This window comes from Sphaerodactylus townsendi, linkage group LG17, assembly GCF_021028975.2.
Source record: "Sphaerodactylus townsendi isolate TG3544 linkage group LG17, MPM_Stown_v2.3, whole genome shotgun sequence".
NCBI classification, from domain to species: Eukaryota; Metazoa; Chordata; class Lepidosauria; order Squamata; family Sphaerodactylidae; genus Sphaerodactylus; species Sphaerodactylus townsendi.
In genome coordinates, this window is record NC_059441.1 from 25860317 (window position 1) to 26004495 (window position 144179).

The following is a 144179-nucleotide window of genomic DNA, read 5'->3' on the forward strand; positions in this document are numbered from 1 at the left end:
GATTTGGAACAATCGCCAACCACCAGGTGGTGGCTGGAGATCTCCTGGGATAACAAATGATCCAGAGGTGACAGAGATAAGCTCACCAGGAGAAAAGGACTGCTTGGGAAGGTGGGTTCTATGGCAGTGGTGGCGAACCTATGGCACTCCAGATGTTCATGGACTACAATTCCCATCCACCCCAGCCAGCATGGCCAATTGGCACTCCAGATGTTCATGGACGACAATTCCCATCCACCCCAGCCAGCATGGCCAATTGGCACTCCAGATGTTCATGGACTACAATTCCCATCCACCCCCGCCAGCATGGCCAATTGGCACTCCAGATGTTCATGGACTACAATTCCCATCCACCCCAGCCAGCATGGCCAATTGGCACTCCAGATGTTCATGGACTACAATTCCCATCCACCCCAGCCAGCATGGCCAATTGACCATGCTGGCAGGGGCTGATGGGAATTGTAGTCCATGAACATCTGGAGTGCCATAGGTTCGCCACCACTATTCTATGGCATTATACTCCACAGATTCCTCACCACCACAAATCCCGCCCTCCTCAAGCTCCACCCCCAAATCCTCCAGGGATTCCCCAAACTGCAGCTAGCAAACCTATAGCTGGAGATCATCCAGAATAAGAACCAGTTTCCAGGATACAGAATATGTTTGGAGAAAATGGCTGCTTTGGAAGGTGAACACCATGGTGTTATACCCTGTTGAGATCCCTCCTGCCCCCAAACCCCTTCCATCACTTTTACCGCGCCCACTCCTCACACGAGATTTGGAACTGCGCATTGGATTCCAAAGACAAGAGGTCTCCAAATTTCCAGGGGAGTTGCCACATTCTGGGTTGGGAATTCCTCAAATCTTCAGGAATTCCCAACCCAGAACGTGGCAACCCTGAATTGGAGACCTCTGTCTTAACCACGAGTTCCAAATCTCTGCTCAGCCACCAGATGCAGCTTTGGGTCAACCACTCCTTCTCCCCCCGAACTTATCTCACCAGAGTTACCATGGAAAGGATGGAATTAAAAAAGTTCTAGGCTGATTTCTTTTTCTGTACCTGCTGAAATTCTTACAGGAGTGCTCACAAGTCGTAACAGAAGTAGAGGTAATATTTCACTTCTTAGACAGGAATTCGACTGTAGCATGTTAAGTTCAGAAGGGTCATGGTCTACAATTTCTAAGTATTTTGGAATATTCAGTGCAGCCCTACATTGAATAAGAAGAAGAGTTTGGATTTATAACCCCCCCCCCCAACTTTCTCTCCTGTAAGGAGACTTGAAGGGGCTGACAATCGCCTTCCCCCTCCCACAACAAACACCCTGTGAGGTGGGTGGGGCTGAGAGAGCTCAGAAGAACTGTGACTAGCCCAAGGTCACCCAGCTGGCGTGTGTGGGAGTGTACAGGCTAATCTGAATTCCCCAGATAAGCCTCCACAGCTCAAGTGGCAGAGCGGGGAATCAAACCCGGTTCCTCCAGATTAGAGTGTACCTGCTCTTAACCACTTCGCCACTGCTGCTGTCATTGAACCACAACGTGTTGCCGCTTGGTGGTTACCAAGTCATTCATGTTCATATAAGTTGCTTTTTTTCACTTCAGCAGTTTGCTAAGTCTATCAGTCAGGGATGCCAGGTGGTCATGGGGGCAAGGACTTACCATTTAGATGCTGCATTGGTACCACGGCATCATTTTGGATGTTCTAGCATTCAAGTCTACAAATGAAATGAGTGCAGCAGTGATAAACTATATCCAATCCAGGAATCTCTGTTGCACTCTGGCTGCTACTTGTCAAATAAAGCTATTATACATATAGCATTCTATTTATATATACACCATTATACTTGCTTCATTCCTACATACAAGTTCACATAAACATGAAAACCCTTTCAATTCTATTGTCGAAGGCTTTCCCGGCCGGAATCACTGGGGTGCTGTGTGGTTTCCGGGCTGTATGGCCGTGTTCTAGCAGCCCTTCTCTCCTACAGCCCGTTTAGCCTGCATCTGTGGCTTCAGAGGATCATCAGATCCTCTGAAGATGTCAGCCACAGATGCAGGCGAAACGTCAGAAGTAACATCGGGCAAACCCTTAAACGACAGAGCTCCCCTTTCTACCTAATATAAACATGAATTTTCTTCAATTTTCATCTGTTTGAACTGTTTTAAACTGTGTGTAACTGCTGCTGGAGTTTTAATGTGTTTAAGTTTTATGTGGCTTGAGTTGCTGTTGGAGAACAGCCATGTTGTGAGCCGCCTTGAGCCCTCCAGGGAAGAGGCGGCCTATAAATCTAAAATATAAACAAACAAACAAACAAATGTCCCACAGGTAAGTGTCCAAATACATAAACATCCACTCAGGTAAGAATACAGTATATATCTGTCAATAAGTTCACAATTCTTCAATTTTTTTGGAAATCCAACTTCACAAGCAGGTAAGTGTCCAGTCCATAACAGTCCATAAATCCAAACTCAAGGCAATTCAAGCTCAAGACAACTCAAGGAAATGCTTTACACATAGTCTGCGTTTTTCGATAACTTCTTCAGCCTCACATTCAGTAGTGGAAAATCATTTACATATGAGTCAAAAGCAATTTGGTGAACCTTTGGCACTCAAGATGATATTTATGGACTACAATTCCGTATCTAGCCTTTCAAGCATGTAGCCAATTGGGCTGATGGGAATTGTCAACAGTCCATAACATCTGGAATATAATAAAATTACCATAACTGTTCTGGAGTTCCCTCACGAGGGTAATAAATTCTCTCATCTAGAGCTGTAATCTCCCATAGTACCTTCTTACTGTTCTAGCATTCAGCCAAAATGTAACTATAGAATTTTGGCTGAACACTACAGCGTTACCCAGTTGCGACGATGTCACTTCCGAGATGTGCCAGAAGTGACATCATGATTTCAGCCTCATGCTGATGATCTCCCAGTCCCCTCCCAAATCCCCCTTCCCTGCTGCAAGTGGTGGCGGGGCAACTGACTTCCAGTGAGAGGTTTCCCTCCAAACCAGAAGATCTGGCATCTCTACATCAACACCTCTCATGTAGGACATCAAGTCCAAGAGTATCTGGGATGTTGACTGGAGAATGTGGTGGATCCTCCCAATGGCAGCTTTCTCAGACCAAGGGAAGACAGCAAAGATGGTGCCTTTATATCAAACCGTGGAACTGGACTGGCTCTTCAGCCTGGAGTCACACGAGAGCCAGTGTGGTGTAGTGGACAAGAGCAGGTGGACTCTAATCTGGAGAACTGGGTTTGATTCCCCACTCCTCCACATGAGCGGCAGAATCTTATCTGATGAACTGGATTTGTTTCCCCACTCCTACATTCCTGCCGGGTAACCTTGGGCTAGTCCAGGGGTAGGGAACCTGCGGTTTGAGAGCCGCATGTGGCTCTTCTGCCCTTGCACTGCGGCTCCACGAGCCGAGCCGAGCCACCAGCCCCATCCTTGCCGCCCTGCAGGCAGCAGGGGCAGGCCACCTAACTGCCGGCACACGGCCCGGCTGGGAGGCGCTTTCAGCAGGCCGGCGAGGCTGAGCTGCGGTTTCAGCTCCTTGCCCACCCTGCAGGCGGCAGAGGCGGGCACATCTCCATGCGCTTCTCAGAATTAGGCGGGTAAAAGGTAAAAAAAAACCCAATATATACAGTGTTATCTTTATTTTAAACGTCAAAAATTATTTGCGGCTCCAAGTGTTTTCTTTTCCCGTCGAAAACGGGTCCAAATGGCTCTTTGAGTGTTAAAGGTTCCCTACCCCTGGGCTAGTCACAGTTCATTCAGAACTCTCCCAGCCCCACCTGCCTCACAAGGTGTCTGTTGTGGGAAGAGGAACGGAAAGGCGTTTGTAAGCAACCTTGAGTCTCCTTACAGGAGAGAAAAGCGGGGTATAAATCAAAACTTCCTGTTCTTGTTCTTGGATGCTTCTGAGATGTTGGACCAATGAGAGCTGTCTACAGTTCCTTTCTCCAATTGGGATGCTACCAGCTTCTCCATTAGGGACATAGAGAGAAAAGACCTACCGTGGCGGTCTCCTACCCAAGACCTAACCAAGGTTGACCCTGCTTAGCTTCTGTGATTTGATGAGATCGGGATGTTCTGGTAATTGTGGGGCTTACTTGCATAAAAAACCTAGCCAGCCAGGAGTCACGGTGTGAAGAAGAACTGGACACCACCAAAACCAAGATAAAAGGCATTTCACCACAGCGTCTGCTGTAGTCTGTGCAAAAGGCAAAATTTGGCCCTGAGTTGTACCTTTACGTATGATGAATACATCCATTAAAGTCCACCCTCACAGGGTCAGCAGAGGGTCTGAGAGAGAGATCCAATTAGAGGTCTCTTTTCCTCTGTCTCCTGCTCTTTTTTTTTCTTTAAAAGTCCTTGTCTGTTTCTCTCAGTATTTTTTTTGAATTTGCCCTGAAGTAAACCATACATCACGCGGAGGTCAGAGCGCAATATGGAGAAGAATATCCAAGCCCACCACCGTCCGTGCACAATGACAGTTCTCATTTATTATCTGGCAGTCATGTGAGTTTTAAAGCCACCAATCATCATCAACGGAAGAATGCAGCTACTCGCTTGACAAGGAAGATGTTCTCCACAGCGGTGTAATATTCAATTTACGGTCAAGGCTGCTGTCTTTGGAAGGAGGATAAGAGCAGGAATTGATTTCCTACCTCAAAGTCAACTTGGTTCTGAATGATACAGGCTGGGATCACTTTAAGTCCCCTTACACGCAGCCTAGTATCCTTTTAGTGAAGTTACTTGGAAGGGCCCTTCCTCTTTTTTTCTAAGGTCTTACTGGACTCAAATCCAGCTCTTCGACCCTCAGGAACAAACCTAAACACTTCTCCTCCCCCCTCCACCCAAACCAATGGATATGCATTGACTTCTCTTACAATATCCATTTACCCTCTGCCAAGCTCAGCTGAAAGGTGCCGCCTTGCTTAAGTGGCCAGAGTCAACAATATTCAGGTAAATAATGGGGAACATTCCAAGATAGTCCTCACGCAATTGATTTATTGACAATTGCACAATGGAAGGTTATCTTTTGTTAATTGACTCGGTAAATAAGCACAAAAGGCATCCCAGGAACACAAACACACACCATTTAGAACCATTAGGCTAGAAAGCCCAGGGGTTGCACATGGACCTTCTAAGCGAGGGGGGACCTGTTTTCCAAGCTGAGAATCCTTCCCTTCCTTCCTTCCTTCCTTCCTTCCTTCCTTCCTTCCTTCCTTCCTTCCTTCCTTCCTTCCTTCCTTCCTTCCTTCCTTCCTTCCTTCCTTCCTTCCTTCCTTCCTTCCTTCCTTCCATTTTTTAGCAAGTGAACGAGAAGATGGGTTGAGCACCAGTGCATCTGCAATGGGGACGGGGGTGGGTGGGTTTCAAATGACCCTGGGTGCAATGGTGGGTGGGTGCAAAATCCCCCCGCCATGACCCCCTTCCTCCCGTGCACAGACCCACTGCAGTGCCAGTCTGAGCTGCCCCGGTCCTTGAGCACGGGGGGGGGGGGGAATGCAGGGGGTGCCTCAGGGCAGCTGTTGTCCCTGGTGCAATTTGCCCCATACACCTCTGGTTGAGCCTTTTGGAGTGTAATCAAAATAAAATGAGATCTGCTCAGCTGTTTCAATGCAGCCTCTTTGCAGGTGTGGAAAGACAGGGATCAATAGCAAAAGAGCATGACAACTCTGGCCCACTGGCTTTCTTAACTCTCCTAGAGAGCTAAGAAAGCCACGGGGGAAGGGGAAATGTGCCAGGAATTAGGACATTGCTTGGTCAGAGGTCTACACTATCCATCAGTGCTTCCATACAGTTTTCACCCTGCCTATTGCAAAGAACCTGAGTCAGCAGACATGGTTTGCTTTCTATGGTTGCCAACTTCCAGGTTGCAGCTAGAGAGCACCACTATTACAACTGATCTTCAGGGGACAGAGATAATAGAATCATTGAGTTGGAAGAGACCCCAAGGGCCATCCAGTCCAACCCCCTGCCACGCAGGAACACACAATCAAAGCACTGCTGACGGACAGCCATCCAGCCTCTCATTAAAAATCTCGAAAGAAGGAGACTCCACTACACTAGAAAGTAGTGTATTCACTATCAAGCTGCCCTTTTCACCAGGAAGTTCTTCTTAATGTTTAGGCAGAATCTCTTTTCCTGCATCTTGAACCCATTACTCCTGGTCCCAGTCTCTGGAGCAGCAGAAAACAAGCTTGCTACCTCTTCAACATGGCATACCTTCAAATATTTAAACATGGCTGTCATGTCCCCCGTTAACCTTCGCTTCTCCAGACTAAACATCCCCAGCTGCCTAAGCCTCTCTTCATAGGGCATGGACTCCAGAACTTTTACTAGTTTGGTCATGTTCCTCTGGATCCGTTCCCGATTGTCAATATCCTTCTTGAATTGTGGTGTCCAGAAGTGAAGACAGTATTGAGATCAATTACCCTGGAGAGGACGGCTGCTTTGGAGGGTGGTTTCTATGCCCTTATATCCTGCTGAGGTCTGACCCCTCCCCAAACACCATGTTCTTCAGGCTCCACTCCCAAAATCTCCAGGTATTTTCCAACTCGATGCTGGTCACCTATTGGCCACCACAATCGTCCAACGAGGAATTCTGGGATTGGAGCTAGTCACTGACCTAAGATCACCCAGGGAGCTTCATGGCAGAGACCCCACACAGAAGCCTCCTTTTAGGATCTAGACCAGTGGTGGCGAACCTTTGGTACTCCAGATGTTATGGACTACAATTCCCATCAGCCCCTGCCAGCATGGCCAATTGGCCATGCTGGCAGGGGCTGATGGGAATTGTAGTCCATAACATCTGGTGTGCCAAAGGTTCGCCACCACGGATCTAGACTATGCTTCCCAACTGGTCAGGCTCAGTGAGGAATTCCCCTCTACCAGTCCCAATTTCAGACCCCCAAGAAACCGGGGGAAAATATGGCCTCCATAGGTACATTCTAGGAATTGCCCCTGGTCCACACAGTCTTTATCACAGAGAGCAGAGGAAATCCCCCCACCATGACGAAGTGACATCCATTATCCCACATTCCAATCGGCAACATTGGACCAGTGATGTGAGGCAGGATAAGGCAGCTTCATGGGTTCAAGTCACATTTGTCCTGATAGACTGAAAACAAGCAAGGGGCTCAGTGAGAAAGGCTTAGCCAAGTCTTTGGCCTTCCTGAGCAAATCGCAGTGCTGGCGCATGCACACACAAGCACACATCCCGTGGGTGAAATGCAGGAGGAGATTTAATCCCCCTTTGAATTCATTCTTACAGCATGTGTGTGGCAGTTGCGGGCTTGTGGCAGGGAAGCAACAGCAACCCGTGTTGAGCTGGGCCTCTCCCGGCCCTGACTTGACACGCACACAGAAGGTTTGCACTGCAAACACTCACATTTTCACACACACATTGTTCAACGTTTGCCCCATCACTGGCTGTGGCAACCAAGTGATGACCCAGACTGCACAAACGCCTGAAGAGCGTATGTTTAGGGCAGAGGTGTATCAGGGGGAAATAACACCCGGAGACAACCCCTTCTCCAAGCACCCCCTGCGCATCCCCCACACTCGGGGCGTGGCTCAGGGGCACTGAGACCTGCCCCTGCCGGCTGGCCTGCACAGAGGTGGGGCTCAGGGGAATGGCCACCCACTGCCAAGTTCTGCCCCTCAGCCTCCGTGCAGGCTGGCAGTGTCTGGGGAGGGCAAAAGCTGGTTTGCATGGAGACTGGGGCGGGGCTTGGTGGTGGTGGGTGGCCCAGGTGGGAGTTGTGGTTGCTCATTGCTGAGCCCTGCCCCCGCCTCCCTGCAGACTGACTCCAGGGAGGTGGTGAGGGGGGCGGGGCTCGGTGGTGTGCGACTGGGGCACATGAGTTTTTATTTTATTTTATTTATTCGATTTGATAAACCGCCCTACCCCCAAAGGGCTCAGGGCGGTGTACAACAGTAAATAACAAGACAATAAAACAAATCGAATAGCCCCAATTAAAACAATACAAAACCTTAAAACTATTAAGACTATAGCAGCAGTAACCTACAAAAAATGAATAATAATAATAAAAGGCGTCTGGCATCAAACCCCAGTGGACAAATCCTGGGCGGGAGGGGGGTAGGCAGATGGTCAGATATATAGCCAGTGCGCAGGGCAACAAAAGAGGGGCGGGCTCAGCGGCCGCCCCCCCAAAAGCCCGGTGGAACAACACAGTTTTGCAGGCCCTGCGGAACTCTCTGAGGTCCCGCAGGGCCCTAACTGCTGGAGGAAGAGCGTTCCACCAGGCAGGGGCCAGGGCAGTAAATGCCTTGGCCCATGTGGAGGCTAGCCGCATCATGGAGGGGCCGGGGACCACCAACAGATTCGCCTCCGCTGATTGGAGGACGCGACTCTGGACATATGGGGTGAGATGGTCCCGTAGGTTTTGGTTACATGGGGGGGGGCAACCCAAAGGCATGCCCTCAGGGACATGGGTGACCCCCTGTCCCTGTAGACCGTATGCCTCTGATTTAGGGTCAGAGACAGAGGAGAAGGGGACACGGTGGCTCATTTCTATCAAATGTTAGAAACAGGACAGCCTTTGCTTTAGCTGGATTGGATTCCTGAAGTAAATTGACACTTGTAATATTGCGGCCAGAATCCCTCAGGGAACAAAGTCTCGGGCCTGTGACTTTGCATCTTCCCCCTCCGCTCACATTCCAATGGCTCCCAGCTGTCGGGCAAAACACCCTCTCTGAGAATAACCAACAAGCATGTGCGGCCATGGCGTCTCCATCCAAGCCAGGAGACCAAGAGCACAGCTTGTGCTGCAGTTGCCCCGGACTTGTAAAATGTCAGCCGCGTTACGAGAGCGACCGTTTCCCACTTTGGCTCCTTCTGAGGCTCGTGGCCCGAAGGCCTCGTCTGCGTCACGTTCCCGTCTCTCGTCCGGGGTCACGCCGGTGGAGTCGTGAAAAAATTGCTAACAGCTACTTAAAATACATAAGCGGACCTCAATGACAATTAAGACATCGTATCACAGGGACCTTTAAATCCTTCTCGGACGTGCATGTGCTGACATTGCCAGGAAGCGCGCGAACTCCCCCCCACATTAAGGACCAGAGAAGAGCGTCAAAGAGCCGGGTTGCAAATAACAGCAACCCTGCAGATATTTCCTGAAAAATGGCATGTGTCATTTTCAAGCACGTCTATCTGCGGGAAGCCATTGCTGCAAAGCCCCCTGGCTTACCCCCTCCCTCCGTAATAGGTAGAGGTCATACGTATGGATTCCATTGCATTACAACAGTGCATAGTTCCCTCCGTTTATCCTCGTTTTTCCTTCCAATTGCACTCAAATAGCGGTTTGCTTAATGAATGCAATGCCCTTGTTAATGCAGAGATTCTCTTTCCCACTTGGCACCACGTTTTGCGCTCCTTGGCAGGCCGTTTTAGAATCGCTCCGGCTGAGTAGCTGCACACGAAGCCCACATTTTCCTCAGTACTGGGAACAGCAATCCGAGAATTATCTCGGATCCAGTATAAATCGAGAACATGTATATAAGGTTCAAATTTCTCTACAAGGGGGCTAGAATTCAACCCCAGATTAATAACCTGGGACGGAGAAAGCTGGTGTGAAAATCAGAGTCTTTAGTGTCAATATGGTCCCCGATTCCTGCTGTTTTGCTAAAACAACAAGAGGAATTCTAGGAACAGCTGCAGCTAAGCTCCGAGGGGGAAAAGGTGCTGCAACAAACTTATGTCATTAGTGGTTCACCATGGTCCCTAAATCCTTTGGAAACCAGGCGCTTTTAAAAGGTCTAAAATAAGGCCCATGTATGTAATTGAAGCAATAATTAAAAACTGGGCATCAAAAGTTCAGAAAATTCAATAAAATATGAATTTAAAAAATTCACCTCTCAATTCAGGCCAGCTTGCTAATTACTATTGGGTGCCCAATTCACATAGCCAAATATCTTGAATTATTAACTGAACACCAACAGAGATGGATTATCACAAGGGCCAGATCCAATACCTTCCCATCGGCCATTACAAAGGGTCGCTACTTATCCATACCTCTCCAGGATCGGGTTTGTCCACACTGTAAAAATCAAGTGGAGACTCTTGCTCATATTATTCTTGACTGTCCAAGATATGTGGGCATTAGGAATTTCTCTCCCAGGCTAGCCCTAGACAAATCTGAAAGAGACTCTGAGGCCCCTTCCGCACACGCAAAATAATGCGTTTTCAAACCACTTTCACAACTGTTTGCAAGTGGATTTTGCTATTCCGCACAGCTTCAAAGAGCACTGAAAGCAGTTTGAAAGTGCATTATTCTGCATGTGCGGAAGGGGCCTCTGACTGTTCTGTTGTGGAGCTTCTGTTAAACAACACAGATGTCATGCTCTTGGAAAAAGTAGCAAAATTTCTTTTACAAGTGACCAAACTTTCTAAGTAATGTATACTGCTATATAGTCTTCCTGTCTCTGCTTTGAATGTACTCTTGATTTGTATTTCAAAAATGTCTGGCAATGCTCTAGAACCTATTTTTAAATGCCAAATAAAGGTTGTTGCTGTTGTTGTTGGGGAGTTTTTGTGTAAAGACTAGATTTTATAAGGTTGGACCCAGATTGGATAGGCAATTTCTATCAGTTCCCTATTCCTGCTGAAGACTCCCATCACGACAGTCTTGGGGCTCCCCAATCTCCCACAAGCAGCATTAAAAGTATTTTTATTAATGTACACCCATGACACCTGACCCTGAAGCTGTCAGAAGAAGAAGAAGAAGAAGAAGAAGAAGAAGAAGAAGAAGAAGAAGAAGAAGAAGAAGAAGAAGAGGAGGAGGAGGAGGAGGAGGAAGAGGAGGAGGAGGAGTTTGGATTTATATCCCCCCTTTCTCTCCTGTAAGGAGACAAAAAGGAGCTGACAATCTCCTTGCCCTTCCCCCCTCACAACAAACACCCTGTGAAGTAGGTGGGGCTGAGAGAGCTCCGAGAAGCTGTGACTAGCCCAAGGTCACCCAGCTGGCGTGCGTGGGAGTGTACAGGCTAATCTGAATTCCCCAGATAAGCCTCCACAGCTCAGGTGGCAGAGCTGGGAATCAAACCCGGTTCCTCCAGATTAGATACACAAGCTCTTAACCTCCTACGCCACTGCATCAAATATATGAGCGATGAGAATTGCAGCATGAACCTTTGAAGCACTGAAGTATCATTTCAACTCACAACTCAAAAAAAGGGGGGGACGCCTAATCATTTTGAGGGGTGAGTGTGGACTAACATTGTGGTAACAGGGGAGGATTGAAAATATTTTATGAATGTTTTAGGTGATTTGTGTGTAAAGGGCCTGTGACAGCTGCTGACGTGCACTAGCACTAGCAGTCAATATCTGATCGGTGCCTTGCACACTGGAGTTTCAAACTGTACCCTGAATGCAGATGCTCAGCCCCCCGTGTGTTGGCCTCGTTTCTTGAATATGGCTCAAACCCCAAACAGCGGGTCAATTTTTCAATGGACAGTTTTCTCGGTTTATCGACCCATTCGCTGGTATTCAGCAAGTTGCTTCGCTGTGTTCCTTCCGCACAGCTCAGCACAATCAGCTTTTTGAAACCCACGGACGTGGCAAAAAGCTTGTGGGTTTGCCCTATTCCGCAGGCACTTGTTTAAGGAGATGCCACAAATCACAGATATTAGTCACAAATAAATGCATTAAAATATCCTATGGTTCACTGTCTTTGATGATATTAATGGCTGGCAGTTGGATTCAGGAGCGTACCACCCAGGGGGACATATGGGGTCCAATGTCCCTAGGCTGTGGCCATTTAGTCACATGGGGGTTGGAAAATCACACACACCCCACGCACCCTTGCTCCTTTATCCCAGGTCCATACACTGACTTCAAGACCTGGTGCAAAGAAAGATTTTGCACCGGGCAGGGGTGGAGCAAGGGGGAACAGCGCCCAGGGCACATGTACACCCTGCGCCCCTGCCATACCCTTGCCACACCCCTGCCATGCCCCCCCACAGACATGCACCGAGGGCGTCACGCCCCACCCCACCCCATTGGCGCTATGGCACTGGCACTGGGCTTTTCCCTAGATATGCTTGTGGTTATATTGGCTCAACAGTGTTTCTGAACATGCACAATTGGGGGGAAAGACACACACTGGTGAGTATGGCAAGCCACAGGGAAACCTCAAAGCACAGCAACCTGGTGCAGCACTAGCAGTACCTGCGTAATGGGCCAGCTCTTGGGAACAGCTGCCTTTTTTGGCCTTGGAAGATCTGCTGCTTCTCAAGATCAGCTCTAGGGATTCGGGGGCAGGGAGGTACGAAACCCTCAGCGTTCCTTGGCAAATGCACCGCGCACTCCCCAATGAGCCCACGAAATGTTCCGAGGACGCCAACCCGGGATCTTGGAGACGGCCCCTCACTTTGGCTGGCTGTCTCAAGAGAGCTGGCTGCTGACCCGGAGCTCCTGCCCGGCAGTTGTTGCCGCCGCTACCCTTGACCTAATCATAGCTTTAAAAGCCCCACGTTGATTCCCGGTCACAGATGAATTCAGGGAAGCCTCATCTGTCACACTGGCCACTGGCAATGGGTTTGTAGTCCTTCCCCTCCCTGACCACTCACCTGCCAACACCCCACCCAGGTCTATGAGGGCCATGTGTGAAATTCCTGCCCGATTCAGTTACTTCGGAACAGCAGGGGCCAGAATAGTTGAACTTCATAATCTGTTGGAATGCTTCTTAGCCTGCTCCATAGAGCCATTCCTCCAGGCATGGAAGAGGAAAGGGGAGATGGCAGAAACGGCGGGATCGGGTGGCAGGCACAGGTGCTGGCCATGGATGTTCGCCACAATGCCATGCCATTCATTTCAGGAATTACGAGCGGACTTCATCGCCGAGACCTCTCTGGATGAAGGGGAAGTCGGATTTCGCACTGGTTGTCCCACTGGAAATGCGTTCAAAAGCAAAAAAATAAAAAAGCACCAGCTTGACAACTAATTGCCGGAGCATTTCCAAGCCAAAATATTTCCTCTTTTAAAAAATTTCACAGGCACGTGTTGCGTTCATTGATTTATTTTATTTATTCGGCCCTCAGCTTCTCGATTACCACCCCTCCCCGTGAAGGGACTAAAGCGCCAATGAAAAATTGGATTTTCAGAAGTTTTTTTTTTAAAAAATACACAATGGGTCATTATGCTTTAACACTTTACTCCAGGCTGTTTGCTTCGGAGTGGGGTTTCCTCGTGGCTGTTTGGACGCTTGCCTTCACAGATTCTCCACCCCTGTTGCCTGTTTCCCATTGGTCTGCAGCCAAAACTTTGGGGCCGCTGCCTCTTTCAGTCAGATGTTGTCGCTGGAAATGTGCTTGCATGTGCATGTGTGTTTAATGATCGATGCCTCGTTCCTCCATTGCTTCATCTGCATTTGATCCTTAAAAGTTGACACTTGAAATCTTGCTCTTAAAAGTTTCACTGGATCCGAATCTTATGCTTCTACTGCAGACCATCACAGTTGCTCACCATCTTAAACCATAAGCAACGGAAAAAATAATAATTGTGAAATGAAAGCAAAGCATTGGTGTAGAGCCAGCGTGGTATTGTGGTTAAGAGCAGGTGCAGGTGCACTCTAAACTGGAGAACTGGGTTTGATTCCCCGCTCTGCCACTTGAGCTGCGGAGGCTTATCTGGTGAACCAGATTAGCTTGTGCAACACATGCCAGCTGGGTGACCTTGGGCTAGTCACAGTCCTTTGGAGCTCTCTCAGCCGCGCCCACCTCACAGGGTGTTTGTGCGGTGGGGGGGGAGGGAAAGGAGATTGTAATCCTTTTTGAGTCTCCTTGTAGGAGAGAAAGGGGGGATATAAATCCAAACTCTTCTTCTCTTCTGCATATAGTTCACCTCAGGGCATATCCTGCAAATTCTGTGAATTTTGCAGCGAATATGTTCGGTGACCGAATTTTGCAACTAATATATTCGGTGTCCAAACATCCCATTTTCAACACTTGCAATCAGACTGTAAGCCCATCCTAGATATTTTTGGCCGTCGCTGAACAGCCCAAACAATTTTTTGAACCATTTCCTGCGGTTTGTTGCCTTTTGATTGGTGTGATCCGTGTTTGGAAGATGCTGCCACAGGAAGTGGTGACGGCCACTCACCTGGATAGCTTTCAAAGGGGCTTGGACAGATTGATGGAGGAGAAGTCCATCTATGGCTCCCAATCTTGATCCTCCTTGATCTGAGATTGCAAATGCCTGAGCAGACCAGGTGCTCGGGAGCAGCAGCAGCCGCAGAAGGCCATTGCTTTCACATCCTGCTTGTGAGCTCCCAAAGGCATCTGGTGGGCCACTGTGGGTAGCAGAGTGCTGGACTAGATGGACTCTGGTCTGATCCAGCAGGCTCTTCATGTTCTTATGTTCTTATGATCTCGAGAAAACTATGTTGTGTCCCAGCCCTGCTAGGACACAGTGAAGTTTCCCTGGGTTAGTAAATAAGAGTCAGATTCCTGCTTGGTTTTTCAAACAGTGAGTTTCTGACCACCTATCCACATTTCGGCATGGGGCCTGTTGGTGCAGGACAGACATGAACAAGTCAAGAACAAAGAGCCCATCAATAATTTGAGCGCCTGATCTCAGCTGGCAAACAGGAGGTGCGTAAAACTGAGGGATGTTCAAGGATCCATAAAATAATCAAGGTGTTGAATAAATCCTTTATTGTTACTACCTGAGCCCTACATGCTTTGCCTGTGGTTTTGTTCAGGGATTTATTGCAATCAGGAAAAATAGAACAAAAACAAGTCATGAACACACACACAGACACACACACACACACACACACACACACACACACACACAAATAAATAAAGCAAAATACAATTACTTTAGAATAAATTTCTTCCCCCCCAAAATTGACTAAAAATCCTAGGAAGGACCTTGAACCCGACTCCATCTTTATTACTCAAGGTGAGACTGCAAATGTATGCTATGATAGACAAGCAGAATAGTTGCTCAGCTACACATTATTTTATTTAATACTTGATGATTTTTGTTTTTCATTTCCTAGGGTGAAATTATCCAAAAACTTCTAAAAAATATATTATGATTTCCTAAAAGATTTTTTTTTCTGGTTGTAGGTTCCTAAGCATTTTAACTTATTTTTTTAAACCGTTCTAAATGGATTGTATGTGGTTCTATATCATTGTGTTTGGTTATCTATAACGAAGCCTGACAAAGCCCCCGGCGAAACACTTCGAGATCGGGAAGGGACAATAAAGGATTTATTCAACACCTGGATTCTTCCCTTCTTCTTGCTACTACTGGTGTGGCCCTAATTTGATTGTGATTGTGTGTTCCTGCATTGCAGGGGGTTGGACTTGATGGCTCTTGGGGTCTCTTCCGACTCTATGAGTCTGTGATTCTATTACTCTAATTTCTTGTTGCTTTGGAAAGTGGACTCTAAGGCATTATACTCTATGGCATTATTTATAATCTCTTGAAGTCTCTCCCCTCCCCAAACTCTGCCCTATTTGGCTCCGCCCCCCCCAAATCTCCAGGAACTGGCATCCCTATTTGTGGGTCTGACCTGAATAAGCAGGTCAGCCCTGCCCCCTCCTCCCTGCCCCATTGCCAAAGTCTTTCTCAACGTCCCCTCCCGCCTTCCCCTTTCCCTGCCCCTCGCAAACCTCCCACCTTGAAAGCTTAACGTTTCTGGCCCGTGCAAAAAAGCGCCGTCTAACTTCTGCTGCCGACCTGGATTTTGTATGATTAGTTAGTGAAAACTTGCCAACTTCACTTTGCCGACTGCCAAGTCAAGTCAATTTACTGTGATGCTTTGGTTCTGCGTGCAGACCATAATCCCCCTTTAATCTCCGCCGTGCCCTTGACATCATGGAATTCAGTTATAAAGCTAATGTCATCAGAGGAGCTGTGTAAACCATTTTGGGGAAGCCTCCCGTGCCCGCATTACAGAGCTGGTTGGCTGCATCAGTCTCAAGACCCCCCAAATATTTCACTCTAATGAGCTTGGCAAATGTGTGTGTGTGTGTGTTTGTGTGTGAGTGTATGTGTGTGTGTGTGTGTGGAGAGGCAGGGGGCAGGAAGGGAGGGGGGGCAAAGGAACACAACCCTTCTGCTTGGCTGGAACTCCCGAGGCCCCCAGCAATTTGGGACTGCTGAGTTATCCGAGCAGCAGGTTGGTGTATTTTATTTCAAGTTTGATTGATTGGATAAAGAGATTTACATAGCAGAAGCCACAAACCGCTCCGAGTTATTAGAACGGCAGGCGCCCTTTTCAACCCGGGCGCTGCCAAAAGTGAAAAAGGCCTGCCACAAACAGCTGAAGCGCTGATCAGCGCCGTGCCAAGAGCGTGAAGGAAAGATGGAAAATCAATCTGAGTTATATCATCACAAAGGGCATTCTAATACTGATTAATATCACTATACCAGAAGGGAGATGTTTGGTAGGGAGAGGCGGATTTTTTGAGACTGAGGGACCCGTCTAAGTTTCTGCCCATTTTTGAGGGCTTTAACATTAGGTAACAATGGTTCCTGTTTCTAACACTGAAGGAAACTTGGCATTGGCATAGCCTGATACCTTCAGATCTTAGAAGCTAAGCAGGCTTCAGACTTGGGTAGAGACCAAGAAGGAAGGTTCTGCGGAGGACAGCAATGGCAAACCACCTTTGCTTCTCCCGTGTCTTGAAAGTTCCTTGCTGGGATCGCCATAAATCACTTGCAACTGAACAACACTTACATACATATGGATTCGCAGCACTGGCAGTTCAGTGCCAGTTCATCCATTCAGGGGAGAGCTGGACAAATGGATTTCAACTGAACACCAGGCTGGTAGACTCTGTGGCATTCCATCCCATTAAGATCTCTCTCTCTCCCCTCCCCAAACCCTGCTCTCCCTGGAGTCCATCCACAAAATCTCCAAGTATTTCCCAACTTGGAGCTGAAACCCCAACTGTGGAACATTCAATTAGGCCCCCGTGAAATCTAACTGAAGCATTTTATTAAGCTTGGCACATTCCCCCTGGCAACTGGCAGAAACTGTTGGGAGGCAGGTGCAGGGGAAAGAGACCTGTGTCCCCCTGTGATGACATCACTTGCGACATGATTTGGAAGCATCAGCATCCGCTGTGAGACACTCTAGCACTTGCCCTTAAAGAAAATGGTTCCATAGAGTTTGGGGAGAAGTGATAGAGCACCCCCCCCCCCCACACACACACACACAGCCTTTGTGATGCTGGTGCTTCCAGATCATGGCACAACTTATATAATCACACTGGGATGAAGATTGCTCCGCCATTTCACCCTGACAGGTATCACTCCCTCCACTTGGGCCAGCCTGCTTTTGCCCGATGAACATCTGTGTGTTGGCGGACAGCGGCTGGAATCCCTGGGAGACTGCCCACCATTAATGAGCACTTCAGAATATAATTTTAGCTTCCTTTTCTTCAAGCTTTTCAGGATACAATAGAATCATAGAACCATCGAGTTGGAAGAGACCACCGGGCCCATCCAGTCCAATGCCCTGCCATGCAGGAAGATGTAATCAAAGCACTCTTGACGGATGGCCATCTGGCTTCTGTTTAAAAACCTCCAGAGAAGGACACTCTACCACATGCCGAGGTAGTGCCTTCCACTGTTGAACAGACCTTACAGTCAGGAAGTTCCTCATAATGTTTGGGAGGAATCTCTTTCCCTGCACCTTAAATCTCCTAGGACTCCTTCTCCTAGTCTCTGGTCAAATCCCCACTACTGTCTTAGCCAGTTTTCAAAACACAAACTAACCAGGTTTGAGGGACGACCTCCCCCTTGCTTGCGTGGCTGATTCCGTTTCTGGCGCTCATTCTCCCCGTTAATCCGTGTTCCGGCAGGACCTGGTTGCAAGTGGCACAGACCCCATTAACACAGTTCAGAGCTGATCCGAGGGGAGGGATGAGGGTTGAAACCCTGACTCGTTCAACATTAAACTTTTACACGCTGTTTTTTTAATCACGCCCCTACAATGTACATTTCCGCCAAGAGTGTGGAAAAAAAGGTCTCGCTTCCCATCCAAAAGGCACGTGTATTCAGCCAATCAGGGGAGACCCGGGGGTGAAATTAAAGAGGAGAGGAGTTATGCTATGAGTTCTGCAACCAGGTGTGTCTGCTGTGTGCTCGCTGCAGTGGGGAGGGAGAAACTCCAATGAAGAGGACACAGTTTCACAACAAACAGGTTTGGATCTGCATGCAAATTTCAAGTGGGGATTCAACCTCTGGAGCAGCAGAAAACAAGCTTGCTTCTTCTTCAACATGGCGTCCCTTCAAACTGCATCTGTGGTACTTATTTCGCCATGTAATTTTCACAACAATCCTGCCTTTCTGTCTCATTTTTATTCCGCTCTTCCTCTGTGGCTCTTCCCTCCTCTGATCAGTCCTATGGGACGTGTGAGGCTGAGAGAGAGAAAGAGAGGACAAGAGACCCAACTTTACCCAGATAATTTGGTAATGCAAGGTAGATTTGAACCTGGGTCCACCTTGGCTAAGTCTAACTGGCACAACACATTATTTCACTTGCCTTGTGGAAGAACGGCTCCTCATGCTTGCTAGGTTTCAGAACCGCAAACCAACAAACTGAGGTACTGATCAGTAGTGTTTATTGTTGAGGTAATGGAGCCCCCAAGCTTGGCAAAGCCAGTTCTGACAAACCTGGGCTTTGCTATCCCCTTTATTCCCTGTTGTAAATCCCCCCATCTGTTTCCCCAAGAATTCATGAAAGACAAAAAAACAGTCCCTCGAGCTGAGGTGCCCCAAGGTCATACAATCATAGAGTTGGAAGAGACCCTAAGGGCTATCAAGTCTGCCCCCCTGCAATGCAGGAACACACAATCAGCAGCAGATAGTAGGAGAGAGCCACCTGGCTTCCTGCCCCATGAGATAATGGATGCAGTTCTTTCTCTCATGGGGCCAGAGAGTCAGGGGAAGCCTAGTTATCTACAAAGCATGTGAAGCCATAAAGTAAGGATCAAGGAAAGAATGTCCCAAATGGCAAGGGTTAAAGATATCTTTTAGAAGCATTTGGTTTGTTGTTTTAAGCGGTTACATTGATTCAGGAATGCATCTTCATCACATATGTACTATCCCTCTGACAATGCTCCACATATTACTTTCTGGATAAATGTATGGGAGCACTATGGTGATTTACCAAAATGTAAACTTGTGTCTGTAGTCGTCCAGGGAAAGGGGTCCAAACCCTAACTGTATGGTTTTAATTTTATTACAAATCATATTGTATTGAACAGCGATTTTTTTAAAAAAATCCTGCCTTCCTTTCAAATGAAAATCCAGGTGAGTTCCAAGCACCAAAGATGCAAAACCTGTTTTTATTTCTAAATAGTTGTAGCGACAGCTTTGTATTTGTCTAAACCAATAAGCCATGACAACATTTAAGGCAGTGTAAAAAACAGCAGTAAAATATACAAATGCCACTTCTCATGTGGCGTGCACATTATTCATGCCACATTGGCTCAGACGAATGAATAACACCTAGTAATGTTCTTTTATGGAGTCATCTTGGCCTCGTTCTCCCTGAGTCACTTCAGACTGAAGAAAGGGGCTATCTGGTACAGAAAACCGACTGTGAACTTAATTCCTAGACATCAGGGCCTGATTCAGCTACATAGGCCCCTTTTGGACCTCGCACGGATCCAGTCCCCAAAATGAGTCTGCCCTGTATCATTTCCCTCACACCATTTTTTAAAATTGCTAAACAAGTGAGTCTGTTCGAAAATCCCAGGTTGCGGTCGCTCTCGAGTGAACGGCTGGGCAGGAGGCTACTGGAACACGGCCATACAGTCCGGAAATTTAACAACACCCCAGATACGAGGGGTCTTTGCAAGGTGTTAAAAGGGGGAAGTTCCTTTCTGCTTAAAAACATGACTCACGTATACCTTGTGATAAGACCCCTCTTTTCTTGCCACAAATGATACTAGGTATGACACTGTAGACTAAAAAGAGAGTAAAAATTTCTTCATTCGTTCGGGCAGTGGTTCCCAACCTGGAGTACATACCACAGCATTTGAGAGATACATGAAAAAAATTACATAATGGGTTTGCTAATATTACAATGTTACAATTTTAGAGAAATGGGTTGCCAAGTGATACACAAGGGGAAAAAAGTGTTGGGAACCTCTAGCTTAGAGGGTTAGGTAGTAGCGTCGCAGATTTCAGATCAATAGTATGTATGCATCTTATTTTCGCTAACTCATGTTAGCGAGGCCTAAAGAATGCCAAAATAGAATAAAACCATTGAAAGGATCAACTACAAAGTACTCTTGTACTGGTTACTTAAGTAACAATTTCTCCTTATTAGAACCCTTTCTGCTTTGCAAGACTCGAAGGCCGTTTCCGCAAGGGCTAAAAAAAGCTGGTAAAAGGACAGTAAAAACAGTGTTATGGGCAGAGACTTCACACGGTCGCTGCGGCATAAATGACGCCGCAGCGATGTAGCAACGCTCCTGCAGGCCCACAACGGTGTATTCGAAAATGGCTGAACTTGTGAGTCTTTTCAACAATGGCACTCTGCAGCTGGCATAGTGCAAAGTTCCCAGCAGGAATTGGTCTACAGAGCCCGCCCCCCAGAGGTGGGATCCAGCAGGTTCCCACCAGTTCCCGAGAGTGGGTTACTAATTATTTGTGTGTGCCGAGAGGGGGTTACTAATTGGGTCTGCTTTTCCATTAGAAATTCCATTAGGTCCAAAAATCATAAAGTCCTGTTGCTTCCTATGTGGCTGGTTAGCGAAGGTAGAAAACGGGATAACTCTCCCTATTGGGCTGTTTTAAAAACATGTTTTAGAAATATGGTAAAGTTCCTTGGTTAAGGAAAGTATATTTCTTTTGATTTCTAGAAACAAAATTAAGCATTTGAAAGTATTAAGTATTTGACAGGCGGTCAATTAGAGGAGAAGTAGTTGTTTCTGCTGACAGTAGACGATAGGACTTGCTATAATGAGTTTAAATTATGGACAAAGATACCAGCTGGAAATTGGGAACTTTTTTTTTACAGTAAGAGGTTTTTTACAGTAACAGAGTAATTATTAATGGCCCATCCCTGGAATGCCCGGCCACGCCCCCATCGTGCCCCGCCCAGCCCCATTGGCACTACACCACTCTTTGAATCCCACCGCCATGGGAAACTGTTACTAAAATTTTTGGATCCTACCACTGCCGCCCCCACAATGGCACCTGGGGAAACAGAGAACATCGTTGGCGAAACACTGCTGTGCGAAGAGCTGCGGTTCAGCCGATGCGCTGCCTGTCCACGGAGCGCCCGGCCATGCGAATGCTCTGTTGCTGCAGCGTTGCCAATAACACCGATGGCAAAACGCTCTAATGTGCTGTGCAAGGAATGGCCCAGCTGACTCAACTGTACTCTGTTATAAGAAAGCGAATTCATTGCAAATGTCCTGTAACTTGGAACAAACATCGTGTAAGGTATCAGATGTAAGAAAAAATCTGGCCTGCCAGTATCTTTAGCATAGAAGTAGCGGAGCTAGAACCGCAGTTCAGACTGCTTAATTTGGGACCGGGCACCCCTCCCATTGGATCGGAAAACTCCTTAACAGATTGAGTCAAAGATAACAGGCTATTGTCTAAACATTGAAACCTGTTTTTAGTTGCCAGCTGGGAAGTTTTCGTTTTAAAAAATCCATCCTACTTTGCTTACAATGTAAACTAGATACATCCATAAAAGGGCATGCTCTTTTTGACCCATTGAATTAAGGAGGAGCTTGGAAAAGAAAATTATATCGCTCAAAATCCTAGAGATCTAAAATCTATGCTCAAGGCACATAAACACTTTGTGACTCCTACACAACAACTTTGCAACATGAGAACAACAGAATTCATATCTAATTTCCTCTCCTCTTCTCCGATAAAATTTCGCCTTTCCCTAGTCCAATTAACAGGACAGGGAGGGAGGCAGAGGGGAAAAAAATAGTCCTACTACTCAGTTACTAAAATTAAATCAAACAACCATACCACATCAGTTCTAAACTGCCAAGAACTAAACAGGACAAAACAAACAAGAGACATTCAACATAGTTCAGAGAGAGTGAAAATAAAAAATGCATTGAAACTCCAGTGCAGAACATAACTTTCTAGAGTCTTCTCCTTTAAGCCAAAAGGGCAAACACCCCCAATTTCTGTATCATGCTCTAATAGAGTTAAAAGTAGTAAGAATGTAGTAGGAATGTATTGTCGAAGACTTTCATGGCTGGAATCACTAGGATGTCGTGGGTTTTCCTGGTTGTATGGCCATGTTCCAGTAGTATTTTCTCCTGATGTTTTGCCTGCATCTGTGGCTGGCATCTTCAGCGAACACGGCCATACAACCTGGAAAACCCACAACATCCTAATGTAGTAGGAAGTTAATGAGAAAAGGGGAATTCCTGGCTGGTAATCCACGGATCGATTTGTCCCATTCCAGTATGAACACACACAAGGCCAGATTGCATACAAGTCTAAAACAAATGAACCAAATAAATAAAAGGTGCCATCTACCAGGAAGGCTGGAGAGAGTAACCTATTGCTGTTTCTTCCCCATGAGACCACCTGTCGCTGACTCACCTGCCATCCCTTGAACATCATGGGATCAGCTGGCCACCATTGGGGACGAGCAGGAATCGGGGGGCTTCTTCCCTAATCGGTTTTGGGGGAAGGTGTTTTTTTATGTGTGTTGTGATGCTCAGGGTAGGCAGTTATTAATAGCTTAACTAGGTTTGGGTCATTGACTGTTTAGGCCAGGGGTGGCCAACCTATGGCACTCCAGATGCTCATGGACAACAATTCCCATCAATTGGCCATGCTGGCAGGGGCTGATAGGAATTGTAGTCCATGAACATGTGGAGTGCCATAGGTTGGCCATCTCTGGTTTAGGCCATACAGCCCCTGCTAGTATGGCCAATTGGCCATGCTGGCAGGGGCTGATGGGAATTGTAGTCCATAACATCTGGAGTGCCAAAGGTTTGCCACCACGGCCCTGAACCATCAGGCAAGGTGGATGGTGTGTTCTGAACAGGCCATCTCTAGCTTTATGGTGGGTTTGAGCGCCTTTGATGCTCACCAACATGGTCCTGAAACTGGTAGTAGCGTCACAGTGCATCAGGGAAGGGGGCTGGCTGGAGACCGCTTGATGCCCAACCCCTGAGTCTGTGCGGGCAATGATAACATTTGCATTTGTCAATACAAAAGGCAGCCGAGGCTAGGCAGCTTAGCGCAACCCGCCCTCGATTAAATGCTATCACAGTTAATTGACGACGTGGATCGGTTGTTTTAAATCATCTGCTTAAAGGCATGCTGTGGCCCTGTGTCTTTATTGGGTACTGAGGCAAGAAGAAAACGAGCCCCCTTGTTTCTCAAGAGAGGGAGAAGAAAAGGGCAGGGGGAGCGTCTTGCGAACGTTTGAAACAAATGTTTCGGGATGTGGCACAGCTCAAAGTGAGCCTGCCAGCAGGGCTGGCAATCCAATTGAGGCTGTTCATGGACTGTCAGGAACAACAGAGCTCAATGAAGAGACTAAGGCTCATTCCGCACATGCAGAATAATGCACTTTCAAACTGCTTTCAGTGCTCTTTGAAGCTGTGCGGAATGGCAAAATCCACTTGCAAACAGTTGTGAAAGTGGTTTGAAAACACATTATTTTGCGTGTGCGGAAGGGGCCTAAGAAACCCTCCCAACATGAAACAGCAACAATATTTAAAATAGACAAAACAAAATAGGCGACCTAGGTAAAATGTCGATAAATCAAATCGGTGCTCTGATTGCAAAGAGGGAGTGCCGGCTTGTACTCCAACCGGAAGCCGGAACAGGAAGAGTGACCTGGATGCGTCCGCTATCCTTTTCTTCCTCTTTCCTCCCTCCTTCCTCACTTTCCATCTATTTATTGCCTGTGTTTCTTGGCTCTTTCTCTTTCCATTTTGCATTTATTAGTTCTTTATGATCTTCTGTTTCCTGTCTCTTCCTCCCCTCCTCCCCCGATCTCTTTCGTGGCTCTTCTCCCAGCCGCCCTCTGAGGCCCGCCGAGTTTCCCTTCACTAATGAAACTGGAGCTGCTCCACTCCTTTTGCAAACCAGCTGTTTCCTCTTTAAACATAAACTCATCTTTATTCAATGGAGCGCCTGAGCAGAGCTGAGTTGGCAAAAAAAGCAGTGTCCACATTTGGTGACAGCGAAGGATCGGGGGCGGGGAGCGAGGTGCAGAAATCAGGCCTGGAAAAAGGGTCAGAAATGGAGACAGTCAGTTCTGTAAAATCGCGGGACTTCACGACATTTGGTTCTCATTGCAATTCGTTGGCTTTCGCAAGCCTTTTCTTAAAGCTTGGATGCTCGAACATTCGGCAGTTCAACTCATGTCCTGTTCACCAGTGGTGAATATCCAATCCAATCCAAAAACCTTTATTAGGCATAAACCAGAAGTACCATACATTCCAAATACAAAACAGGATCATTGTTATATATCATGTAGAACATGGATTAAAAATGTAGCAACTGCTTCAGAAATTTCTACGTGAGGGCTGTTCAATAGCTTAGACCAGTGGTGGCGAACCTTTGGCATTCCAGATGTTTTGGACTACAATTCCCATCAGCCCCTTCCAGCATGGCCAATTGGCCATGCTGGAAGGGGCTGATGGGAATTGTAGTCCAGAACATCTGGAGTGCCAAAGGTTCGCCACCACGGGCTTAGACTATTAGGGCTGTTCAATAGTTTAGACTTGGCACCATGGGGGTGGGTCCTGGGGAGGGTGGGGTTTGAAGAAGGGAGGGACCTCAGTGGGGTATAAAAGCATAGTGTCCACCGTCCAAAGCAGCCATTATATGTGTAACCTCGAAACTAGTTCTATTTCTGGGACATCACAGGGTTGTCAGCTGCAGGTTCAGAATCACCTGGAGGGTTTGGAGGTGGAGAGGGAGATTTGAGGTGCAGAGGGATTGGTGGAGTATAATTCCATAGAGTCCACCTTCCAAAGCAGCCATTTTTCTGGGTCAACTGATCTCTGGCACTGGGAGATCAGCTGTTTTCCGGGAACATCTCCCGCCCCACCCTGAGGCTGGCAAATTTAGTCCGGGTGCCCACGAGCTGTGTTTTGAGTGGAGAAGCCATCGCTCTCTAAAAATCACATCCAGTATTTGGGGAACACGTAACGTGCTGATCTCCCCAAGCAGCTGATAATCTCAACCCCAGCAGCCTCTCAAAATGTACTAAGGCCCCATTAACATCAATGGTAACAATTGGAGAGAGATGTAGCTCGAACGAGTAGCACTTGGACGCAGGGCAAGTGTTGATGGGAGGAAAGCGAGGGAAGAGAAAACACAGAGCCACGTCTGTCTTTCCTTGTCAAGTAATCACTTCAGTGTGATAAAAATACACCCAGGCCTGCCAGGACTTTGTGGTCTAAGGAGGGAACTTTTTCCTCTAGAAGAAGAAGAAGTCTTTGGATTTATATCCCCCCTTTCTCTCCTGCAGGAGACTCAAAGGGGCTGACAATCTCCTTGCCCTTCCCCCCTCACAACAAACACCCTGTGAGGTAGGTGGGGCTGAGAGAGCTCTGAGAAGCTGTGACTAGCCCAAGGTCACCCAGCTGGCGTGTGTGGGAGTGCACAGGCTAATCTGAATCCCCCAGATAAGCCTCCACAGCTCAGGCGGCAGAGCTGGGAATCAAACCCGGTTCCTCCAGATTAGATACACGAGCTCTTAACCTCCTACGCCACTTCTGCTCCTTCAGAAGTGGCATAGCGCCAAGGGGGCAGCGGGAGGCATGATGCACTGGGCGTGCGCCGGTGCATGGGCGTGGCAGGGATGTTCTGGGGGCATGCCAGGGGTGTTCCAGGGAGTGGCAGGGCGCAGGGCCCACCTGTGCCCGGGTGCCGCTCCCCCTTGCTCCAGCCCTGCCTTTCAGTGAGATCTCTAAGTGCAATCTAAAAGAATCCGGCGAGCTTTATATTATGCACGACTGTAGGGATCTCCAACAGCAGAAACGGTCTCCGTTCTTCGAATTGAGCTGCGCTCCCTACAGTTTAATCGGAGCAGTCGTTTAGAAAGGGGCGGGGGGAGGGAAGAGAGAAATCACAATTGGTTCTGTACAGAGGAATGTACATTAATCTCCTTAAGGACAAGTCCGTTAATGACTTGCAAAACATTACTTTTGAATTAGCCCCTTTCTCCTCCAGCTCCCCCTCCCGCCCGCCTGGGCTTCATTTTGCTGGAGAAACGCAAGCTGGCCCACCAAAGTCTCAAGGAAAGTCTGCCGAATCCAGAGGATTTCCTATGATTGGATGTTGTTCTTAATTAGGAAGCACATTGGCCGCATATGCTCGCATGTCCAGGGAAGTTCAGTTCCAGCCAAATCCATGTTTCCTATTATGGCTCACATTCCTCCCTTTGCCAGAGCTCACGCTGTTCTGTTCATGTCTTACAAAATTTCCTCTGCCTTCTTGGGGGCCTTTCCTCTCCCTCTCTCTCCCCCGCCCCCCCCGCCCGCCTCTTTTGGCTCACACTGCAAAGCCTTTGTGAACATATGTGCTTGGATCCCACAAGGGCCATCAGTCTTCTTGGGAGGGAATTATTATTATTATTAAAAACAAAAACACATAGAAACAAACACGGTTACTGCGACACAGAAAGGTTGACATGGCAATGGCTCTTTCCGCACAAATTTGGAAAACGTTTTCAATCCTTGTCTTTATCAAGATATATGCCTGTACTAGAAGAAGAAGAAGAAGAAGAAGAAGAAGAAGAAGAAGAAGAAGAAGAGGAGGAGGAGGAGGAGGAGGAGGAGGAGGAGGAGGAGGAGTTTGGATTTACGTTCCCCCTTTCTCTCCTGTAAGGAGACTCAAGGTGGCTTACAAACTCCTTTCCCTTCCCCCCTCACAACAAACACCCTGCGAGGTAGGTGGGGCTGAGAGAGCTCCAAAGAACTGTGACTAGCCCAAGGTCACCCAGCTGTGGGAATCAAACCTGGTTCTCCAGATTAGAGTGCACCTGCTCTTAACCACTACACCACACAGGCAATCCCTGGCCACTATTATGTGATCCTCTCCCCACTTTTAAGCTAAATATTGAATCAATACTCCAATGCAGGTTATGTAGCTGTAATTCCAACGTAGTTGAAACATTGGCTCACCAGCTATTACATTGCACTAAATTTGCCAACATTAGATCTAAATATGTCAATTTATATCCTCTCTTCCAATCTGAGTTAACAGATTTGATTAGATTATTTCTCCTGTTGAATAACTCTGATTCTGTTTTCTGTGAAGAGGTTGCAAGCTTTGTTACAGAAATAATTCAGAGCTGGTAACTATATGTACTTATCTGAGGTTATCCTTTTTGCCTTTAAAACTTTTACGTTTGCTGTCTTTTGCTGCTGCTGCTGTTGTTCTATTTATGCCAATAAATGCTTTGCTTTGCTTTGTTTACTCCAATGCTCCACAGCCTTGTAGTGCAATTCTCTGCACCTCGTATTCTCGAAGCTGTAAAGATTAGCCCCCCCTTTTTAAAAAAAACAGAAATGGTGCAAATAAACAGGCGAGGGGGAAAGGGGTGAGCTCAGAAAATGGCGCCAATGAAGACATCCGGGGATGCCACAGAGACACGAGAAATGTCTTAAAGAGATTACACAGGCAACTGAAGACTATCAGAACATTTCAACCAACCGTTTTAAAAGGACATTCATTTTTACCCCATACGTCCCTACTAGGCCTCTGGACTCAGCAGAGGCCAACTTGCTGACAGTCCCTGGCCCCTCCATGATGCGGCTGGCCTCCACTCGGGCCAGGGCTTTTACGGCCCTGGCCCCTGCCTGGTGGAACACTCTTCCTGCAGCGGTCCGGGCCCTGCGGGACCTTGGTGAGTTCCACAGGGCCTGTAAGATGGAGTTGTTCTGCCGGGCTTTTGGGGTGTCCAGCCACTGAATGTGCTCCCCTCTCCCTTCTTTTCATTTTACAGGTAGGGTCCATTCCATCTGCGGGACCCACTCTTTTTCTCTCCCCCTCGGGAGGGTCTAAGAGGGATTTTGCAGGCATTGCTGTATGATGTATTAATTTGCTGCATTTAAAATATGTTATTTAGTGATTAATTTATATTGATTTTATGTTTATTTGTATCTGAATTTTATGTTGTTCGCCGCCCAGAGCCCTTCGGGGATTGGGCGGTATATAAGTTCGAAAAATAAAAATAAAATAAAAATAAAATAAAATTTAAAATGTTTTCAGGCTTCCGGAGGCGCCAGGCTTCCGGTAAATCATTTGGGGGTGAAACAATACCGAACTCCGTGGAGGAAGCGTCTTGCCCTACTGTTTTGCTATAGCTTCCAGAAACAAGCAGAAAGCCAAGGAACTTTTATTCCAGGTTCATCAAATGTTGAAAGTGTATTGCCAGAGGCTTTCACAGACAGAATCAATGGGCTGTTGTGGGTTTTCCAGGCTGGGTGGGCACAGTCCAGTAGTCTTTGCTCCTAATGTTTCACCCACATCTATGGCTGGCATCTTCAGAGGCATGCTACAGTGAGGTCTACATCTTCCCATAACACGCCTCTGAAGTTACCAGCCATGGATGCCGGTGAAACAACAGGAGCAAAAACTACCACACCATGTCCACACAGCCTGGTAAACCCACAACAGCCAAACATTGGCTGCATTATTTATAGCAGCGTTAGTGAACCTTTTCGAGACCGAGTGCCCCAACTGCAACCCAAAACCCACTTATTTATCGCAATGTGCCAACATGGCTATTTAGCCTGAATACTGAGGTTTTAGTTTAGAAAAAAGGTTGGCTCCGAAGCATGCGTTACTCAGGAGTAAGCTTGGTGGTAGTCGGTGGCTTTGCTTTGAAGCAACCGTGCAACTCTTCCAACGGGTGAATCACGACCCTAGGAAGGTTTACTCAGAAGCAAGCCCCATTGCCAGCAACCGAGCTTACTCCCAAGTAAAGGATTGAGTTGTGGTTCTTCGCATGAAAATCAGTGGGGTTTAACAGCGCTTAACAGGGTTACCTACACTGCTTCCCCAAAACTAGGTCTTAGGTTTAATGCTAATAATCAAGCCCAGCAGTCCAGGCCAACCTAAATGTGTGTGTGTGGGGGGCACTCTGTTTGCGCGTGCCCACAGAGAGGGCTCTCAATGCCACCTCTGGTACCTGTGCCATAGGTTCGCCACCACTGATTTATAGCATCAAGTTTTATCCACAGTTACCATTTATTCCACTGAAAGGGTGTTTTTTTTAAAAAAAAAGCACACAGAAATGATGAATTAAAATTCTAAATGGTAATGACTTTTCCCTAAAATGGCCTACACAATACAAATGAACATCAAAGAGATATTGATTGGCCCATGAGTCATCTGTTTGTAGATGCCTTGACCTAGGACACTTGGAAGAAAACGTTCTAGTAAGATCAAGGCAATCCATAATTTTGTTTATGGTTTTCCACTGTGAAGTGTTATCTTTCATTTCAAAAAAGATATTTCAAAACAGAAAGTTTGGCTAAAGAACAACTGGTAGAAAACAGAACGATGGAACGGAAATCCTTCCTTCCCTCCCCTCTTTCTTTCTTTCTTTCTTTCTTTCTTTCTTTCTTTCTTTCTTTCTTTCTTTCTTTCTTTCTTTCTTTCTTTCTTTCTTTCTTTCTTTCTTTCTTTTTCCCTCCCTCCCTCCCTCCCTCCCTCCCTCCTTCCTTCCTTCCTTCCTTCCTTCCTTTCTTTCTTTCTCTTCCTTCCTTCCTTCCTTCCTTCCTTCCTTCCTTCCTTCCTTCCTTCCTTCCTTCTTAACTGTAAAAAAATATTCCCTGTCCAGCAGCCCAGTCCCATGTAGTTTAAAATGCTGAGCAACGCTTGAGAAAGATTTTTATTGCATCATTTCCTTTCATTTCAGACCCGCCCACCTTGGCTGCTCTTCCTTGATCTCATCCACCCCATCTGGTTTGAGTCATGCGTGGCTTATGGACTATAAACGGTGAATATATGGAATATAAATTTTCCATGGATATCTACATGTAGGGAAATGGGATGTAAACCTCTTAAACAATGTCTTAAAAAATTTTTTTATTGTATCATTTGAATTTTACAGTTTATAGTATTTTCCTTCTTCATATCTTAAACAATAATGTCACTCCATCAGTAATAGCATGACAGTTCTGCTAATTTTGTATTTGAGCTCTGCATCTGGATAAAGGTAAATCAACGTTAAGCCCCCAAAAGCCATTTCAGCTTCTTTTGGTTTTATTTTTGGCCCAAAATGATGGTGATTTAAGGGAGCTGAAAAGCAGATCCAAAAAAAATCCTGGAATTTTCTGGCATTTTCCGGGCTACTTTGGCTTGCTGCTGTTAAAAAAAAAGGCTGAAGGCTGCCTCTGCACATGGACTCAGAAGTGGCAGGTGGCAAAGAACTGAACACTGTGTTCAGCCCAGCTGGGACCAGCATTTGCCTGTTCACATCCACCACTTCACAACTTCATGTGGGGTGTTTCCCCACATTGAAAATATACCTGGTTTGGCTCGGCTCCATAAAATCCGATATCTTTTTATCCTGGTCTCTCCCTCCCCACTGCAGCCTGCATCTGTGGAGGGGTTGAGTTAATGCCGGGATCAAAACCTCCACTTCCCTTTCCACAATCCTCTGCAGCTCGTTTGTTCCTCGTTCCTGATTGGCTGTTGTTTTGGGGCGGGAACGTGAACGAGCGTCCCCTCCCCTCTGCTTGGGAAAGCGCGTCCCAGCTTGCCCAGAGTCGCACATTGCCCAGTCCACTGCACTCTGATTGGCTGTGGTTTTTTGAGTGTCAGCTTGAAGGACCAGTCAGGGCGGGAAAAATAAACAAGGCTAGCAGGCTTGCTTCCTTCGATACTGGACTCAGCCCCAGGATTCTCAAAAAGATCCACCTTTCTTGGCGATTTTTGAAAGTCCCGGGATGAGGGGGATAGTGTGAGGCATGGCAGGAACAAACCAGATTTAGGTCCGGGAGCCATGGGGAGTCCTTGCAGAAACCGAGATTTTTAAGGTGATGATCCCAGGATATTTTCCCCGTGGGGATTCAACTGTGAACTTCAGAGGAAGTGGAGCAGAGTGGAATGCTGGTCTCAGCCCAGAATTCAGCTCTGTGGCTTGGAATATCTTCAGCATTTTTCAGCGTTTTCAAAAATTTCAGCGTCTTTTAATCCTGAACCCAAAAAAATACAGAAAAAGATGGGGCTCACCTGCATTTTGCATCCTGATCAAAACTGGTTTTTGAACAAGACTGTGATCAGTCTTGGATATATAGCTGAACAGTGTGAGGGGGTTTGTGTCTGTCAGTGAAGCCAAGAGTAATTGAGAGATTGTTCAAAGTCTAAACTCCTAGTAGAGACACTCAAGATGGAAAGGTCAAAAGCTTAGTCACCTGACTAAGACGTGTCTACCTCTTTCAGGGATCAATGACCATATCAACAGAAGAGAACAGTTCGTTCCACTAGTGATATGGATGGCGAAATCCTTGAAAGGGAACTATTGGGCAGCTGTGGTAGTGGAAAGTGACTTAGGTGGGTGACCTTGGGCTAGTCACAGCTTCTCGGAGCTCTCTCAGCCTGACCTACCTCACAGGGTGTTTGTTATGAGGGGGGAAGGGCAAGGAGATTGTAAGCCCCTTTGAGGCCCCTGCAGGAGAGAAAGGGGGGATATAAATCCAAACTATTCCTCCTCCTCCTCCTCCGCCTCCTCCTCCTCCTCCTCCTCCTCCTCCTCCTCCTCCTCCTCCTACTACTACTACTACTACTACTACTACTACTACTACTACTACTACTCTTCTTCTTCTTCTCCTCCTCCTCCTCCTCCTCCTCCTTCCTTGGCCCCGCTCATGTCGATGATGACATGGGCAGGGCCGAGGGCACCAGAAGACGATAAGGCAACAGGAAGTCTCTCTGCGCCCCCCATGTGACCAGATCAGTGGCACCCGGGGACAGAGGTTACCCCTGTCCCAAGGCAAATACACTGCTGATGGAATGTAAACAAGATACATCTACATGCAATCCTGGGTGGTGGGTTCTCCAACTTAGGTGTTCTGAGATCACTCAGTTGAATTAGAAGCTGAAGAAATTAGAGCAGTCGGTACTCAATTAGTAGGAAGCCAAATATATTGATCCTAGTGGTTAGACAAGACTACTGCTATATATAACAGGCCTGGCCAATCAAGAAGCTTTCTATGGCCTGCCAATCACAGATGGCTAGAGCGTTGTGGTGACATATGAGGTGACTTCCAGCCAGGCAAATGGAAGCAACATTATGGAATACTGTGATGCCACTGTGGTTTCTTTTACTGCCACAGTGGGCTGCAGAGGAAGTGGAGGTCAAAAAGGTCTTTCTTATAGTGGGAAATCTGGTCCTCTTACTAACCATAGACTCTGAGTTTCCAATACTTCCTGGCACATGCCCCCTCTTTTCCTTCCACCAAGTTCAAGAAGAAACATAGGTGGGAGACTGTTAGCTCAGCAGAGCTTTCACTATGAACGTTAACACCCCTCCGCCAACAAACAAGACCGCACTCCGTTAATATCTAATTGGGATATTAAACTTCTTTGTTCCCCTTTCCAACAATCTATTTATTAAACTTATAGACAGCCAGTCTGGTTTTAGGAGGCAATTTCCTTTGCTATGGATTAAGGATCCATTTGTGAGTCACTGGCGTGGCACTTCAGTGGAGGAGATTTTAGGAATGTAATGTAAATATAATAATGTGCTTTCCAAATTAGCTCGCATTCCAAAATATGTATTTACTTTACACACCGTAATGGCTTTTGAAGAACCCATTAGGACACTTATTACGTAAATAATATACATACCCGAGTATGTATTTAGCCAAGGTAAGGTGGTTCCCCACATTCTTTTCAAAGCTTATATTTAGAACCAAGGCAGACATGACATACAGTTCTGTAGACCTCTTCCCTAATTTTTTTTTAAAGCAGGAGGCTGTGAATTTGGGCAGAGGAGTGGTGTGGGATATCAGAAGAAGCAACCATTTTAACACTTTCCCTTCCAGCCTGCCCTGATTTTGGGTGCTGTGTGGTTTCCGGGCTGTATGGCCGTGTTCTAGCAGCATTCTCTCCTGACGTTTCGCCTGCATCTGTGGCTGGCATCTTCAGAGGATCCCTGATCCCTGCCCTGATTGCTTTTTCATTCTCAAATGCCCTCTGCCCTATTAAAGGGTAGGTTTAGTGACCTAGAAAAATCTGCAAGGTTATGCAGCTGCAACTCCAATGTGGTTGAAACCCTGACCCACCAACTTCTGCACTGCACCAGATTTGTTAAAATCAGATCCAAATATATCAATTTATATCCTTTTTTCCCCAATCTGGGCTGCCAGATCTGATCAGGTTATCTTTATTGCTGAATAACTCTGACCCTGGCTTTTGTGAAGAGGTTGCCAATTTTATTATGGAGATAGCTGAGAGTATCTAATAGTATGTATCTGTTATGGTCATTTGGGGGCTTTTTTTGCTTTTATTACTGATGTATTTATTTTGCTTTCTGATTATGCCAATAAAGGCTAATGTATATGTATATTCTCAAATCTAGAAGAAGAGGAAAAGGAGGAGGAGGAGGAGGAGGAGGAGGAGTTTGGATTTATACCCCACCTTTATCTCCTGTAAGGAGACTCAAGGTGGCTTACAAACTCCTTTCCCTTCCTCTCCCCACAACAGATCCCTTGTGAGGTAGGTGGAGCCGAGAGAGTTCCAAAGAACTGTGACTAGCCCAAGGTCACCCAGCAGGAATGTAGTTATCCATACTTCTTCTTTTTTTTTTACAAAAAAGCCACTGTAGTATAGGCTCATTCCGCACATGCAGAATAATGCACTTTCAAACTGCTTTTAGTGCTCTTTGAAGCTGTGCAGAATAGCAAAATCCACTTGCAAACAGTTGTGAAAGTGGTTTGAAAATGCATTATTTTGCGTGTGCGGAAGGGGCCATAGAGTATAAAACTAGGATGTGGGAGAAGCAGAAGAAGAAGCAGGATAAAGCAGAGGGGGACAAAACACTGTTGTAAGCCGCTTCATATCCTCATCAGGGAGAAAGCAGAGAGCAGTGGTGAAAAATGCCATCAGGTTGCGGCAAATTTGTGGCAAACCCATAGAGTTTTCAAAGCAAGACCCAGACAGAGGTGGCCTGTCATTACGCAACAACCCTGGAATTTCTTGGTGGTCTCCCATCCAAGTGCTAACCAGGGCTGACCCTGCTTAGCTACTGATGAGATCAGGTTAGCCTGGGTCATCCAGGTTAGGATTCCAAAGCTGTGCAACACAAATAATAATGTCATTGTACTTCTCTATTCTGCATTGGTTAGACCTAACCTGGATTACTGTGTACAGTTCTGGGCACCGCAATTCGAGAAGGATATTGACAAGCTGGAACGGGTCCAGAAGAGGGCAACCAAAATGGTAAAAGGTCTGGAATCCATGCCCTACCGGGAGAAACATAGGGAGCTGGGTATGTTTAGTCTGGAGAGGCAAAGATTGAGTGGGGACATGATAACCATGTTTAGATATTTGAAGGGATGTCATGTTGAAGAGGAAGCAAGCTTGTTTTCTGCTGCCTCCGAGACTAGGACCAGGAGTAATTGGTTCAAGGTGAAGGAAAAGAGATTCCACCTAAATATCAGAAAAAACTTCCTGACTGTCAGAGCTGCTCGACAGTGGAATGCACTACCTCGGAGTGTGGTGGAGTCTGCTTCTTCACAGATTTTTAAAGAGAGGCTGAATGGTCATGAGTCAGGAGTGCGGTGATTGCATGTTCCTGCATTGCAGGGGGTTGGACTTGATAGCCCCTGGGGTCTCTTCCAACTCCATGATTCTATGATAATAGGAACATTTAGAAGTGATCTTGGGTTTACCCCAAGATCACACAAGCTTAGTCAGCTTTAAGAGCCCTCCTCCAGATATTTTAGAGGCTGTTCATATTTGTTTTGTTTTACACCATTCCCCACTAAGGTAGTCATTATTTATGGGCCTAGAAATATCTCACCAATCTATCATAATAATTACATCAATTGTGACTGAGAATTTCTTGTTTGTGCCTTCTCTTCCACTGTCCCTTATCTTTTAAAAAACCCTTCCCTTTACTTGTGTCAAGGAACTCTCTCAAAGGCACTGTAGTCCTGTGACATTTCTTCGCTCCACTGCCCAAACTGCTTTCCTTTTTCAATTGGGGAGGGGGGGGGAATGTTTCTTTCCAAAACACTGCAGGACTCTGTAATTCCATATCAGGAAACTGCTCTGAAGTAGAAGAAGGTGGTCATGCTTAAAAAAAGTGTGAATGGGAAAGAGGCGGCACTGAAAACATATATTTTAAAAATAATATTTTAATTAATTTTCTCAAACATAATTAAAAAACAGAAAAGGAAATGTGGAAAAAGAAAAAAGAAAATACAGCTCCCCATAAACGAACCATCCATCCATGCATCCATGCATGCAAGCATCCATCCATCCATCCATCCATCCATCCACCCACCCACCCACCCACCCACCCACCCATCTATCTATCTATCTATCTATCTATCTATCTATCTATCTATCTATCTATCTATCTATCTATCTATCTATCTATCTATCTATCTATCTATCTATCTATCTATCTATCATATCTATCTATCCTGTCTATCTATCTATCTATCTTATCCTGTCACCACCTATCTGCCTGCCTGCCTGCCTGCCTGCCCTGCTACCTACCTGCCTGCCTGCCTGCCTGCCTGCCTGCCTGCCTGCCACACCTGCCTACCTGCCTACCTACCTGCCTACCACCCTGCCACCTGCCTGCCTATCTGCCTATCTATCCTATCTATCTATCTATCTATCTATCTATCTATCTATCTATCTATCTATCTATCTATCTATCTATCTATCTATCTATCTATCTATCTATCTATCTATCTATCTATCTATCTATCTATCTATCTATCTTAAACTCTAACACATTGGCTCTGAAAATTACAAGACTGATATCATTCAGAGAGAACATTATATCATTTTAAAAATTGTTACCTTCTCACCTTTAATTCCAAAACAGCAATGAGGATCTGGTAAGCAGTTACTTATTTCTTAACCATTAACAAATTAGTATTCTTACTTTTATTATTAGTCTTGCATGATCAATCCCGCTTCAAATAAAGAGTACAGTTCCCGTTTCTCATCAAACTCTTGTTTTGACCGTCGGTTTACAAGATTTGTTAATTTGGCCATTGTGGAATATTCTCTAACTCTGTCTTCCCAGAGTTTTGTGTTAAGATTCAGTTTTTCAACAGGACCTAAAAGCCTCCCCACCCACCCAGAATTAGCATCCATCTCCAGACTATAAAGATCAGTTCACCTGGGCCGTTTCCGCATGGCCTCCCTGTTGCCTCCCGCACCGGCCGAGGAATTCCTGGCTGGCGTGGGCCGAGGCAGATTCACATGCACACATTTTCTTGGACGGCCTCAGCGAGGCCCGACGAAACTGCGAAGCTGACTCATACTTGACGCCTGCTTCCTACCCCATCCACACTCACGCCTTATCCGCTGTACCGTGTTAAGCCTGCTTTTGGCCATTGAAGCCCGCCCAGCTGCCCTCTCCACCTGGCCTCCGAGTCGGTCGGAGGACCATATGAGTGGCACTTCGACGACTTCATCGGCGGCAGAACAAGGTGAATCGAGACAGAACAGGGCTCGCGACCATCAGCTGGCCTGGGTTGCAGCAGCCACCGGAAAAGAGCATTTCCCCCTGTAACAACCACTTTAAAGGGTTGTTGTTGTTTTAGAAGCTGACCCTGGCAAGCCCTGGGGGGGGGAGGCGGAGAACTTTGATGGGTCAGCTGCATTGCAACCATGCCGCCCTATCTTCAACGGCGGCCTGAGAGCGGTGTTTTGCCGCCCAGCTGCTGATCGTTTTTAACCTTATGCTTGGAAGGGCCCTGGAGAACTATAGCTCTTTGGTGGGACCCAGGACTCTACCACCCGGCATTGGGCTGGACTCTACACAACGCATTTGCGTGGGCCCGGACTCTACAGCAGACTCCACTGAGGCCCCAGATCTTCCCAGGCTCCATCCCCCAATCTCCAGGAGGTCCTGAATCTGAACCTGGCAACCTTGCTCCTATCGCCCGTTGGTGGCCTGGGCCCAGGAGGACCTGTCAACCCAACTGCTGAAGGCGCCCTCCAATTTCATTCCAGAGGAAAGCACAGCTCACTAAATCTCATTAGGACCGAGGGCTTGGCTCTGGCTACTGGGTGGGGTTTGGCTGTTGGGCAGTGGCGTAGGAGGTTAAGAGCTTGTGTATCTAATCTGGAGGAACCGGGTTTGGTTCTCTGCTCTGCCACCTGAGCTGTGGAGGCTTATCTGGGGAATTCAGATTAGCCTATACACTCCCACACACGCCAGCTGGGTGACCTTGGGCTAGTCACAGCTTCTCGGAGCTCTCTCAGCCCCACCTACCTCACAGGGTGTTTGTTGTGAGGGGGGAGGGGCAAGGAGATTGTAAGCCCCTTTGAGTCTCCTTACAGGAGAGAAAGGGGGGATATAAATCCAAACTCCTCCCTCCTCCTCCTCCTCCTCCTCCTCCTTCTCCTCCTCCTCCTCCTCCTGCAGAAGAAGAAGAAGAAGAAGAAGAAGAAGAAGAAGAAGAAGAAGAAGAAGAAGAAGAAGAAGAAGAAGAAGGCCATGGCCAATTGGCCATGCTGGCAGGGGCTGATGGGAATTGTAGTCCATACCATCTGGAGTGCCAAAGGTTCGCCACCACGGCCATAGAGTCTTTATTTTGGATAGACACACATTTCTCAGACTGGCAACTGATGCCCTTCTTCACACCTGTATGTTTCAGATTTCCACAAAGTCTTGTCAGAGTGTAAAACTTTAGGCCTGGTGTATGTTTTTATAGGGAGTGTATTTAGGGCCTTCACCTGGGAACAGGACAATCACGCATCTGTCTGTCCACTGAGGTGTCCTATTTCTTTCCTGCATTTTCCTTCTGGAGTTTGGAGGAGGAGGAGGAGGAGTTTGGATTTATATCCCCCCTTTCTCTCCTGTAGGAGGCTCAAAGGGGCTGACAATCTCCTTGCCCTTCCCCCCTCACAACAAACACCCCGTGAGGCGGGTGGGGTTGAGAGAGCTCCGAGAAGCTGTGACTAGCCCAAGGTCACCCAGCTGGCGTGTGTGGGAGTGTACAGGCTAATCTGAATTCCCCAGATAAGCCTCCACAACTCAAGCGGCAGAGCTGGGAATCAAACCCGGTTCCTCCAGATCAGAGTGCACCTGCTCTTTGCCACTGCTCTTAGCCACTACGCCACTGCTGCTCCCTGGGAAGGCTCCTTGGGAGCAGCGGGCCAATGGGGTTGCAGTGCCATGAGGGTACCCAGCCCACTGGATGGGGCTGCCTGAGACCTGCTTGAAGCAGTCCACAATGTAAACAGCGACAAGCTAAAATCATTAAAACTCTCAACAGGAAAAAAAAACCCATAACCCATTAGAAATACATCAGTCTAGATTGAGGGATGTTCTGCATTGGCTAGACCTCACCTGAAACATTGTGCACAGTTCTGGGCACCACAATTCAATTCAAGAAGGATACCGACAAGCTGGAATGGGTCCAGAGGAGGGCCACCAAAATGGTCAAAGGTCTGGAATCCATGCCCTATGAGGAGAGACTTAGGGAGCTGAGGCTGTTTAGTTTGGTGAAGAGAAGGTGAAGAGGTGGCATGATAGCCATGTTTAGATATCTGAGGGGATGTCATGTTGGGGAGGGAGCAAGCTTGTTTTCTGCGGCTCCAGAGACTAGGACCAGGAGTCAGGGGTTCAAGGTGATGGAAAAGAGATTCCACCTAAACATCAGGGAAAACTTTCTGACTGTCAGGGCTGTTCGATGGTGGGATGCATGACCTCAGAGCATGGTGGCGTCTCTGTCTTTGGAGGTTTCTAAAGAGAGGCTGAATGGCCATCTGTCAGGAGTGCTTTGATTGTGTGTTGCTACATTGCAGAGGGTTGGGCTCAGTGACAAAGTATCCGCTTTGTGTACTGAAGGTCCCAGGCTCAATTCCCAGTATTTCTAGTTAGAAAGATCAGGTAGGCAGTGATTGGAAAGACTTCTGCTGGAGGCTCTGGGGAGCATCTGCTAGCCAGAGAAGACAATATGGAACTAGATAGACCAGTAGTTTGACCCCCCCCCCCCAAAAAAGGCAGAAGGGTCATGTGTTCATTATTAACAGTTGAAAACGCTTGGCACCCTGACATGGACTATCCAGGCTAGCCCAATCTCATCAAATCTGGGAAGCTAAGAAGGGTCGGCCCTGGTTGTCATTTGGGTGGGAGGCCACCAAAGAAGTCCAAGATCGCTGTGCAGAGGCGGACAAGGGGAAACCACCCCTCAACATCTCAAACCTTGAACAAAACTAACACGTTGAAATCATAAAAACAACTTCCATAGAACTCTCAATAGAAAAAAAACAATAGACCCTCCAGGGCCAGCGCAAGTTGTTCTCAATTTGATGGCACTTTGCTCTATCACAGAGCATTCGTGAGACCTTTGTGAGGATTTCCTAAACTTCTTGGGATTTGATCACACTGGTGAAGTGTCTTCTGAGTCCTCTGTGGAGAAGGGGGTGTCATTATGAGCCAGGGACCATCCTTTCCCCAAACAGAATCTTTCTACAAAGAAGTGCAAAGTTGTCTTTGCCTGGCATGACAATGTAACTTCAGACTGAGGAATGTGTCTGCACACGTCCCCCAGAATATGTTTCCTCATGCCTTCTGTCTTCATGTCATGCTTATCTCTCCTTCCCCGCCCCAGTTTCCACTCAACCATGCTTCCTGTCTAGCTCACCTGGGCTGCCTGTGGGTAAGTCAAAACAAACTCTTTCCCCATGAGATAAAGCTGATCTGTACCCAAAACTTCAGTCCAAGACGCACTGTGCTAGCAATAAATTCCAGGGAATGCATGTCGAAGGCTTTTGCGGCTGGAGTCAACTGGATGTTGTGGGTTTCCCAGGCTGTGTGGCCGTGGTCTGGTAGTTTTGGGAGCAAAACCTACCAGAACATGACCATACAGCCTGGAAAACCCACAACAGCTAGAAAATTTGAGGCACCTCTGAAGGACCTGGGGGCAAAAGGAGGAGGAGGAGTAGTTTGGATTTATACCCCTCCTTTCTCTCCTGTGAGGAGACTCAAAGGGGCTGACAATCTCCATTCTCTCCCCCCCCACACACACACCAAACACCCTGTGAGGTGGGTTAGGCTGAGAGAGCTCCAAAGAACTGTGACTAGCCCAAGGTCACCCAACTGGCATGTGCTGGGAGTGTACAAGCTAATCAAGTTCCCCAGATAAGCCTCCACAGCTCAAGTGGCAGAACGTGGAATCAAACCTGGTTCCTCCAGATTAGAGTGGACCTGCTCTTAGCCATTACACCACTGCTGCAAGAACATGCACAGAATCAGAGTCCATCATACACAGTTTGTTGGAATACTGAAGGTTGGTCAAGGGTTGCTAACAACAGTCTGGGAAATTCCTGAAAATTGGGGGTGGAGCTTGGGGAAGGCGGGGTTTGGAGAGGGGAGGGACCTCAACGAGGCATAAAACCATAGAGTCCAGCTTCCAAAGCTCCACACTAGCTCTCATGCTGGCAGATAATCTTATCCTACCCTTGAGTATGGTCCATCCATGTACTGGTGAAGAAGGTCGAGGACTAGGAAGGTTGTCCAGGATGGAAAAGTGTTTCAACCAAGGGTCAAGTACTTAGGGGGAGAAGATAACCAAAAAAGTTCTGACAAATGCACTCGCTCACTCACATAAAGCCAAGCATGTCCAAACATATTGCCCAGGGTAGGAAAGAAAGTTTCCCATTTCACCGTACTCCTCACCAACAACATAGGTTTGCAAGAGAGACAGAGGTAGGTGGTTTAATTGATTTATTGATGTTACTTATGTTACCGCCCAAGAAAATAGCCAAAATATTTTCTTGAAGTCAAACTACATGACTACACTGGCTTCGTGTCAGGATGCAGAGACCTGTGTGTTTCAGAAGCCCCCATAGAGTTAAATTTATTATTTGCCCATTGTTTGGGATTTTAGTTTAACTAGGTTCCCCAGTTAGCTTAAGGTTTTGTTATTGTTAAGTTAGGAGATTCTTATGTGCTTGTATTGTTTTCCCTAATGCTTAAGTTTAGAAGAGTTATTCTGATATTTGTGCTATTAGTAAAAGCAGTAGCCTGTAGAAGCTGATATTAAGGGACAAGGAAGTCAGCCCTGGAATGCAGCTTAGACCAACACCCAGCCAACTCCTTAGCGAGGACAAAGCCCCCTTTGGATTTGCAAATTAAACTCTGCTGGCAGCACCCAGAGGTCCCAGCCATTGGAAGATGTGCAGGGACCACCATTGGACAATTTGAACTCTCCTTTGTTACAGAGATGAGGCGCAGGAGCCCCAGGACATAAACTGAAGGAAACAGCCATCTGATAAAGGAGATAGCTGGGTGCGGTAGCAAGCCCACCTAGATTTCCTGAATGGACTTTATCTGCTCTCCCTTCAGCACCATTGCGAGATCTCGCGGGAAGACGTTTGACAGCGGGATTTCGTAATCCCATTCAAAGGTTGTAATTGTATCTTCATTTTGCATTGTTGTTTTCTTATTGGTGTTTGGTAAGGGACTTGTCCCCTTACCTCCCCTTTCTACCTGCCCCCTTGCCCCTTTGATGTTTGTAAATAAAAGTTCTTGCACTTGTTTGCAAGGCGCAATTCTCCTGCCCAAGCTGTGAACATCAACTCCAAATAAAATCCTTTGCTTTGAAGAACGCCGGCTTCCTGCGCCTCATTACATTGCTGAGCTGAAATCACTTATTGTTACCCGAGCCACAGCGGTAACACTTATAGTCCGCCTTTCTCATTGGGACTTAGGAAAGAATATACAAGGTGAGTCATTACCATCAACTAAATGGGACATGCAATAAACCATGGCATAGGATTCGATACCCATGTGTTCTAGGACTTGCTTGGATTCACATCATAGCCCCGGAGAGTATGCCAAGGGAACTGTAACCAGATTGTCAACTCTCAAAAACAGCCCTCTGGGGGAGGGCGGCCTATAAATTTAATAAAGAAAGAAAGAATGGTCCCACTCCCACCTGGCTTCCCTCCACAAAAAGAAGTTCCGTTCAAGAGATCAAAAGCGGATGAAGGTAGACCTGAGGGACACTGGGTTTCTTGAACTTTGGGATGGTCGGCAGCCTGCGCCTTTCGAACACGGCACCTAAGCAGTCACCTCCGGCATTCCAACGTGTTTTTATTTTACAGTGTCTGCTCGGGTGAGGCGTTATCTGCAGTGCAGAAATTTACGGCTATCGCGTTTCCTTTATTAGATTTACATTTAGAGCCCATGTACCCAGCTATGACCTCTTTGCAAAGGTAACTCCAGAAGGGTTGGTTGTTAGCACCAGAGAGGCCCTGCAGGGACAGTTGTGTGTGTCATGTTGTGTACGGAAGCTACCCACGGATCACCCTTTCCAGAAGCCTGCTGGCTAAATGTGAGAAAGGGGAAAAAAACAAGACAGAGATTCGTACGTCAGAACTGAAATGTTGCATACCTTCCAGCATTTCACTGATGAAAACAGGCACTGCCTTTTGCACCTGGGAACACCTTTATTTCTTCCCAGGGTGGAAAGGTCATGTCAGTTACTGGGGAATCGCCCAGTGTGCTGCTACCTTGGAAGGCTACTGCCAGCCACGAACTACTGGTGTGGTGAAGCAACTACATGTTGGACTAGTATCTGTAAGACCCGCCTTCGAATTCCTGCTTGTGCCATCAAAGCTCTCTGTTTGTCAGCCTGACCTAGAAAAAGAAGAGTTTGGATTTATACCCCACCTTTCTCTCCTGTAAGGAGACTCAAGGTGACTGACAAGCTCCTTTCCTCTCATATCCCCACAACAGACACCTTATGAGGCAGGTGGGGCTGAGGGAACTTCAAAGAACTGGGACTAGCCCAAGGTCACTCGGCGGGAAAGTAGGAGTGCGGAAACACATCTGGTTCATCAGGTAAGCCTCTGCCGCTCAGGTGGAGGATTGGGGAATCAAACCCTCAAAGGGCTGTTGTGAAGATAAAATGAGGCAGAAGAGAATAACGTGAGCGGCTTTGGATTTGGAAATGATTGAAATAAAATGAAAATAAATAAATAAACGGATACAAGTAATCCTTGTAATCATGACAACACTTCAACTTAGACCCAGACCACAGCGATGATGGCAACAGGTACAAAGATGGCTTGCAATCTGCCCATGTGGTGCGGGCCACCCCTCCATCCCCCATTCGACATTTTGAGGAACAGGAGGAAGAAAATGGCATTCATGGTAGAACTCTAGGAATTTCCCTTAGTCTCTATGATATTTGCCATAAAGGTTAGGAGAAATTCCTAGAATGGGAGAAATGTATCCAAACTCCTCTCTCCCCAGGTACCTCCCCACACCCCCAGCATTTGCTGGCACAGGGCTGGGAACCCTCGTATAGGATTATTGCCCACGGTTCGAATTCTTCCTGGGCTGTTTTAACGTCCACACACATGATATGCAGTCGTGTACTGCCTGTCTCACTTTGACTCGAGAAGCAAGGTGGTCCATTGTTAGAAAAACCTGAACTGATCTCTGACAACGCTTGACAGAATGCTTAATCTCCCAAGGGATCTGGTTGCACTTATTACAGAGCGGTTACAACTCAAACACACTTGTCAACATTGACTATGGAGAGGGGGAGAAGAAAGAAGGGAGGCCACCTGTGTGTTTTCAGCAGGCCAGGGGGACAGAACTGACTCAGGAGCTCGCCCCGAGACCATGTCAACAGCCTCTGACAAGCCCGAAGAAGCCCACGATCTTATCAATAGCGTAGGCCGGGGCATGGATCATATGACACCGATGAACTATTTGGCAAGGATTTCGGCGCAGGAGCAAAGGAAGGCAACTCATTTGGAGTGGACTTGGGACAAGATGCGTTTGGATTTTGCAACACAATGAGAAGGATTTGGCCCTGGAAACTCAACTCCTGTAACTTGGAGGTGGGGAATCATCTCTACATCTGCCCCCCCCCGCCCCCGGCCTTTCCTTGGACCCCAGTTTTCATTTTTTCCTCTTCCATACCTTGAGTATTCTACCTTCACCTTAGATCTGTTCCTTCTCCTTTTTGATACTATAAAAATCCCAACCCATTAGAATCTGTATATTGTGTGTGTTTTTTTTAATTTTGTAAAGAATACAAAGAATAAAAAAGAAGATTATTACAGAAAAAGGGCTGTGTGGAGCTTATTGATATCTGTCAGCAACTAAAACTTATGTCATCAGATATTCTGTTTAAAAATTTCAAACTTAAAAAGGTCTAAATGGCCGATTACCCACTGATTTTCCTCATCCTCGCCCACTCTGGAGCAAAAAGTCACGCTAGAAGGGATCTCACTTCCCCTGGGGAGAGTGAGAAGCATGCACAGGGCAAGAGAAAGCACATTGGGACTAGATTTCTTGCCCCGACGGCCGCCTTTCTCGGTGTGCCACAAACAGGAAGCGCATTGGGACTAGATTTCTTGCCTCGACACGCCTCCTATCTCAGTGCGCAGCAAACAGGAAGCGCATCAGGACAGGATTTCTTGCACACCACAAAGCGCTGGTGGGTAATCGGCCCATATAAAAAAAATTTCTTATCCATATGACCACTGTTATCACTTATTATCCCAGATCTTGATCTATGTAGTCCAAAAAGATGTTCAATGTTTCCCCTAATTGTGTAGGCCGTCTGTTATGTCTCAAGAACATTAACTTCAACATTCCCGTGCTTTCTGTTAATTTGGAGGTTACTTTGCTTTCCATCTTGGTGTATATTTTGAACATTAAGCGGCTAGATGTCAGACACTGGGCAGGCCAGTTATCAGAAATCAATAATTTATTTCCTTCATTTATACATAGTAGATTTGGCTGAGAGTGCACAAGTGGCTGGTGGAGAATTGAACCTGGGTCTCTCAGATTCTCGTACAATACTCTAAGCGCTACACTCTGTTGGAAGGTATGTGTGAGCCAAGCCTTATTTCTTACTAATGCCATATGTAAATGGCTTTTAATGGCACCACTGATGAATTATTTGGGCAAAACAGAAAAAAAGAGTAAAATTATGATTAGTGGTTTTGAAGATTAGTGGATTGTTAATATACGACTTAACCGAGAAAAGTTTGTTAACTATCAGTCATGGTTATTAAGTTGGAATTCTAAGTGTGCGGCTAAACAGCAAGTGGTATTAAATTTTTTATTAACCTTCCATGTAGATGAAATTGGCAGTCCTTATGCTAAGTCAGAGGTGGGATCCAGCAGGTTCTCACAAGTTCCCAAGAGTAGGTTACTAATTATTTGTGTGTGCCGAGAGGGGGTTACTAATTGGTGATTTTGCCACGTGATTTTTGCCTTTGTTACGCCCCTCCTCTCATCAGTAGCGCGCAGAACTTGAAGCAGTCTAGCAGGAGGTGAACTGGCATGTGTGGCAGCCTGCGCCTGCGTTTCCCGCCCAAGGACCGGCGCAGTGGCTGCGTCCTTGCCACAGCCCTGCCCAGGAATGCCCCGCCCCCGGAATGCCCGGCCATGCCCCCATTGTGTGCCACCCATCCCCATCGGCGCTACACCACAGTTTGAATCCCACCACCATGGGAACCTGTTACTAAAATGTTTGGATCCCACCACTGTACTAAGTGTACTTTTTTTCTTTTTGAAGTTTGTGATCTTTTTCTTCGCTTTGCTTTTGTGCTTGTTCTAAGTACTATTAAAATTTAAATTAAGGAGGAAAAGGTTTGCTTGGCAAAAGCCCCACTCAACCTTGCCCATTTCTGAAAACAAGGAAAGATGGCAGCTGATGCCCATGTCCTTGAGGGTACCATGTTGGGAACCTGCTTCATCATGAAACCCTAACTACTATACCACACTGCTTCCCAAGATCAACTTCCCTACTAACTCAAGACCCTAGGTCAGGGGTGTCCCACTTTGGCACTTCAGATGTTCATGGACTACAATACCCATCAGCCCCCTCTAGAATGGCCAATTGGAGGAAAATGGAGGAAATCGGGTAGTATTGTTAGGTTATTTTCTTTACAGCAATTATAGTGCAGTGTAGAGTAGTTTGTAGCTCTATTGTTAATGTGTTAATGTATTGACACATTTTGCTATTATTATTATTATTATTATTATTATTATTATTATTATTATTATTGGGTTTATAAACCGCCCTCCCCCGAAGGGCTCAGGTAATATAATGTTACCGTGCTGAGATATTGATTTATTGTTGCTGTATTGTTAATGTATTGATATATTGCTAACGTATTGAATTGTTAATGTATTGATATAGTGCTGCTGTTATTGTAACTGGCTAATGCTAGGTTTAATGTGTTAAGTAGCCATCTGAAACATCCTTTTATTTTACAGTTTTATGCATGTTATTTTACAAGTTTGTATTCTATTTAATGTATACTGTTATATTATGTTAATTCACCGCCCTGAGCCCTACGGGGATGGGGGGGGTATAAATCTAAAAATGAATGAATGAATGATGGGAATTGTAGTCCATGAACATCTGAAGTGCCAGAGTTGGACACCTCTGCCCAGAGACATGGGGGGAGGGGGCAAAATGGTGCCTGGGGCAAAATGGCACCTGGCCCTGCTCGTGTGCCTTCCTCATGGCCCCTGCAGCCCCCCGCAGCCCCCTACTTACCTTAGCTCCTCTCATCTGCCCCTTAGTTCCTCTGTCCTGCAGCCTGGTGGGAACTACACTTCCCAGGAGCAAGGTCTCCTGGGAAGTGTAGTTTCCACCAGGCTGCAGGAGAGATGAACTAAAGGGGAAGAGAGAGGAACTGTGGGGCAAAAAAGAGGAACTAAGGTAAGTGGGGGGTGTGGGAGGGCACCGCAGTGGGGGCGGGGGTGAAATAAGGGAGAGGGATGTGTGGGGTGATTTTCCACCCCCCATGTGACCCCAGTGGTGTGCGCCCGGGGCTGGGTGCCCCCCTTTGTTGGCAATATTGTACGGCCCCTTCGATCAGTTGAGGCCAATCTACTGGTGGTTCCTAGCCCCTCGATGATGCGGCTGGCCTCCACGCGGGCCAGGGCCTTTACGGCTCTGGCCCCGGCCTGGTGGAATGCTCTCCCTCCAGCTGTCCGGGCCCTGCGGGACCTTGGTGAGCTCCGCAGGGCCTGTAAGACGGAGCTGTTCCACTGGGCCTTTGGAGGAACCGGCCGCTGATGGTGCCCCCCCCGGCCCCTTACATCTGGGCCGTCTGTCACCTAATGGGACTCGCCGTCCCTCCCTCTCGGGGAGAGGACTTTGAAAATGGAGCTGTCGGACACCACTTCTACTTCTACTTCTACTTCTACTTCTACTTCTACTTCTACTTGTATTATTACACTTATTATATTTAGCTTTTACTGTTCCTATCGCTGCTTTTAAAGGTTTTTAGCTATTTTATGACTGTATTATGTTTATATGTTGTGCTCCGCTCGGAGCCCCTCGGGGATAGGGCGGTATAAAAGTCTAAAGAATAAATAAATAAATAAATTATGCCACTGCCTCTGCCCTAGGTCTTCCTTGATACTCCTTGTTACAATATAAGTTAGCGCAGAATTATTTCAGACCAGCTGAATCTGTCTTGTGCGTTTTGTGTTCAACCCAGCCGGATGTGATCTCGCTTCCCAACACTGCAGCCACAAAACATGTGTTGCGCTGGCTGTCTCCACTCTGCTCGACATGTTTCACGTTACATCGTAAGGCAGGCTTTGAGCGGAGCTCTCTGTGGTGGAGGAATTTATGACCGTTTTACTGTCTACAGCGTGTTTACATTTCAAATCTGTGTCGAACAGTTGTTGCGCTCACATGTTTTTTCTTGCCTCAAGTCAGAAGCTCCCCACCGCCGAATAAAAAATGTTTTTAAAAATAAAACCTAAGTTTTCTGGGTAGAAGAGGCACAAAGTTGAGGGTAGTCAAGGTGCCCAATATCAAATCTCCCTGCTTGCCTTTGGCAAGATGGTTTCATGCCTAGTGTTTATACACTGCATTTTAAAGCACCAATACTATTATGTTGCAGTTTGCCCCACAGCCCTGCATGGTAGACCACTAGCACACTATTTATTCAAAAGGATTAGGATTTTTAAAAGAAAAAAAATATTTATTTTAATTTTCCTTCACTTCCATCCCACCTTTCTCTTCAATGAAGACCAAAAGCAGTTTACCATTTTTCTTCTCTTTTCAATTCCAGCAACCCTATAAAATAGGTTAGTGTGACAATATGGGACTGGCCCATGGTCACCCAGCAAGCTTCCACGGCAGATTGGGCATTCGAACCCAGGTCTTCCAGATCCTAACCTGAAACCTAACCACGGCACATACTGTCTCATTCTCAAGTGGAGAGTCCATTTTAAATCTATATAAAAGTTGTGCTTTTTAAATGCTTGGTAAATATTTTTGAGGGGATTGGATTGCCTTCTCTATGGGAAACCCTACTGCAGAAGCAATGTGACAGATAAAAAAGGTAGTGTTGTGTAGTGGTCAGATTGAGATCTGAGAAACCCAAGGTTGAGACCCCGCTCAGTCAGGGAAGTTTGCTGGGTGACCTTAAGCCATTCATGCATTCCAAGCCTAACAGGGGATAAAATGTAAGCAAAGAGGAAGATCGCAGCCAGTCTGAGTCCTCGTTGAGGACAACGCTGGGGTATAAAAAATTGCAGAAAGGGGAATGATACTGGACGAAGATGAGATTTGGGAGACAGCAGAGTGCAGTAATTAGAACAGCACTTTGGGAAATGGGACCCATTTTGATACTTCCTCAACTTTTCGGGATCCACCATTACAGCGTCACAAGTGAGGAACTGGGCATGCGCCATATCCATGGCCTTGTACACTACCAATATCTGAAAGTGCGTCAAACCCTTGTGAAGAAGGAACAAAGGAGGGCAGGTGATCAACAATTAGCTCAGTGTGTAGGAACCAATGTATAAAATAATGATTAGAACAGCACACACAGTGTTGGCGTTGGGCTGGAAAGATAACAAGAAATGGACAGTCTCAAAATGGTTGGAATATATTTGGGAACAAATTCAGTTAGAGATTTTTGAGAGACTGGCAAAAAATACACTATGGCAAGAGAAACTAGAAGTTATTATGAAGCTATGGACATTGTATGAAAAATGGATGGAAGAAGCCGGATTTAAGGAAGAACTATGGAATAAGAGAATAAGAAGAATGAACCTTCTGCTGCTTGCTTGAAATAATCAGTGGAAAAGAGGGGGGAGGGGGTGAAAAAGGAAAAAAATGTATAGTTGGAACAAACATATTGAATGTAACAAATATAATAATATTCTATACAATAAAAAATTATATATAAAAAAACAATTAGCTCAGTGTTGCTATAAGAAAACACATTTAAATGTATGGGATTCCTGGGAATGTCAGCTCTGATGACGGCACTGGAGATTTGGTTCGGCTCGTCAAATTTCAGCAGAACGTTCTGGGTGGTTGGGCTTCTGGGTGCCAGCTCCTGGTTGGGAAATATTTGGAGATTTGGGGGGAGGAGCCTGGAGAGGGTGGGGGTTGGGGGACGAGACAGGAAGGACTTCAATGGGGTATAATGCCATAGAGTCCATCTTACAGAGTGGCCATTTTCTCCAGGTGGACTATGTCTCCTGGAGGTCAGTTGTCATCCCAGGAGACCTTCAGCTACCACATGGAGGTCAGCAACCCGAGGTCAGAGCCTCGATTTTGGGCCAAATGGATACCGATGACTCCTTGGGTTGCCAATTTCCAGGAGGGGCCCGGAAATCTTCTGGAATTACAACTCCAGACTACAGAGATCAGATCCCCGGGAGAAAATGGCTGAACTGGAGGGTAGACTCCTATGGCACTATATCCCAGCATGGTGTAGTGGTTCAGAGCAGCTGGATTCTCATCTGGAGAACCTGGTTTGATTCTCCCTGCCTCCCCCTGTGTTTCCGCACTCCTACATTCTTGCTGGGTGACGTTGACCCAGTCACAGTTCTTTAAGAACTCTCTCAGCCTCACCTACCTGACAAGGTGACAGTTGTGGGGAGAGGAAGGGAAGGGAGCTTGTAAGCCACCTTGAGTCTCCTCACAGGAGAGAAAGGTGGGGTATAAAGCCAAACTCTTCTTCTTCGACTACTGAGGTCCCTTCTTTCCCCAAACCTTTCCATCCCAGGCTCTGCCCCCAAATCTCCAGGTATTTCTCAACCTGGAGCTGGCAATCCTAAAACTGACTAAGGGCAGCCATAATGACAGCCAGCTATTGCCCCTCCTCACAACTGGAGTAATACATGTGTCTTTCTGGCTTTCCTTATTTCTTAAGGCTGCAAGTTCTACCACAGCGATTTGGGTCCCCTTACAGGTGTACTTCCTTCCTCCATCTGACCTTCCTGCCTGCCAGCCCCCCCCCCCCCCTTGAATTCAGTTCATTAATCCGGTCAGTTCACCTGCATCCCTCCATTCTTGACACAGATAGGCAGCCTGGACCTTAAACTGTCATAAACACTTAGGAAAAGGTGACGTCCTTCCCCTGGCTGGCATGTGGGTGTGACAACACAAGATCCCTCATCTGATAAGTGCAGGTCAAAAGTCAAGCAATTGCTCGCCTCCGCATTGGGGCGAGGGAGGTGGGGGTCAAAGACCTGAGCAGCTATTCGCGTTTCAAGAAGGAAAGAAAGCCATACACTTAGTGAGTGGTGGCACCCATGAATTCCTTGTGAGATGGCTTCCTTGAAGAAGAAGAAGAAGAAGAAGAAGAAGAAGAAGAAGAAGAAGAAGAAGAAGAAGAAGAAGAAGAAGAAGAAGAAGAAGAAGAAGAAGAGGAGGAGGAGGAGGAGGAGGAGGAGGAGGTTGGATTTATATCCCCCCTTTCTCTCCTGCAGGAGACTCAAAGGGGCTGACAATCTCCTTGCCTTTCCCCCCTCACAACAAACACCCTGTGCGGTGGGTGGGGCTGAGAGAGCTCAGAAGAGCTGTGACTAGCCCAAGGTCACCCAGCTGGCGTGTGTGGGAGTGCACAGGCTAATCTGAATTCCCCAGATAAGCCTCCACAGCTCTGGCGGCAGAGCTGGGAATCAAACTCGGTTCCTCCAGATTAGATACATGAGCTCTTAACCTCCTACACCACTGCTGCTCCTTGGAGGGAGGTTCATTCTCAAGAAGGCATGGCTTGCCAACTGCATCTCAGTCTACGAGCAGAAACAAGACTGGCGACTTTCCACCCTCGGAACTGGAGTGTCCAGGTCCCTCCTGGCCATTGGAAGAAGAAGAAGAGTTTGGATTTATACCCCACCTTTGTCTCCTGTAAGGAGACTCGAGGTGGTTTACAAGCTCCTTGCCCTTCCTCTCCCCACAACAGACATCTTGTGAGGCAGGTGGGGCTGAGAGATTTCGGAGAGAACTGTGATTAGCCCAAGGTCACCAGCAGAAATGTAGGAGTGCCGAAACACATCTGGTTCACCAGATAAGCCTCGGCCACTCAGGAGGAGGGGTGGGGAATCAAAATCCGGTTCTCCAGATGAGAATCCACCTGCTCTTAACCACTACACCACGCTGGCTCTACATGTGCACAGTCACAGAGCCCACTTCAGAAAGGATGGGGTGTGTGTGTGAAGGTTTGATCTGTTGTTTTAACTTCCTTTCTTCCCAAAACAAAATGCAGCCTGCAAGTGGAAACTGCCTTATTTACAAAAGCTATTAAAGTAATCTAAACCGCACATTAAGCTTAGCTGGCACAGCGGTTGGCTCAATAACAAACACATATTGCTGTCACTTAGATACAAGTTAATTTACTATTTTTAACATCTCGTTGTATTGTAAATGCCCCCATCCCCCACCGCTAACTTTCTGATCCGTTCCGCACAGCCTAAATAAGACGTCTTGGGGATGCACCTGGGCACACACCACTGGCGTCAAGTGGGGGGCAGAAAATCACCCCTGCACCCCTCCCCCTTCCCCCTTGCACTGTCACCCCCAGGCCTGGCAGAAGCTCGGAGCAGCCTGGCAGCCCCAACCAGACTGCTTTTCCAGCCGGCTGCTCTTTGCAGCCAGCTGAACTAAAATAAGTGGGTGAGGGGTGGGGCCCAGGGGCCATTTTGCCCTGGGCACCATTTGCCTCCCCCCCCACACACACCACTACTCAGGAGGTGGCTTATTTGTTCCACACAACCATTTCGCTCTCTGGTCAGTTTCACCCTCAGGTTGTGCCCAACATTTTGGGTGCTGCTGAATAGATTCTGTCTGCCCCCATTTGCTGAAGGTCGCCCCAGGATGTTTGCTCTGCAGGCTCTGATCCTGGGCGCCTTTTCAGCCCACAAAGCACATCGTTGTACTCAACCGGTCCTGCCAATTCCAGCAATATGTAGTTCTTCTACTTGTTGTTCATTTTGGAGGAGCTGTATTCAAAGATATGCAGACAAAAATATGATAATCTTAGCCGCTTGGAGGATTCCCACTGAAAAACACTGGGACCACAAAGTACAGGTCTACTGCCCATTGAGAAGCATTGGGCAATGCTTTTCAATGGGAGTGGCTAAGATTCTGCATCTCTTTAAATACAGCTCCTCCAAAATAAGAAAAAAAAATAGGAAAAGTATATATTGTTTTTGTTTGTCTTAAAAAAATTCTAATAGAATTATTTTTAAAATAGAATTATTTTTTAAAAATAATAGAATTATTTTTTAAAAATAATAGAATTATTTTTTTAAAAAAAAAAACTTTAAAGCTTCCCGCAACTTCTTTGCTGTGAGAAATTTATATTCAATGCAGGCTAAAAATGTAATAAATAATGTCATGTATGTCGGTTGCTGAGCACGCAAGCAGTTACAAGATGACGAAAGATGAGAAATGGATGCAGATATGGATCACACCTCTACTCCACAGCAGCACTAAAACTTTTGCTGACATATTTCTCCTTGAATCATAGAGTTGGAAGAGACCCCAAGGGCCATCAAGCCCCTCCCCTTCCCTCCCTTGCATGCCACCACTCACTCCCTCCCCTTCCCTTGCATGCCACCCCTCCCTCCCCTCCCCCTCCCTCCGCTAGGGTGGGTGGCCCATGTCCAGATGCCGGGTCCCCTCCCCTTCCCTCCCTTGCATGCCACCCCTCACTCCCTCCCTTCCCTTGCATGCCACCCCTCACTCCCCTCCCCCTCCCTCCGCGAGGGTGGGTGGGCCATGCCCAGATGCCGGGTCCCCTCCCCAAACCTTAATGTTTTCAAGTAACTTGCGAGTAAAACATTTAATACAGGGCAGCTGCTTCCTACACAAGGGCCCTCTTCCCTCCTGAAGATCCACAACACCACCGCAGGGTAGCACCAAACCTGCCACACACGCTGCCGTTGCTGGAAAAGAAATAACAGCACCCTGGACAGGCAGTGCAACATAGTGGTGGGAACGTCAGAGGCTAGTACAGTGGTGGTGAACTGCCATGCGAAAACACACAATCAAAGCACTCCCGACATATGCTCACCCAGCCTCTGTTTAAAAACCTCCAAAGGAGACTCCACCATTTTGCGAGGTAGTGAATTCCACTGTCAAACATCCCTGACAGTCAGAAAGTTCTTCCTAATCTCTTTTCCTGCACCTTGAATTCATCACTCTGTGTCCAAGGGCCTTTCCCCACTCTCTTCCATCCCCCCTATGCCACGTGCTGCTCTCAGCGCACGGCATCCCAGGCGCGCGCCCGGGTGTCCCCACGACCCCGCGCTCTGCACGGGGTCATCAAAAGGTGCCCTTAAGAAGAGCGCCTGGGATGCCGTGCGCTGAGGGGGCGCGACAGCGGCAGCGTTGGGGTGGCTGCGCTGTTGCCACCCCTCTCGTGGGGAGTGCCAGGGGACCCCGCACTACTTTGCTCAAGTAGTGCGGGGCTTAAGGTACGTGGGGAAAGGCCCCAAGTTTCTGAGGCAGCAGAAAACGAGCTTGCTCCCTCTAATTCACAATCTAAGAGACTTTCCTGGAACTTTTCTGCAAGTGAAGAAATACTCCGAAGAAAGACCCACTGACCTGGCAGGATTAAGACTGCCATTAGAAGGGATTCACATTCTGTTCACACAGCAAATGCCTTTCAGAGGGAACACCTATTTTTTTTCTGCAGACAGAAGGCATTCCAAGTCCGTCCAGGCAGTTCTCGAGTGGAAAAGCTGGATAAAAGAGTAACTTCACAAATCTACCGTGAAGAACATGGATGAGTCACAGAGGACAAATCCGGCCGCCAAGGGACCTGTCGGAAGCAGTTGGAGATGCTGATTCAAAATGCCCTGGAAATTGCGAGTGTTTAGTGGTGCCCAGAGACAGTTGGAGATTACGGACAATGGAAAGAGGCGAAGAAGACGGAGACTGCTGAGTACAGGCATTCGTCATGCCACAGAGCAGTGGTGGCGAACCTTTGGCACTCCAGATGTTATGGACTACAATTCCCATCAGCCCCTGCCAGCATGGCCAACTGATGCCCTTCTTCACACCTGTATGTTTCAGCTTTCCACAAAGTTTTGTCAGAGCGTAAAACTTTAGGCCTGGTGTATGTTTTTATGGGGAGTGTATTTAGGGCCTTCACCTGGGAACAGGACAATCACGCATCTCTCTGTCCACTGAGGTGCTCATTTCTTTCCTGCATTTTCCTTCTGGAGTTTGGAGGAGGAGGAGAAGGAGTTTGGATTTATATCCCCCCTTTCTCTCCTGCAGGAGACTCAAAGGGGCTGACAATCTCCTTGCCCTTCCCCCCTCACAACAAACACCCTGTGAGGTAGGTGGGGCTGAGAGAGCTCCGAGAAGCTGTGACTAGCCCAAGGTCACCCAGCTGGCGTGTGTGGGAGTGAACAGGCTAATCTGAATTCCCCAGATAAGCCTCCACAGCTCAGGCGGCAGAGCTGGGAATCAAACCCAGTTCCTCCAGATTAGATACACGAGCTCTTAACTTCCTACGCCACTGCTGCTCTTTGGGGCGGCATACACTGTTCTCCTCTCCCCCATCTTATTCTCGCAACAACCCTATGAGGTAGGTGAGGGCAGAAGACCAAAGGGAAAAAGTTTCACTATTTTTCAAAAATTGCCATGATGATCTAATCCTGATAGGATCCATGGCGTGGCGACAACAAGCAATCTTGTCCTTCCTCTGCATCTTTCAAAGTCCCCCGGGCTGTTTTGGCACCTGAAAAGGTGGAGGGAATAAGGCAGTGGTGGGATTCAGTACGTTTGCACCACTTCAGCAAAACCAGTTGTTAAAATGGTGCTTGTAAACAACCAGTTGTTAAATTATTTGAATCTCACCACCAGAACCGGTTCTTAAATTATTTGAATCCCACCACTGGAATAAGGTCATTAAAGAGGGGGACATTTGGGGCTTCCACTAAAGGAGAAAATCTGTTAAAATCACCTCCATCTTGTGTGGATTAGGTCACTGTGAAAACACCCTGTGGCACATGTAACCCATGCCATTTTATTATTTTTGTTTTGTTTGGATCTTAGGGCCCAGGGGATAAGAGCTAACTGAGCCTGTGCAGTTGGTAAGCTTGCTTACTTATTACCCTGTTTCCCCGAAAATAAGATATACCCTGAAAATAAGACATAGTAGAGGTTTTGCTGAAGTGCTAAATATAAAGCATCCCCTGAAAGTAAGACGTAGCAAAGTTTTTTGTTTGGAAGCATGCCTGTTGAACAGAACACCAGAGCATGCAGCTGTGGAGCAGAAAAATAAGACATCCCCTGAAAATAAGACGTAGCGCATCTTTGGGAGCAAAAATTAATATAAGACACTGTCTTATTTTCGGGGAAACACGGTACCAACTGCAAGAGCCCCACCCATCTGAGTTGATCTGGCCTGCAGTAGGAGAAGGAAGCCCTACAGCTCAATTGAGGGAATTACTTAATTTTTTTACAGGCCCAAATTGCGGAAAGACCTGCAGCAGCTACATCAGATGCAGAAGGCCAGATGAGAGAAAGAAGGCCCTGCTTTATTAATAGTTTGGATTTTCTTGCTATTCTTTAATTATTGGCAGTGGTGGGATCCAAAAAATAACAGGTTCCGATGGAGGTGGGATTCAAACAGTGGCACCACCGCACACATACACCAGTCCCTATTGGGCAGGGAGGTTGCTTTTGTAACCCCTTCTCGGCACTCATAAAAAATGAGTAACCACTTCTGGAGAAGCGGTGAGAACTGGTTGGATCCCACCTCTGATTATTGGGCACTGTTAGTGGTGATAACTGTTCTGAGTGCTTTTTTCTTTTCTTTTCTTTTTTTCTGCGCAATTGAGTTGTGCTGTATATATATACTCACTACATGTTCACTGTTATTTATCCTTAAATGATAGAAAGTTGTGTTAAGATTAAAGGTTTGTTAATTGTTCAAGCAATTTCATATTTGTGTGTTAAGCCACAGGGTGTTGTCATGTATTATTTCCCAGATCTCCAATGGAGATTGACGTGGCCAAGACACACAGACTAGGGGCCACTCCCCACTCACCATAAGCCGCGGGGTCACCTCTTTAAAAGACATGAGGAGGATGGACGTTCCCCACGTCTTACCACTGCCCACCGCGCTAACTGCCCTTTAATTTGTCACGCTTTCTCCCACCTCCCTTGTTGCTGACGGCAATTCCAAGGTCCTCCTTGAAAAGAGCAACATTTTCAAAAACCCCGCAGGTGCTGCAGGGGGGTGGGGAACCTCGGCTGTTTACGCGTGGCTGATTCGCTCTGACGCGCAGCTTCAGGCCAATCAGGAAACAGGAACCGCCATTTTGTTTAGGGAGGGTATTCCCGTCAGAAAGTGCTCGGAAATTGAGACGTGTGCACAACAAGACGTGCCAACATTGCTCTTTTTTGCTCGAGCTCCACTGTTTTGCAGCTTGGCAAAGTGCTGCTGAGCACAGGGTTGTCGGCGGTGTAAACCGAAACCAATATTTACTTTCATTTTTCCGCCCAAGCAATTTGCAACAGGTAGTGATGTCAGCATGTGCAGACGTCTTAAAACAATGCGTTCAGCTTATCCAAACGAACTTTTTGGGTCAGCCAATCAAAATGGAGCCCCGCCTTAGGCTGGCTGCAACTCCCACGTGTAAATGATGCACACTCGTGCCAGCCAATCAGAACGCTCGATTGCCTCTTTGACTCTTGATGTGGAACCCCGCGCTATTTCCTGAATGGAAAATGAGTGGGGAACAAATGTCTCCGTTGTCAAAAGCCACGGAGGCTTTTCTACAAGGGGTCGCTGCGGGGTTGCACTCAGACGAGGTAAGTGGGGAGTGGCCGTAGGCTTGCTATTCTAGTGGCTGAAAATCTCCCAGAATTACAACTGTTTTCCAGACAACAGAGATCAGTTTCCCTGGAGAAAATGGCTACTTTGGAAGGTGGCCTGTGTGGCATTATACCCCACTAAGGTTCCTCCCTTCTCCAAACCGCATCCTTCCTGGGATCCACCCCCAAAATCTCCCAGGTATTTCCCAACCCAGACCTGGCAACCCCACACATACCTGTGTATGGTTATTTGTTTCTATTATTTTACTTGATTTTTAGACCACTCTCCCCTGTCAAAAAGGGTTCAGAGTGTTGAACAAGTTATACAAAATTAAAACATCAGTAAGTTATAATTTATTTATTTTATTTTATTTATTTTTGAGTTTTTTATACTGCCCTACCCCCGAAGGGCTCTGGGCAGTGAACAACAGATTAAAACAGATACAATTAAAATCATTTAAAAGAACAATCAGCATATAAAACAATCAGCATATAAAAACAGCGTCCGTAACAAATCCTTATTAAACCCTCTCAAAAGGGAGGGGAGGAGGTCCCATAGGTGGTAAGGGAGCTCAGCACAGGGAACTAGAGTAGAGGGAAGGGGAAGGGAGGAGGGGAAGGGGGAAAGAGGGGGGACGGGGGGGACGGGGGGCACATCAGCAGCCAGACACTCCAAAAGCCCGGTGGAACAACTCTGTCTTACAGGCCCTGCGGAACTCACCAAGGTCCCGGAGGGCCCGGACATCTGGAGGTACAGTGTTCCACCAGGCAGGGGCCAGGGCCGTAAAAGTCCTGGCCCGAGTGGAGGCCAGCCGCATCATGGAAGGGCCGGGGACCAGCAGTAAATTGGCCTCTGCTGAGCACAGAGGCCTAGAAGGGACATATGGGGTGATGCGGTCCCGAAGATATGAGGGTCCCAGACCGCGTAAGGCCTTGAAGGTCAGTACCCATACCTTGAAGATGATCCGGAATTCAACTGGGAGCCAGTGCAGGCGACGCAACACAGGTTGGATGTGATCACGAAAGGCGCCCCCTGTGAGTAGACGTAGACGCCCCCTGTAATTGACGTATAAAGCCCTTAACGGTCTGGTGCCAGCGTGCCTGTGGGACCATCTCTCCTGTCGTTCATTGAGTGAAAATTTACTAGTGGTCCCTGGCCTGCAGGAAGTCTGGCTGGTCTCAACCAAGCCAGACTTTCTAAGTCCTGTCCCCAACTTGGTGGAACGCTCTGTCTAGTGAAACTGGGGCCCTTTGGGATTTATTGCAGTTCCCCAGGGCCTCTAATATGCAGTTGTTTCACCAAGCATATGGTTGAGGCAGCAATGGTCAATATCATTAGTCTCCCGCCACACCTTCTCACTGGCCACCTCCTTTCATAGAATCATAAATCTGGAAGAGACCCCAAGGGCTATCAAATGCAATGCAGGAACACACAATCACAGCACTCCTGACACATGGCCATGCAGCCTCTCTTTAAAAACCTCCAAAGGAGGAGACTACATCACACTCCGAGGTAGCGCATTCCACTGTTGAACAGCCCTGACAGTCAAGAAGTTGTCCTTGATGTTTACGTGGAATCTCTTTTCCTTCACTTTGAACCCATTAGTCCTGGTCCTAGTCTCTGGAGCAGCAGAAAACAAGCTTGCTCCCTCACCAACATATCCCTTCAAATATCTAAACATGGCTATCATGTCACCTCTTAACCTTCTCTTCACCAAATTAATACCCACCTCCCTAAGTCTGTCCTCGTAGGTCGTGGATTCCAGACCTTTACCATTTTGGTTGCCCTCCTCAGGACCCGTTCCAGCTTGTCAATATCGCTTTATTAAATGAGGGTTTTTATTTTATCCCCCCCCCTTTCTTTTTTAAGATTTATCTGAGCTCAGGAAGAGGAGTGTTTTCGCCATCTTGTTTAAGGTAAATATATAGACTTTTAATTTAATGCATAGTGAGTAGTTACATTTTTATTGTATTGATTATAGAATTGTACACGTGTTGTCGTATTGGAAACCAACCCAGGCCAAAAAGAGGAGTGGTATAAAACTTTTTAAAAATGAAAGAATATTAAAATAAAATAAAGAATTAAAACATATATTTAAAACTTTGCCTCCTACAACATGATGCCCTCCCCATAAAAGAGGAAAAGTTTTGGTGTACTTGTTGCTCTTCATATTTATTTATTGTTCATATTTGATTCTGTTATTCTGTTTTGTTGGTTGTTAGCTGCTCTGAGCCCTATGGGGGAGAGCGGGGTACAAGTCCAATGAATGAATGAATGAATGAATGAATGAATGAATGAATGAATGAATGAATGAATGAATGAAAGGTCAGTTTAGATGGCTTGTTGTTGCTGTTTTCATCCAGGCCCTGTGAAACTTTGGTGGGTTTCACACAGCACAAATACAACGTCTTTAGGACATTATAAATAGCAGTTTGCAGAAGAACTTCGCACAGCTGTTTTCCTCAAAACGTGTTCAGCCCATTATATTTCTCTCAGCCCAGGTTTTTCAAAGATCACTAAACTAGCAACCCCACCCCCACCCCCCACCCCCGACCTGGGTTGAAACTGATTCCTGCTGGCTGAGGGAGCACAAGCAGGATGGAAATGCTTTATTTCTCCCTCCCAAATCTCTTGCTCTGATTTCCACTGCTCACATCCACCATTTTGTTTGATACAGGAGATTCTCTGTGGCGATTCCCCATGGAGGTTTCCTCTACTTGCAGCTCATCCATTTGCTATTTCACTGTAAAAAGTAGCTGAATAAAGTTTGTTCAGCTTAGTGATCCTGCAGATGTGTCATTTTTATTTTTATTTTGTTTGGAGGGGGATGTCTGTGAAGCTACAACAACATGCTAAGAGAAGCTGCATATTTGTGTTGCCATGGCTTTGCAGACATCCCCCTCAAAACAAAAAAAAAGAAAAATGACATTTGCATGGGATCACTAGGCTAAACAAATTTGATTCATCTACTTTCCCCCTCCCTCCCTCCCTCCCTCCCTCCCTCCCTCCCTTCTCACCTTCCTTCCCACTCGTCAATTTTGGCATCCAACCAGGAGGATAACATTCCTACCAGGTCAATAAACCCCATGCTGTTTCAGTGACATGGAGCAAAATGATGGGGGTGGGGTCAAACTGGAACGCCAGGCAGAGGAACAGAAATGCATGAAAAATCTGCCACTGAGTTGCAACCAATGGTGGACGGTGACCCCACTGACAAGGCCTTCCAGGCAAGAGGTCAGCAGAAGAGGTCAGCAGAAGATCTGGCTGGCCTCAACAAGGGCCAGGGCTTTTACTGCCCTGGCCCCTACCTGGTGGAACAGGCTCCCTAAGGAGACCAGGGCCCTGCGGGACCTTCAGAGTTTCCACAGGGCCTGAAAAACGGACCTGTTCCGCCAGGCTTTTGGCCAGCCGGGATAACCATCTGACCCTCATACCATCTTGGTCTCCCATGGGCGGGAATGGGGTTGGGATAAGTCGCCATCTGCAAATTTTAAATTGTTTAAATTCTATGAATTTAATATTGTTATAGATTGTTTTTATATTTGTATTTATTTGATGTTGATGTACACCACCCTGAGCCCTCCGGGGGAGGGTGGTTTAAAAATGGAATGAAATAAATAAATAAATAAATAAATAAATAAATAAATAAATAAATAAATAGTAATGCTGGCCTTCCTTGTTGGTTTCCCATCCAAATACCAACCAGGGCTGACCTTGCTCAGCTTCTGAGATCTGACAAAATCAGGCTCACATGGACAATCCAGATCAAGGAAGAGATAAACGGGGTGGTTTGCCATTGTTTGTCTCTGCTTAGCAAGCCTGAGCTTCCTTAGTAGTCTCCCATCCAAATACTAACCAGAACTAGTCCTGCTTAGTTTTCAACATCTGATGAGACTGGGCTAGCCTGGGCAGTCCAGGTCAGAGGTTGTTGTGCACGTATGTAAAGTGTTGTCAGATCACAGCCAAATTATGGCTAGCCCTGCTGGAGTTTTCAAGGCAAGAGAGATTCAGTTGTAGTTTGCCATTTTCTGCCTGTACGTCTCACCCATGGTGGTATTCTGTGGAGGTCTCCTATTCAAAGACTGATGTTGGTCAACCCTGCTTATCTGCCAAGGTCTGGATAAGCTGGGCTATTTGGGCTACTATTGGAACCCAGGGCTTATCCAAAATTGCCTACCTTTCAGTCAAAGGTGATTTTTTAAAAGTTTATTTTGTGTTGTTCTGTGCTTTCTCCCCCCACCCCCAAATTCATTTATAGCCCACCCACCACACCACACAGCAGGGAACTGAGGTTGTGAAATCCCAGTGACTGTTGGCAAGTCATATTTTAACAATTAAGCACTGCCTTGCCAGGTTCTGACGTTCGATGCCCTGATCAACCAGCAATTACGGGAGATCCGCCTGCACCCGCTTAATGTATTTCAGTCAAACTGCGCCAACAGCCTTGTCTTTTCAATTGAAGCTCAGGCATGTCCCCCCCTTTTCTTTCTCTCAAGGACAGCAATCGCCTTTCGGCAGCTTCTAAACAGTACAATCTTGGGGATTAAAGACAGTGTGTCAAGGTAGACTTATTAAATGGTGGTTTGTTACAAATTTGAAAATCGGCATGTTGGTTTCAGAGAAATATATCATATTCTCTACTGAGCCAGCAGGAAAGAGGGGGGGAGAAGATGAAGAAGAGAAGAATGTCAAAAATCTCACAGCAAGTGTTTTATCTAAAGCTCTCCAACACAACTGTTATTAACATACCTCACAGCTGTAAGGATGGCATTCTCTTATACAATACAAGCTTTTTTTGAAAAAAGAAAAGACTGTAATATTTACTTAATGCATTGCTTAACCTAATCTAAGGAAAGCATTTTTGACAGCTATAAAAACTGCCCTGCTTTTCAAATACCTTTAATACTGTTATTTTTAAAACGACAGAGAGCCCACACCATCTTCCAAAATGGAGTTCCTCTCCTTTTGCACACAACAGGAAAGACAGAAGAAGAGTTTGGATTCATACCTTGCTTTTATCTTCTGAGAGGAGTCTCAAAGGAGCTTACTATCACTTTCCCCACAACAGATACCTTGGCTGATTCCGCACGGGCCAAAAACAGCAGTGTGAAAATGGTGTGAAAACAGTATAAACCCTTTTACACTGTTTTAAACCTTTTTACACCATTTTCACACCGTTTTCACACTGCTGTTTTTGGCCCGTGCGGAATCAGCCCTTGTGAAGCAGGTGCAGCTCAGAGAATTCAGAGAAAACTGAGACTGGTTCTCCAGCAGGCTTCATGTAGAGGAGCAGGGAAACAAACCTGGTTCTCCAGGTTCAAGTCTACCATTCTTAACCACTACAGCATGCTGGCTCTCTGATGCGTCCCTTCATCAGAAGAATGTTTGATATGCAAATATAATCAGACCTGCTGTGGAATATAATGCATGTTTCCTTGGAAATAAGCCCCACTCATTCAGTGGAGCTTTCTCCCAAGTAAGTGCATCTAGAACTGTGGCTAGGCTTGGTCAATACCCTAGAAATTCGGTAAAATTCGGATTCGGATTTATTCAGGCATAAAATTATCTGTATGCCCAAATAAGACAAATATCACATTTGGATACATGTGTGAGTCTCTTGAAAGGAACCAACCAACTTTGTTAAAGTTTGGATGGCTGAGCACTCGTTCTGTAGGCATCAGGTTCACCTTCAACTGGGTGCCCACAGCAATTGCCCCTCCCAAGCAAACTTTAGCAAAGTTGGCTGGTTCCTTTCAGGAGACTCACACCAGCAGCTCTATAGGAAATTAGGGGCCCCTGCCCAGAACAACCCCCCCAGAGCCCCTCCCCAAATCTCCAGCACAGAGCCAGCTGGGCATAACAGCAAGCCCCACTGAAGTTTATGGTGGGAAAAGTTAATTAATTTCCCCCACCATAGAACTTGCTGAAGAGCCTGGCAGATTCTGTGCTCTGCAGTGGCTCCATTGTACCCAATGGGGAATTTCTGAGTGTGTAAGCAGGCTGCACATTTTTGAAGATAGAGGCACCAGACTTTCAAATTGGCTCTAGGAGGCCCTCCTGGTAATAGCATCCAGTCTTGGTGAACTTTGCTTCTGTGGGTGGTGGGGGGGCAGGTTGAGAGAGTTCTGAGAGAACTCAGCCAGCAGCCTTCACTTGTAGGAGCGGGGAAACAAAATAAGTCTTTTGGGGACTCATAAAATTGAACCCACCAGAAGCAAAGTTCACCAAGCCTGGATGCTATTACCAGGAGGGCCTCCTGGAGCCACCTTGCAAGTCTAATGCCTCTATCTTCAAAAATGTGCAGCCTGCTTACACACTCAGAAATTCCCCATTGGCTACAATGGAGCCAAGGCACTGCAGAGCAGAGAATCTGGGCACATTTCCTGGGGTGCCTGTCAGGGGTGCATTTGTAAAGTTAGTGGCACCAAAAATTCAGGGTCTCATCCAGAGACAGTCCTGATGACACTACCCAGGTTTAGTCAAGTTTGGTTCAGGGGGTCCAAAGTTATGGACCCTCAAAAAGGTAGCCCCATCTCCTGTTAGCTCCCATTGGAAACAATGGGGGAGGGTGCATCCCCTTTGGGGGTCCATAACTTTGGACCCCCTGAACCAAATTTCACCAAACCTGGATGACGTCATCAAGACAGTCTCTGTATGAGATCCTGAAATTTTGGTGCCACTATCTTGCCGAAATGCAAAATAAAACCCACCAAAAAAATACCCCCAAAAGCCCGAATGCCTTGCATTCGGATTTGCAAATATTCGGGCAAGACATATTCGGGCTGATTTTTGCACAAATATGCCCAAATGCGCCAAGATTCGGCCTGAATCCGGGATTCGGTGCACCCAAATCTCCAAACCTAAGGCCTTAATCAAATTAAATGACTTTATCAAAGTTATACAACTAATTGGCTGTGGCTGCTGTCCAAAGGACTTCTGAGAAAGTATGAGAAATAGAGAACTGTTATCTATCACAACATTCCTAATTTTACGTCCTAGTTCCTTAAAGCACCTAAACAGCATTTTATATTCTTCCTCTTCAGTGTCCTGCTTGAGATGGCTTTCACGTGAAACCAGTTCCTCCTTCATTTTATTCACTGAAATAGGATAGACCATAATAGAGTGAATCTAAGATTGTCTAGCAAAGTTCCCAGGCAGAGCAGAGATTTCAATCTGGGCCTTCTTAATCAATATACTACACTGTCAATACAGAAATTGAAAGACTTAAATGTTCAACCATGTTCCAGAGATTTTAGAAAGAGCATGTTCCTAATTCATATATATGTCTGGTACTCAATGTATGGCCTATTTACATGTGCAGTATGCTTTATTTATGTGTACAATATGTGTGCGAAGCATAATGCTAATAAATGGACCAAAAGCAACCTGAATTGTTTCCGTTGGCTCCAATCACTGCCTGCAGAGATGCATGTAAACACAAAAACAGGAAAGTGCGTTACTTTATCCCAATTGCAACCCGCCATACATTTGCTGTGCGGAAAGGGCCCAAGACCAGTCACCCAAAGCTTTTGACACTGGATCCTTCTGTTCTTCTAATTCTACGCCTCTTCAGACTGGAGGGCAATGTGGGCTCAATGAAGTAGCTGCTCTGGAGTAAATTAGACAGTGGTTAATCTATTGCTGGGAACAACCAGGTTCCATCAGGGCATGGAGGTCTACTGAGGGCAAAATGTCCAAGTGTAATATTTCATTTGGACAAGGTCTATATTGGTGTCTCTTTGATTTAGTGTGAGTGGATGGGAGATAAGCCCTTACGGCCTACATTCTCGGAAACTGTCTTACTCGGAAAAGCATTTACATGTGCTTAAGGGCCTCCCTGGATACACACGGGTTAAGTGCTCTCCTATGTTCTGAAAAAAGGAAGGCAGAATCCGGCAGATGTTTCTAGCCCCTTCCCCAAAGTTGCTTCTGGCGAGTCCTTCAAGTATCACAATGAATGTTGAAATGAATCGCTATTGATAATTCACTTGGCGATTCTCCCTTCTGCAAAATGAATGTTTGAAAATACCTAATTAGTAAATGTCTGCATCCTAAATGCCTGGTTTGTGTTTTCAAACATTCCCTGCAATGTCAGTGTGTGTAACACTTCCCCACAAAAAGAAAAGATACAAGAGAAAGAATGACAAATAAAAGCAGGAAGTATTTAGGTGGTATTTAGTTACTGTTTGCCTAATATATATAAAGAGAACAGAGTTGTGGTTTATTGTCATGTGCTCTCTTGTTTCTATTGTGGTTTATAATTTTGGGGTGTGGGTTTTTTTTGCATTTTTATGGTATTTTGGTTTTTTTATTTTGTAGGCAGCCTGGAGTTTGAGAGAGAAAGTTGGACTATAAATAAAGCTAGCAAGTAAAGGGGACGTTAACAAAACACACATAACACAACCAATGTGATAATGTATTTTTTTAAAAAAAAATGATACCAAAAATGCATTTAATACATTTAAAGGGCTCTTATAAGCCTGTGCAAATGGGAATGAGCAGATGGGTCACACTTAAGGTTGCCAATCTCCAGGTAGGGCCCAGATTCCTTCTACAATTGCAGCTGATCTCAAGACTACATAGACTAGGTCCCCTGGAGAAAGTAAATACAGCCAATCCACTTTTACACCCTAAGGGCTAACACACTTGTCCAAAGACAGCAGTACATTGTAAATCTGTATAATGGAAATTCAATGTGTTTACATACTTACAAAAGTGCTCCTTGAATCTCTAACCAAAATATTGCTTTCAGTTTACAATATACACTCATGTTTAGCTACAATGTATGTAATACAAATATTAGTAACATGCAAATAGTCAATCATCATTCCACAATCATACCGGTTTTGGGCTAACCAAACTCCAGTAAGTTTGGTTTCAGAATTCCTTCAGTGGCCCAATACTTATAGCTATAATATACAAAACTCTCAAAGGAGTGTGTCATAATAGTATTTGACTCTGGCTCTTCTGGGACTACAGCTGACCACTTTCTCTCATGCTTTCTCCCCTGGAGAAAGTGGCAGCTTCAAAGGGTAGACCCAGCTTCAAAGGGTAGACCCAGTGGCATCACATCTCTGCTGAGCCTCCTCCCATCCTCAAACTCTGCCCTCCACAAGCTCCGCCCTCAAATCTCCATCAATTGCCCAGTCCAGTGTTGGCAAACCTAGTTCAAGGGTCCCTGGCGTGGTGCTCATGAGCCTCATGGCACCCACCAGGTTTTCCTGGTGGCCACCCAATGTTTTTAGGAAGTGGGTGAGATCAGATGGGACTTTAGCCCAACATGGTTTCTGATAGGCTTGGAGATTCGGGTGCACTGAACCCCGGATCCGGCCCAAATCTGGGTGCATTCAGGCCAAAATTGGCCGAATATGTCCTGCCCGAACGCGAACGAATCCGAATGCAAGGCATTCAGGCTTTTGGGGTGTTTTTTTTGCTTTTTTTGGATTTCAGTCTGCAGGGGACACATTTTTAAAGCTAGTGGCACCAAAATGTCAGGGTCTCATCCAGAGACGGTCCTGATGCTGTCACCCAAGTTTGGTGAAGTTTGGTTTGGGGGGGGCAAAGTTATGGACCCCAAGGATGGGTGCCCCCATCCCCCATTGGATATTTGATTGTGTCCAGGGATGGGTTGCCTTCCAGCAGCCCTCCTCTTGCCTCTCCTTTTCATGGATGCCCACCCATGGATGACAGGACACCCTGTAACGGGCAACCCCACTCCCAGTCTTCCAGCGAACATTTTGTGGAAACCAGAAGCCAGGAGGGAGCTGGCAGGAAGTTGCAGGGAGCTGACAGGAAGACCTGAGCAGCAGTAGCCAGCCACAACACTTCCCCAGAGCAGGGCAGGGCTGACACAGTCCCAACCAGGCTGCAATAAGCAGGCCCAAGCCTCTCCTCAGAGCAGAGCAGAGCCTGCACAGCCCAGACTAGGCTGCAATTAGAGGGGAGGGCCAAGAGGGCCAATAATTAGGGGGGAGGGCCAAGAACACTGGGGGGGGCAATCCCAGCCAGCAGGGCTTGACAGATAGCCTGCTGGTCAATAATAGCCTGGAGCAGGAAGACCTGGGGTGGAGGGGGAGGAACCCTTTTGAGAACGATAACAGGAAGGAGGAGGGGCAGCCTGGGGTGGTTGGTCGGAGAGACTTGGAGAGGGGAGGAAAGGACTTTAACTTCTTGGAAGGGAAATAAAGGCCTTCTGAGCAACTGACTGGTCACGAGTGCCTGAGCCTGTACTGCAGGGGGCAGCACTCACAGATCGGCTGTGCAGATTTTTAGCAACAGTTGCTACCACAATATGAACAACTTCACTATGTGTCTTCAGGTAAGCTTCGGCCACCATTTTGTGGCTGATCATTGCGTGACTGTGTCCAGCAAGCCATGTGAGAATTGCCAATGTGCCCACCGGGTCCGAAAGGTTAGGGACCCTTATCCTCTTTTCTGTAGACATTTGCAAGATGAAACAGAGGGAGGAAACGCCCGTGATTGACAACATTGCTTTCCAAATATGCCAAATGCAAATATGCAAATATGCCAAATATGTTTAGGGGGTCCAAAGATAATGGGGAGATGATGCTTGCGTGGGCACTTCATCCCCACGTCCACACCATACAGGTGGCGGGGCATTGGTGCAAAGGCAAGGGGTGGGGCTCACGAATTTGCCCTTCCTCTCCCTTCCCCTGCAGTGAATCAGTGTGCAGACAAGCCATCTGCACAGGGATACTATATGAAACCCCAAAATACTCATAAATCCAGGTCTGGCTCCATTCCAGTGACTAGAAACACTGTTTCCACCCCATCCCAAACAACAAGGAATGGTATATGCATACAGTTTATGTGGGCCTAGACCAGCCATTCTCAACCAGGGTTCCCTGGTACCCTGGGGTGCCGTGAGCATTTTCACAGGGGTACCGCGGCAACATTACCGCCCCCCCCTCATTTTTGTGGTGTCTCCCACCGGCGCCAGCAAAGACATGGAGCTGGCCCATGGGGCAGGGCCTGCCACAAGGTCAGCAGCCACCCCCCCAGTGCTACCCTTCACCCTGGGAGGGGAAGGTGGGGGGAGTGGCAAGCAGGGGCAATGGGAGGGGAAGGTGGCGGCAGGGGTACCGTGAGATATGAAGAGTGAGGTCAAGGGTACCCTGACCTCGAAAAGGTTGGGAAACACTGGCCTAGACAGTGTACTCACTGCTTGTCATCTGGGGACAGGACTGTGTGTGTCTATTCCCCCACTAAGCGCATTGATTCCCAAGTGTTTAAGGGCGTGTGCAGAGGACTCACTTTTTTTTAAAAAAAAAACCTGAGTTCCGCCTATTCATTTACAAACATTGAGTGATATACGCAATTCTGCTGTAGTTTTTCTATCTTCTCCTCTCCACAATAGATATAGTAAGAAAGAAGACCCCGACAAAATTGAAACCTGAATTTCAAAGCTAAGGAAGAGGAATCTCCTCCATTTTTTCTAATTTCTTGTTCTCTTAATTCCATGTCGTGCATCATCTCTAATTAGCTCAACAAAGCATAGCAGAGCAAATGGGCTGTAATTCATCATGAGTTCCATTTCTCAAATAACAGCCAATTAAAACACAAGAGCAGTCTTTATTTGTGACCATCGTAATCCAGGAATCCAGATGTCTGTTACTTTGAAACCCATGTAGATGCACCAACTACTACTACTGTTTTACTACTACTACTACTACCACCACTACTAGCAGCAGTGCCACTATGACAACCACCAGCATCATCATCATTACCACTACTACTACCAGTACTACCAGCAGCACTACTAATACCATTTCTACCATATGTATCACCACTACTACCACTACTAACAGCAGGACTTTTACTACTATCACTATCTACTACCACCAGTACTATTAGCACCAGCATTACTACTATCACTACTATTAGTATTAACACTAGTACCATCAGCACTATGGCTACTGCTACTAGTAGTACTACATCTGAAAGAGATCTGGGAGTCTTAGTAAACCACAAACTGAACATGGGTCAGCAGTGTGATGTGGCGGCCAAGAAAGCTTAGGCTGCATCAATAGGAGTATAGTGTGATCCCATAGAGTCCACCCTCCAAAGTAGCCATTTTCTTAGAGGAATTTATCTCGATTGTCTGGAGATCAGTTGTATTTCCAGTTGATCTCCAGACCCCAACTGGTGGTTGGCAATTCTGACTAGGAGAGGGGATAACTTTAACCAGTGCTTGGATGCTGTAGTCAAGTGGATTGGCAGGTCCCGTCCTGTGCCATGCCTGCACACACTGCACCGCACCCTCTGGCTCGGCCCGCCCCTCAGGCAGCAGCTGGAGAACATGCCCACGGCCCACCAGGCAGGCCAATGGGCCGAGGGCTTCCCAGGTGGTGCATGTACATCACATCCAGGCTCCCCCAGGCCAGAAGTATAGGGGGTGATTTTCCATCCCCCCATGACTCAACAGGGGCCGCCCGGGGCAATTGTCCCCCGATGTCCTCATTGTAGCTACGCCACTGGGATTGGGTTATGAATTCTGGTAGGGTTGCCAACTCCAGAGTGAAAAATTCTGGAATTTTGATGGGTGGAGTCTAAGGAAGGTGAGGTTTGAAAAGGGGAAGGACTTCAGTGAGGTATAATGCCTTAGAGTCCACCTTTCAAAGCAGCCCTTTTGTGTAGGGTTACTGATCTATGTGGTTTGGAGATCAGTTGTAAGTCTGAGAAAACTCCAGGCCTGTCAGGAAGGTTGGTAACCCTAGTTATAAACAAAGAGTCTCCAGCTCACAGCCTCTTTGATATGCCCAGAGAATAAATCATGTTTCGCTAATGATCACCGTTTTAAAAAAGAATGTTTAGTACCATTACCAATAAAGAAAACACGTATCAAAAGAATGAATGCTAGTACGGAATAATTAAGGAATATCCTTTGCCTAAATATTTTTTTTCCCCTTCCAGCAGTTGGTGGCTGATTTTGCCCTTCAGGGTTGCTGTAATTTACATCCTTAATTCATGTTTTATCCTCTCTCATTGTAACCGTGGGTGTTCACATTATGCGTATAACTGCCTAATAATCTTAGACTCTAAGCCCCGCTAAGCTCTCGCCTCAAACGTAATATATTTTGCTGCAAATAGTTCCAGATTTTCATAGGGGTAGGGGGAAAAATGGCTTTCATCTTTTGGAAACCAGTTGCTTTCCTTTTTTTGATGTAAAGTTGCCTGTTCAGGCATCGTAAGCGGATAACAAGCGAGATCCCGGCTAGTCTTCCTAACATCCATTAGTTCTTTATCTCCCTCAGAAGCTATCTTTCTTGAACATTCTGAAAACGCTTTAAGTGGAAGGAAAGGCAACGCAAATCCACTTCAGTGGAACAAAGCTCTGTGCCTTCACTTGGATTTATTTTCAGCATAAAATGACTAAACTGAGGATATCGGGGTTTGGCCGCATCACGAGAAGACAAGGCTCTCTGGGAAAGATCATCAGGCTTGGAAAAGTGGAAGGCAGTGGAACATGAGATGGATTGACTCAATCAAGGAAGCCACGGGGTGACAATGTTGAACCCGACTGTCAATATGAGGTTCTGAAGGTCGTTAATTAATGTAACTTCATGGAGCACGCAGGCACATGACTAAATACGGTGTGCTTTTGCAGTACATAGGTTGCGCGTACAAGTTGTAAACAGGTATGTTGCTGTAGAAGAAGCTATTGGTACTTGGAGACTGGAATACCGGGACAGGAAGTATGGTCCACGTAGGGTTGCCAATTCTGGGTTGAGACATTTCTGGAGATTTGGGTGCAGAATCTGGGAAGGGCACAGTTTGGGTTGGGTTGCGATCCCTCAGTGTACAGCCCCCCTCCCCAGTGAGGTTTGATGTCTCACTATTGTTGTCTTCCGCCAGCGGGTGAAGACTTTTATTTGTTCGGTTTGGCGTATCCCCAGTAGTCGTTATTGACTTCCTCTCTAGGTTTTGGGGTCATGTGTGTACATGTGGCTACTGTGTTTAAAACTGGATTGTTGTACGATTGCTTGGTTTTAACATTTCCATGTTGAGCTATTTGAAACTGCCTGGATACTCACTGTCTTAGACACTGTGTTTGGGTAGAAAGGCAGCATAGCAGTGTTTTAAAATAAATAGACAAATAAATAAACCTTTAAGGTGCCATTTTCTCCAAGGGAATGATCTCTACAGTTTTGAGAAAAGTTGTGATTCTAGAAGAATTTCAGGCCCCACCTGAATACTGGAAACATTATTTCATACATATAATTCCCTCTGTGTTGTAAATCTCCCTCCCTCCCTCTCCCATCCTTTCTTTATTTCTTTAGAAGAAGAAGAAGAGTTTGGATTTATATCCCCCCTTTCTCTCCTGCAGGAGACTCAAAGGGGCTTACAATCTCCTTGCCCTTCCCCCCTCACAACAAACACCCTGTGAGGTGGGTGGGGCTGAGAGAGCTCAGAAGAGCTGTGACTAGCCCAAGGTCACCCAGCTGGTGTGTGTGGGAGTGTACAGGCTAATCTAAATTCCCCAGATAAGCCTCCACAGCTCAGGCGGCAGAGCTGGGAATCAAACCAGGTTCCTCCAGATTAGATACATGAGCTCTTAACCTCCTATGCCACTGCTGCTTCTTTATTTTTATTTCTTTATTATTATCTGTTTTATTTGTTTGTTTTATTTGTTTTATTTGTTTCTTTGTTGTGTATTTCTTTATTGCCTGGCTGCCATCGTCTAGACCAGCTTGAAGTTTCCAAATGGTTCATTTGAATGTTGAAGGTGTAGACAGTTCAGTTGGAAATACTGAGACGCACATTTCGGGAATGAAGTAAAAAATGTGTGCCAGCCAAGATTTTCTGTGCCAGCATTTTGAACAGGTATTCCCAAAAGCTGCCTGAGAGGGGAAATAGAGACAGTCTGAACACAGGTAAATGCTAGAGGGTGAGATCATCCCTGGTGAAGACATCAGGAATTGATTGCCCATGCAAAAAAGTTCTGCTCTCCCCTCTCCCTTGGCATCTCTTACGGCCGCTTAGGCGTGGCCAGATATCTGTTTGCTCTTTTCAATCCAGAGCACCAATGTGCCATCGCTTTAACCAGATGCAATGTGCTTCCTTCTGCTTTGCGAGATGGAAGAGGTTCCAATGCACCCCCAAGTGACTGTTTCTGCATCTGCCCGTTGAAAACTGCAGAAACTGTACATCACGTTCTGTATGACTGACCCCTTCATAATGGGCCAGAACGAAGTTTCTCTCCACTTTATTGATGGGCTGAAGGTGCTGGACAGACCAGCAGAAGACTGTTTATCTGTTAAACAATGGATCCAGGGATGCCCTAGAGCCGTGGTGGCGAACCTTTGGCACTCCAGCTGTTATGGACTACAATTCCCATCAGCCCCTGCCAGCATGGCCAATTGGCTATGCTGGCAGGGGCTGATGGGAATTGTAGTCCATACTAGCTGGAGCGCCAAAGGTTCGCCACCACTGCCCTAGAGCAAATGGCCAGGTTTTTATGAACAGTCATAAACAAACCATCTTAATTTTGCTCTGTTATCTTTTAAATCTCTGTATTTTATTTTAAACTCTGTAACTCATGGCATTAAAGGTTATCTATCTATCTATCTATCTATCTATCTATCTATCTATCTATCTATCTATCTATCTATCTATCTATCTATCTATCTATCTATCTATCTATCTATCTATCTATCTATCTATCTATCTATCTATCTATCTATCTATCTATCTATCTATCTATCTATCTATCTATCTATCTATCTATCTATCTATCTATCTATCTATCTATCTATCTATCTATCTATCTATCTATCTATCTAAGGCCCCTTCCGCACATGCAAAATAATGCGTTTTCAAACCACTTTCACAACTGTTTGAAAGTGGATTTTGCCATTCTGCACAGCTTCAAAGAGCACTGAAAGCAGTTTGAAAGTGCATTATTCTGCATGTGCGGAATGAGTCTGTCTGTCTGTCTGTCTGTCTGTCTGTCTGTCTGTCTGTCCTGCTAAAGAGAGCACAAGGTATCTCAAGACAAATGTTTATGGATGTGCGTAAGTGGACCACTTAAACAGCCATATTTAAAGATAGCATGCCTCTGACTACCAGATGTTCAAGGACACCTTTTTATGCCTTGCTTTGTAAGTCTCCAGAAGCTATGGGATATAGAGTTTCCAACCTCTAGGTGGACCCTTCAAATCTCCTGCAATAGGGTTGGTAAATGGGGAAAAAAATTCGGCCCTGGTTTGAATTTGAGTCCAGTTTGGGTGTATGGGCTCGGATCCCCCCAGTTCCGAGCCTGCCAGGCTCGGATACACCCAAATTTGCAGTGACATCCGAGATTCTCGGATGTGTTTTTTTTTTGCTGTTTTTTCACGTTTTGGCCTTCAGGGGGCACATTTTTAAAGTTATTGGCATGGAGATTTCAGGGTATCTTCTGAATACTGTCCTGATTATGTTCCCTAGGTTTGATGCAGTTTGGTTCAGGGGGTCCCAAGTTATGGACCCCCAAACGGGATGCCCCTATCCCCCATTGTTTCCAATGGGAGCTAATAGAAGATAGGGGCTATCTTTGATGGTCCATAACTTCTTCACTCTACCACAGAACTGTAAATCCATCTAGCAGTGTTCAGCGTGATGCAGTACTATTCTACAAGTCCAAGATCAAACACCCCACAACATTTTGATCCCTCTGCCGGAAGGCATTGTTGCAAGCACTAGCACCAGGTCAAAGTCTCAAATCTATGTCAGATGATAAAATAACTCATAAAAACGCCAGACCCATACTGACATAGAATCATAAAACCCTCTCAAAGACAAATAAATAGTGATGTGAACCGCAGAAAGTGAAAATGCTGTATACAGAAATGCCAGTTAGGGAGATCCTGTTTGGTGGGAAGATTGACCACTTGTTTTTGGTTGGATGATGTCCCTATCAAGAATTTTGGGTGAGGTTAGGGTGTGAAGACATATGATACAGCAACCTTACTGAAACCAAGGAGGTTTTGATCCGACAGGAGACCTGCTGAAATCCTTACATGTGCCATTTTGTATTCCATGGAAGAAAGGCAAGGTTTATATATATATATACTATATTTATGAGTCACTGCTCGTATTGTCCCTTTCACACCCTATTGCACAGAAAAAAGAAGAAACTTAACAGTGACATGTCAGAATAACTCAGATGGGAAGGTTTCGAGTCATCTCCTCAAAGTTGGAAGTCATTCAGACTGAATCTGGATAGTTTAGAATAAGTGAAAATGGGCACGGTTTGGGTTGAAGTTCTGACAACTGAACATCCTTAGAACAGTCTCCAAAAATGACAAGTGAAGACGATCCAGACAACCAATTTCCAAACTGCCCAAGATACTAGTTCAGGCTGATGGACTCCAAGATCTCTGAAAATGGAGCAATTGTGCTGGATGCTTCCTTCACTCCTTCATAATGGAAGAGGTTGTGTGCAGTATTGGTCCCCCTTTGTTGGCCAACTAATGATGGCAGCAATCTCTCCAAAGGAAATAGAGACTCTGGAATTTCTGACTCCGTCTGAACCACCACTGACCAGTGCAAGTGAATACCAGAACCGTTGCTGCTGGAAATAACACCCCCACATTCTGACTGGTGTAGGCATTGAGATGACATAGTCTTCATTAGGCTGCCTTGATTTGACCAAGAGGCCGTTTGGTGAGGTGATCAAGATGCAGAAAAGGGAGGGATGGATCCTTTTGAGTGTAAGAATGAAGGGCATCTAAATTTAATTCAGGAGGGGGGGAAATGCCTCCCCCCAATCTGGGAAACACTTCTTTAGCTCTGCAGAAATGTCTTTATCTTCTTCTCTCTTTTTGTCTCTGCACAAAGGAGGTTTCAGGTTTGGGCTGCCTGAAGAAGGGGAATACTTAGCCCTGTCCATTTCAAACATGACTGGATTCTGCTATTCATATGTAGGAAACCTAATTACACAATGGGGCAAATTCTGTTCAGTCTACCAAACACCGAAAAGGAAGGAGGGGGGAAAAGGGGGGGGGAGGGAATTTAAACACACACACACATACACACAGGCCAAAAAAAGGAGAGAAAATAGTCCGTAAGACCTAATGAATCCAAACTAAACGCCTCTCCACCAAAATGTCAAACATTTCTTTTTGCACAAAACACGGCTTAAGGATTTCTCTCCTTTTGTCTCTGGGCTAATTCCTTAAGCAGAGAGAGGGGATTTTCTCGGGGGAGTGTTATTTCACAAAGACCCAAACAGCACATAAGCTAAAGGCTCTCAGAGAGAGAGAGAGAGTATAAATAAAATTCATGACTCCTTAAAGAGTTTACATTGAAAGAATGTCGGGGATTATTTACAATTAAAGCATAGACGATCGAATATAGTTGCGATTTCCAGGGGTGGGGGGAGGAATAAAAGGGGGGATTTTTTTTTTGTTATTTCGTAAACACACAATAAAACTGCAGCTGGTTACTTGCTGGTTGTTAATAAGGAGAAGAAGAAGAAGAAGAAGAAGAAGAGTTTGGATTTATATCCCCCCTTTCTCTCCTGCAGGAGACTCAAAGGGGCTTACAATCTCCTTGCCCTTCCCCCCTCACAACAAACACCCTGTGAAGGAAACCTGTTCCCTCCAAACCTTGCTTACTTTGCCTGCTGAAATAAAACCCTTCATAGCATGTGATAAGGAGACAGCAACAAATTTCTCATATCCCATCGCTTTAATGTACTGGCCCAGCATTCTGCTGACTCTGGTTTTGGGCTCAATTGGGAGAATTTCTAAAATAATAGTAACAATAATTCCAGACTGGGCAGTTTGATCCAACTTCTGCAGTTTAAAGTCATGCATTTCCCATCACCCCCATTGCATTCCCCCTCCCCCGGGCAAGTTGAAAACAACAAGAAACTCAGTCTCAAAGTGACTGTATGTACAATCATATCAAAATGTGTTGTGGTGGTGATCTAATGATGTACATATTATTATTATTATTATTATTATTATTATTATTATTATTATTATTATTATTATTATTATTATTATTATTATTATTATTATTATTATTATTATTATTATTTATAAACCGCCCTCCCCCGAAGGGGGAGATCCATTCCCCCACGTGCACAAGGAGGGGAGAAAAAGATGAACGTGAATCGAAGGAGTTGAATCCTGCTAGAAAACGGGACATTCTTTGTCCAGAATTCAGAGTTTTGTTTTGTTTTAATGGAACAAAAGTGGATCGGGGTTTCCGAATCTGGGTTGGGAAATTCCTGGTGATTTAGGGAGTAAAGCCCACGGACAGTGGGGCTTGGGTCACTAGGGCCCTCAACAGGTTATAATGGTACAGAAGCCCCTTTCCAAAATAGCCATGATCTCTGGGGAAATTGGTGGTCTCTCACCTTGAGATCAGTTGTAATTATGTGGGATGCCCAGACTCTCCCAAATGGATTCCTAATGTATAAATTCCACTTTGGACACGAGAACTTAGAAATTCTACAATCCCAAGAATATCCTCCAACATTTCAACATTTCACAGATGAAACAAGGGGTGAAGTTCTCTATCTCTTCCGAGGTCCGGCCCCTTTACCACTAAATTCCCAAAGGTTCTTCTCCACTTCAGTTGGTGTGCCTCCACCACCCCACAGACCGTAATATTTTTAAACAAAAACTTAAGGATGTTTTCAAGGGATCAAGTCTTGTACATCCAATCTTGTGCACATTTTGGACAGCAGGTCTCTGTAAAACAGGTAGCCGTCCTCCCATGTAAGGAAATTTTGAAGCTTTATTACTGTTCAACAGTAATAAGGAGCAATAAAGAAATCCTCTGAAGATGCCACAGATGCAGGCGAAAAGTCAGGAGAAACTGCTACTAGGACACGGCCATACAGCCCGGAAACCACACAACACCCCAATAAAGAAATACTTTAAAAAGCTAGTGTTTCCTCACATTTCTGGCAAAGCAGAGAAAGAAAAGTTTCCAGACCTATTTGAGATTAGCAATTGCTGCAGTAATTAAATGAACCCATTCTTATTTGTTCTGGAGAGAATTTAAAAAAGATCTACTTAAGAATAAAAATTTTGGGAATTTCTCAAATAATAGAAAATAAACTTTGTCCAAGATTGAAAATTGCAGTCAGGCAAGATGGGTCAGAGTGCAGCATATTTGCTCTAACTTCCATGGTAACTTCATTAAGAAAAAAATTGAAAGATTAATATAAGAGGGAAAAATCAGATCTGGGATTCATTGATTATATAGTGGATGTGTGACTTCAGTTCAGTTTTTTAGGAAGACAAAAATATGAACTGCATAGATATAAACATGGAGGCAGAAGAAGCTACTTTGGCATGTATTATAGGACAAACTATCTTTTTTCCCTCACTAAAAACAAACAGAACACATATTTTGGTTGGTGCAGCTCTTGTATTATTATTATTATTATTATTATTATTATTATTATTATTATTATTATTATTATTATTATTATTATTATTATTATTATTAAAAACCTGTGTGACGGTATATCCTAAACAGAGTTACGCCTTTTAAAGTCCACTGACCCTAATGGAATTAGAATGGTGTAACTGTTCAGGACAGTATTAATGTGTTATAGCAAAGACTCCAGAAGAATCATGTGCTACCTAACATGATGTAGTGGTTAGAGTTTTGGACTAGGAGATGGGAAACCCAGCTTCGAATCCTCACCCTGCCACAGAAACTCACTGGATAACATCGGCCCCAGCCGCAGACTTTCAGCCTAGCCTACCTCACTGGATTGTTAGACTGATAAAATGGAGAGTGGGAGAGATTGTTAAAAGTCATGCTAGATCATTATTGTGGAAAAGTAAAATTTAAAAAAAATTATGAAAGAGATGACATTTATCACAGCCCAGACTTGGTTCAGATACGTATCCTTTGTGAATCCACAAAAAGCTTTGACGCCCAAAAAAACACAGTGCCCCAAGTTTAAAGATCTTTTTAACAGGGGAGTAATGTTAGAGTCAGAGATATATAAGGATCTTCTTTATTAAAAATATGTTTATAATCTGCCTAAAATATGGGCAGAGAACTGTCTTGTACTATTTACTCAACCCGTGGTTGGGTTTAAAGCCTTCGATTTTATAACTGAATTTCATTATTTGTCATAACTTACTGTGTCTATAATTTGTAATTTCGTAATTTCATTATGTTATTGGAAGCTGTTCCGAACCCACCATGGTGGGAGAGAGCAGGATAAAAAGCAAGCAAAGAAACACACAAACAAATGTGTATGTATTATATCCATCAACTCTTAGGTGCTTTGGTAATAACACAATTTGTGCATGTAAACAGATGCACATTATGACCTGAGGATGCAGAAGATGTGTAAATTCATCTACGCATTATTTCTTACCTGTCACCTGTGTATTTTTTTTTTCCCCAGTATGGGCTGGATTTTTTAGCTGCCTGCAATCTGTCTGTCTGTCATATCTCAGTGGTGTTTTAAGAGGAATTGTATCTTATGAGCGGCAGGGATTGGGGGGGGGCTATTTCAGACCCCTTGAGTGACAAGCACAGAATGCGAGGCGCTGCTGATTTTGCAAGAAAGTTTTGATTGAGTTTTCGCCTGCCAGGCCTCAAACCTTCAGCCGTGCGGGCGGAATGAAGAGGCTTCCTGTTCTGGCATCTGCTCTTTCTCTCTCCCCCTCCCCTCCCCTCCCCACCACGCCCCACCCCCTGTCCCCGCTTCTCAGCCCCCAACTATTGCTACTAAGAAAACCCAGCTCCATGGAAAAAGAATTTGAATTCCAACTGAGCAGTTTTCAAAATAAGATGAAAAGTTAAGCAGGCAATTGGTGTATATTTAAGGCTCCAAACACCTTGGCTTCTAAGAAGTTTTGAAGGAGTTAATCCCTTCTCAAGATAATCCACTAAAGACCATCCTTCATTATGATGTTAAAAGCACGGATCAGTGCCGGGGGCGTTTAACAATAGGGCAGGGGTACTTTTCAATCCCCGCCGCATTCTTCCCATGTTGGAAACAGAAACTGCTGTTATTTCAGCCGAGAAACAGAACTGGGTGTGCTCCAGTGTTAAATATTCAGGTTGAAGAAGCTGGGGGGGGGGGGCTGGGGGAGGGAGCCATTTCACCATCTTCATCACGCACAGCTCTTGTCAGTTGCTTTTAAATTTCAAAACTGCCCAAGCCTCAACTTTGGGGCAAGTTTAGTCACACTGCTAGCTAAAACCTCAACAACGGCTCACGCCAATCCACGGGGATGGTTCTGGCCCAAAAGGGAAGAAATGGGCCGAGCTCTGGGCAGCTGGGCCAATTTTCTCCCCCTCCAACCCAACCGCTGGTTCAAAAAGGATGCGGTCAAAACTCACTCACTCTTTTGATACAAAAAATTTTATGCAGCCCACATTGACAACCTGTATCTGCTGTGTGTTTTGCAGTCTACACAATAATCTTCACTAAGGCCCTTCCTGCACAAATCAATGAAACATTTGGGGGGAAAAATTCAATCCCCCCTTTACCACAATGTATTTTTGCACTCGCCACTAGAAAAGATTCCTTTATGTGATTTTCCTTTTTTTTAAGTTCTTTGTTGAATTGATGCTTCAATCCCTGCCACTTTTTGCTGCGATTCTCTATCCTCATATACTCAAAGCATTGAAGATTACCCCCCCCCCCTGCCGCCATAAAAACGATTGAAACAAAACAGGAAAGAGGGGATGGAGTGGGCTCGGAAAATGGTACCAAGGAGGAACTTCAGAGAAACCGAGAAGTGTAGAAAACATAGTCAATAGATCGCACAGCCGCTGAAGACGTTTTCAAAACGTTTCAGCCCGAGATTCGTTTCAAAAAGGGATTCGTTTAGAAATGTTTCGAGGCTGCGAATAAAAGGTTTGGGTGTCAAAACCACGCAGAACTTGGAGGAAACTTTTTGTTTCCTGCTTCAAAACGTTTTTAAAAGTTTTTGCAGAAAGGGAGAATGCTTATTACGGAAGCTGTGGTCATAAATTTGTCAAACTTGAACAGTATTTTTTTTCTCCAAGCAGGAGCCCTAAGGTTTGCTAGCTTCGTGGGGCTGAATCGTGAGCCAGAATTTACAGGTGACTTCAGCAATGCGCCCAATTAATACCCCCTGCTGCTCAATTCCCCACAATAGTTCCGCCTTCTTTCTCCAGCCATTTGTGTCTCAAAGAGCTTCAAGTCCACCCACATATAAAGCTCATAATTTGTGGGTAAATGGCAGCTGTTTCTCAGCGCTGGAGGGTTTTCCTCAAATTGGTCTTTAATTGGTATAATCAGGCATTTGAGTTATTGGTTCAACCGAAGGGGGGAAAGAGAGAGGGAGGGGGGAAAGTATTCATTCCAACCCAACAGGATCACTTTCTTTCTTTCTTTTCTGACAAAAAAATTAGCAATAAATTAATGACTTCTCGAGACACTACAGGGAAACTGAAACTGATGCTCAAAAGATGGAATCCGTTAATAAAAATGCTGGTTGCTCTCATTCCCTTTAAGAGGTAAGGCAGAAACGTGAGGTCTTGCAGACAGAAAGAAAGAAAGAAAGAAAGAAAGAAAGAAAGAAAGAAAGAAAGAAAGACAAAACACAGTGGAAACTCCACCCACCCCCACACACAAAAATTATTATCAGTGCAAATAAAACCTAGAAAGGGTCAATTTAAGACAGTTTTAACGGTCTTTCCTTCCTTATTTCTCTCTCTAAGCACTTGGGGGGGGGGGGGCGGGATGTGCTTAAAAGCATTTTTTTTTTCAAGCATCATTCCAGGTTCATCACTAAAAATGTGAGATCGGCTCCTCCGCCTTTGAAAGGTTTGTTCCAGCCACAATAATGGAACTCTAATTTACCCTCCATCTTTGGATTAAAACGGAACAAAGCCCTGCAAGAGTTCGGGGGAAAAAAAGACAAATGGACAGGCCAAGTAGGGCTGTACTCTTGCAAAATGAAGTCTAATCCGCAGTCGTTATAACTGGGCACCACAAAAATAGGAGAAACAGAGTGGGAAATTTTGCTGGGTGATCCTGTTTTAGTTACACAATCTCAGCCCTAAATAATCACTGGATTATTTCAAATGAGGAGTGTTTATTTATTTATATCCTTCATATCCCACCTCCCCCACCCTATCCCACCCCAAGGGAACCCAAAGCTGCTTACATTGTCTCCTCTCCTGGTCTTTGATTCCCTTGATGCCCCCCTCCCCCCGGAATCTGCAGGACTGGGGTGTGGGAGAATTTGTATTATGTATTATGGTGTTTTTATCTGTATTATGGCGTTTTTATGATTGTTTTTATGATGTTTTTATTGTTGTTCTCAATTTTGTAAGCAGCCCCGAGGCCTCTGTAGAAATCCCATAAATCAGGGGTAGGGAACCTGCGGCTCTCCAGATGTTCAGGAACTACAATTCCCATCAGCCTCTGTCAGCATGGCCAATTGGCCATGCTGGTAGGGGCTGATGGGAATTGTAGTTCCTGAACATCTGGAGAGCCACAGGTTCCCTACCCCTGCCATAAATAAATAAGTAAAATGTCCAGATCTCTGGAATTCTGACCACTATACTTTACTACATTTCTCAGCTCTGCTGATTTCCTCGCAATTTTCTCACCCCTATTTTCCCTCGTTAACATTTATGCATTTTGAAACACTTGTTTGCGTATCGAGGCACCAGCAGAATGCATTAGGCATGCATCGTATGTATCTGTGACTGATGCTATGTGTATAAATGTCACAGGAGTTCTGTACTCAGAAAAAGGACAGCGCACTGAAAACAATGCTAACAACAGAAAGCAAAACTGCAGAAGCCAAAAATAGTAGAAGAAGAAGAAGAAGAAGAAGAAGAAGAAGAAGAAGAAGAAGAAGAAGAAGAAGAAGAAGAAGAAGAAGAAGAAGAAGAAGAAGAAGAAGAAGAAAAGAATTTGGATTTATATCCCCCCTTTCTCTCCTGCAGGAGACTCAAAAGGGCTTACAATCTCCTTGCCCTTCCCCCCTCACAACAAACACCCTGTGAGGTAGGTGGGGCTGAGAGAGCTCCGAGAAGCTGTGACTAGCCCAAGGTCACCCAGCTGGCATGGGTGGGAGTGTACAGGCTAATCTGAATTTCCCAGATAAGCCTCCACAGCTCAGGCCGCAGAGTGGAGAATCAAACCCAGTTCCTCCAGATTAGATACATGAGCTCTTAACCTCCTACGCCACTGCTGCTCCTGTGAAATAGAAATTAATATCAAGAGATATAGAGAGCACTGGGGCCCCCAATTCTGATTGAGACTATGGTGTGTGGGGGACCTTCCCCTCTTGCAGGGACATACTGGCCATGGGGATGTGGGTTATCCCATGTCCCCAAGCGTGTGCCATTTCATCACGTAAGGGGGTCCCATCCAAGCTGCCCACTGCTGAGCCCCCCCTCCCCCCAGCCTCCCTTCAGGCCAGCTCCTGCCCTCCCCAGGGAGGCTGGGGAGCCACCGAGCCCTGCCCCCCAGCCTCCCTGCAGGTCCGGTCCTGTAGTTCCAGTAAGTGGTGTGCGGTGGGGGGAGGGGCGGGGCAGGGGGCACCTGGAGCAGGTGTTGCCCCAGGCTCCATTTTCCCCTGGAATGCCTCTGCCCTCTTGAGTCATTTTCCTTCCCCCAAAGGACTCCTGGGTTTCTGTTTTCCATGTTGGGAGCTGAACCTGTACTGCAGGGTTCAAATTCATGGCTCCTACTGGCTCACTAGATAAACTGAACCAAGCCACTCTCCTGCAAATGGTTATAATAATATTGACCTACCTGACAGGGCTGTTTTAATGATTGCAAAGTCTGTGGGCGGGATCCATTGTGGCATAATAGACAGAGCGATGAATCAGAATTTTACTTATTGGTTGACTTGTCTTCCCAATGGCAACCTGAAGCCGTTTACCCCCAACTCTCCACCATTTTACTGACACACCAGCAACCCTGTAAAGTATGGGTAGAGTGTTTCATCAAATGAGCTTCCATGGGAAAGTGAAGGTTTGGTCAAGGGTCTCTGAGATCCTAGAGCAATATTCTGACCACTACAGCACACTAGCTATAAAAGATTCAATTGATAATTCAATTGAACTGGTCCTTTAGTATAAAAGAGTTTCCCCCTGCAGTGGATACAAGATTTTCACAGGTCATCAAAGCATGCTCTTATTGCTGGAAGGAAGTGCCTCTCTTGGCTGAATGTTTCCACAAGAATCAATCCAATGTGTGCTGCACCAACATACTCCTCAGTAATACTCCTCACTTACTACCTCAATACCTCCTCACATACTACAACATACTCCTCACTTACTACCTCAGCACCTATGTGAAATTGTGGCTTGTGTGTACAGGCTTGAATACAGTGTCTGGGGACTGGCATAGGGATGCCAACACCACTCTGGAAATGTTGACAAATGTGGAAGATGTTGTCAGTGTAAGGTGAAGTTGGGTGAGGATATGATGTCACTTCCGGGTTCCTGTCTAGGAATTTTCCTATAACTTTATGGTAAATACCACAGAGAGATGAAGAAATTCTTTACAGTGTCACTACTGTTAGCATGGCCTTTATCCCCTGCCTTATGAAATGTTGGATTTTAATATTATTCCTTACACTGTGTGCTACAAAATGCCAGTTTCCATGTTTGTATGTGTAGGTAGCAGAGTGTCCATCTAAAAACAGGCCAAAGGCAAAAGGTCTGTTTGCAAAATTTAATCAATGCATGAGTTATTCCAGGCAATAGAATCTGGAAGCCTCATTGACTTGATTACCACACCCCGCTAAGCTGTTGTGATACAATGGATCCCAGAGAACTCCCTGGTACTAGACGTTATATCTGATGTGCTTTTGAGAAACCATTTCCTCAAACAATTGCTTCTTCCATGCATTTCCTCAACCTCTGGATACGATCTCCCTAACAATCAATCCCTTCCTGATTCACTCAAGCCTCAGCCAAATTTGAATACTCTAGGCAGAGACTTTAGGAAGTATCTCTGCATAAACCATTCAAGGTTTCACTGATATAATCTAGGACCAATTGACCCCATTGTCCCGGGAAGTAGAGACAATAGATAGAGCTGCTAATTAGCTCAACCCCTCAAGTCCAGCAAGGAAACCTCAAGCAGTTGCAAAGAAACAAAACCTAAGTTTGAATTTCCCACCTTACCTGCACAAAGTGGTATAAAAATACTGCACACAAGAGCCTCAGTGCTCAATACTAGCCTGAACCTCTCTTGGTCATTGTGTGAGACACGATATCGTCCTTCACATTGGGTTTCTGTGCTGGCATAGTAATCCTTGCCTTCTTCTAGATCTTCTTCAGCTGAATTTAGGTAACATATGGTCCCCGCTTCCCCTCCTATTCTATCATCCAAAACCTATCTTTTCCTCCCTATCTATATACTTAGGAACTGTGTGTGTGTGCCTTAACATTTCACTGTATGATTGCTTGCAAACAAAATTTATTTAAACATATTTAAACTACAATTTGGTCTCTTTTGCATTCTCTGTAAAACATTTCTAAAGCCAATTCTGGTATAGTTGTCTAAAAGATCCCACCTAGCCTGCCTCTCGCATTGCCAAGCTGAGTTATTTCCCCATTGCTACTTTGAGAAAAATATTCATACTGTTAAGCTAGGTAACACTATAGAGGCCATTTTCTAGCCTTTTCCCCCCCCCCCCTCGCTTTCTGCTCCTCAATTTCTCTGGGGCAATGAATTGAGGCTGAAAGCAGGGTTACCTGCTGCAGGTGGGCATATAAAAAGTCTAGGGTGGCAGAACATGGGACATCAAATGATGTTGTTTGATGTTACTCATGAACTTCCAAGCTGCATGGAAGATGAACAAATGTGCTTCTAATTTCAGCAGTGGCCCACGTACTTGCATTAATGAGCACGAAATTTACTACTGTCCAAATGACTAAATGACTACTGGTTTGCAAACTCAACTCTAAAAGATGCTTTTTCACCCCCACGACTTCATGGCAAGATGTGTATAGTTAATGAACATCTTTTGATACCACTGATTTCAGACCAATTAATCTCCGCATCTCTCACATTTTATTCTACCGGTGCGCGACGGACGTAAGAGTTTTCTGTTCTGAAGTCTGAAGTCTGATAAAACTAATAATCTAAAAATGCCGATGGTGCCACATAAAAACGGGCAAAATGGTTTTCATCTTAATTGGATATGAACACTCCTATCTCTAATAACCCCGGGATATTTCTAATTGGAGTTTTCTTTATTTCTCTTCCTTCTTTTTGTTTAAGTCACTAATTTCATTGATCACTCTTAATATTCTCCTCCCCCTGCCCCCAGCTGTTGAAATATGAAGCAGATAGTTGGTTTAATTTCGCTTTAGCGAAGGAGGCGATATTTATTTGCGACGGCGCTCATAAAAGCAAGATTACGGCTGGAGGTTTGACTAAGACAATACCGTTATTGAGCCAACGCTCGACAACGCCTTTGCAAGTGGCTCTATTCATTTGCCCTGAGATTCACCCCAGGCCACAAAGTTCTCAATTTTCAGATGTTACTGAGAGACAACGGGTCTCATTGTTTCCCTCTGGATTGTCGTTTTATTGCAAATTCAGCTCAGCCGGGCCTGTCGGGTGGAACCACGTTTATTTATTTATTTATTTACTGGTTTATTTATTTATTTTCTTCAGATGTCTTTGTGGAATATTTGTCACTTTCGCTTAATGAACAGGAAGATCATATAACTGTTCAGGTCCAAAGAGAAAATGGAAATGGGCCAGTGTCATTCTTGGTCCTTTGGGGTAGACAACATTAATAGCCCTTGTGGCACAAAGTACCCTTAATATGTCTTTGAAAAGTACATCTTTCAACAATTGTAGGTGGCCATCTGCAGAAGCACAGCCAGTCCCTGCGGAGGCTACCTGTTGCAGTTCTGTTGGAGTCCTTGTTCTTGGTTTCCTCTTCCTAGTCAAGAATGCTGCCCAGACCAGTGACTCATAGGGACACATAAAAGGTGGGCCCTATTTGTGGCAAATTATTTTTATACTGATCTTATCTTTGCAGATATTTAACAGCACTTTTCTGCCACATAGGATCCAAAGCAGCGTACGGCATCCTTACTCCTATTCTCCGCTTAATTCTCACAACGCCCCTGTGGGGTGGGTTTAAATGAGTTGGAGTGTAATTGACCTGCCTTCGCCTGGAAAGCATCCGTGGCAGAATGGGGATGTGAACAAGCTCTTCGGGGGTGGGCAGTTTTTAAATTTGATATATAAACAAACAAACAAACAAACAAATAAAGATCTTCTAACAGCCATATCACTCTGTCTGCCAGTATGTATTCTGCAAATACATGTCCTCGAAAATGGACATGGTTGCACACATTCCAAGTCTGTCTCCAGGACTATACCTGCTTTATGGCATCTGTCCCTGGCAAATCACTGTGCCTATTTTCAGGGTCTGATCCGGTGCCAGCTTATAACACAGACCCTCCCACCCACCCATGAATCACAGAAAGTACATCTCGCAGTAAAGTGAGCAGTTTGTGCCATTCATAAAAGCTGCAAAAGCCGGCCACCCACAGCCGACGAAAGAGTTGCTTCATACTTGGCAGGACTCCCCAGGTCTGCCCCCACCCCCCCAAAAATATGGCTCTATAAATTAGCCACAAGAAAGGAAGAAATAGTCTGATGAGGATTCAGCATGTTCGGGAAGCGATGACGGAAAAGGAGCATAAATGAAAGCAAAAGAACAGGTGGGCATGCGCAAGACCTACTGATGACCCAGAGGGGATCTTTCCAAGGGATGGGGGGGTTCCAAATGCTCCCTCGTTCCAGCTGTTCCTCAAAGACCCCTGAACTAGTTTCCCTGCATTTCTAAGCCGTTCTCAACAAACTGCATTGTGACCATGGGCTTGTGTTTGGAAGCCCAGCAGCTTTCAGACTCAGGTAATGTTTATCCTTCCATTCCCCAAAATGTTTGGCAGAAAACACTGGGGCCCCTTCCACACATGCAGAATAATGCACTTTGAATAATGCACTTTCACAATTGTTTGAAAGTGGGTTTTGCTACTCCGCACAGTAAAATCCAGCTGCAAAGGGCATTGAGAGTGGATTGAAAGTGCATTATTCTGCAAATGCGGAAGGGGTCTGGGAGATCTCTTTTTTCTTTTTTTTAAATAAATTTTATTTTTATATAATACAAGAATAACATGGAAAGTGATAAACATGACCGGTTTTAAACTTCCATAATAAACAAGGGGGAAAAAGAAAGAACAGTTACAGTATTTTCTACCTGTTTCTATCTTCCATAACTGAATCCCATAACTTTCAGAAAAGGTTCTACTAACTGTCAGAATCTAATTAGGTTTCTCCGAAGGAGGAAATTTCAATATTAATTTTCAGCTTGTATTGAACAATCCGGTCAAAAGAGAGGAGAGAAAGAAAGGGGGTTAAAAATAGAGTTAAGTAAAGCTATAAGACAAGGAATAAAAAGTTGTTAAAAGAGATTTTGGTACTCCTTATCTGAGTACCCTCTGTAATATTAAAGCATATCTGGTTGAGTGAGCTTCCTCCCGGTACCCCGGACTGCTTTTGCAGTCTGGTCCTTTATGACAAGATTTGATAATAAATTAAGACAGAACATGGTGCTTTTCACACATGCCAAATAAGGCACTTTCGATCCACTTCCAAAGCACTTTGCAGCTGGATTTTACTGTGCGAAATGGCAAAATCTACTTGAAAAACATCAGCCGTTATGCATGAAGTGCTTTCCTCAGGGGTCTTCGTTCCACAGTGGGGTCTTAGTGGAATCCCATTCTCTAGAGCAGCCTCCAAGAAGGCTTTTCCAGAGGTTTCCACCAAAGATGCCTCAAAAAAAGTGGGATCTTGCCACAAAACTCCTTAAAAGGGATCTCAAAGGAACTCCTTAAAAGGGATCTTAAAAGGGATCCCACTCTTAAAAGGGATCCATGTAAAAGGTAAAAGGGATCCATTAAATACCTTGTAGCTTTAAATGGCAGCAGCAGGAACGTGGACATTGTGACCCACCAAAATGAATAGAGCGAAGGTTCTCAGACAGCCATCACGGTGTTGTGGTTCAGGCGTCAGACTGGCATCTGGGAAACCCAGGTTCAAATCGCCACTCATGCCATGGAATCTCACTGGGTGACCTTAGACCAGGGGTAGGGAACCTGCAGCTCTCCAGATGTTTAGGAACTACAATTCCCATCAGCCCCTGCCAGCATGGCCAATTGGCCATGCTGACAGAGGCTGATGGGAATTGTAGTTCCTGAACATCTGGAGAGCCGCAGGTTCCCTACCCCTGCCTTAGACCGATCACATACTCTCAGCCTGCAGCCTGGCAAGTATTTGGATGAGAGACCTCCAAGGAATATCAGGGGCATGACGTGAAGGGAGGCGATGGCAAACCACCTCTAAACATCTGTTGCCTTGAAAACCGTAGACAGTTGCCATGAGTCAACTGTGACTTGGTGGCAAAGCAAGGAGGAGGAGGAGGAGGAGGAGGAGGAGGAGGAGGAGGAGGAGGAGGAGGAGGAGGAGGAGGAGGAAAGCTATCAGCCTCCAGGTAGGACCTGAAATTCTCCTGGAATTTCAACTGGAAGCTTCAGAGGATAGAGAATATAACAGTGGTGGCGAACCTTTGGCACTCCAGATGTTATGGACTACAATTCCCATCAGCCCCTGCCAGCATGGCCAATTGGCCATGCTGGCAGGGGCTGATGGGAATTGTAGTCCATAACATCTGGAGTGCCAAAGGTTCGCCACCACGGGAATATAACATCACATCCTCTCTGAGCCTTCCCCACCTGAATTCTGCCCTCCCTAGATCCTCTCTCTAAAGCAGGAGTTGGAGATCCTAAATTTGACCCCCAAGCCATATTTTGAGGTCTACCAGCTCGCACTACCCCTCTCTTACCTCCATCTTTGCTGGCCAGAATGGGAGGTTTCTTAAGCACATAATTACATTTTATGGTTGCTAACTCTGGGTTGAGATATTCCGGAAGATTTGTGGGGAGCCTGAGGAGCATGAGGGAAATATAATGTCACAGAGTCTACTTCCAAAGCAGCCATGCTCTTCAGGGGTGCTGATCACTGTATTCTGGAGATCTGTTGTAATTTTAGGAGATCTCCAGGTATCACCGGGAAGTTCGGAACCTTAATTTTGGCTTAATGGTTTGGAAGTTTAATGAGGATATTTGTTTCCTCTTCTCCATTCTTTGATCTCTCTCTCTCTCTCTCTCTCTCTCTCTCTCTCACGCACGCACCCCCCCCCCCAAGAGAGACAGATATATTCTCTCTCATGCACACGGCTGTAGAGCCACATCTATTTGACGTTAGATTTGTGTCATGCAAAATCAACTTCAATTTCTCTTTACACTTATCTTCTCCCACAATGAGGAAAAAGAAGGGGAGGGGGAAGAAGAGGATAACGAATGGGAAGAGCTATAAAAGCGAGGAGAGAGAGAGCTCCTGACAGCTCCAATTAGCTAGGGTGGCCAACTGGGGCTGAGGAAATACCTGGGGATTTTGTGGGGTGGAGTCTGGTAGTGGTAGAATGGGGAGAGGCCTGGGTGGGGTATGATGCCCCAGGGTCTGTCTGCAAGAGTGGCCCTTTCCCCCAGGGGAACGGATCCCCTTTGCCAGAAGATCAGTCCACGTTATCACTTTATTCAGGTTTAACAGCTCAAAAGTCAAACCCTGAGAGGTCTATTGTCGAAGGCTTTCATGGCCGGAATCACTGGGGTGCTGTGTGGTTTCCGGGCTGTATGGCCGTGTTCTAGCAGCATTCTCTCCTGACGTTTCGCCTGCATCTGTGGCTTGCATCTTCAGAGGATCTGATAGTAGGAATGGAAAGCAAGTGGAGTATATATACTGTGTGCAGTATATATGCTGTGAGCACTCAAAGGGAACAAAGACCAGGATACTTCTATTCAGATCCATTCACCTACTGACCTTGCTATCTTCATTGTTACTCCCATGCTACAAACTTCTCTGTGACTCACATGCCAGGCTACTCTATTCAGATGGCCTCACCTTTGGACTTCACAGTATATATACTCCACTTGCTTTCCATTCCTACCATCAGATCCTCTGAAGATGCCAGCCACAGATGCAGGCGAAACGTCAGAAGAGAATGCTGCTAGAACACGGCCATACAGCCCGGAAACCACACAGCACCCCTGAGAGGTCTGTTATAGTAATGGGAGATCTCCATCTGCCACCAAAAAGGAGCGAAAAAAACCCAAAGCGTAGGACAATTATTGTTTTTTTCTCCCATGGTGAAAAGCTTTTCAGCTGAACCTGAAGGATTCGGATCAATGCCAGCTTTATTTATTTACTTACTTTTTAATTTACATTTATTCCCTGCCTTTTACCACGGTCTCAGGGCAGGTTACTGTAAAAATCAAATAACATTTCATCCCATGATAAACTCACAATAAAACCCATCCTAAAAAGAAGAAGAAGAAGAAGAAGAAGAAGAAGAAGAAGAAGAAGAAGAAGAAGAAGAAGAAGAAGAAGAAGAAGAAGAAGAAGAAGAAGAAGAAGAAGAAGAGGAGGAGGAGGAGGAGGAGGAGGAGGAGGAGGAGTTTGGATTTATATCCCCCCTTTCTCTCCTGCAGGAGACTCAAAGGGGCTGACAATCTCCTTGCCCTTCCCCCCTCACAACAAACACCCTGTGAGGTGGGTGGGGCTGAGAGAGCTCCGAGAAGCTGTGACTAGCCCAAGGTCACCCAGCTGGCGTGTGTGGGAGTGCACAGGCTAATCTGAATTCCCCAGATAAGCCTCCACAGCTCAAGAGGCAGAGCTGGGAATCAAACCCGGTTCCTCCAGATTAGATACACGAGCTCTTAACCTCCTACGCCACTGCTGCTCCTGCCATAAAACCCTAAAACAATCTAAAATCTCAAGTGTCCATCCTCCCCCCAAAAGGAGGGATATGAACATCTTTGGGTGCTCTACGCAGTGTGGGGAGTCAGCCTAATACCTGGTTGAAGAGGACAGTCTCTGCCAGGTGCCGAAATTCTACCTTACCTCTACCTTCCTCCAGAAATCTACATATCAGTAATGAAGTCTGCAGTTATAGCCAATGATTGATTGAACAATCTATTTATCAAAGGAAAACAGGCCAGTATAAATTGCCACCACAGTTTCCAAAGCATTATCCCCAGGTCCGTGGTAGCCAGTAGTGGCATTCAGTAGGTTTGCACCACTTCGGCAGAACCAGTTGTTAAAATGGTGCTTGTAAACAACCAGTTGTTAAATTATTTGAATCCCACCACCAGAACCGGTTGTTAAATTATTTGGATCCCACCAATGGTGGTAGCCAAGACATGCTTCAAATATGAAGGGACACAAATTCCCTCCGTAAAAGTTGTGCTTTGAGATTTGGCACTGGGAATAATTTGAGTTTGCTTGTTTTCGCTAAAGATTCATTGGTTCAGTTTGCACGTTTTATATGCAATCTCTATGGAGTTTGCGCGTACAATGTATGTCATTTATACATGTAAGGTTGATTTATTGTCTTGCATCAGTGAAAGATGTGGACATTATACAGGAAAAATTCAGCACAAGGAAATAGAAAAATGGTACAAAAGAGAGAGAGAGAGAGAATCCAACTTATGGGAATCCTGTAGGTTTTTAAGGTAAGAGACATTCAGAGGCGATTCGCCCCTTTGTAACCACCCGAGATTTCCTTGATGGTCTCCCATCCAAATAGTGGTGTGCCGCCCTAGGGATATGAGGTCACCTATATCCCCAGGCACACAACTTTCAGTCACATGGGGGGACACCGAGTGCCCCCCTACATGGCAAAAGTTTTGGCATGTGCCCCAGCTGCACTCTACCATGAACGGCACCCCCACCATCTTCCTGCAGGCCAACTCCAGCCAGGCAGGAGATGGCAGGAGATGGCCTGCAGGGAGCTGGAGGGTGGGGCACGGGGCTGGCCTCCTGTGCTCAGGGGCATGGCTCAAGGGCACAGAGCCCTGTCCCGCCTTTGTGCAGACCAGCTTTCAAAAGCCAGCCTGCACAAAGGCCAGGGGGCACGGGTCAGTGACCCGAGCCCCGCCCCCAAGCCCCATCCCCAGGTGGTGGCCCCAGAGGAGTTGTCTCCAGGTGCCATTCCCCCCATATGCCTCTTCATCCAAATACTAATCAGGGCTGACCCTTCTGAGATCTGACAAAATCAGGTTAGCCAGAGCTATCCAGGTCAAAGCCTATAATGCATGCATCGTGTATAATCCTTTGAACAAAAATGGACTTTTTAGCAGGGATTTCTGGTGTGAAAAAGCTGAGTGAAAATGAAGAATCACAGGACTGATTCATGCAAGAGAATCATAGCATTTAAAGAAGAAGAAGAGGAGGAGGAGGAGGAGGAGGAGGAGGAGGAGGAGGAGTTTGGATTTATATCCCCCCTTTCTCTCCTGCAGGAGACTCAAAGGGGCTTACAATCTCCTTGCCCTTCCCTCCTCGTAACAAACACCCTGTGAGGTGGGTGGGGCTGAGAGAGCTCTGAAGAACTGTGACTAGCCCAAGGTCACCCAGCTGGCGTGTGTGGGAGTGTACAGGCTAATCTGAATTCCCCAGATAAGCCTCCACAGCTCAGGCAGCAGAGCGGAGAATCAAACCCGGTTCCTCCAGATTAGATATACGAGCTCTTAACCTCCTACGCCACTGCTGCTCCTAAAATCAAGAACTGGTGAGGTTTTGAGCAATATTTTTCCCTAGATTTTATGGCATTGGTTTGCATAAGCTCCTCACCCTAAAATATTTCCATTTGCCCAGCCCTCAGGTTCCAAGATAGACTGAGGCCCCTTCCACACATGCAGAATAATGCACTTTCACAATTGTTTGCAAGTGGATTTTGCTGTTCCGCACAGTAAAATCCAGCTGCAAAGTACACTGAAAATGGACTGAAAGTGCATTATTCTGCACGTGCGGAAGTGCCCTGAGACTTCAATTTTTCCCCCGCAGAGTGACCAGCTTATCCCTAAGTGGGCTTCTTCCACTTCACATTTTAATTATTAAACTGTTCCTTCAGATGGTGTATGCAGCTTAACGGTTGCCAAATTTAGGATGTGAAACTCGTGGAGATTTGGGGATGGAGCTTGGTGAGAACAGGGACATCAGTGGGCTACAATATCATACAGTTTCCCCCTGAAAGCATCCATTTTCTCCTGGGGATCTGGTCTTTGTAGACTGGAGATGAGTTGTAATTCTGGAGGATCCCCAGGCAGTGGTGTAGCGCCAATGGGGCAAAGAGGGCGTGATGCCCCGGGCGGGGGCATGGTGGGGGCGTGGTAGGGGTGTTCTGAGGCATTCCAGGTGGCGCTGTGGCAGGGGTGCAGGGCGCATGCGTACTCCGGATGCAGTTTCCCTTCACTCCACCTCTATCCCCCGGTCTCACCTGGAAGTTGGCATCCCTAACACAATCACAAAACCGAGAAGTAAAGAGTTTATGAATTGCATGCAATGCAAGCCAGAAGGGGAGGAGGCTATCTCAACATCTTTCATAGGGACAATTAGATGCAATTATGCGTCTCAGCATAAAAGGCAGTTGTGATGTCACAGGGACTTTGATGCTATAAAAGAACCTTTCTCTACAGGTCCTTTGATCTCTACGCATCAGGTACAGCGGATTTAATTGCTTCATATGTAAAAGTGGCAAAGGGTCTTTTTTTAAAAAAAACACACACACTTTTGCTTGCATTTCTGAAATCATTGAAGAAGCTGCACATATGTGTATCCAAGCTGTGAATCCCTGAACTCTTGCATCATGAGGCTATGGCTGCAGGAAATCGTGGCATGCTGTTGTGAACTCAGGTGACCCAACTGCAGACGACAGGGTCTGCTGTCTCTCAATATGATATATTGCTTCCATCAGACTCAGTAATTGTGCTGGGTCTCAGCGCTGAATGTGAGCGGGGTCACCCATTTGCTTCCAATGGAACGGAGTTGCCTTCGCTCAGAAGAGATTGCCTGTTGTGTCTCTGCAGGAGGTATGCCCAGATAGGTAAGGTATATATAAACCAAGCAGGGCTCCCACAAAGATAGTTCATTCTTACCTTTCCATTTTCCAAAATACAAAATATTATGATGAATGTGCTATAACTTGGGGATAATTTTAAATATAAATAAATATTTTAAAAAGAATGTTTGGCCATTAGCATGCTTTTTTTTGTGCTTAGTATTAAGTGGGCACTCATTATATCTCACAATATTAAAACCAGTATTGGAAGAATTAGGACTAATAAAAGGAAACATTTCTTCATTCAACGCGTGATTGCTGTTTGGAATATGCTGCCACAGGAGGTGGTGATGGCCACTAACCTAGATAGCTTTCAAAGGGGCTTGGACAGATTCATGGAGGAGAAGTCGATCTATGGCTCCCAATTTTGATCCTCTTTGATCTGAGATTGCAAAGGCCTTAGCAGACCAGGTGATCGGGATCAGCAGCAGCAGCAGAAGAAGAAGACCATTGCTTTCACATCCTGCATGTGAGCTCCCAAAGGCGTCTGGTGGGCCACTGCGAGTAGCAGAGTGCTGGACTAGATGTTCTGATCCCTCATTCTAGACACTATACTCCTATTGATACAGCCCAGAATCTTATTGGCTTTCTTGGCCACCACATTACCCTGCTGACTCATGTTCAGTTTGTGGTCTACTGTGGCCCCTTCCGCACACGCAAAATAATGCGTTTTCAAACCACTTTCACAATTGTTTGAAAGTGGATTTTGCTATTCCGCACAGCTTCAAAGAGCACTGAAAGCAGTTTGAAAGGGCATTATTCTGCATGTGCGGAATGAGATCCCAGATCCCTTTCGCATGTAGTGTTGTCAAGCCAGGGGTCACCCCAGTCCCCAATATGCGTTTGCAGCCATTTTGAAAACATCTCCTTTTGAAAACATAAGATGGATAAGAATATAGGAGGGAAGAAATGCTTATATACAGGGCAGCTGAAAAAAATAAACAGAGAAAGGAGCCCATCTAAATCACAGCGAGGGACTGATGAACCACATTCAATTTACTGTTGTGTACATCCACTGTGCAGCCTACGGGTGAAGGGAGCATTCTTGCTTCCCCTTCAATACAGTCTCTCTTGACATGGGATGGGAAGATTTGCTTCAGTGCCATTTTGAGTCATAACCCTCCAAACGGGTGAAGGGGAGCGGGAGACCAAGATAGAGGAATTCAGTGGCCCACCGTCTCCGAGGTTCTTAAAAAAAAGAAAAGAAAGAACTCCCACAAGAAAAGTTTTTGAAAACTTGGGGGAAGCTAATTATATACCTAGAAAAGAGTTCACAGGATAAAATGATTGAAGATCATATGAAATGGTTTACAAAATTATATTGCAATAAGTTAATCTGCAAAAAAGTTGTATCACAAAATAAATTGCATACCTTTATTAAGGGAAAAATAAACATGGATTCAGTTACTTAAGAACATAAGAACATAAGAACAAGCCAGCTGGATCAGACCAGAGTCCATCTAGTCCAGCTCTCTGCTAACTCGCAGTGGCCCACCAGGTGCCTTTGGGAGCTCACATGCAGGATGTGAAAGCAATGGCCTTCTGCGGCTGTTGCTCCCGAGCACCTGGTCTGCTAAGGCATTTGCAATCTCAGATCAAAGAGGATCAAGATTGGTAGCCATAAATCGACTTCTCCTCCATAAATCTGTCCAATCCCCTTTTAAAGCTATCCAGGTTAGTGGCCATCACCACCTCCTGTGGTAGCAGGGGAACTTAACAGGGGAAGTCCAAAGCAATAAGTATTGGGCAGTTACATCACAATTAAAGGGATAAAATCATGATTATGGGATATTGAAAGGGCCTAGATAAGAAAAGAAATGTATTTAAATTAAAATATGAAGGACATATAGCATTATGAAATACAAGGTATATTTGTAGGTTAAATATTAAAAATATGGAATGAAAAATAAGGTAGTATAGTATAGATATTTAAGTTTAATAAAGCTAAAGAATAAATTACCAAAGAAAAGTGAATGATTTGATTTAGATGTATTGAATTATGTGTTATTGTTATGGGTAGTTGGGGTAGGATAGATTATGTTTGGGTAACTATAAATGTGGGTCATTTGTTACATGTTAATATTTGTTGATGTCTTATGTGTTTCAATGGTTTCATGTATGTTTTATGTTCAATGTGTTTTTTAAAGAAGGAAATTAATAAAAAGTATTATGGGGGGGAAAAGAAAAGCAAAGAAAAAAAGAGCGGTATCATCCCAAGAAAACCTGAGCACCAGAAGGCAGTAAAGATGACGGAGATAATGTATTCTGGTTCCACTTCCATTAACCCATTTAAAAGCAGCATCCCACAGATCAGCAGGCTTTTAAAACATTGTAAAATGCCAAATGAATGGAGAGGAGTAACATAAATATGAATCCCATTTGCCTAGCAAGAAGGCCAAGGGGACAGCGGAGCGGCTTCTATTTTACATACTATTACGCAGCTGGTTTTGCAGCACGGCTGCCTTCGAGCACGGGGCACTTTTGCATCTGGGCCAATGGACCCAAGCCTTCCATTCCATTTGACTTCTGCTGGTTGGGCTGAAAATACTTTGAGGAGCCGAGCAGTGACGAAGGGGTGGGTGGGTAACTGTGCCGGGGCATGAACTACCTGTGCGCACCCTCTCTGCCCCGACACACCCTGCCCAGCCCCTGAAACGCCCCTGGCCCCGCCTCTCCAACTCACTGTAAAAATGGCTTCTACCATATGTTTGTGCCCAAATACCAGAGGCCGTTTTTGCATGGCACAATTACACCGGGATTGAGCCAGGATCTATTTTATCTCGTTTCCTGCCTATGCACAGCTCTTTGCTTCTGCCCAGGAGCAGAGTTAGAAATGCTCCAGTTTGTTCTTCACGAGCTGGATTTCTGTGTTCACTTCGGAAACATGTCTGGGCATGTCCAGTGTCCTGCTTTCTGATTTGCTGTTGTTTTTGAGTGTCAGCTGCAAGCACCTATGAGCTTGCCTGGTATCCCACTCTCTGATTAACTGCTGTTTTTGAGTGGCAGCTTGAATGGAAGATCAGGTGGCTAGGCAGGAAAAATAAACCGGTCCTACTCCTGATTGGTTTTTGCACGGCACAGGCAACAAGCAGGGTCACACCAAGTTTTTTTTCAAAAAGAACCTCCAAATTGGCGATTTTTGAAAATCTCAGGCTAAGGTAAATATTGCGGGGTGACACCGGGACAAACCCTATGCAGCTTCAGGAGCCATGCAAAATTCCCAGATGCACAGGGATATTTTCCATGCTCACCCCAGGATATTTTGACTGTGCAAAAATGGCCAGAGTGTCCCCAGTCACCAGTGATGCAGTGATGTCACTTCCAGTACATGTTGGAAGTGAAGTTGACACATTGCCAACAACAGAGGCCCGGGCCTCAGTTTGCTGCCAGTAATTTTCCCCTCATCCCTCACTGGTTGCCAAGGAGTACCTAGCAACCCTACCCTAGTTCCATGATCAAGGACAACCCCCAGTACACATAACATGGCCTTCAGTGAGCTGAAACTTACCCAGTTGCTCCCCATGCCTGACTCCTAATTTGAGGACTTGGAGCACAATGTGATTTGTTTTTAAATTCCATATATTCAAAAATAATCTGTGTACTCTTGAACATGGCACCTGGCTCATAGCTATCTTTTCATTCTTGCCACTTTGAAAAGATTCCCATCTGCAAAAGGCCTTGCCAGCTCAACACAAAAACAAACGGCACTCGCCTTGCGATGCTTCGCTCCTTTTCATTGACGCCCATTTAAATTTACTTGTGCTTGCCACAACGGCCCTTGATGCAGAAAATATGCCAGGATTATATAGAAGCAATGGGTTTTTATTTTTATTTTTTTACCAACAAAAGGAAGCGTTTCCTTTTCAGTAATTTCCCCCCACATTTGAAATCTATTGCCACCACTGCACACCCTCAAAAAGGATACAAGAACAAATGCAGGGATTTCTATGAGTGGTTATCATTATTGTGGACAAGCAGTGAATGTGGTTCGAATGCATACGTTCTACCTGGCATTAAAAAAACAATATCAAATGTGTTCAAGACCTTGATTTTTCTTTGTTATCAAGATGGCAGAAAGAATAAGGTTAGCAACATCTAAGCAGAATGGAACGTTCCGAAACACAGGCTGGTCTTGTTTCCCAGTGGCCCCCACACTTGGACACAAAGATAATGAAGGAATGATACACTCCAGAGAGACAGCCACACCTGCGCTCCCCCCATTTTGAAAAGGAGTGGGTTTGTCATTGCCTGCCTCTGGGTAGCAACCCTGAACTTCTTTGGTGATCTCCCATCCATGTACTAACCATGTTTAGTCTGGAGAAGCGAAGGTTAAGGGTGGACATGATAGCCATGCCCAGATATTTGAAGGGATGTCATGTCAAAGAGGGAGCAAGCTTGTTTTCTGCTGCCTCAGGGATTAGGATTCAAGGTGCAGGAGAAGAGATTCCACCTAAACGTTAGGCAGAATTTCCTGACCATCAGGGCTGTTTGACCATGGAATTCACTGCCTCAGAGAGTGGTGGAGTCTCCTTCTTTGGAGGTTTTTAAACAGAGGCTGGATGAACATATGCCGGGAGTGCTTTGGTTGTGTGTTCCTGCATGGCAGGGGGTTGGACTTGATGGCCCTTGGGGTCTCTTCCAACTTTATGATTCTACGGGTGACTTTCATAGCTTCTGAGCTCTGATGACCTGGGGCTGGTGGTGGAAACTGCCATTGAGTCATAGTTAACTTATAAAAAACCCTCATGGGGTTTTAAAGGCAGGAAATAGGCAGAGGTGGTTTTCCACTGCCCACCTCAATGTAGCAACCCTGAACTTCCCTGGTGGTCTCCCATCCAAGTCATAACCAAGGGCGACCCTGCTTAGCTTCTGAAATCTGGTAGGTCACAGTAGCCCGGGCTATGCAAGCCAACTTACAGGTATGTTATTTGTTTCCTTGGGAAACTAGATCTGAGTCCAATAGCACCTTGGAAACCACAGGTATCTATTATTGGTCTTGGGCGGTGACTATTAGGAAGGATGGTGGCATGGTATAGTTCAGTGATGGCAAACCTTTTTGAGACCGAGTCCCCAAATTGCAGCCAAAAACCCACTTATTTATCGCAAAGTGCCAACCCGGCAATTTAACCTGAATACTGATGTTTTAGTTTAGAAAAAAACTCCACCCTACCCCCTCGAACAGGGGCCAGCCTGCTCTAGCCTCCAGCAAGTCCCACGCGCACCGCTCTGTGCCTCGCTAGCATTTCTGCCTCCTCTGTGCCCCCTCCCCTCGGGCAGCAACCACCCGGATCACAGGCACCAGGCCCGCCATCCGAGTCCTCCCTGCTCACCGCGGTGCGTGCATGTCGTACTCAGTGGCCCAGGCCAGCCTAGATATGTGTGTGTGTGTGTGTGGGGTGATTTTCCACCCCCCACATGATGAAGTCTGTGTGCATGTGCCCACAGAGAGGGCTCTGAGTGCCACCTCTGGCACCCGTGCCATAGGTTCGCCATCACTGGTATAGTTCGATCTCATCAGATCTTGGAAGTTAAGCAGTGTTGGTACTTAAAAGACCCCCAAGGAAGGTTTTGCAGAGGAGGGCCATGGCAAACCACCTCTGCTTCTCACATGCCTTGAAAGCCCCTTGCTGGAGTCTCTGTGAGTTAGCTGCAACCTGACAGCATTCCCTGCATGCAAAGTGCTGTTGAGCTGCAATCCAGCTCTTCTGCTACTGAATAACATGGTCGCTTTAAGGAAACTTGTTTCCTTAAATTTCATTATAAAGGGCTTGGGAACCTCACACTGCCTAAATGATGGTGGTCACTAAACCACCTGGAAGAAGTTCCAAATATTTTCACGCTCCCTCTGGAATTCTGTGTCGGCTACTGATGATCTTTCAGTCCAGCCCACGACAAATTGTTTTAAATGTGTATCAGCTTGGATTGCTGCCCACCAGAACAGCTTAATGCTCCACCCCACCCCCTTTCAGAGAAATCTTAAAGTTTACTAAAATGTTTAACTGGAGGAATAGATGATGATGAGGAGGATGAGGATGAGGAGGAGGAGGAGGAGGAGGAGGAGGAAGAGACTTTAGAACAGCAGGTTCCGCCAACTCTGTTCTTATGCCCCCTTTTCCTGACTTATCAAAACCATCATTGATAAAGGCAAAAGCCTGTAAACAACTGAAATGTCAAAACTACTACCTTGGTCAGGAGGAATTTAACTTCAACTTGTTTATTGCTTCAAGGGGGGGAAGACATGTTTGTTGGGGGGTGGGCATCTCCTAGGGGGATACTTCTGCAATGCTATTTACATCCCTTTCAGCAAAAGTAAAAGATTTAAGAATAAAAGGGAAAAGAAGGATCCTTCAGTCTGTTTGCTGTCATATTTCTCTTTTTTTCCTCCATGTTTTGCTCTAAAGTAGCAGAAGGCCATTGCTTTCACCTCCTGCACGTGAGCTCCCAAAGGCAACTGGTGGGCCACTGCGAGTAGCAGAGTGCTGGACTAGATGGACTATGGTCTGATCCAGCAGGTTCTTTCTTATGTTCTTAAGGCCATTGCTTTCACTTCCTGCATGTGAGCTCCCAAAGGCAACTGGTGGGCCACTGCGAGTAGCAGAGTGCTGGACTAGATGGACTCTGGTCTGATCCAGCAGGCTAGTTCTTATGTTCTTATGTCCTTTTTTTAAAAAAAAAATATATTTCTACACTGACTTTCTTACCACCGGGACCCAAAAGTTTGTTTCGCCTCCACTATTATATCGTCACAACAGCCCTATGAGGTAGGTTAGGCTGAGAGTGTGTGGCTGGCCCAAGAACACCCAGTGAGTTTCCATGGCAGAATAGGGATTCAGACCTGGGTCTCACATAATGACCCCTACACCAGACAGAAGATGGTAGTAAACTTCGTTGCCCCTTAATAATCAATATTCTCAATGGCAAGATTAAAAAGAACAATCTGCAACCATGAACAGACAAGACAGATCTTTGTACGAACCTGGGAGAAGACAGGTTTCCAGAAAAATCTGAAACACACACATGCAGGTGTGTGTAGCTTTAAATAATGAAGGCCCTCAATGACCATTGCTAGGCAACCTCAAAGTATTTCCTGCCTTCAAGCCTTGGTTTCTGGCATTAAAAAGTGATGGAGGCTTTGCCTTTTGAGCAAGGACTCCTGGAGTCCAGCCCAGCATCAAGCACTGAGTGATGATACCTCATGGCTTGCATGAGTCACTCAGCTCCAGCTTCTTGCTCCTGCTCAACAGCAGCCACTTCATGACAGCAGTGTTGTATAGTGGTTACAGTTTCAAATTATGATCTAGGAGATCTGGATTTGCATTTCAGAAATGCTGTGGAAGCTTTTCTGTGTGGGGGGGGGGTGTTTCTAGGTTGTGTGGCACTGGTCTTGTAGTTTTTGCTCTTAATTTTTCACCCACATCTATGGCTGTCATCTCCAGAGGCATGTCACAGTAAGATGCGTTTGTCTCTATGGCACAGTGTGAAGTGATTGGCCCTTTCTACATAAATCACCTAAAACATTTGTAAAATGTTCATAAAACATTTTCAATCGTCCCCCTACATTTACCATAATGTACGCCCGTACTCGCTCCCTCAAAACAATTCATGGCCGCCATGATGTGCTCTCCCCCCTTTTACGTCGGGTGAGTTGGTGAATCGATGTTTCAGCACTTCAGTTTCATACTGCGATTAACCACACCTCGTATACTCAATGCTTCAAAGATTAAGTCCCCCCCCCCAAAATAAAAGAACAAACAGAAATAATGAAAATAAGCAGGTGAGGGGTAAGCTCAACCATGCGATCAAGCAGTACAAAGGAGGAAATTCGGGCATAGCGCAGAGGTGTGAGAAACATTGACGATAAACTGCACAGAAGGCAAAGCAAACATTTCAATCAAACGATTGTTTTAAAGGGGGATTAACTAAAAAACGTTTTGAGGTTGGAAATAAAATGTTTTCAAAAGCAAAGGGAGAAAAAAGCAATGCAGAATTCCATGGGGAAAATGTTTTATTTCCTGCCTCAAAACGTTTTCAAAGGTTTGTGCAGAAAGGGTCGTTGTGTGATGGGGTATATCCAGGAATTTCCCAACCCAGAGGTAGCAGCACTACCTCTGGGTGACAAACGAGGCTGTTTTCAGTCAGAGTCTGAGGAAAAAACTGGTACCATGATAACGCTATTTGAAGGGTGGAGGAGGGAAAAAGAAAAGCTCTGCAGATCTTGTTGTTTTCTGCCCTTGTGTATAGATATCCAGTGTTTTTGGCACTGGAGCAGGGGAGGGTTGGGTCGGCCGTTCCTTGCCTGGCTCAAAAGAGCCATGACACATTTCTAAAATGTAAACTTGGCTGGCGACCAAACCCTCACATTTTAAGTGATTAACAAATGTTTCCCTTCAAGTGGACACCTCTCGGTCTAAATATATTTGACAAGAATGTAAAGAGTCAACTAGAGGGCACAGAGGGCAGGCCGCAGGCCTCGGCTGCAGCAGCCTCTGCCCTGGTGGCGAGAAGGCCTGAACGCAAGCCCGAGAGAGCCTGGGAGATCTCAATGCCTGGTGCCAGCTGGGTTCACACCGCCCCTGTGGGCAGGCCGCCAGGAGAAAGCAGACTCCCCGCTGTTTAACGACAATGGATTTACTGCTTGCCTGCATACTGGTGTTATTTTGTGTAAACAAGGTTAACACTCCTTTTAAATTAAATACACCACCTGGTGACTCACCAGGTGACCTTGGCAACTGGATTTCACCTGGTCTTCAGAAAGACAAATAAAACCCAACCTCCATTGTGCCGACTCTGTCCAGGACTGTCATCGCCTTCCTCTCTTTTTGCTGTTCCTTCCATTTCAGTTTTAATCTCTGGTTGTTTCCGCAAGGTCAAAATATCCTGGGTTTAGCAAGAAAAATATCCCTGTGCAGCCAAGAATTCTGCACGGTTCCCAGTCCTAAAGCGGGTTTGCCTTGCGATATTTCCCTCATTCCAGGGTATTCAAAAACTGCCAAACTGACGGTTCTTTAAAAAAAATCCCAGGGTGAGCCTGCTAGAGCCTGCCACAGTGCGAACACCCATCAAAAGCAGGACCGATTTATTTTTCCTGCCCAGCCACCTGATCTCCCCACCTGATGTTCATTCAAGCCTCCACTCAAAACAATAGCCAATCAGAATGTGGGACACCGGGCATGCTCAGATAGGCTTGTGATATAAATACAGAAGTCCAGGGTTCGTGCGAAACAAGCTGGAATATTTCCTCCTGGTCTTCACTGGATTATTTCAAAAAAATGGGCAGCCATGCGAATGGACACCCTGGGATAAAATAGACCCAGGTTAAAAAAAAACTCGGTGGTATACAGGTATAATTTTACCATGCGAAAAGACCTCTCTCTTTTTTTATGTTGCTAGGTTTAAAGTTTGTTAAGAAGCTTATGTCTGGCTTGGGTTGGCAGATTAGGGTGTGAAAAAACTTGGAGATTTTGGGGGTGGAACCTGAAAAGGGAGGGGAAGGGCTTTAGTGTGGCATAAGGCCGGAGTCTAACTTCCAAAGCCACCATTTTCTCCAAGGGAGGTCTGTTGCCTGGAGACGTCCAGCCATCCCTGAAGACTGGCAACTCTCATAAGACAGTATGTGTGATGTTTGATTTGTCATCTCAACCTTGGGGAATACCTGAAGATTTCAGGGGTGGAGCCTGAAAGGGGTGGGGCTTGTGAAGGGGAGGGACTTCAGTGGGGTGTAAAGCCAAAGTATCCACCTTCCGAAGGGGCTTTATCGAGAGGAACTGATCTCTACAGTCTAAAGATCAGTTGGAATAGTGGGAGATTTCCAGCTGTCACCTGGAGGCTGGCCACTGCAGACTCAGTGGCAGAGCATCCGCTTGGCACTCAGAAGGTCCTGAGCTCAATCCCCAGCCTCTCCAATTAAAAAAAGATCAATGTGAGGTCAAAGCCTGTAGACAATATCAGTCTTAATGGGCCCGAGTCAGTAGAAGGCAGCCTCATCATTCCGTTTGCATGTGGCCAGTCTAATTAAAATTAGGGTTTGTCAGGCATTTTCCAGACAGACATAATATCTCAAAAACTGGGATCATACATACTGGGATGTTTCTATCTCGGTTTCTCTCTCCGCAGGGCATCCTGGCAGCGCATTCAGGCCGAGAGGAAGAACTCCAGGTGATTACGCATGCCCCACCCCCCCAGTTAAGTTTCATTTTCCTTGCCAACGTTGCTGCTCATGTGCGAACTGTCCCATTTCCCCAATGTTCTGATTGACTGCAGGTGGCGAGGCGGGAAAAATAAAGCGGTCCATCTCCTGCAATGTTTGCATGGGAGCGGTTTTTTTTTTTTAAAGAACCACCAATTTAGTGGTTTTTGAAAGCCACGGAATAAGGGAAATCTTGTGGGGCAGGCTCGGGTTTGACCCGGAAGCCATGCGGAAGTCATGGCCGAACTGGGATGTTTCACCTCCTTATCCCAGGATATATGGTCCATGCGGAAAACGCCTCAGATAATTTATTAGTTTGTTATTAGGTGCATTTTGGTCCTCCAACGAGCTTCAACAAGATACATGGTTATTTACCACATATTTTGTCTTCACAACAACCTTGTAAGGCTGAGAGAGTGTGACCATGGGTCCCAAGTGAGGCTCATGGAGGGATTTCTATTGTGGAAGGCTGTTGTGAGTTTCCCGGGCCAGTGGTTTGCAAGCGAAACACTAGGAGCAAAAGCTACCAGACCTTGGCCACACAGCTAAGAAAACACACAACAGCCAAACATTTCAGGGAACTCTGAAGTACGCTTGCTGGCAAGTTGTCAGGCCTGGCTTCCACCCGGCCTGGCATCAACTGGCTGGCACCAAGGTCTCACCTGCACTTGCTGTTATCTGTATGTTAAGCAGCAGTGGCGTAAGAGGTTAAGAGCCCGTGTATCTAATCTGGAGGAACCGGGTTTGATTCCCAGCTCTGCTGCCTGAGCTGTGGAGGCTTATCTGGGGAATTCAGATTAGCCTGTACACTCCCACATACACGCTAGCTGGGTGACCTTGGGCTAGTCACAGCTTCTCAGAGCTCTCTAAGCCCCACCCACCTCACAGGGTGTTTGTGAGGGGGGAAAGGCAAGGCGATTGTAAGCCCCTTTGAGTCTCCTACAGGAGAGAAAGGGGGGATATAAATCCAAACTCTTCTTCTCTTCTTAATGAACAAGTCTGTCTCAGTCACTGTGCTTGTAACCTTTTGTTCATTTTCATGGTTGCTTCCTTTCTGTTGAAATTGCCCATGTGCTTGTGGATTTCAATGGCTTCTCTGTGCAGTCTGACATAGTGGTTGTCAGTGTGGTCCAGTACTGAAAAACCAACTACCAGTACTGAAAAACACTAGAATCAAGACATGAACACCACCCCAACAAAGGATGTCTCCAGGTGGTGAGCAGTCAAAGGACTAGGGAACACCACCCAGAACACCACCCACCACTCTAGGCAGTAAGCAATCAAAGGGATCCAAAGGCCAGGCTACTACAGTGCAGATGCCCTCACTCATTGATTATGCTATCTTCATGGTTACTCACATGCTAAATGCGTCGATCCACCCAACATATGCAAATCACGCTTGCTAATTGCACCCCGTACACTTGTTAACAGGCAAATGGTTCTTTCTCCCACCCTGGACATTCCACAGGCATATATACTCTGCTTGCTTTATTACCATCAGATCTTCTGAAGATGCCAGCCACATATGAAGGTGAAATGTCAGGAGAAAATGCTATTAGAACACAGCCATACAGCCCGGAAACTGCACAACACCCCAGTGATTCCGGACGCGAATGCCTTTGACAATACTCACCTGGACACACTGGAACAAGTCCAGAGGAGGGCAACCAAAGTTGTAAAAGGTTTGGAATCCATGTCCTATGACAGTAGTGGCGAACCTATGGCACGGGTGCCAGAGGTGGCACTCTGTGGGCACGCGCAAACAGAGTGCCCCCCCCCCCACATCTAGGCTGGCCTGGGCTGCTGGGCTCGATTATTAGCATTAAACCTAAGACCCAGTTTTGGGGAAGCAGTGTAGGTAACCCTGTTAAGCGCTGTTAAATCCCACTGATTTTCATGCGAAGAACTAAAGCATGATCCTTTACCTGGGAGTAAGCTCGGTTGCTGGCAATGGGGCTTGCTTCTGAGAAAATCCTCCTAGGGTCGTGATTCACCCATTGGAAGAGTTGCACGGTTGTTTCAAAGTAAAGCCACCGACTACCACCAAGCCTACTCCTGAGTAACTCCTGAGTAATGCACGCCTCTGAGCCCACTGTTTTTTCTAAACTAAAACCTCAGTATTCAGGTTAAATTGCTGTATTGGCACTTTGTGATAAATACATGGGTTTTGGGTTGCAATTTGGGCACTCGGTCTCGAAAAGGTTTGCCATCACTGTCCTATGAGGAGAGACTGAGGGAGCTGGGGATGTTTAGTTTGGTGAAGAGAAGGTTAAGAGGTGACCGGATAGCCATATTTAGATATTTGAAGAGATGCCATGTTGGTGAGGGAGCAAGCTTGTTTTCTGTGGCTCCAGAGACTAGGATCAAGAGTCATGGGTTCAAGGTGATGGAAAAGAGATTCCACCTAAACATCAGGAAAAACTTCCTGACTGTCAGGGCTGTTCGACAGTGGAATGCACAACCTCGGAGTGTGGTGGAGTCTCCGTCTTTGGAGGTTTCTAAAGAGAGGCTGGATGGCCATCTGGCAGGAGCAGAGAGGAGCTGTGCCCGGGGCATGCCTGTGCCCCCCGCCCCCGCCAACAGCCCAGAATGCCCCGCCATACCCCCACACAGACACGCGCCCGGTGTCTCGTGCCCCACCCCACTCCCTTGGCTCGACTCTACTGGTCAGGAGTGCTTTGATTGTGTGTTCCTGCATTGCAGGGGGTTAGACTTGATGGCCCTTGGGGTCTCTTCCAACTCCATGATCCTATGATTCTTCTGATGGGGATTCATGACAGGAAGGTGAATGGAGAGAGAAAAAACATCTGAATAAAATACAGCAAACCTGATTCATTCATCCCTCCCTATCTCATATATCAACTTGTTCACCTTTCACCCCCTCTCTGCTTTGTCTGTGTGTTTGCTTTGCTCATGGCTGTACCAACGAGGTGCCGGCAGAAACCAGATTTCTTCTTTTTTTTGTTAATTTGATCATCCCTCACATCTCTCTTCATTTGCTATTGTCTCCTGCCGTGTCGTTGCCGCAAGGGCTGGAGGCTGGCCAGCTCGGAGCAAGGAGCCAACGAAAACAAATAGATACATTGTTGGGATGGCTAAGATTAAAATGCCTCCTGTTCTGCGTGGCCCACGGAGGGTCGAGACATCCTGATTTGTTGAGGGTGCTCGATCTGTTTTGAGTTGGGAGGCGGGGCTTCGATGAGGGGGAAAGATGTGTTTGGTCACACACGTTGTGCATCATCACACCACGAGGAATCGCAGAGAGCCTTGCAAACACTTGACTTTGGAACACTGGCTGGCACACCGGTTCTGCTTCCTCTGGGCATTTTGTTTCTTGCCTTTTAGCTCCCCATCGCTTTCCAAGTAGAACTACTACTTATGATGACCCCTTTGGCCTTTTGAGGTGAAAGCCACTCAGAGGTGGTTCACCCTCCCCTCTTCTGCCGAGTGAACTTGGACTTCCAAATTAACTGAGAGCCAGCATGGTGTGGTGGTTAAGAGCGGGTGCATTCTAATCTGGAGAACCGGGTTTGATTCCCCGCTCTGCCACTTGAGCTGTGGAGGCTTATCTGGTGAACTAGATTAGCTTGTGCACTCCAACACACTCCAGCTGGGTGACCTAGGGCTAGTCACAGTTCTTCAGAGCTCTCTCAGCCCCACCCACCTGTTTGTTGTGGGGGGAGGGAAAGGAGTTTGTTACCCCCCTTGAGTCTCCTTACAGGATAGAAAGATGGGGTAGAAATCCAACTCTTCTTCTTCTTCTTCTTCTTCTTCTTCTTCTTCTTCTTCTTCTTCTTCTTCTTCTTCTTCTTCTTCTTCTTCTTCTTCTTCTTCTTCTTCTTCTTCTTCTTCTTCTTCTTCGTCGTTTCTGAGATCGGCGGAGATTAGGTTAGCCTGGGACATCCAGTGGCCGATCACACCAAAGTGGCCGATCACACCAAAGGAGGCCCTTTCAATCAATTTTTTTACTTATATCCCACTTTTCTCTCCACGCTTGGACTCAAAATAGGTTTTAGAATAACATTCTCTGCTCTTCTGTTCTCTCACAACAACAACCATGTGGGGTTGGCCAGGCTGAGGGCTTGTGATGGGCCCAAGGTCACCCAGCAAGCTTCCGCTGTAGTAGCAGAGATTATTTACTTCCTACTTTTCTCCCCAGGATGGGACTCAAAATGATTTTTAGAACATTCACTCCTCGCAGGGGTTTGAAGGCTGGCATTCCCTCGTCTCCCAAAAAGTGCATGGTAGTAGCCTGCAAAGTATCGATATGAGGAATATTGATATTACATTTTAAGAGATAAACATAAAACAAAAACGGCAATCTTCATTCTTGGCTCGAGCAGGGGAATGGCCCTGAAGTCGGGACAGGCAAGCCATGGGAGCTGCGCAGTGGGGCACCTCCTCGCGTGTAAACAAGGAAACAGGAGGAGACCCCACTCCAAACATAATAGGTCTGTGTGTCTCTCAGATAAAAGTCTAACACTAGCCCCTCTGCGACACTGGATGTCTCTGAATATATTGCCTATATGATGTTTTTTTCTTATAATGGCAGTAATAAACAAAGTTTACATGGAAAGCATGGCCTAGCCCACGTGAAGCTAACAAGAACAGATACAACTGATACACTTTCTCATATTCTGCTTCATTGTTCAAAATACAACAACATCAGAACTGATTTGAGAACTGCATGACCAACAGGATTTATGCTCCTTTCTGATAAAATAAAAATGGCTAAGCTTCTAAATAACTCTAATGTTGAAATCTCTGAAGCTGTTGCTATATTTTTACTCTGTGTACTGCAAGTTGCGCAATAATGATCTTATTGTATTTGAAATTCTTGACACACACCAGTTTTATGCCTAATAAAGGTTTTGGATTTAAATTTGGAAGAACAGACAGGGGCAAGGTAGGCGTACTACAGTCCACTCCTCATTATGCGCTTGCCAGTCCTCGAAAACAGAAAGCTAGCATGTCAGGCTGAGAGAAGACCTGGTCACAGTTGGAGCAGTGGCATACCACCCACGGGGAAACGTGGAGTCAAATGACCCCAAGCGCAATGGCGGAAGGGTGCAGAATTGCCCCCTTCCCTGTGTCGACCCGGCTCGGAATAGCTGGGTCGGCATGGGAGTGGTGCCTAAAGACTGCTGCAGTGCCCGTTCAATCCGCCTCCTTCCCTCCCCAAGTCTTCGGGCATGGGGCTCAGGGATGCTGGCTGGCTGCTGCTGCAGTTCCCTTCCGAGCAGCCCCCGACTCAAGCCCTGAGCGTGAGGGGTGAGCTGGGGAACCTGGGGGGGCACCCAGGGCACCATTTCCTCCAACACACGTCTGAGTTGGAGTGGCTTGCAGATGCCTCATTATATGAAAACTGGAACATCAAAGCCCATTATACCCACACTGATGGAAAAGGTCACACCTGAGCAAGCGGTGAATGCGATCTCTCTCTTTTGAGCGAAGCATTTCAGAAGGACGCTACTGTGCCGAACCCCCCAAGGTCTCGGAGAAGGGGTTTAACTACACCTCTGCAGCTCACAGACCTTCGATTTCATTTTTAAAGTGCTTTAATGACTCATGGGTTTAAGCGTAATAGAAGATAATGCGAATTTGTGTCTTTTAAACAAAGAAAAGCAAACAAAGCCTCGTACCTGTTTTTCCAACGTAATCGAGTTATTTTTGATCCAGGACAGGACAGCTGGTTACGTTTCAGCATCTGGGATCGTTTTGAACCAGGAGGGGAGAAGAACGTTTTTCATTTCCCCCCAACCATCTGCTGGGGCAAACGGAAGACTGGCTGAGTGGTTTGATCCCCAGCATCATTCATTGGAAAGACTATGTAGGAAGTGGTCAGATGGCCAGTTCTGGGCTGGGGAATACCTGGAGATTTTGGGGGTGGCGCTTGAGAAAGACGAGGTTTGGGGAGGGGAGCCAGTGTGGAGTAGCAGCTAGGAGCACATGGCCTCTAATCTGGAGAACTGGGTGGGATCCCCCACTCCTCCACATGAGCGGCAGACTCTAATCTGGTAAACTAGATTTGTTTTCTTTCTCCTACACATGAAGCCTGCTGGGTGACCTTGGGCTAGTCACAATATTCTCCAAACTCTCTCGGTCCCACCCACCCCACAAGGTGTCTGTTGTGGGTGGGTGGAGGGAAGGTGATTTTAAGCTGCTTTGAGCCTCCTTAAAGAAAGGTAGAGAAATTAAACAAAAACAACTGTTCTTCGCAGCATGAAGAGAAGAAGTGTTTGGATTTATACCCTGCTTTTCTCAACCGTAAGGAGTCTCAGAGTGGCTTACAAACTCCTTTCCTTTCCTCTCCCCACAGCAGACACTTTGGGAGGTAGGTGAGACTGATAGAGTTCGGAGAGAACTGTGATTGGCCCAGGGTCACCCAGCAGGCTTCATGTGAAGGAGAGGGAAACAAACCTGGTCCTCCAGATTAGAGTCCCCTGCTTTTCCCCAGTACACCGTCCTGGTACAATGCCATAGAGTCCACTGTCCCCAAAGCAGCCATTCTCTCCAGGCGAACTGATCTCTGAAGTCTGGAGATCAGATGTAAAAGCAGGAGAGCTCCAGCCATGTCTTGGAAATTGGCAACTCTACAAGGAAATGATGTGGAGGACATTGACCTGAGACCCTGGAGAGGGGGTGTGGCTTATGGGTAAAGCATCCTGTTGGCATGCAGCAGGGTCCCGGTTCAATCCCCGGCATCTTCAGCCGAAAGGACCAAGCAGTGGCGGACGTGCAAGACCTCTACCTGTAACCCCGGAGAGTGGTTTCCAGCCTGAGTAGGAAATACTGATCCTGTCAGACCCAAAATCTGATTCAATATAAAGCAGATTTCATCTGTGTGTGCTGTGGCATAGGGGAGGACATTTTCAGCCTCATACCACCGGGACCCATTATATATATATATTTCTGGGGAGGGTCTAAGCAAGGGGCTCGTGGGACGCTATGTTGGGAATTAACTGTTGTTTTGATTGTATTTATGGTAATAATTTTATGATGATTTTATGTATGATGTTTTATGTTGTACACCGCCCTGAGCCCTTCGGGGATAGGGCGGTATATTAAATTAAACCAATAATAATAATAATAATAATAATAATAATAATAATAATAATAATAATAATAATAATAATAATAATAATAATAATAATAATAATAATAATAATAATAATAATAATAATAATAAAGATCACAAAATACAAGGACCTACAAATTGAAGTTGAATGATTGTGGCAAAAAAGAACAACAGTAATCCCACTAGTAGTCGGTGCTCTAGGAGGAATCCCAAGAAATCTTGAAAAACATCTGGAAAGCCTAAACTTGGACAGAACATCAGTCCACATGCTGCAGAAAGCAGCACTTCTAGGAACTGCACATATTCTACGCAAATACCTCTAATATCCTAGGTCCTTGGGAAGGACTCAATATTCAGAGATGAATTCCAGACACTTGTGCTGTGTTGTTATGTGTATAATAATAATAATAATAATAATAATAATAATAATAATAATAATAATAATAATAATAATAATAATAATAATAATAATAATAATAATAATAATAATAATAATAATAATAATAATTTTTTCTCGTGTCGTTTTCCAACATAAAACTCTTTTTTTACTCTCATGCTTTCCTCTTCACCGTGAAGGCAGCAGGGCAGGCGAGCAACTGGTTAAAGAGACCCTGCTGGAAAGGAATCCCCGCGGCTGCATTTGGCAAAGACAACTTTCAGAATAATCCTGAAATGAAGCGTAATGGGCAGTTCTGCTCCAAGCCCCTTCCGAATCGATGAAACGAGTTAGCTGCGATTCTCTTAACCGCCTACCGGACTAAGTTGCGGCAACCGTTCGGCGGATAATAGCGGCCGAACGTTCTCGTGTGTCATCTTTTTTGATTTTCCCAGCAGGCAGGCAATGTACACATAATTTGGACTCCGATTTCAGAACAGAGATGTTTGGGGAGTTTGAATTTTGCCGACTCGCATTGGAGGGGCTCCTGCCCTGACCCCCTGTCTTCCAGCAGAATGGCTCAGAACTTCAAAAGAACCTAAATAATCAGTCCTTGGGTTCATTGTCTGTGTGCATTTTATTTTAATTCCCCCCCCCCTTTCCAATCAGACGCCTCGAACCTTTTGTCCCCATCGGTTTCTGAGATCCCCTTTGTCGGAACAGAGGAGGCCAGTAATTGGTTGAGTATTGCTATCCCATCTGAGGGGCTGACCTTTCGCACCCTATGCCGAAAGAGCCCCATAGAAAGCGAGGGAGCGTAATCTGGGTTAAAGGCTTCTTACTAACATGTCGAGGGCTTGTTTCGCACATCCACACACATAAACAAGTGGCAAGGAAGGCCCGAAGCCTGGGCGATAGGTTGGCCTCCCCCATTCCACTTGGCTCTCCAGACAGCTCCTTGGAGGATAAAGACGGGCCTCTTAGTTGAAATGCAGACCCAGGGCCCTTCAGAGCCGCCACTAACAGGCGACGGTTAGCGGGGCGAAGAATAGAGAGTGAAAAGCGATTACAGGAGAAGGGGCCTCCGCTGTTACCGGGACCCAGTTCTGGAGTGAAAGAGTTTATTTTTCTTAACGTTTGCACACATGCAAACACACACAAAAATAATGAGGATCCCCCCAGTCCTCACGTCTGCCGAGACTAAGGTGCGGTTTACCGGATCACACGGTTTTGCTTAATCTTCTTGGATCAATCCAGCGCAGTTACGCAAGCTCTTTTATGCAAACTCATTTTCACATGACCTTTCCCATTCAATTTTATCTGTATAATTCTATAATTTATGGAATTTGTTCATGGAATTATCATGGTTTGGATCCGACCCTCTTCTCTGCAGGCAACCCCCCTCCCCACTGTGATGTCACTTCCAACAAATACCCAGAAATGCCATCACATCACCAATGCAATGCTGACAAGATTTGCTAAGATTCAGACAGAAGGCCATGAATACCATAGATTTTGCCTGATTTCTGGAGTTCAAGACAGAACTGTTGCAGCAAGCATATGGTCTAGGCAGAGATGGTTGCCATCTTAGGCCTACCCTCTCTGACATCCCCCCCCCAAATTCGTTCTTGTTGAATCTGGATATGCAGCTGCCTTTGGGATTTGTATTGAGGTACATGGTTTTAATTTGCCGATTTTATTGTAATCATTGCACATGAAATAATATTTGCATGGTCAGTTGGAAACTGCCTCAGCCCCGAAAGGGGAGGGGCAGAATAGAAACCTAATAAATAAATAGATAAATGAAATAATGGGATCAAAAATATTTTTGAAATGGGGTGTCCAGTGTGCAAAAAAAGATCATGGGAAGGTGCCTCACGTGGAGGCAGATCGTTGGTCTAGCAAGGTTAGTATTGTCTAATCTGATTGGTAGCACGATCTTGGGTAGATGTTTCCCATGATCTACCACCTTACAGCCAAACCTAATTTTTTTTTTAAGACACATGGAAATCGCAGGAATTGAACTCGGGACCTTTCGCAAACCAAGAAGATGCTCTATCAGCACGCAGCACAGGAAGTGGAACACAGATAAGAGGCAGTGGGAATCCTGTTGCCACTTCAAGGTCAGATTGGAAGGAGTCCACTCTTCCAATAGCTGTTTAAAAATACGGATTTATGCACCCAGGAAGCAAGAGTTATTTATCTGCGCCCAACAGGGACCGAAATGAACCCCCGTGACAGCAGATCCACCTGGACTCTGCACACCAAGTTCTATTTGTGTCATCCTTTAAAAGCTGTGACATTGCAAACATTTCTATTTTCTCTCTCTCTGAGCTTTGCTGCTGGATGCTTGGGAGCAACCTTTGTCTGAGGACCTTGAGCGCAAATCCCACAAAAGGCTTTGACTCCCTGCCTGCCGCCTCCCTCCCAGTTTCTCTCCTCAGATGAAATTGCATAATTCAGAGTGGCATTTATAGCCACCAGCCTTCTGCAACCTGTGGCAATGCATGACATTGCGTGCTCAAAGAGGCCACGAGAGGTCTTTTTCCAAGGGTTTCGCAATCCCGGCAATGGCTTTCGCTGCCAGTTAGGACTTGGTCCAAACTCAGCTGCCTCCCGCATTTGGTCTGGGTTGAATTGGGAAGGAGAGTCAGAGTACCTGAGCAAAATGCTGCTGATTTATACACACACACACACACACACACACACACACCACGCACACCAAATGAATATAACTACAGCAAAACGAAGCTTGGCAATGCTTTATGGAGGCAATCAGACAATCTGTGTTATGCAGACAAGGAATTTGCGTTGTGACAAACACATGGGGATTTATGCATGTATTACTTACCCTGCAGCAGAGAAGCAGTTGATTCTCTAACTTCGGTAGTTTCTGCACAGCACGCGAATAACGTGTGTAATATGTTATTAATGAACTTGGTTTCCCCTGTTTGCCTTTGCACTGGAGGTTTCGATGTAGGGGTGCGTTAGCGAACCCAGTAGAGTCTCAGAAAGTGCACAGGAATGCCTGCGCCATCTGTCCCCTCCTGGGCTCACACGTACGCGCGTCACGAGATCCCCCAGACACCCGGCTCACAAGATACCTGAATGTGGATTCGACCCAGTCAGGAACGTTTCTCCCTGCAAGTACGCAGCCCTCCGCTAAGTCATGAATTGCGCAACTTTCTCCCGCTCTCCCGCCTTCCCCAAACCCTTAATAAGGGTGCCAGGGACCCCAGCTCGGCAGATTGGCCAGATCAGCCAGACCTGCCGCTGGCCTCTCTCCACCGGATTCTTGATATCGCTGCATCTCGTCTCTTTATTGCGTCGTCCGTAACGACTTCATTTCACCCCTCCAAAAAGCGACTGCAAGCAGTCCAGGTTGCTGTTTAGCGATTTTTGTAAAAGCCGGGTTGAGGGAAATATAATCGGCTGAACCTGTTTTGGAGAAGAACCCTGTGTGAAGTTCTTCCCGAAAATGGGATAAATAGCTTCCTCAGCCTGGTATACCACCTTTGCTTTACAGTGGGGCTTTCCTGTTAATCCCATTCCTTGTTTCCTCATTTTTGTTGTTGTTGACACAAGTTACCCTCCTATGATGATAGAATGATAGAATTGAGTTGGAAGAGACCCCAAGGGCCATCAAGTCCAATCCACTGCCATGCAGGAACACACAATCAAAGCTCTCCTGACAGATGGCCATCCAGCCTCTCTTTAAAAACCTCCAAAGAAGGAGACTCCACCACACTCCGAGGCAGTGAATTCCACTGTCCAACAGTCCTTACTGTCAGGAAGTTTTTCCTGATGTTTCGGTGGAATCTCTTTTCCTTCACCATGAACCCATGACTCCTGGTCCTAATCTCTGGAGCAGCAGAAAACAAGCTTGGTCCCTCACCAACAGGACATACCTTCAAATATCTAAACATGGCTATCCTGTCACCTCTTGAAGTGTCCCTAGCTGAGCTGAGCTGCCATTTTGCCTGCCCACTTCCTTCCTTGTTGCTTCCATGCAGCCTCCCCTTGGGGAGGTTGTCTGCTGCCTTTCTTTTCTGCCTGCCACCTTTTGTTGTTGTTGCTTCCATCTTTGATCTAGTGCAGGGGTAGGGAACCTGCGGCTCTCCAGATGTTCAGGAACTACAATTCCCATCAGCCCCTACCAGCATGGCCAATTGGCCATGCTGACAGAGGCTGATGGGAATTGTAGTTCCTGAACATCTGGAGAGCTGCAGGTTCCCTACCCCTGATCTAGTGTTATTTTGCTGGACCAGCCTTGTCAATTTCACTGGCTTCACCTTTCCTGTAGATAGACCTTCACTGTTTAATGTTTTTAAAAAGGCCTTCTGATCATCCAGAAATGGTGGCCCAGACAACAGGAGGAACTATGGTGGGGTCATTGGGAGAAGGTGGGGGATGAGCGAGGAAACAGAGGAAAACCGAACATGCAGTGATCTCCTTCACTTTCCCTGTGAAGGGAAAGAAAAAAGTCACACTTGAAAAGCTTTCGGAAACCTGAGGGATTCTTTGATCTGACAGAGGGATGAGCTGGATCAGGGAAAATGTGTGCACAACCGAGAATGAAACCCGAAAGGAAAAGAAGCTGAAAGTAAAGGAGATTACACATGTACTAATGGTGAGAGTGAATGATATCAAGGCCTGGGCCACATCAACAAAAACAGTATTCTAGAACTCCATACCTGAAAATAGGACATGATTTTTAGCCAGAAGAAATTCTGTGTTTGACATACTGAGTGATTTAAAAAAAAAAATGCGTAATTTTTAGGCTTCCAGTTTTTTGTTTTGTTTTGTTTTTGGCTTTGTTTTACTATGTTGGGGATATTGTAGTTCTTGGTTATTATTGAAGAAAGTAATCAAGAAAGATTTTCTTTAAGATGATATGAGTACTTTTTTTCTTATTACATCTAAAAATGACGGTAATTCTTCTCACAGTTCCTTCTGAACGCCTACAATGAGGGTTTTATTTTTTTTAAAAAAATCTATTAATAGGAAAATGATTATTCAAGTGATAAAAAATCTTTAATGGATCAACAGAATTATAAATCCATTTCCCACAGAAGAAATGTCAAGTGGCTACAAGCAGCTAGCTAGGCCCTCATTCAGTGTCTGAGGTAACTTCTGGGGAAAAGTAATAATTAGTTGCATCTATCTGTTTAAATGGAAGGCAGAATGATACCTGGGACTGTGTTATGTTTTTGTGATGGTGTGCAGTACAGTTCTCAGCATCAAATCAGCAAACTCTGGGAGATTTTCGGGGTGGTGCTTGCTGAGAGCAGGGTTTGGGGAGCATATGCTGTCATTTCCAGGTAATGTTCTAGACTACCCGATTTAGTTTCTATGGTATTTACTACAAAGACCTGTGGAAATGATAGAACCATAGAGTTGGAAGAGACCATAAGGGCCATCCAGTCCGATTCCCTGCCATGCAGGAATACACAATCAAAGTACTCCTAACAGATGGCCATCCAGTCTCTCTTTAAAAACCTCCAAAGAAGGAGACTCCACCATACCCCAAGGCAGTATATTCCACTATTGAACAGTCCTTACCATCAGGAAGTTCTTCCTAATGTTCAGGTGGAATCTCTTTTCCTGAACCTTGAATCCATTACTCATTGTATCTGGAGCCGCAGAAAACAAGTTTGCTCCCTCTTCAGCATGACATCCCTTCAAATATTTCAACATGGCTATCATGTCATCCGTAACCTTCTCCAGACTAAACATACCCAGCTCCCTAAGTTTGTGGCCCTCTGGAAGCAAGTTTATCAAATGATGCTACCTATTTCAGAAGCTAAGCCTTCTTGGATGGGAGACAACCCAGGGATACCAGACTCATGACACAGAGAAGGCAACAGCAAACCATTTCTGCTAGTTCCTTGCCTTGGAAACCCTACTGAGCTGCTACAAGTCAGCCATGATGTGACAGCACAGGGCATATAGCTTCTGTAGAGTTTGAAGTGATGTCTTCTTGAAAATAGTCCAGGGTCTCACAAGTGATGAGAAAGTCTGTGCTGAAAGGGTCAAGTTAGCAGGAAGGATTCCACGGTCATTTTGGAAATACTTAAACCTGACGCTCTGTTCCATTGCAAATAGGAATGTTTTCACTCTTAGGCCCCTTCCGCACACGCAAAATAATGTGTTTTCAAACCACTTTCACAACTGTATTGTCGAAGGCTTTCACAGGATCCTCTGAAGATGCCAGCCACAGATGCAGGCGAAATGTCAGGAGAGAATGCTGCTAGAACACGGCCATACAGCCCGGAAACCACACAGCACCCACTTTCACAACTGTTTGCAAGTGGATTTTGCCATTCCGCACAGCTTCAAAGAGCACTGAAAGCAGTTTGAAAGAGCATTATTCTGCATGTGCGGAATGAGCCTTGGATTGACAATGCTTGCCCTGGGCTCGCAGCTCACGAGATTAAAAAGGAGGCGACGACTTGCACATTTCCAGTCATGAATGTTCAAAACAAAAATTAGGGGCTTAATGGTAATGAAATGACACCCACAATAATCCCAGTGTTTGCAGTACAGGTTTCGCGTTGTGGTTTCCGGTGAGTTTGTAGAGGGCTTCGGAGAAACCCCAAATGTGGTTAGTGGGTTGTGTGCAGATGCTTGGTAGTAATCTTTGCAAAAGCACCGGCTTTCATGTTCTAAGAGCAGGATTTCCTTTTGTGGTCTTCTGAGGTAGGAAACGGGATAACCGAAGCCTGCAAGAAGGTTGGCTTGAAGGGCAACGTGATACTTTTGACAGGCTTCCTTGGGAGCCAGTTTGGTTACATAGACTTTGCTTTCCAAAGAGCTCGCACACTGGATAAGGGGTTGGCCCTGTAAAGAAGTTTGCTTTATGGATTAAAAGCTTTTGTAGCCAACCTTTCCTTCCAACACGGACGGTGTAGTGGTTAGAACGTCCGATGTTGACAGAGCCCTGGCTGCTGTTAGACCTACTACCTGTCCTCTGGATCCGTGTCCCTCCTGGCTTATTAAAGCATGTCAGGAGGAGCTAAGACCCCACCTGTTGGACATCATCAATTGCTCCCTTGAGCAAGGAGTATTTCCGGGTGGGTTGAAGGAGGTGGAGGTCCACCCACCCTTGAAAAGACCATCTTTAGATCCTGGCGATCTGGCCACTTACTGCCCAGTTTCGAATCTTTCGTTTCTGGGGAAGGTAATTGAGAGAGTGGTGTTGGAGCAGCTTCAGGGCTTTCCGGAGGACGCATTGGCATTCGATCCCTTCCAGTCCAGCTTCTGTGCTGGGGATGGGACGGAGACCGTCTTCGTCGCCATCATAGATATGCTCCGCATGTAACTCGACCGTGGTGGATCGGTGCTGTTGGTATTATTAGACCTTACTGCAGTGTTTGATGTGGTTGATCATGACCTTTTGGTCCACTGCCTGGCCGTTTTCGGGGTCCGGGCACTGTCCTCCAGTGGATTTCCTCGTTACCTGCTGACCCCTATCCTGGAGGAACGAGGAAATCATGGGGACCAGGCTTCCCGAAGGTGCCCGCTAGATTGCGGTGTGCCCCAGGGGGCCTTGTTATCCCTGCTCTAATTTATCATTTACATGCGACCCCTCGCTCAGTTGGTGCAGAGCTTTGGGCTGGTCTGCCATCAATATGCAGATGACACCCAGCTTATTCTGATGATGGAGGGGGGGCGACCTTGGCCCCTGCGGCTCTGCAGCATTGTTTGGAGGTGGTCGCTGGTTGGTTGAAGCAGAGCAGGTTAAAACTAAATCCATCGAAGACGGAGGTCCTTTGGCAGGGCCAGGGTGGGGGATACGGGGATTTTCAGCCGCAGTGTTGGAGGGGGTGTCTTTAACCCCTACCTCCCTGGCTCGCAGCCTGGGGGTCCACCTGGACTCTTCCCTTTCTATGGAGAGCCAGGTGGCCCATGTTACCCAGGTCGCCTTTTACCATCTTCATCAGGCCCAACGGCTGGCCCCCTATCTCTCCCAGGCCAACCTGGCCACTGTGATCCATGCAACGGTCACCTCCAGGCTGGACTATTGCAACTCGCTCTACGCGAGCCTTCCCTTGCAGCTGATCCGGAAACTGAAACTGGTCCAGAATGCGGCGGCGTGGCTGTTGGTGGGTGGTTCATTCAGAGAGCACATCACCCCCGTGCTTTGCCACCTACACTGGCTTCCAGTGGAATTCCGGGTCACCTTCAAGGTGTTGGTGTTAACCTTTAAGGACCTTCGTGGCTTGGGACCCTCATACCTTCATGACCGTCTCACCCCATATGTCCCAGGTAGGCCTCTGTGATGAGCAGAGGCCAATTTACTGGTGGTCCCTGGCCCCTCCATGATGCGGCTGGCCTCTATCCAGGCCAGGGCTTTTACGGCCCTGGCCCCTGCCAGGTGGAACACTTTTCCATCAGAGATGCAGGCCCTGTGGGATCTTGGTGAATTCCGCAGGGCCTGTAAAATGGTTTTGTTCCACCGGGCCTTTGGTGAGGCCGGCCGTGGATTCCCTCTCCAGGAGGCCCCTGATATAACATCAAATTAGCACTGCCTTGGGATCGGGTGCCACACTTTTTGCAATACTGTTGTACTTTATTGTGCTATATTAATGCTGCTATGTTTTTATAGACTTTGTAAATTGTTTTTAACTTAATTTAATTATTTATTGCGTATAATGTTGTTCCTGACCTGTTGGGTGTAATGTTGTTCTTGGCCTACTGTACACCGCCCAGAGCCCTTCAAAGGTGGGTGGTTTAAAATCTAACATATAAATAAATAAATAAATAAATAAATAAATAAATAAATAAATAAATAAATAAATAAATAAATAAATAAATAAATAAATAAATGTTAGACTAGAGTCTGCGAAGCTGTAGGTTTGAATCCCCATATTGCCATGGAAGCAGCAGTGGCGTAGGAGGTTAAGAGCTCGTGTATCTAATCTGGAGGAACCGGGTTTGATTCCCAGCTCTGCCGCCTGAGCTGTGGAGGCTTCTCTGGGGAATTCAGATTAGCCTGTACACTCCCACACACGCTGGGCCGTGGCAGTGACCTTGGGCTAGTCACTCGGAGCTCTCTCAGCCCCACCTACCTCACAGGGTGTTTGTTGTGAGGGGGGAAGGGCAAGGAGATTGTAAGCCACTTTAAGTCTCCTGCAGGGGAGAAAGGGGGGATATAAATCCAAACTCCTCCTCCTCCTCCTCCTCCTCCTCCTCCTCCTCTTCTTCTTCTTCTTCTTCTTCTTCTTCTTCTTCTTCTTCTTCTTCTTCTTCTTCTTCTTCTTCTTCTTCTTCTTCTTCTTCTTCTTCTTCTTCTTCTTCTTCTTCCTGGGAGACCTTGGGCTGGTCATACACTCTAAGGCCCCTTCCGCACTGCGAAAGTACAACAGGTTGCAGTCGAGATAAAGCAACCCACCTTCTAGTCGGCACATTTGCATGGCTCTGTGCAAGCAGCGAATGAAGCCCAGGAAAGCAATCTGCGTTGCTTTCATGCCTTCACGTGGAGGTGCATTTTTTAAAAACGTACCTCCCACCAATGCATGGCTGCAGAAGACCTCAGAAGACCACAAAAGGAAATCCTGCTCTTAGAACACGAAAGCCGGCGCTTTTGCAAAGATTACTACCAAACATATGCACACAACCCACTAACCACATTTGGGGTTTCTCAGAAGCCCTCTACAAACTCACCGGAAACCACAACGCGAAACCTGTACTGCAAACACTGGGATTATTGTGGGTGTCATTTCATTACCATTAAGCCCCTAATTTTTGTTTTGAACATTCATGACTGGAAATGTGCAAGTCGTCGCCTCCTTTTTAATCTCGTGAGCTGTGAGCCCAGGGCAAGCATTGTCAATCCAAGAGTGAAAACATCCCTATTTGCAATGGAACAGAGCGCCGGGTTTAAGTATTTCCAAAATGACCGTGGATTCCTTACTGCTAACTTGACTGGACCCCCACAGCCATGCTGATGGATGTTACGACCCTGTGCACATGCGTGGTTGCGCAGATGCCAGGGAGGGAAGAAAAGAGAAACAAAATGCGCAGCCGCATTAAAAGCCCCGGCCAGCCATTCGCTCAGAAGCGGCTGCAATCCAGGCTATTTTTTAAAAATTGCGGATAGCGCAATTCTTGAAAACATAAGAACATAAGAAGGAGCCAGCTGGATCAAACCAGAGTCCATCTAGTCCAGCACTCTGCTACTCGCAGTGGCCCACCAGGTGCCTTTGGGAGCTCACGTGCAGGATGTGAAAGCAAGGGCCTTCTGCTGCTGCTGCTCCTGAGCACCTGGTCTGCTAAGGCATTTGCAATCCCAGATCAAGGAGGATCAAGATTGGGAGCCATAGATCGACTTCTCCTCCATAAATCTGTCCAAGCCCCTTTAAAGCTATCCAGGTTAGTGGCCATCACTACCTCAGGTTGGGCGGGGGGACACGGGGTGGACTCGCGTTAGGAGCAGGATTAAGACATTCCCCAAACGGTTTTATAATCAGCCGTTAACCCACGTTTATTGGCCCATGAGGAAGGGACCTGAATGTGCCGTTGGGAGTGGTGCGGGGCCTCACTGGCAGATTCAAGGAGGGCTGAATCTGCCTGCATGTAGCCATTGTGACCATCCCTGGTGGTAGGACGTGGTGTTTTTGCCACACCAGTGTCCCTGTGCCCCCACCAATTTTGCTGATGTAGTGGGGGTGGGCCAGGGACACTGGTCCGATCCCTGCTGGCTGTTGCCCTGTTGTGCCGGTGGCCGGGGTTTAGACTTATGCCACCTTTTTGGCAGGGTAAGCCCCAATGGGCTTCCCAGTAGCAAGGAGGCTTTTTTGCACCTGAAACTTCCTCACACTGGGAGGCAATGGGCCGGCGCAGCTGTGGCGTCGAGGCTGGGCACCTGGCCTGTTGGATGGAGCTGTCCCTCACTCCACAGGGTTTTGTGAAGACAAAATACAGGAGAGGCGGATTGTATACATTGCTTTGGATAGCCAATGGTAGAGTATAGACGAATCAAATAGATAAATAAAAGAGCAAAAAGCAGACCTCATGATTTGTCTCCTACATACTGAGAAACACATCATCACTGGCTCTGTGTTTCTGAAACTTTCTGAAACAGTGTGTCTGAAACTTTTCCTTGCACTTTTCTAGTTTTTGTAACTGTATTCCTATTTCATTGCTTACTAGATCCCTTGTATCCCAATGTTGTTTTGAGAAGACCTAGATCCCCTTGAGTCCCACACAAACAGGCAAACAAAACGATCAAAGAAAGAAAGAAAGAAAGGAGAGGGGGAAGGAAGGAAGGAAGGAAGGAAGGAAGGAAGGAAGGAAGAAAAGGAAGGAAGGAAGGAACAGCTGAAGGAAGGAAGGAAGGAAGGAAGGAAGGAAGGAAGGAAGGAAGGAAGGAAGGAAGGAAGGAAGGAAGGAAGCTATAGGAAGGAAGGAAGGAAGGAAGGAAGGAAGGAAGGAAGGCCGAAGGAATGAGGGAAAGAAAGAAAAGACAGACAGACAGGACGGGAGTGGAGGAGGAGGACAGGAAGGAAGGGAAGGGAAGGAAGGAAGGAAGGAAGAAAGAAAGAAAGAAAGAAAGAAAGAAGAAAGAAAAAAAAGAAAAGAAAGAAAAAAAAAAAAAAAGAAAAAAGAAAAAAAAAAAGAAGGGAGGGAGGGAGGGAGAGGGGAAAGGTGGGAGGGAGGGAGGGAGGAAAGGAAGGAAGGAAGGAAGGAAGAGGGAGGGAGGGAGGGAGGAAAGAAAGAAAGAAAGAAATAAAGAAGGGAGGGAGGGAGGAAAGGAAGGAAGGAAGGAAGAGGAGTGGAGGAGGAGGAAAAGAAAAGAAGGAGGAGGAAAGGAAGAAGGAAGGAAGGAAGAGGAGGAGTGGAGGAAAGAAAGAAGGAAGGAAGGAAGGAAGGAAGGAAGAAAGAAAGAAAGAAAGAAAGAAAGAAAGAAAGAAGGGAGGGAGGGAGGAAAGAAAGAAAGAAAGAAAGAAAGAAAGAAAGAAAGAAAGAAAGAAAGAAAGAAAGAAAGAAAGAAAGAAAGAAAGAGGAGTGGAGGAGGAGGAGGAAAGGAGGAAGGAAGGGGGAGGGAGCGAGGGAGGAAAGAAAGAAAGAAATGAAGGAATGGAAGGGAAGGAAGGAAGGAAGGAAGGAAGGAAGGAAGGAAGGAAGGAAGGAAGGAAGGAAGGAAGGAGGTGGAAAAGACAGAGACAGACAGAGGAGGACAGAAGGAAGGAAGGAAGGAAGGAAAGAAAGAAAGAAAGAAGGAAGGAAGGAAGGAAGGAAAGAAAGAAAGAAAGAAAGAAAGAAAGAAAGAAAGAAAGAAAGAAAGAAAGAAAGAAAGAAAGAAAGAAATGAAGGAAAGAAAGAAAGAAGGGAGGGAGGAAGGAAGAGGGAGGGAGGGAGGAAAGAAAGAAATGAAGGAAAGAAAGAAAGAAAGAAATGAAGAAAAGAAAGAAGGGAGGGAGGGAGGGAGGGAGGGAGAGAGGAAAGGTGGGAGGGAGGGAGGAAATGAAGGAAGGAAGGAAGGAAGAAGGAGGGAGGAAGGAAAGAAAGAAAGAAAGAAAGAAATGAAGGAAAGAAAGAAAGAAGGGAGGGAGGAAAGAAAGAAAGGAAGGAAGGAAGGAAGGAAGGAAGGGAGGGAGGGAGGGAGGGAGGGAGGAAGAGGGAGGGAGGGAGGAAAGAAAGAAAGAAAGAAAGAAAGAAAGAAATGAAGGAAAGAAAAAAGAAGGAAGGAAGGAAGGAAGGAAGGAAGGAAGGAAGGAAGGAAGGAAGGAAGGAAGGAAGGAAGGAAGGAAGGAAGGAAGAGGGAGGGAGGGAGGAAAGAAAGAAAGAAAGAAAGAAATGAAGGAAAGAAAGAAAGAAAGAAGGAAGGAAGGAAGGAAGGAAGGAAGGAAGGAAGGAAGGAAGGAAGGAAGGAAGGAAGGAAGGAAGGAAGGAAGGAAGGAAGGAAGGAAGGAAGGAAGGAAGGAGAGGGGAAAGAAAGAAAGACAGACAGACAGATGGGAGGAAGAAAGAAAGAAAGAAAGAAAGAAAGAAAGAAAGAAAGAAAGAAAGAAAGAAAGAAAGAAAGAAAGAAAGAAAGAAAGAAAGAAAGAAAGAAAGAAAGAAAGAAAGAAAGAAATGAAGAAAAGAAAGAAGGGAGGGAGGGAGGGAGAGGGGAAAGGTGGGAGGGAGGGAGGGAGGAAAAGAAGGAAGGAAGGAAGGAAGAGGGAGGGAGGGAGGGAGGGAGGGAGGAAAGAAAGAAAGAAAGAAATAAAGAAGGGAGGGAGGGAGGAAAGGAAGGAAGGAAGGAAGGAAGAGGGAGGGAGGGAGGAAAGAAAGAAAGAAGGGAGGGAGGGAGGGAGGAAAGGAAGGAAGGAAGGAAGGAAGGAAGAGGGAGGGAGGGAGGGAGGAAAGAAAGAAAGAAAGAAGGGAGGGAGGAAAGGAAGGAAGGAAGGAAGGAAGGAAGGAAGGAAGGAAGGAAGAGGGAGGGAGGGAGGGAGGAAGGAAGGAAGGAAGGAAGGAAGGAAGAGGGAGGGAGGGAGGGAGGGAGGGAGGGAGGAAAGAAATAAAGAAAGAAAGAAAGAAAGAAGGGAGGGAGGGAGGGAGGGAGGGAGGGAGAAAAGGAAGGAAGGAAGGAAGGAAGGAAGAGGGAGGGAGGGAGGGAGGAAAGAAAGAAAGAAATGAAGGAAAGAAAGAAAGAAAGAAAGAAAGAAAGAAAGAAAGAAAGAAAGAAAGAAAGAAAGAAAGAAAGAAAGAAAGAAAGAAAGAAAGAAAGAAAGAAAGAAAGAAAGAAAGAAAGAAGGGAGGGAGGGAGGGAGGGAGGGAGGAAAGGGAGGAAGGAAGGAAGAGGGAGGGAGGGAGGAAAGAAAGAAAGAAAGAAATGAAGGAAGGAAGGAAGGAAGGAAGGAAGGAAGGAAGGAAGGAAGGAAGGAAGGAAGGAAGGAAGGAAGGAAGGAGAGGGGAAAGAAAGACAGAGACAGACAGATGGGAGGGAGGGAGGGAGGGAGGGAGGACATAAGGAAGGAAGGAAGGAAGGAAGAAAGAAATGAAGGAAAGAAAGAAAGAAATTAAGAAAAGAAGGAAGGGAGGGAGGGAGAGAGAGAGGAAAGGTGGGAGGGAGGGAGGAAAGGAAGGAAGGAAGGAAGGAAGGAAGAGGGAGGGAGGGAGGAAAGAAAGAAAGAAAGAAAGAAAGAAAGAAAGAAAGAAAGAAAGAAAGAAAGAAAGAAAGAAAGAAAGAAAGAAATGAAGGAAAGAAAGAAAGAAGGGAGGGAGGGAGGAAGGAAGAGGGAGGGAGGGAGGAAAGAAAGAAATGAAGGAAAGAAAGAAAGAAAGAAATGAAGAAAAGAAAGAAGGGAGGGAGGGAGGGAGGGAGGGAGAGAGGAAAGGTGGGAGGGAGGGAGGAAATGAAGGAAGGAAGGAAGGAAGAAGGAGGGAGGAAGGAAAGAAAGAAAGAAAGAAAGAAAGAAAGAAATGAAGGAAAGAAAGAAAGAAGGGAGGGAGGAAAGAAAGAAAGAAAGAAAGGAAGGAAGGGAGGGAGGGAGGGAGGGAGGGAGGGAGGGAGGGAGGAAGAGGGAGGGAGGGAGGAAAGAAAGAAAGAAAGAAAGAAAGAAAGAAAGAAAGAAAGAAATGAAGGAAAGAAAAAAGAAGGAAGGGAGGAAAGGAAGGAAGGAAGGAAGGAAGGAAGGAAGGAAGGAAGGAAGGAAGGAAGGAAGGAAGAGGGAGGGAGGGAGGGAGGGAGGGAGGAAAGAAAGAAAGAAAGAAAGAAAGAAAGAAAGAAAGAAATGAAGGAAAGAAAGAAAGAAAGAAGGAAGGAAGGAAGGAAGGAAGGAAGGAAGGAAGGAAGGAAGGAAGGAAGGAAGGAAGGAAGGAAGGAAGGAAGGAAGGAAGGAAGGAAGGAAGGAAGGAAGGAAGGAAGGAAGGAAAATAATGATGAGCTGACCACCACTGTACTCACTTGCCCCCACCTTCCAATGAAAATTTTCTGGCCAGGGGCCTGCTTGTGGGTGACCTTTCATGCATGTCTCTGCAAAGACCTTGATGCACTTTGTGTATGCTGGAGAGCAACAGGTGGCCGCTGAGGCTCCAGCCCAGCCCTTTTGGCATTCCTGTCTTTTCAGACGGGCGGCCCTGGTAGAGATGTATTTCTGCTGCCTTCCCAGGCCCGCTCCCCTCTGGCTCTGATTGACAAGCTAATCAGTGTGCTGGGAGAGCCCTGAGCTATTGATTCCAATGTAACCAAACACCTCCCAGTCAATGGAACAGCAATGAAATGCTTCAGCGGTGAAGAAAAGGAGGCACCCGACAGTTGAGTCACTGGGAGGAAATTTGCTTGAGACTGCCGGGCAAATATGAAGGAAGGCTCTTGGAGCAGAAAGCTTGAAAAGCTAGGTTGCTACAGCTGTTGGTCAGCTGTGGGGAGCCACAAATATGACACCGGGTGAGTAGAGAGACTCGTCCTCCACCAGTGGCCAGGGGAGACCTGGCAACCCAAAGAGACACGGTTACGGCAAATGTGTTTATTGATGTCCTTCCTTACCCTGCTTCTCTTCAGTGGGGATCCAAAGTGACTTGCATCATTCTGCCCCTTCTCCAACTGACGCTCACAACACCCCTGTCAGGTAGTGTTGCCAACCTGCAGGTGGTGGCTGGAGATCTCCTGCTATTATAGTTGATCTCTAGATGGCAGGTCCTTTCCGCACAGCACAAATAAAATGTTTTGCAGACGTTTTTTTTAAGGTTTTGCTTTTTTTGTCTGGACAGTGCAGACAAAAGAAAAAAAAACGTTGCCAGGGACCCCCCCCCCCTTTGCTAACATAAGCTTGTCTGTTTCATTTTGTTGTGCTCACCGTTTTGTGCTGCAGAGATTCTCTGTCCCTGCCTCCATTTGCCAAAGGTTTCCCACGGAGGTTTCCTCTGCTAGCTGCTCATCCAATCGCAATTTCCCTGTACAATTTCACACCACCTCCTGCCCGGTCCCGTATCTAGAGATTCCAGGTATCGAACCAGGGACTTCCTGAATGCCAAGCAGCTGCTCTATCACTAAGGAGGAGGAGGAGTTTGGATTTATATCCCCCCTTTCTCTCCTGTAGGGGCTTACAATCTCCTTGACCTTCCCCCCTCACAACAAACACCCTGTGAGGTAGGTGGGGCTGAGAGAGCTCCGAGAAGCTGTGACTAGCCCAAGGTCACCCAGCTGGCATGTGTGGGAGTGTACAGGTGCAGGCTTTTTTGAGCTTGCCAGGTTCTCCGCTGAGGACCTTTTCCTTGTCCAGACTTACAACAAAGGCTGCAGAAAATCTGCGGCTAATTTATTTTGATATTCCTGTCCTGCTTTCTCCCCAGTGGAGACCACCTTGGGCTCCCCTCTTCCATTTTATCATCACACCAACAACCCTGTGAGGTAGGCTAAGTTTGTGTGTGTGTTTGTGTGTCTGTGTGTAAGAGAGAGATTGGTTCAAGGTTCCCCAGAGTGCGTCTGTGCCAGAGTGTGGATGTGATTTTGGTGTCCCGGAGCTTTGTGTGAGACTGTAACCACTAAGCAACATTTCCATCTAGGGATCTGCCAAGCCTGATTTTGTTAAGCTGATGCATACCCAGTTAGCTGGTTCTCTGCGCCCCTGGCTCTGGACTGCTCCGTTTTTTTCTCTCTTCTGCTGATCATTTTGAGTTGAGTTGCAAAAAAATACAAATTGGGGGGGGGGGAAGAAGTGGAAAAATGTTAGTCACGCAGGCAATTAACCACGCTGAAATGTTGGTTAATTTTTCAATGACACGCAAAGCAGCTGACTTTGCACATAAAGTCGAACTGACAAAATTGGTCTTCTTGGGAAAGTTTAGAAAACAGTTCATCAATTATGACTTATTTGAGGTTCGCAAATTTGCTTGGAAAGTACAGGAATTTTCGCTCCCATCTGTCTCTGTCGAGCCGGCACAATTTCCGTTTTATCCATTCAGCATTCGTGGGTTGGGTCTTTTAGTCATTCGGATGCAGATTAAGCCTGAGACCGACTTCTCCATTCAATGAAAAATCCCACGTTCTACACGGGGTCTGTTGTCAAGTTGCATATTCCAAGTATTTTAAAAGGCGGGTGTGTTTAAATATTGAAAGAGCCCACACAGTCCGGAATGTTGGACCAGACTCTGGGGCCCCTTCCGGACACACGAGACGACTCAGGTTCGACTCGTGTCGGCGGAATCGTACCTCAGCTCGAGTCCTCCCGTTCCTCCGCACAGCAGCTGACTCGTGTCTCTGGAGCCGAGCTCAGAGGGCGGGACCACCTCCCTGCGCTGCATTCTGATTGGTTGCTGAGTCCCCCGTTCTGCACATGCCCAAAGCTTTTTGCCGCCGCCACGAGTCTCCCCTTCTGCGCATGGGCGAAATACTGAGCTGTGATTGGCTAGATGTCAGAGTTGAGTGACGGAGATTCCGCACTCCGTCGGCTTCAGCTCGAGCGCAACCCGAGTCCGCCAGTCGACTCGACCCCCCAGTCGAGCTCAGAAATTCAACGGCGAGAGGGAAGTGAGTCGAGTCAGACACGAGTCCGATGCTACGTCTGTGCGGAGGACTCGGGTCGGACTCAAGTCGATCTAAGGTCAACTCCTACAATGCGGAAGGGCCCTGGGAGACACAGGTTCAAATCCTCCTCTGGCATGGAAGCTTGCCAGATGACTTTAGCCACTCATTCTCCCTTAGGCTATTATACATCACAGGGTTGTTGTGATGATAAAATGCAGGATAGCAGGACAGATGTTTTAATCTGTCGTGGGTACTCACTGGCAGGGGCGTACCACCCATGGGGACAGGGGGGATCAACTGACCCTAGGCACAATGGTGGGGGTGCAAAATGGCCCCCACCCTCACCTCCCCCACGGTGACTTGGCTCGGAAGAACTGGGTCAGCGCAGAGGAGGCACCTAAAGACAGAGCTGGCTTGCTGCCAGGAGACAGCCTGTGGCTGTGGCACCCATTCAAGCCACCCCCAAGTCCCGCCCCTGAGTGTGGGGGGTCACAGGGGGGTGCCCGGAGCAGGTGTTGTCTCCAGGCGCCATTTCCCCCCAATACTGTTCACTGGGAAGCAAAATGGACTATACATTTATTGTCAAAGGCTTTCATAGACAGAATCAACCGGCTGTTGTGAGTTTTCTGGGCTGTGTGGCCGTGGTCCGGTAGCTTTTGCTCCTAACATTTCGCCCTCATCTATGGCTGGCATGTTCAGAGTCACGTCACGGTAAGATGTGTTTACTGTGTCAAGGAGAAAAACGCATCATACCGTGACATGCCTCTGAAGATGCCAGCCACAGATACAGACAAAATGTTAGGAGCAAAAACCACCAGACCATGGCCACGCAGCCCGGAAAACTCACAACAGCTGGACTAAAGATATTGCAAAATATTTAAAAAGAAAACCCTCCAGAAGAGCCAGAACATAAAAATCTCCCTCCCCAAGGGTCTCACAACTCCCCCTTACAACTGACCCAAACAATTGTGAAAGTGGATTGAAAGTGCATTGTTCTGCGTGTGCGGATGGGGCCTAAGGGCTATTTTAGGGGGTTCAGAGCAGGGTGTGAATTCCTTCTGAGTAGACGTGCTGAAGGTTTCCTTCCCTGGGGAGCAATCCTAAATCTACACAGGCTCATCCAATTCGATTCAGTGGGCCTGGCTCCAAGGAACGTGCTTTTGCGATTTCAACTTTGGCGTCTTTGCACTAGACAGCATAGCAGAGATCCCTTCTGGAAGAAATGGACGAGAAGCCCGCCTTTCTCGAGCGGCGTGGAGACAGGCCCCGTTCGTCTGGAAGCCGCAGCTTTGCGAAGGAGCTTACTGTTAGCTTTAGATTACTGATGAAGTCAGCCCCGGCCTGGCGTGCGGCAGCTGTTAATGCCTATCGCGGGTTGTTGACAGGCATTAATAAAAACCTAATCTGAGGAAATTATGAAAAAGCTCGTCCTGATGCAATCTGGTTTATGTTTTGGCATGTGGCAAGAATTGGCCGGGTTGCGCATGGGAAGCCATCAATTCTAACGTCTCCGTCTTTCGGCTGGAAGCGGAGCGCAGGTTGAGTTGTTCCAGCGTCAGCCTCAAGCAACTGGTCGCGATTTGGGGATAATTCTCCTGCCAAGGTGGCACTCGAGTTGGCTTTGTTGGCCAGAAGATGTTGGAGGAGCCGGCCTTTCATGGCAGGTCAAGAAATGCAAACAAGATCTTATTGACTGTAAGAAAATCTTTCAGAAATCTGTTTTAATGGATCACTTCTCCTTTATTTTTATTTTATTTTGCTTCATTTACATCAGGGGTGGCCAACCTAGGGTGCTCCAGATGTTCATGGACTACAATCCCCATCAGCCCCATGCCAGCACAACCAATTGGCCATGCTGACAGGGGCTGGGGAATTGTAGTCCATGAACATCTGGAGCACCCTAGGTTGGCCACCTCTGATTTACACTCAGCCTTTCTCTGTGATGGGAACGGAAAGCATCATTCTTCTCTCCTGTTTTACCCTCACAACAACCCTGCAATGTAGGTTAGCGTAAGCTAAGCATGTGGGACTGACCCAAGATCACCCAGCAAGCTTCCATAGCAGTGTGGAGATTTGAATTGTGGTCTCCTAGAGCCTAACGCCACACTCTAACCACTATACAACACTGGTACGGTACACCACACTGGCTCTTTCTATTCACCAAAGCTTTGCATGTCGGTCACGGGTTCAAGTGATGCCCTCGAAGGACTGCATTTCCGTGGGAGAGAGGAAGATGTGAACCGGTTTGTTGGCCAACCTAGCGAGGGAAATCATGGGGCTCGGGCTAGCTGAATCCAAAGCAGGCCAGCCGTGTTTTGTTAGCTGAAGAATTCCAGCTCTTGGCTTGCCAGCCCCGCTCCTTCCAGGACATTTTCACAACTCCGCCTTCCCTTTGGCCAGAAGAGAATTCTTGCAAAGTTAGGAGCTGCCAGTTTCCAATCTGGGAAACAGCTGCAGAACTTCATTTTAATGAGTGGCAGATTCCCACCCTTGTGCAACTGGTATGGGCGTGAAGGTGTCACCCAAGAAATGCAGAAAAGGGAGAGAGAGAGAGAGAGAGAGAGAGAGAGAGAGAGAGAGAGAGAGAGAGAGGGCAATGAGATGGAGGTTAACAATACTGCTTAAGATCAACGGCTTAAGTGCTGTGATACTGGCAGAGTCGAAAACTTTAATTTACTGTCACTGTTAGCCCCCCTTTGAGGTTTATGGTGGTATTTATACACACAACATCAATCATACGAAACAAGGAGGGGGGGGGATTTATAGTTTGGTTTAAAGACTGCAAATGCAATGGAATGCAAATGGAATGCCTCATGGGCATTTAGGTTTAATGGGAAAATTACACATGCAAAAGATTGGTAGAACAAATTTTAAATTGACTTTATTACATCAAGTGCTGCGGTGAAGGGGGGGGGCGGGGAAGGGGCTGTTTCTTTGGTCTTCCGGAAAGGCGTGTTTTTAAAATGCGTGCACAGATATATGGTTAAAGGCGACGTCAGAAGGAATATTTCAATGGGGGGGGGGTTGAGACTGTGACCGGGAGGAAGTTCTGCAGGGTGACCCCCCCCATCACCAAAACTGCGGCCTCTTCTGCACATGCAGAATAATGCACTTTCAATCCATTTTCACAACTGTTTGCAAGTGGATTTTGCTATTCCGCACAGCTGCGAAGTGCATTGAAAGTGGGCCTCAGTGTTAGAGTTGTGTAAGAATTCAGAAGAAAAACTAACTGCCAATCACATAAGAGCAGCTTTCACAGTGAATGTGCCCAACCGTCAAATGCCCATAGCTCTGCCAACCTCCAGGAGCAGCAGTGGCGTAGGAGGTTAACAGCTCGTGTATCTAATCTGGAGGAACCGGGTTTGATTCCCAGCTCTGCCGCCTGAGCTGTGGAGGCTTATCTGGGGAATTCAGATTAGCCTGTACACTCCCACACTGTACACTGGGTGACCTTGGGCTAGTCACAGCTTCTCAGAGCTCTCTCAGTCCCACCCACCTCACAGGGTATTTGTTGTGAGGGGGGAAGGGCAAGGAGATTGTAAGCCCCTTTGAGACTCCGGCAAGAGAGAAAGGGGGGATATAAATCCAAACTCTTCTTCTTCAGGTGAGATCTGGAAATTTCCTACTATTATTATTGATTTCTTGACTACAGAGATCTGCTCCCTTGGGAGAATATGGATGCTTTGGAAGGTGGGCTGTATGTTATTCCACCCTGCAGAGATCGCTCCCCGAACCTTGCCTTCCCCAAGCTCCACCCACCCAGGTATTTCCCATCCCACAACTGGTGACCTTAGTTGCCATGCGGGGTTTGGGGGTGGAGCCTGTGAGCAAAGAGAAGACTAGTTTGGCATCACTGGTGATACAAGGACATCATTTATGGTGCACACCGCAAGTGACACATCACACTGTTGTTGGCAATGGATGTTCTGCAATTTGCGCAAAATAGAGTAGATTTTTGCCCAAATACCGAGTGTCCCTGCGTTGGCGGGACATGATGACATTGCGTGCAGTGCATGCCGGAAGTGACCTTGCCATGTTGTGGGGCAGGGCTGTATTATCCATCAGGCTGACTAGGGATAGTCATGCAGGATCTAAGGCAGTGATGGCGAACCTATGGCACGGGTGCCAGAGGTGGCACTCAGAGCCCTTTCTGTGGGCACGCACAAACAGAGTTCATCATGTGGGGGGGAAATCGCCCCGCCACACACACACACATCTAGGCTGGCCTGGGCCGCTGGGCTTGATTATTAGCATTAAACCTAAGACTTAGTTTTGGAGAAGCAGTATAGCGCTGTTAAGTGCTGTTAAACCCCACTGATTTTCATGCAAAGAACTAAAGCGCGATCATTTACCTAGGAGTAAGCTCGGTTGCTGGCAATGTGGCTTGCTTCTGAGTAAACCCTCCTAGGGTCGTGATTCACCCGTTGGAAGAGTTGCATGGTTCTTCAAAGCAAGGCCAACAACTACCACCAAGCTTACTCCTGAGTAACGCATGCCTCAGAGCCAACCATTTTTTCTAAACGAAAACTTCACTATTCAGGTTAAATGGCCGTGTTTGCACTTTGCGATAAATAAATGGGTTTTGGGTTGCAGTTTGGGCACTCGGTCTCGAAAAGGTTCACCATCACTGATCTAAGGGGTCATCAATCCCATTTTATTTTGCTGAGGGACTGTGACCAGCCTCCCAGGGCTTCAATGGTTAAAGGCACTTTGCACTCTGCACTACAGCAACACTTGTATTTATGTATGTATCAATATATATTTTCTCATAAGTATACAGAGAGAGAAAGAGAGAGAGTATACTTATGAGAATACCTACACACACACATATATATACACACAGAAACATATATATTTATCTATGTACTGAAGAAGAAGAAGAAGAAGAAGAAGAAGAAGAAGAAGAAGAAGAAGAAGAAGAAGAAGAAGAAGAAGAAGAAGAGGAGGAGGAGGAGGAGGAGGAGGAGGAGGAGGAGGAGGAGTTTGGATTTATACCCCCCCCTTTCTCTTCTGCAGGAGACTCAAAGGGGCTGGCTATCTCCTTTCCCTTCCCCACTCACAACAAACACCCTGTCGGGTAGGTAGGGCTGAGAGAGCTCCGAAGAACTGTGACTAATCCAAGGTCACCCAGCTGGCGTGTGTGGGAGTGCACAGGCTAATCTGAATTTCCCAGAAAAACCTCCACAGATCAAGCAGCAGAGCAGGGAATCAAACCTGGTTCCTACAGATTTTTCTAAAGTGGAATGGCTGGTGATTACCACCACCATAAACTGGTGGGAGAGGCCTGGATTTTATGATGGAAAAAGGGAAAGTTGTTGTGGACTGACTGTGTCAGAGAGTCCTGAGAAATACTGCAAGTTTAGAAGGGGGTTCTGTTTCCCAAAGGCTTGAGACCCACAACTCTGATAGTTGGGGTATTTAGCTTGATGGCAATAACCCTCTCTCACCATGGGATCAGGTATTTATGAGGATTCGACCTTTTCTTCTGACAAATGGTTCTGGCAGTTCCAGAACGATGATCCTATGCTCCTTCAAGAAGAATTCAACTATGATCCAGAACTATGATCTATGATCCTTTGAGAACTGTGATCCTTTAAGGAGAATTTAAGTATGATCCTTCAAGAATTTACCCTAGAACAGGGGTCTGCAACCTGCGGCTCTCCAGATGCTCATGGACTACAATTCCCATCAGCCCCTGCCAGCATGGCCAATTGGCTGATGGGATTTGTAGTCCACGAATATCTGGAGAACCGCAGGTTGCAGACCTCTGCCCTAGAAGCTGCTACTCTGGCTGTCTAAAGTTCTGTGATAAATATAGCCTACACGAACCAGCCGGTCACAACAATAAAATGTTTCTGTACACCTCTGCATCTCTGGCTGTCTAAAGTTCACAAGAATAAAATGTTTCTGTACACCTCTACATTCATCATCATCATCATCATCATCATCGTCGTCGTCGTCGTTGTTGTTGTTGTTGTTGTTGTTGTTATTATTAATTTGCTTTATTAGACCGCCCTACCCCCGATGGATGTGTTCAGTGTGGAGGGAAAGCACAGTAATCTCCTCAGTCTAAAATCTATTTTTTTTTTAAAAAAAATATTTCCAATCACTCCCCATAAAGCGTGCAGGGAAATGTTCGCAGATAGACTGTGTCCTTACAGGATTTACAAAGTCTTCTAGGAAATTATTCTTCAAGACCCAGGTCAAATGAGGAAACAGAGGGCAAGCAGAAGAAATGAAATTTGAGAGAGAGAAAGAGAGGGAGAGAGAAGCCCCATCCCGGAAGAAACAAGGCTAATTAATTAACTCTATCTATTAATCTACCCCAGATGTCCTTGGTGCATCTTGGGCATTGGTGAATGTAAGTTGTGGAAGCTGTCAGTTTCAACGCTATGTACCATGTGAGCGACGCAATATTTTATTTGTTCATTCATTCATTCATTCATTCATTCATTCATTCATTCATTCATTCATTCATTCATTTATTTATTTATTTATTTATTTATTTATTTATTTATTTATTTATTTATTTATTTATTTATTAAACTTATAGGCCGCCTCATCCCCGAAGGGCTCGAGGCGGCTCACAACATGGCTGTTCCAACGAACAGCAAATCAACAAATCAAATCAACAAATCAACGGATCAGCACATAAAAACTTAATCCCTTAAAACCTATGCAGCAATAGATTAAATAACTAGTATCTTAAAACAAAGATTGTTTAAAACAGGCGCCCGAACCAAGGCCAAGGAAGGGAGGAGATAGGTAGGGCCCGCGATGTTATCAATGGATCAGGCCCAACCAAAAATAAAAAGATGGAGACAGGCAGCCTCAGATTCGGTGGGGGGCAGTAGGACCACGGCCGGCCTCTCCAAAAGCCCGGTGGAATAGCTCCGTCTTGCAGGCCCTGCGGAACTCACCAAGGTCCCGCAGGGCCCGGACAGCTGGAGGTAGAGCATTCCACCAGGCAGGGGCCAGAGCTGTAAAGGACTTAGGGTAGAGTTTTCAGGTGAAAGAAGAACTGGTTCCATATGTGGGATCAGCAGATCCAAATAGTATTTTTACATCTACTTAACATGGTCCTCTTCACTCAGTGTGATTTACTAAAAACCATCATATACTCAGCTTCAGAGGGAATCCATGCTTGTCTGCAGTAGAACAGCAGAGGAGAGTCTGGTAGCAGCTTAGAGACCAACCCAATTTTGGAAGGATGAGCTTTCAAGAGTCTAAGACAAATACAGGTTGGAAAGCTTATGCCTTGAAAATCTGATTGGTCTTGAAGGCGTTCCTGGATAGAATCTAGTTGTCCACATACACAGGGGCCTGTTATATCATAAGTACAAGGTGGGAGCACGATTCAGCAGTGGAACAATCAGTTTGCACACAGGTCCAGTCCCCAGTATATCCAGTCAAAAGGATCAGATACTGTTAGAGTCTGTTACCCCAGTCATCAAACGATACCCAAAAAGGTTTCAAGAGCTCTATTGGAACGGTGTCATCCCAGGGCTCAGATAGCCGAAACTGAAGTTTGGTTTAAGTTACAGTAAGGTTCAACCCAGAATCCCTCCACCCACACATTCTCATAATATCAGCATGTGAAAGGACGGTGGGAACAGAGGCATTGTTTAGGATAGACAGTTCACTCCTTCAGGAAAGCAGATAAGGATAAACGGTTAGAAGAAGAAGAAGAAGAAGAAGAAGAAGAAGAAGAAGAAGAAGAAGAAGAAGAAGAAGAAGAAGAAGAAGAAGAAGAAGAAGAAGAAGAAGAAGAGAAGGAGGAGGAGGAGGAGGAGGAGGAGGAGGAGGAGGAGTAGTTTGGATTTATATCCCCCCTTTCTCTCCTGCAGGAGACTCAAAGGGGTTTACAATCTCCTTGCCCTTCCCCCCTCACAACAAACACCCTGTGAGGTAGGTGGGGCTGAGAGAGCTCCGAGAAGCTGTGACTAGCCCAAGGTCACCCAGCTGGCATGTGTGGGAGTGTACAGGCTAATCTGAATTCCCCAGATAAGCCTCCACAGCTCAGGTGGCAGAGCTAGGAATCAAACCTGGTTCCTCCAGATTAGATACACGAGCTCTTAACCTCCTACACCACTGCTGCTCTATTGACTAGTTACATGTTAGCAGGGGAAAGCCTCCGTAGCCTTGAGCGATGATAATGGCTTGTGAGAGTCAAGGGGTCTCCCTCCCATGTCATTTTGTAGCTGATTCAAACAATTTGACCCTGGGGCGAATTACATATCCCACCTGATACATTCTGGCTGACCTCCCTGCAGTTCTGCCATGTGACCAGAGGTGGTGCACTTGAGTCCCTGCCAATTAAAGTCTCGGTTCAAGACCTCCTGTGGGTTTGAATGCTGCCAAATGACCCAATTTATGTCATCTTTCTTATTTTATTAATGGGGTGGGTGGGTAGTGAATTGCATGAGTTGGCACTACTGACAAACAGTCCAGAATCAATATATAAGTAGAAGAAGAGTGTGGGAATGCTAAGGTGACCTATAATCAGAGGTCTTGGATGGTCCGGTTTTGAGAATCACTGTAGCCAATTCAGTCAGCCTGATGACTGAACACACTGGAGGCAGAGCATGGATGTGTGTTTGGACATTCAAATCCAATGTGCGTTAAAAAAAAATCAAAAGGTAATCTTTAATGAAACCCAAGCCGCACTTGTTAGGTAGAATTAATAATCAAGTTTGTAAATAATTAATAATTTTACAAATAGAATGGCTAAACAATAAACAAATGCATTGCATCAAAGCCTCTGGTTCAAGTCCTGAGCTGGGGGAGCTTCTCTGGGGTCGTGAACAATCAAGATTGATTGGACTTGTTTTTGGCACGTTGGGAAATGAAACCACCGGATCTCATTAGCGTGCCTATTAAAAGGCAGAGTCTGGGGTACGTCTCACAAAAGATGTGCTCCTTTTTATCAACTGTGCTGTGAACTGTGAAGGACAATAGGGACTTGAGCTATTTTCAAGTTCTGTAGGTTTAAGAGGAAGGTGAGAAGGGGGTCTTTCTCCCCCCCACTTTTCTTCGGGAAAATCGAGCTCCGCATCCTCATGATCAGAATTATCCCGATATAACAGTAACCTGCATTTCCTGCCACCTTACTTGGCTCCTGGATTTGGATGCCAAAGTTGTCAGACTGAGGCAAGTTACCATGATGAGTTGTTGAGGAGAGGTGACAACTGGAGAGCATGAACAATAAGCACTTGAATTCCAGTTAACCCCAATTATAAACTTTCACCTTTGTTAATTGGATTAATTTGTCAGTAGACGCTGCAGTGCAGATGAACACCAGTCCTAGCTTCGGAATCGTTCATTAAAAGTTTGTTTTCAGCCCCCAATTTATGTCATAATGACCATTGTTAGATTGAACGGACCCATAGCTAGCGAGGGCTCATGGGGTATTCATGCCATGCTGACTGGTGAGGGTTGAACGCACATGAACACATATGAAGCTAGCTACCTTGTAGTAAATCAGACCAATGGGCCGTCAGGTTCAGTATGGTCTACTCAGAATTGCCACGGCCTTCCAGGGTTTTATGTAGAAGAAGAAGAAGAAGAAGAAGAAGAGTTTGGATTTATATCCCCCCTTTCTCTCCTGTAGGGAGACTCAAAGGGGCTTACAATCTCCTTGCCCTTCCCCCCTCACAACAAACACCCTGTGAGTTGGGTGGGGCTGAGAGAGCTCCGAAAAGCTGTGACTAGCCCAAGGTCACCCAGCTGGCATGTGAGGGGAGTGTACAGGCTAATCTGAATTCCCCAGATAAGCCTCCACAACTCAAGCGGCAGAGCTGGGAATCAAACCCAGTTCCTCCAGATCAGAGTGCACCTGCTCTTAGCCTCTGCTCTTAGCCACTACGCCACTGCTGCTCCCAGTGGTCTTTCACATCCTACAATACGGGTCCATTTACCTGAAGACGTTGGGGATGGTCTACTACACACGCAATCGATCCCAGTTCTGCAAGGCTGGGGACGAAGGTCTTTCCAGGAGAACGGTCAAGAATTGTACATGAGGCCTTATATATGCATAAAAGGTAATTACCACTGAGGTATGAAGCTTCTTTTCCTTGGACTAAAAAAGATGCTTCAGAAGAAGGGTTCTTGAATGAAGTTACTGAGGACTGAGTTGGCCATTTGGATTTTGCTCTTAATACCAAGAAGAAGAAGAAGAAGAAGAAGAAGAAGAAGAAGAAGAAGAAGAAGAAGAAGAAGAAGAAGAAGAAGAAGAAGAAGAAGAAGAAGAAGAACAAGAACAAGAACAAGAACAAGAAGAACAAGAACAAGAACAAGAACAAGAACAAGAACAAGAACAAGAACAAGAAGGAGGAGGAGGAGGAGGAGGAGGAGGAGGAAAAGAAGATGAAGAAGAGTTGGATTTATATCCCCTCTTTCACTCCTGTATGGAGATTCAAAAGGGCTTACAAACTCCTTTTCCATCCCCCTTCACAACAAACACCCTGTGAGGTAGGTGGGGCTGAGAGAGCTCCAAAGAACTCTGACTAGCCCAAGATCACCCAGCTGACATGTGTTGGAGTGCACAAGCTAATCTAGTTCACCAAAGAAGCCTCCACAGCTCAAGTGGCAGAGCGGGGAACCAAACCCGGTTCTCCAGATTAGAGTGCACCTGCTCTTAACTAGAGTGCACCATGCTGGCTCTTGCCTTTGGATTGAGCTACATTGGGCTGTTAAGGACCAGTTAACACCCAAAGGAACCCCAAACAAAGGAGTATATCCTTGTCTCTCTTTATTGCAGTACACTGATCTTCAAGTCTATTCCTCCAGAAAAATCTTGTGAGAAGTTCTAAGGCCTGAAGTGGTTGTGGGAAGGGAAGGGAAAAGAAAGGAAAGGAACACAGGATAAACTCTGTGCATGGATTGCGGAATATACCACATTTTGCCTATCTCCCCCTCCCCCATGCACTAGGACAAGACAATTGGGGAGAGGCAGATCAGGAGAATATTGAAGGGGAAAAGTCTCCCATCCCTGCAAGAGCACATCTGGATTTTCACTTACAAACCTTCAATGTTTTTTGGGGGGGAGGATCCTTTTAAAGGTCCACTTGAAAAGTGAGCCAACCAAACAAAAATGTGAAACCATCTTGGATGTAACAACTGATATGTAACTGATAATGAATCTTGTGTTTCCTTAACTAATAAGGGCTAATGATGCGTCCCAGTGTTCTGGTTTGTTTTGTTGCTAAATATTAGTCGGAAATATGTTTTTGCTGCCCTAATCTCAGTGGACCAGACTGGCTTGATTTTATCAGGTCTCAGAAGCTAAGTCAGGCTTTAACCCTGGTTAGTATTTGGATGGGAGGCCACTGAGGAAGACAGTGGTTTCCACACAGAGGTATGAAATGGTGAACCACCTCTTTTTGTCTCTTGCCTTAAAACCAAGGTGACCAGACGTCCCGCTTTTGGCAGGACAGTCCCGCCTTAAACCAATTTGTCCCGTGTCCTGAGGGGTTTTTTAACAGTCCCGATTTTGGGAAGGCTGCCGCACTGCCTTCTGGGGTGCTCCCCAGTTTCCCGCCCTGTCACAGGGCGGGAAACAGGGGAGCGCCCCAAAAGGCAGCGCGCTCCTGCGGCCGCGTGCGTGCATGCATGCGTGTGTGCGTGCGCGCACGCGCGCGCCCAACTCCCGGTTTAAAAAGGTAAAAATCTGGTCACCTTACTTAAAATCCCTAAGGGGTCACCACAATCCGGCTGCAAACAGGCAGCACTTGACATGCATATCTCTAAGGACATTTGCATCAGTTCCTATCACATTTATGGTTCCCTTCCCCCAAAGAATTTTGGGAATTGTAGTTTGGCAAGGACGCTCTTTGTCAGAGAAGCCTGTTTCGACTCCCCACCCGGGCCTCTTGGAGGAGAAAATAAGTATTAATTAAGCGTAAAGGTTCGTAAGATCTGCACTGGGCCGTTCTGCTTTGAGATTTATAGGGCTTCGTTTTGTCCTCTGGGCCTTTGCTCTGGCAAATCCCCACCCAAGAGGGTCACCCTCTGAGGCCTCCCCAAACAAGATCCATTCCAGGGATGTCTGCGGGAATCACCAACTGGCAACTCTAGCCGTCCTCGGAAACAAACAAAGCTCGTGCCGAGCTGGCAAACAAATTAAATCCAGATTATGGAAATTACAGAAGGCTTGCTGTTTTATGCAACGCTTAATAGGGATCCCATTGTTTTGGAGATAATTTAGGGCCGCCGCTTTCCTGCGGAATCGCCTCACCTGTTGCAAGTCGGCCATGCGCCCAAGCAGGATCCGAGTATGCTAATGTACACCAGCGATAAATTATGAAAACAATAATTGTGGTTCATCAGCCCCCTTTGTGCAAAAAAAAAATGTTTATTCGGATTCCAGTGCCAGCTGTCTCAAACTTTAATTTAAGTGCTAGCTGGAGGCGAGACATTTGGAATACTAGTTGAGAGTGTTTTATAGCCCAAGCAATATGTTTTACTAACCTCAAATACTGTGGTGATGATGATTTTAATGAGAACTATAATTTGCGTGCAGGGGTTCGGGGGCGAGCTTTGATTTTACCCAGAATAGGCGCAGGGTTGGGGAAACCACAGTGTGGTTTCTGGCTTCGACTGGCTGCCAAATCAGAGCTGAAAAGAAGAGAGACACAAAGGGGGGGGGGGGTTGGGGAAGGGAAGGGAAGAAGGCTTTGATTTGAGAATTGAACCGTAGCAAATCATTTACCATCCAGCCCACGGCTTCATGAGAAAGGTGCAAAGAGGACAGGTGCGAAAGGGGGATGGAGAAGGGAGGGGAACACCAGCACTGGATCGGCATTCAAACAAACACACCTGTATTCAATGCACTGGCTCAAAGGTGTAAACCTTGGCTGGAACCAGAATAATCACAACTGGTCCCTAGAGTGGGAATGCTCAGTCTGCAGAAGAGAAGGTTCTGGGGAAACATGATTGCTCTCTTGAAATATTTGAAAGGCTGTCACTTAGAGGAGGGCAGGGTACTGGCTGGATATTAGGGAGGAAATGGTGTAACCGTCAAATCAGCTATCTGGGGGGGGGTGAGCTCCCCCTCGCAGGCAGTCTTTAAGCATTGGCTGGACAAACACTAGTCTGGGATTCTCTAGGCCAGTGGTGGCAAACCTATGGCACTCCAGATGTTCATGGACTACAATTCCCATCAGCCCCTGCCAGCATGGCATTAGCCGAAACTGCTCTAGACTGATCCTGCAATGAACAGGGGAGTTGGACTAGATGGCCTGTTGGACCCCGTCCAACTCTATGATTCTATCTTGGAAGTCAATTATAATAGTGGGAGATCTCCAGCTGCCATCTGGAGGTTGGCAACTCTATTATCTTCCAGCCAGAGGTGGGATCCAACCAGTTCTCACCACTTCTCTAGAAGTGGTTACTAATTTTTTCTGAGTGCCGAGAAGGGGTTACTAAAGCAACCTCCCTACCCAATAGGGACTGGAGGTGCGTGTGTGCGGTGGCACCACTGTTTAAATCCCACCACCATTGGAACCTGGTATTAAATTTTTTGGATCCCACCACTGCTTCCAGCCCATTACTGCCGGCTATGGACTGGAAAGAGGAGACCTGCATTGGGAACAGCACAAGGAGAGATTCTTTTAAAATTCTTCCCATCATTTTGAACACATGAAGTCTTCTTCTGCCAAGCCAAACCTTCGATCTATCAAGTCAGCATCACCTGAAATGATTGCCGGTGGCTTTCTAGCAACACCAAGGCCTTGCATAGCATCTAATCTACCTGATTCTGGAGGTACCAGAGATGACACCTGCAGTCTTTTATGTGCAAGCCAGCTGCTTTGCCAGTGAGCCATGTCTTTATCTTAAAAAAGAGACCCCCACCTTCCAATTCCAAGCACATTTATCCTTCTAAGTCAACTGAAAAGTTAGAAAGGTAATAAGCTGTTTAGGAAACTGGTGTCAAAGACAGTACGGTAGCTAGGGCTGCAGTCTGGAGAAGCAAAGGTTAACGGGGGACATGATAGCTATGTTTAAATATTTGAAGGGATGTCATGTCGAAGAGGGAGCAAGCTTGTTTTCTGCTGCTCCAGAGACTAGGACACGGAGTAATGGATTCAAGGTGCAGGAAAAGAGATTCCACCTAAACATTAGGAAGAACTTTCTGACTGTCAGGGATGTTCGAATACACTGCCTCGGAGAGCAGTGGAATCTTCTTCTTTAGAGGTTTTTAAACAGAGGCTGGATGATCATATGTCAGGAGTGCTTTGATTGTGTGTTCCTGCATGGCAGGGGGTTGGCCATGCTGGCAGGGGCTGATGGGAATTATAGTCCATGAACATCTGGAGCACCATAGGTTGGCCAACCTTGCTCTAGAACCACCAATTTGCCAGTTTTTGAATACCCTGGATTGACCGAAATGTCGTGGGGCAAACTCACTTTAGGACCAGGAACCGTGCAGAATTCTTGGCTGCACAGGGATATTTTTCTTGCTCAACCCAGGATATTTTGAGCATGCGGAAATGGCCTTGGTTCAGGTTGAGAAATTCCCGAAGATGTTTGGAGTGGGCCCCTTCCGCACATGCAGAATAATGCACTTTCAGTCCACTTTCAATGCACTTTGCAGCTGAATTGTGCTGTGCGGTATAGCAAAATCCACTTGCAAACAGTTGTGAAAGTGGATTGAAAATGCATTATTCAGCATGTGCGGAAGGGGCCGTGGAGCCTGCGGAGGGTGGGACTGGTGGAGGGGAGTGACCTCATTAGGATGCTTCACATCCAGCCTAGAGAGGAGACTTGATGGTCTTTGGGGATTACACTAGATGGCCTTCCAACTCTATGATCCCTAGATACACTAGATACACTAGATGGCCTTCCAA